Source organism: Pygocentrus nattereri, chromosome 9 (assembly GCF_015220715.1).
Source record: "Pygocentrus nattereri isolate fPygNat1 chromosome 9, fPygNat1.pri, whole genome shotgun sequence".
Lineage (NCBI taxonomy): Eukaryota > Metazoa > Chordata > Actinopteri > Characiformes > Serrasalmidae > Pygocentrus > Pygocentrus nattereri.
In genome coordinates this window covers 9,529,904-9,669,922 of record NC_051219.1, presented here as the reverse complement: position 1 = coordinate 9,669,922, position 140,019 = coordinate 9,529,904, and the positions used below count along the sequence as shown (strand labels likewise).

The window sequence follows — 140,019 nt, the reverse complement described above, 5'->3', positions numbered from 1 at the left end:
CAATGAGTCACAGCCATTTATCCAAAACACTTTATTACATTTCTGCACAGCAAAAACTCATTGGCAAGTCATTATGCTAACAGAGGAAGTGACTACAACCACCTGTCTGTACTTTAGAGGTTTAACCTAGGTAGCACCTCAGTCAGCATAATTATACAAACTATTTTTGACATTTTGACCACTTTATAGTCTTTGTGATGTATATAAAATTATAATTCCAAGAACCAAAACAATAACACAAATATAGTCTTAGCTTAGTCTTTATATGTTATTGGACAGTACAAAGTTTAGACGAATTAAACATTCATTGCAATTTCTATGCTAAGCACTCAAACAATATGAGCATTTAGCAAGTTATTTATTATATATTATCTTCTATTTTTATGTGTCTATGCATGCGTGTACACACATAAGATGACTACATGTGATGTGGCTTCCAAGTGCATGATGCATAGAGAAAGACTGATGCTATGGGTGTGTGTTTGTGAGAACTAGTGCCTCAGCATTATATAAAGGGAGAGAAACATTAGGTATATGTACTGTTGTATGCAAAAGTTTGAACGCCCTTTGTCAAATCATATTTTTGATTTTCTGAATGAACATGTGTTATAGTTATTATAGTTATCTCTACAAGGAACTAAAATATGGAAAATATTTTTATATACTTATAAAATATAAGTATAAAATACTTTTTCTGCAGAATTCAGAAGAGTTTATTTGCAGAGTTTAACTTATTAGGGAGTAAAATATATAATGAAAAAGGTGCCATAACTTTGGCTCAAGCCACACTATGTTTTTTGCAAACGTGCATCCGAGTGCATTAGTGTGTTGTCTATAGAGGACGTGTTCACTTATTTAGACTTACAAAATCGTGTGTGTGTGTGTGTGTGTGTGTGTCCTAGCTCCCTGGCGCAGGGATGAGGTTATACTCAGCCTGCAGCAGTAAGAAGCTGTTCTCTCTGATCCTGCGCACCTGCACCAGGTCTCCACACTCCTGCACATGAAGTACACCTCTGTTGCCGTGGCTCTGGTCACCCAGTGACATGGCTGTGTGTCTGCGGCAGTGTTTCCTTTGCAGGTACCTCAAGCCCACCGCCACAGCCATTCCCAGACCAGCAGACAGGCCCACCAGCAGCAAGCCAAGATCTGAAGCATTCTGCCTGGGCACCAGCTCCGGCTTCTCCACCTTACCATCTGGAGCTCTAGGCTGTCCCCTGGGCCTCTGAGGGGGTTTGGGCTCAGAGGAACCCTCTTCTCTCTGGGTGTGAGAGTCAGATTCATCCTGAGATTCCCTGGGTGGGAAGGGGTTGGAGAGAGAGCGCTGGAGGGCTGGAGATGGGTCAGGATGTGGGGATGAAGGAAGAGTAGAGGTGTGTAATGGGATAAGAGTGAGCATGTGTGTCGGAATTGATTTTAGGGTTTGGGTTGTGGTTGGAATTGCGATTGAGGATGGGGTTGGGATTAAAGTTAAATATGGAATTGAAGTTGGGGTTGAGGTTGCAGTTTCGGCTAGGGTTAGGATTGAGGTTTTGGTTGGCATTCGGTTTGAAATTGAGTTTGTAGTTGGGATTGAAGATGATATTGGGATTGGTATTAGAGATGAGTTTGGGATTAAGGTTGGGGTTAGAACTGAGATTATTGGTGGCGTTGGGGAAATAGACGTTGGGATAGGCACTAGGATGGAATTTGAGGTTAGAGTTCTTATCGGGATAGTGGTTAGGTTTGTGGTTGGATTTAAGGTTTGAGTTGGGGTGAAGATTGAGGTTGGTGTGACAGTTGGCACTGAGGGGATGTTTGAGGTCGGGATTAAGATTGAGGCTGGAGTTGAGGATGGGATTAAGATCGAGGCTGGGGTTGGTGTTGAAGCTGGGTTTGGGGTTGGGATTAAGATTGAGGCTGGGGTTGAGGTTGGGATTAAGATTGAGGCTGGAGTTGAGGATGGGATTAAGATCGAGGCTAGGGTTGGTGTTGAGGCTGGGTTTGAGGTTGGGATTAAGATTGAGGCTGGAGTTGAGGATGGGATTAAGATCGAGGCTAGGGTTGGTGTTGAGGCTGGGTTTGAGGTTGGGATTAAGATTGAGGCTGGGTTTGAGGTGGGGATTAAGTTTGAAGCTGGGTTTGAGGTTGGGATTAAGACTGAGGCTGGGTTTGAGGTTGGGATTAAGACTGAGGCTGGGTTTGAGGTTGGGATTAAGGTCGAGGCTGGGGTTGAGGTAGGGATTAAGACTGACGCTGGGGTTAAGGTTGTGAATGAATTTGGGATTGAAGTTGAGATTGATGATGTAGTTGAGATTGGCACTGAAGGGGCATTTAAGGTTGAGGTTGTGGACGGAGTTGCAGTGGATGAATGTAAATTTGAGTCTTGTGTGTGTGCAGAGGGAACAGTGACGACTTGTCTATGAGGGGAAAGGTGTGCTACGGGGTGTGGTGAAGATGCAGGTACATGGTGTGTGTGTGTTGTTGGAGTGTGAGCGGTCAGCGTAGTGACCACATGTGTGTATGTTGTGAGAGGAGACGTTAGTGTGTGAGGCCTTGCTGCAGTCACACTGTTTTGCTGTGTGTGTGTTGTATGAGTGTGCGGGCTCCCTGAAAGCGACCTGTGTGTGTGGGAAGTCATGCCTTGTGTGTTTGTGCTTGGTGTTGTTTGGTACTCGTGTGTCTGTAGTGGTCTTGATGTGTGTTTGTGAATGTGTGCTTGTAGTTCAGTGTGTGTTGGGGTGGGTGGAGCCCTAATGTGTTTTTCTGTGACTGTGTGTGGGTGTGGGCGTGTGTGAAAGTGTTTGAACAGCCCAGCGTGTGTTTGGGTGCGTTTCAGTAGAATCTCTGAACTAGTCACTTCAGAATGTTTTTCTATATCAGGCTGTGAATGAGTGGTGCTCAGCAGTGTTGTGTGTGTGTGCTGGGGTGATAAAGTGTTTGGGGAGCTTTTATTTGTGTAGATGGCTGAGGAGTGTGCACTATTCAGTGAGTGTAGATCTGAAGAGGTGTGAGTTTGTGTGTCTACTGGTTTCAGCAGAGATGCTGTAAAGAAAAAAAAGATGAAAAGACCACTTTTCAGTACATTGGTGTGTGTGTGTGTGTGTGTGTGTGTGTGTATGGGGGGAGTATCATTACCTGAGATGATCCTAGTATGCAGGCCAGCATCATAACCTGGACTCCTACGAGTCCCATCATGCACAACGGCTGACCGGATCCGAGACCAGTAGACGAAATAAGAGTGGACTACTGTGATACTGCAGACAGATGAGCATAGATTTGTGGGGGACATTAGAAATGAATACATATTGGCTTCTAACATCCATATTATTATATACAGCAATAATTTATGCAATGTGGATTTAATATTATAAACTATTTGCTCGGATGTTTTGAGATATCAAATGTCATTTTTAAAACAATTGTAAATAATTTATAATCATTATAATAAATAGATTATAATCATTTAATAATTGATAAATGATGTATATGTTTACTATGTAATATCTAAAAACGGGTGCAATATTTGCCTCATGTTTGGGGGGAGGTGGGCTTTCTGCCCCAAAAGTTTTTTTTGTTTTGTTTTTTTTTTGTGTATGCGTATTTCAATGAATTGGGTCCCACTGAGCCTACACACTATTTACATATGTATATCTAAAATACAGTTAAAAACATTTTAATGTAGTTAGAGTGCCCTTCACAACAACTTATATCCAATGAAATCTATGTACAAACAGAATTTGTGCCTGTCCAAGCCCACCATAGCTACACTTTCTCTTGAAATAAGATCATTGAATGATTTCAAAAAGTTTTGCATTGCTGCAAAAATCCATTTAACACAACAGGCCTGAAATGTGCCATTAAAAGTTATGAAAAAGTACATTTTGGGTAAACCTATCATGTTATCCCCACATTCCAGATGCCCTATCGAATATATGGACGATCTGAAAGTCACACGTTCAACAGAAAGTTCAGCAACATTATCCAGAAGGTCAACTCTGTAACCCAAATTAAAGACTGTAAGTAAATCATTCATTAACAAGTAAAGCGTTAGAATATACTTATGAATGAATGTATGCCACGCTAAATCTTTGCTTAAAAAAAAAAACTAACATCATTTTACAGTTACTCATTTAAGTTATTGTCAGCAGAGAAACTTTATAAAGATGAGATATTGTTTCTGAGATGTTTTTGAAAGGCTAAATACACATGTTCCTAAAGTCAAGTTCATCCTGGTGTGTGAATTTAGGCTACTCGGCACCTCTATTTGTACAGTAGTATAAAAAGTTGTGTTGTTAATTTTCTAAGTGAATATAAAGTTCAGCATAGCTCATTTTTTTAACAATTTCTATTCATTTGCTCAAATGAATCAATAAATAAATAAAACTTATAACATAAAATACGTTTCATTGTTTTACCATTATGTTAAAATCAGCTAACAAACAGTAATTCTTCATTCAAACGTGCAGAAGTGTGTTCTCTGTAGAGGATGCGCTAACAAGGGTGTTCGATCTTACATACAACTGTGTGTGTGTGTGTGTGTGTGTGTGTGTGTGTGTGTCTGTGTGTGTGTGTGTGTCTCACTAGAATCTCATGTCTCCGCTGGGCTGGGCCGGGGCTCTCCAGGTGAATGAGAGGTTTCTCTTCAGCAGTTTGTCGGAGTGTGTGATGGTGTCAGCAGTGGAGATGCAGGAGAGTGTGTGTGTTCCCGGAGGATTCAGTGTGAACTCTCCCCCGACCACGCGGTCGTCCGGCACGGAGCGCGCCTGCAGCAGCAAACCCATAAACGCCCGAGAACTGCGCACACTCACTGCAGTCACACAGAGACAGGGAGAGAGATCTGAGACAGGGTGACTGTGCACTGCACACACTGCTCACTGCATAAGGATGCTGTGTGTACAGTGAGTGTGTGATGCAGATGTGCTGTGCAAAAGTCAGAGACCCTTTTATTTATTTATCTCCAGTCAGCAAAGCGATTTAATTCCTGGTTAATAAAACATCTAATGGCCTAAAATGTTGCACTGTCTGCTACGCAGCTTGGTGTGTTCATAACAGAGTGTGTGTGTGTGTGTGTGTGCGCGCATGTTCTTACCCATGAGTGTCTGTTGTGGGAGGTAGACAGTCCGGCTGGTGTGTACAGTCACAGCAGACTGTATGTGTGTGTGCTGTGATTGAGCGCTGATGTGTCCAGGTTTCATGTCCACACAGGAAGCCGAATTTGCCCCACGTGAAAAACACACACACCAAGTGGGCCACACACTCACCCATACGCAGCCCAGGAGCACTGCCTTCATCACCATCTTCATCATCAGCAGCAGCTACCTGTGGATTTAATCATGCATTCTTCGATGATAATGACAGCAAGCGGATACGCGGAAACACCTAAACATTCCAATCCTGTATCCTTTAAAAACTTCAATTTTATAAGTTTAACATAGTATGTGCATATTTTTGGATTTATTTATATATATATAATTTTTTTTAGGTATAAATTTCTTACATAATGATCCAATTCAGTTATGATGATGAGTTTATTTAACTTCAGGTAATAAGTTGACAGAATGTAACATACAATTTGCCACATTAACTACTATTAGACCTTTTCAGGCATCTCAGTTACTTACTTTCAAGTCAAATCAACAAAGCTTTTTCAATGACGTAGACAATCAAACCAATATAGAAATCTTTTTTCTATCTTTATGTTTGAATGATCATAGGGGAACATGAAAGGGACATAAATATTACTATATATAATATGTATAGTATAGTATATATACCATATATAATATTACTATAATCAAATATGAATTATAACATTCCATAATCGACACACTTTAAAGATCGACTTCATACTGATTCAGCAATGTCAATGATCTTTCATTATTGTTAAATTAATAACGGATTGCTATAAATAATATATAACAATCGTTTACAGTCATTTCCCATTATTGGCCTCAACATTTGATCTCTACTTTTTAATACATGAGGCATAGTGGACATTTATTTTATTAAAATTCAGTTGTTGATATTCGTTTTATTAGAACACCTTTGTGGATATAAACTGTATTATCATTTCAGACATTCATTCTGCATATTCGTTTTATTAGAACATTATTCTCATTATTATTATTATGTTACACAGCTTTTTTCAGGCATTTTGGAATCATCTACAGCTCTGTTCATGTACTTTTATACAGGACAGTAGAGGATTTTGGTTTAAGAAGTTGTGACTGAATGCTCTTATTAAATAATAACTGGTTAGTAAAATAAACAGATGCTGAAGTTGATGTTTTAAGTCTTGGAGCCCAAGAACTTACCTTACAGCCACTGCATCACCAGCTCCAATCACCGATCAATCAGCAGATTCAGCAGTATCTGATCCATCTCTCTCTCTCTCTCTCTCTCTCTCTCTCTCTCTCTCTCTCTCAGGTCCGGGATGTGTAACAGCTGTTGAACAGGAACTGTACCCTCCTTCATCCCCACTCCCCACTAACCCCTTTATGTTTGTTCAGCTCTGTTGTGGAGACCAGGATGATTTTCTCTCTCTCTCTCTCTCTCTCTCTCTCTCTCTCTCTCTCTCTCTCTCTCTCTCTCTCTCTACCCCCCACCGCCTTTCTCTGAGGGAAATATCCTGGTTTGAGCAGTTCAGAAGCTATAACATTAAATTAAATTAACTCAAATTAATTTGCACCATGTAACAGCAAATCAACACTGTATGGAAAAATGGAAGGCATCATTTTGGAGAAGCCAGTTTCAGCATCTCAAGAACTCCGACCTGAGCTTCAGCATCCAGACTCCATCTGACACATCTGATGACTGATATGACCATGCCGTGTTATGCAAATGGATTAACAAGTGACACACCAGATGTTCTGAGAAACGTAAACGGACCAGCACATGCTGATAAGACTTCCTCAGATACAGATCTAGAGGCTCTTTGGCTTAAAACAACGGTCTGCTCTTGCATCCCATCCAGGTTCCTCATCACAGGCCTTCAGATTTGTAAAGGAGTCTGTTAACTGCTTCCTTCGCCATGCAGTAAGACCCCAAATTTCACCCCAAATCTCACAGACCATGTGATGAAATGATCCTTGTGTTCAGCCTCAGAGGAAAACAGAAACCAGAGTGCAGGTGCATTAATTCATAGTGTTCACACTGATACTGTGTTTCATAAGCTTAACTTGTAAATGCTACTCAAAATATATTTTATATAGTATATATATATTATATATAAATATATTTATATAGCATATATATCTTCTTAACAGCAATATATAGTTTGATTAAGTGTATTTGGGAAGAGCCCAGCTCTAAAGCTCTCTCAAATCCTTTCAAAAGCATCACTAAACCATCTGTGGGTTGGAAAATACAGATGTCGATCACTACTAAGATAAGATACTTTAGAATGAGAGATACTGTCTGTGCTATGAAACTGTTCACTCTGTCAGAATGAAATGAAAATGACTGATAATGTGTTTCTACTACGATCACAAACTGCTTTGGATAGATAGGTACACAGATAGATGTACTGTACAGTAACCATAATAAGGGTGTAGACATATACCAAGAATAATACATATAAAAGATCCTCTCTACAGGCAGATATACAAATAGCAAAAAATACAACAATCTGTGATAATATCTATAACCTGAGAGATGCAGTGCAGTAATGACTGTACAAGACGTTACAGGTAACGGCACATAATGACCTCACTGAATGAATAAATATGTGCAGATATTGGTACCAAATAAAGTGTGTAGTATCCAGATGTGCAAGATGCGCAATGAGGTATGCAGAAAGTGCAATATGTGCAGATAATTTATTTATTTAATAAATAATTACCCTTATATATTTTCTATTGTTCTGTGTTTGATAGATGTCGAATATGTTTCCTACTGTATTGTGTTGTTGCTGCTATCTATCTATCTATCTATCTATCTATCTATCTATCTATCTATCTATCTATCTATCTATCTATCTATCTAAATATGGAGCAAATATGTGCCTCTTAAAATAAAAGATGAAGTTATTTGGACAACTCACGAATATATCTTTCAAAAAGACAAAATGACGGTTATTTAAACCAAATAATTTATTCAAGCTTAAAATTTCTTTGTTTCTTTAAAAAACAAAAAATTACATTAGCTAAGGGCAGGGCTCAAGTGTAGGTGGCTGCCTGCAGGGGAGACTTAAAAGCTCTACCACCTCATAGGTTAGGTGTCACTCCAAACACACACACACACACACGCACACACACACAGACACACACTCATTAAATCACACAAAGCGAAGCAAATAAGAAAAATCTTTACAAATGACTATAAATTATGGACTAATAGCAAAACTACCAATTGATTTAGTACATTGGTTTTCAATCTGTACTTTCAACTGTAAATACATGGATGAACAGTTCAATAATTAACTACATTTAAAAAAAAGTTCAATTGTGCAACTGGAGTCAAATCAGTTTATGGAATAGTAATAACAGCTCATAGAAGAATGTAGGAATAGGACAATAATAAATGAAAGAAAAAGATACATTATTTAAAATATACATGCAGTGACATATTCTTATGATCATAATTCAGACACTCACTACCTTATAAATGATCATTCTAAGCAGCTTCAGCTTTAACTGTGCTGCTCCACTGTTACTGACGTCTTCACTGGTAAGATCCTCAGAGGATGAACAGACCGATTCGAGAAATACGGTAAAACTCTCTGAGTGAAAGTGTGTGTTATAGTGTGCAGGTGTGTGTTGGTTAGAAGATCAGTGAAGGTCACTTTCCCCCTGTCCCAGTCCAGCTGCACTCTGACCTTCTGCGGCTTCTCTTTAGGTGTGAAGGAGTGAACTGACTGTCCAGGACAGAGAATCCAGATTGTATTAAAGCTTTTATCGTAGAGCAGACTCCACACTGAACCCGAGAAAGAGTCTCCTTTTCTTGTTACAGACTCTGTGATCACACCCAGTGCCCAGTAATCACTGTCTCCAACCTGGACGTCCCAGCAGTGAATCCCTGAGTTAAAACCCTCAGAACCCAGAACAGACCACCACTCATCAAATCTCTCTGGATTATCAGGAAGTGATGAACTCTGCTCTCTGATTTCTACAGCAGTGAGATCATCAGACAGGTGGAGGTCTGGATGTGCAGTGTTGGGGTCCAGAGTAACAGGGGCTGAGGAGAGAGAACACAATGAAACATCATGTTTTTCTCTCGTTTCTGTAAATGTTTCACCTCTACAGACTGTTTTCTTTACTGTGAGTAAAACAGCTTTAGAGGTAGATTCCAGAATGTCCATTAACTTTTAATACTGATTCCTGAAGTATGTTTTTGAAGATACCTTCTACACTGCTCAAAAAAATAAAGGGAACACTCAAATAACACATCCTAGATCTGAATGAATTAAATATTCTCATTGAATACTTTGCTCTGTACAAAGTTGAATGTGCTGACAACAAAATCACATAAAAATCATCAATGGAAATCAAATTTATTAACCAATGGAGGCCTGGATTTGGAGTCACACACAAAATTAAAGTGGAAAAACACACGACAGGCTGATCCAACTTTGATGTAATGTCCTTAAAACAAGTCAAAATGAGGCTCAGTGTTGTGTGTGGCCTCCACGTGCCTGTATGACCTCCCTACAACTCCTGGACAGTCTGCGGTGCAACGTGGCGTTGGTGGATGGAGCGAGACATGATGTCCCAGATGTGCTCAGTCAGATTCAGGTCTGGGGAACAGGTGGGCAGGTCCATAGCTTCAATGCCTTCATCTTGCAGGAACTGCTGACACTCCAGCCACATGAGGTCTAGCATTGTCCTGCATTAGGAGGAACCCAGGGCCAACCACACCAGCATATGGTCTCACAAGGGGTCTGAGGATCTCATCTCGGTACCTAATGGCAGTCAGGCTACCTCTGATGAGCACATGGAGGGCTGTGTGGCCCTCCAAAGTAATGCCACCCCACACCATTACTGACCCACTGCCAAACCGGTCATGCTGAAGGATGCAGGCAGCAGATCGCTCTCCACGGCGTCTCCAGACTGTCACGTCTGTCACGTGTGCTCAGTGTGAACCTGCTTTCCTCTGTGAAGAGCACAGGGCGCCAGTGGTGAATTTGCCAATCCTGGTGTTCTCTGGCAAATGCCAAGCGTCCTGCACGGTTTTGGGCTGTGAGCACAACCCCCATCTGTGGATGTCGGGCCCTCATACCATCCTCATGGAGTCAGTTTCTAACCGTTTGTGCAGACACATGCACATTTGTGGCCTGCTGGAGGTCATTTTGCAGGGCTCTGGCAGTGCTCCTCCTGTTCCTCCTTGCACAAAGGTGGAGGTAGCGGTCCTGCTGCTGGGTTGTTGCCCTCCTATGGCCTCATCCACATCTCCTGGTGTACTGGCCTGTCTCCTGGTAGCGCCTCCAGCCTCTGGACACTACGCTGACAGACACAGCAAACCTTCTTGCCACAGCTCGCATTGATGTGCCATCCTGGATGAGCTGCACTACCTGAGCCACTTGTGTGGGTTGTAGAGTCCGTCTCCTGCTACCACGAGTGTGAGAGCACCACCAACATTCAAAAGTGACCAAAACATCAGCCAGAAAGCAGAAAGGTACTGAGAAGTGGTCTGTGGTCCCACCTGCAGAACCTCTCCTTTACTGAGTGTGTCTTGCTAATTGTCAATAATTTCCACCTGTTGTCTGTTCCATTTGCACAACAGCAGTGAAATTGATCAGTGTTGCTTCCTAAGTGGACAGTTTGATTTCACAGAAGTTTGATTTACTGTTATATTGTGTTGTTTAAGTTGTGAGCAGTGTATTACACATAATATTTAACATTTTAATAAAAGGTCTCAGCTTTTGAGGTGATTGAGTGACTTTATTTGCTTGGAGAGATCTTGTTGTGACAGTATCAACTCAGATGTTTAGTTTGATGATGTTAACTGTCCTTATAATATTGTGTACTTGATGAAATGACTCTTAATGTTCAGATGTTTTGTTCTACACAGTGATTTCCCAAACTCTGATTAGGAATGCTCCATTCTTAACGACTCATTAGTGTAGAAGCAGGCTGTGTGTGAGAGATCAACCCTAAGAGAAACAGAACTTACTGTACTGGAGAACCTCCTGCATGTTCTCCCACACTCTGAACTTCAGGTTGGAAAGGTGCTTCCCAACATTGATCAGAGCTCCTGATGTCTTCTCTGGATCCTTTGGTGTGAGCTGAGCTCTGAGAACAGAAGACTGTGTGAAATATATCACTGTAGAAACTTTACAGCCTGTCATTTATTTCACTAAATATCAATATTTGATCACATTTATTGTCTGGAGAGTCAAGAATTCTGTAGTTTCTGTTAAATAAATATTTCTACTTACTGTTGCTCTGTAGACTTAAAGTTCTGAGAGGAGAAACAAAAGGAATGTTTTTAAACATTGTCAGGTGTATTTCATATGAAATTGTGGAAAATATAATGTCTAAACTCTCAATTTCACTGACCAAACATAATAATAATAATAATAATAATAATAATAATACACATTAATGCAAGAAATTATAAGTATTAATTTATAATCTGAAGAAAATGACACAGATCAAACTAAAAGATAAACACCACCAGACGTAGAATTAATTAAATGCTGAGTTAATAAGATTAGTTTTTAGCTGCTTCTTAAAAGTGAGCACTGAACTTGACTGTCTAATAAAAGGTGGAAGTGAGTTCCACAGTTTAGAAGCAGAATAACTGAACAATGCCTCTCCATGTTTTCTGTATTTTACAGAAGGCCAGTATCTGCAGATTTAAGATCATGTGCTGGAACATAAACAGACAGACATTCTGTGATGTATGTGGTGCTTTAAGGTCATTTAGAGCCTTAAAAACTAATATCAGAACATTAAAATCAATGCTGAGCCATAAAGGTGGCCAGTGCAGTTCTTTTAAAACATGAGCGATACAATGAGTAAAGTAAGTCTCACCTGTAAGAACAGAACATCCTCAGCCTCCAGCTGATTCTCTGTGTTCCTGATTGTGTCTGAAAGAGCTGATATTTCTCCATTCATCTCTTCAATCTTCCTCCTCATCATCTGACTCTTCTGCTTCACTTCCTTCTTCAGTGCAGCTATCCTTGCTGCTTCTTCATCTCTTAGAAACTGGTGAAGCTTCTCAAACTCCTTCTTTATCTGCCTCTCTGTGTGCTGGGCCTGCGTCTGGAATGAGAGACGATTAGGAAACACAAACTCTAACAGATGATCTACAAACGTTTACCACCTACAGGAGAAGTGGACGCTCATCAGAAACATGACCTCAGCAACATGTTTCACAGTTCAAGATGATGTTTTACCTTAATGTGGGCGGCTGTTTGGTCATAGTCTCATTTAGCTTCCTCTAAGACTCTCAGATTCTTCTGTAGAGGCTCCAAAGCAGACTTGAGTTTATTCTGCAATTAAGCAACAGCTCAGATGAGTACATTCTTCAGTCTTTATGATATCTGATCAATTAAACCATTTAAATATAACATATTACACATTACATAAAACAGACGGAGAGAGACTAATAGCAGTTTTACTTTCAAAATCAGAAGGTTTTTTTTGTACAGTAACATTTCTGTAAGTCTACATTTTACATTGACAACCATAAAGAATTAAGCAGCAGTATGAAACCACACCCACTGACTGACCTCACCTTCAACACACATAACAGATTAATCTGGTACTGAACTGAGAAGCATTTCATACATTTTGGTTGAGTTTCATTTTAGACATCAAAATAATACAACAGATTTCATACCTTAAACTCAGTCACAACTTCATCAGCTGGACAGCAGTTGTGATCTTTATGTGTCTTTGATAGATGGCAGACCAAACACACAGGCTGCTGATCATCCAGACAGAAGAGTTTGAGTTTCTCATTGTGCAGAACGCAGAGCCCCTCAGACCCTGCTGACGATCTCTGACTCCTGCTCTCCAGAAGAGCCTCACACACGTTCTTCAGTACGAGGTTACTGGGAGGAAGTGCCCTTGAGGATCTTCTTCTACAAACTGGACATTCTCGAGACACCTTAGTTTCCCAGAACTGCTGCAGGCAGGTTTTACACACACTGTGGCTGCACGACAGTAAAACAGGATCCCTGAAGATGTCACAGCACACAGGACATGAAAGCTGTTCTTCTGAAAGAGGGTTTCTAGCAGCCATTTTCTTCCAACTGCTGCTGTGCTGTTTCTCTGTAACGGCTCCTTCAGTCCAAACTCCACTTTCTCTTTCAGGACGTCTGTAATGATCAGAGCAGCTCCGTGGAGAATCAGCCACTGTAGCCCTTCAACCCACTGAGTGAGTTTTAGCTCCATTCAGAATCACACAGCAAGAAACAAACACATACAGTCACTGTTTAAAAGCTCCTCATTGGCGTCTCTGAGTGAAGTGAAAGCAGAATGAAGGTAAGAGAGACAGGATCAGGTTCACTTCCTCCAACAGGGACAGGAGGTGTAGAGGAGGAGGAGCTTTGAAAAGGAGGAGTCAGTCAGATGATCTATTCTCACTGTGTGTTTTCTACTCTAGATGGCAGCAGTTCATTAATAATCTGAAACAAGGAGCTCCCAGATGAGTTGGGGTGATCCGTTTCTAAATATCAGTCGTTTTAGTTAATTTCAGCAAACATTCAAGTATGTGTGTGTGTGTGTGTGTGTGTGTGTGTGTGTGGGACAGGAAGTAGTATTGTGTCTAGTCTAGCGAAATGCAGCAACTCTACGTGGCAATGATTCCACAAGTGGACAGATGACATCTGGATGGATGTTAAGCCATGCTGTCTGGATAGCCACCCATAGCATTGTTGTTTGTGTAGGTGCACTGGGGTGAATGGACCTCGCCATAACATCAGACAAAGGCTCAATAAGGTTGAACATGCAGGCCACATCATTGGTCTGAACTTTCCTGAACGCTCCTCAAACCAACTTTGGACAACTTGGGCCCGAAAGCACGGTCCATTATCCTGCTGGAATATCCCATCATTGTGGGGTACATGAAGTCCATGAGGCACTGCAAATGGTCATCAAGCAGTGAAATGGTCAATAACCCATGGAAGTTAAAGAACGCTGCCCTGACCTACAGGACATTCATGTTGGGCCTCCTGCTTTGACTGTGAATGTGATTATTGCCAGAGTTGTCTGTTTGCATGGACATTTCTAGCCAGATGACATAGGTCATGATCCTTAAACACCCGTGGGCGGCCACTGCACTGTCCACTGTGGGTGGTTATGCCTTCTATGGTATATGCCTGGTACACCCATGACGCTGAGTTGTTTTTTTTGGGGGGGTGGGCATTAATTAACTTTGCAGTATGACATGCGAACAGAAAGCTCAAAGTCTCATGAGCTGTGAAGCTTCATTTTCGCATGCATGATTTCTTTATTACATAGTTTTCAAATGATAAGTGTTATTGTTATTTAAATTCATACTGTGTATCACTATAATCACTATGTGTAATTAAGACGATTCCCTGAGCTTCTCAGAACTTTTCATTTCAGCTTAACATTTTGTTTTTAATTCTCTTAAAATCTTTTTTACTGTATATATTGATTTCTGAACTTCAACTTACATCTAATTTAACACTAATTATAGAGTTCAAATATATTGTGTTTATGTTTAAAATGTTTCTATATATTGCTACACTTAGATTTGACCATTTTGCTAAATGAGGAATCAGTGACTATTTCTGAGCCACAATATTCAAGTCACTTGCAATCTATCGTTCTTTATGTTTGTTAAATTCTTGTTAAAAGAACTCTTGTTGAAATTGTTTTTGTCTTGTTCTTTGTTTAAACTTATATGACTTAATTAAATAAAACAAGTCAGAGAAACATATATGTTTGTCATCATCTGGGATCATGTTGCTTTCTGCTATTCTTATCATTTTTCAAAGAGAATGGATAAAAGCAAAATGCAGAAAGAAATATTTCTGAATATCTCAGGTGAATGTTTTTTTTTTTTGTTCTGGTTGTGTCGTACATTGCTTGAAACACATGTTTATAGTGTCTCTGTTTGAATCGCTCTGAATGTTTTACAATGTCAGTAGGTACATCTGTCATTTGGTTACTCAGTTTACGATAATGACAGTTTTACCTCTCTCATCGGATAGTTGTCTAAAACCTTTTTTGTCAATGCTGACATCAGCAGCTAATGACTGTGCACTCTCTTGTTCACAGAGCTACTGAAAGTGTAACTATTAGAGTATTTTCTTTAAGCTTTCACTACATGTTTTTCCCTTTATCTGTGATTGAGCATAGTGTAAAAATGGTTCATCGGATCAACCTAAAAACATTACTTAATATGGTAAAAAGTAAATAACTAGTTGTATTCAACCTGAATAAATAGTTTGAAAGAATGATTCTTGAATCCAGTTGCATTTGTTGGTTATTATATAAAGTTTTTTTTTTTTGGTAGAACTGACAAAATTTTATTATTGTAGATTATGTGTGGTATAAAAAATTATATTTTGGTTTTTAATTTTAAGTAGGTTATCTGTGATGTTTTGTTAAGTGGATTATTTTGCTCCATGCATCAATAAACTGAGAGTAGATTATCTGTGGAGCATGATTGAGTAGATTATCTGTGGTGTGTGACTAAGTAGATTATCTGTGGAGTGTGACTGAGTAGATTATCTGTGGTGTGTGACTGAGTAGATTATCTGTGGTGTGTGACTGAGTAGATTATCTGTGGAGTCTGACTGAGTAGATTATCTGTGGAGTCTGACTGAGTAGATTATCTGTGGAGTGTGACTGAGTAGATTATCTGTGGAGTGTGACTGAGTAGATTATCTGTGGAGTCTGACTGAGTAGATTATCTGTGGTGTGTGACTGAGTAGATTATCTGTGGTGTGTGACTGAGTAGATTATCTGTGGGGTCTGACTGAGTAGATTATCTGTGGAGTGTGACTGAGTAGATTATCTGTGGTGTGTGACTGAGTAGATTATCTGTGGAGTGTGACTGAGTAGATTATCTGTGGTGTGTGACTGAGTAGATTATCTGTGGAGTCTGACTGAGTAGATTATCTGTGGAGTCTGACTGAGTAGATTATCTGTGGTGTGTGACTGAGTAGATTATCTGTGGTGTGTGACTGAGTAGATTATCTGTGGGGTCTGACTGAGTAGATTATCTGTGGAGTGTGACTGAGTAGATTATCTGTGGAGTGTGACTGAATAGATTATCTGTTGAGTGTGAATGAGTAGATTATCTGTGGAGTGTGACTGAATAGATTATCTGTGGAGTGTGACTGAGTAGATTATCTGTGGAGTGTGACTGAGTAGATTATCTGTGGAGTGTGACTGAATAGATTATCTGTTGAGTGTGACTGAGTAGATTATCTGTGGAGTGTGACTGAGTAGATTATCTGTGGAGTGTGACTGAGTAGATTATCTGTGGAGTGTAATTGAGGAGATTATCTGTGGCGTGTGACTGAGTAGATTATCTGTGGAGTGTGACTGAGTAGATTATCTGTGGAGTGTGACTGAGTAGATTATCTGTGGAGTGTGACTGAGTAGATTATCTGTGGAGTGTGATTGAGGAGATTATCTGTGGCGTGTGACTGAGTAGATTATCTTTGGAGTCTGACTGAGTAGATTATCTGTTGAGTGTGACTGAGTAGATTATCTGTGGAGTGTGACTGAGTAGATTATCTGTGGTGTGTGGCTGAGTAGATTATCTGTGGCGTGTGACTAAGTAGATTATCTGTGGTGTGTGGCTGAGTAGATTATCTGTGGTGTGTGACTGAGTAGATTATCTGTGGAGTGTGACTGAGTAGATTATCTGTGGAGTCTGACTGAGTAGATTATCTGTTGAGTGTGACTGAGTAGATTATCTGTGGAGTGTGACTGAGTTGATTATCTGTGGTGTGTGGCTGAGTAGATTATCTGTGGCGTGTGACTAAGTAGATTATCTGTGGTGTGTGGCTGAGTAGATTATCTGTGGTGTGTGACTGAGTAGATTATCTGTGCTATGTGACTGAGTAGATTATCTGTGCTATGTGACTGAGTAGATTATCTGTGGAGTGTGACTGAGTAGATTATCTGTTGAGTCTGACTGAGTAGATTATCTGTTGAGTGTGACTGAGTAGATTATCTGTGGAGTGTGACTGAGTAGATTATCTGTGGTGTGTGGCTGAGTAGATTATCTGTGGCGTGTGACTAAGTAGATTATCTGTGGTGTGTGGCTGATTAGATTATCTGTGGTGTGTGACTGAGTAGATTATCTGTGCTATGTGACTGAGTAGATTATCTGTGGAGTCTGACTGAGTAGATTATCTGTGGAGTCTGACTGAGTAGATTATCTGTGGTGTGTGACTGAGTAGATTATCTGTGGAGTGTGACTGAGTAGATTATCTGTGGTGTGTGACTGAGTAGATTATCTGTGGCGTGTGACTGAGTAGATTATCTGTGGAGTGTGACTGAGTAGATTATCTGTGGAGTCTGACTGAGTAGATTATCTGTGGAGTCTGACTGAGTAGATTATCTGTGGTGTGTGACTGAGTAGATTATCTGTGGTGTGTGACTGAGTAGATTATCTGTGGGGTCTGACTGAGTAGATTATCTGTGGAGTGTGACTGAGTAGATTATCTGTGGTGTGTGGCTGAGTAGATTATCTGTGGTGTGTGACTGAGTAGATTATCTGTGCTATGTGACTGAGTAGATTATCTGTGCTATGTGACTGAGTAGATTATCTGTGGAGTGTGACTGAGTAGATTATCTGTGGAGTCTGACTGAGTAGATTATCTGTGGAGTGTGACTGAGTAGATTATCTGTGGTGTGTGGCTGAGTAGATTATCTGTGGCGTGTGACTAAGTAGATTATCTGTGGTGTGTGGCTGAGTAGATTATCTGTGGTGTGTGACTGAGTAGATTATCTGTGCTATGTGACTGAGTAGATTATCTGTGGAGTCTGACTGAGTAGATTATCTGTGGAGTCTGACTGAGTAGATTATCTGTGGTGTGTGACTGAGTAGATTATCTGTGGAGTGTGACTGAGTAGATTATCTGTGGTGTGTGACTGAGTAGATTATCTGTGGCGTGTGACTGAGTAGATTATCTGTGGAGTGTGACTGAGTAGATTATCTGTGGAGTCTGACTGAGTAGATTATCTGTGGAGTCTGACTGAGTAGATTATCTGTGGTGTGTGACTGAGTAGATTATCTGTGGTGTGTGACTGAGTAGATTATCTGTGGGGTCTGACTGAGTAGATTATCTGTGGAGTGTGACTGAGTAGATTATCTGTGGAGTGTGACTGAATAGATTATCTGTTGAGTGTGACTGAGTAGATTATCTGTGGAGTGTGACTGAGTAGATTATCTGTGGAGTGTGACTGAGTAGATTATCTGTGGAGTGTGACTGAGTAGATTATCTGTGGAGTGTGACTGAATAGATTATCTGTTGAGTGTGAATGAGTAGATTATCTGTGGAGTGTGACTGAGTAGATTATCTGTGGAGTGTGACTGAGTAGATTATCTGTGGAGTGTGACTGAATAGATTATCTGTTGAGTGTGAATGAGTAGATTATCTGTGGAGTGTGACTGAGTAGATTATCTGTGGAGTGTGACTGAGTAGATTATCTGTGGAGTGTGACTGAGTAGATTATCTGTGGAGTGTGATTGAGGAGATTATCTGTGGCGTGTGACTGAGTAGATTATCTGTGGAGTCTGACTGAGTAGATTATCTGTTGAGTGTGACTGAGTAGATTATCTGTTGAGTGTGACTGAGTAGATTATCTGTGGTGTGTGGCTGAGTAGATTATCTGTGGCGTGTGACTAAGTAGATTATCTGTGGTGTGTGGCTGAGTAGATTATCTGTGGTGTGTGACTGAGTAGATTATCTGTGGGGTCTGACTGAGTAGATTATCTGTGGAGTGTGACTGAGTAGATTATCTGTGGAGTGTGACTGAGTAGATTATCTGTGGAGTGTGACTGAGTAGATTATCTGTGGAGTGTGACTGAATAGATTATCTGTGGTGTGACTGAGTAGATTATCTGTGGCGTGTGACTGATGGGGAGGGAATCTTTAGGCACCTCATGATTCGATTCGATTACGATTCAGAGGGCTGTGATGCGATGATAAAACGCTTATCAATGCACCTCTTTTTCTATACAGGACTTTCTTGGTGTCTGATGACTTAATAGTTTTAAAGCAAAGTATTTGTAATGATCTATAATGAATTTACTTCCAATATCTTTTATCAATCAGATCAACCAAATGGAATTGATGTGGTAAGTGAACTCAAAGGTTCTCATTCACTTCTCTTGTTTGGAGCACATGAGACGCTGGCTGCCGCTCATCTGTGATAAAATACACTGTTACTGTGACATAAATTCTGTGTCTACGACTCACATCACAGCCATTCTTCCCATTTTCATCAGTGATTCCATAACTTCAGTTTTAGTCTTCCTGTGGAGAGGGGGGGCTGGGATTGTTGTGTCAGCAAGATATCTTTAAGACGGGACGGTGTGTCTTGGCTCCAAAGTGTCCAACATAGCCTGAAAGCTTAATGACTGAGTACAGACGCAAATCCTTGGCAATAAAAGTTGTACTAGAGTTTGTAATTCGCTTCGCGAATTTCTGAGTTGGGTGGAAGCTTTGACATCACTGCTTCATGGTCCTTTTAACATAAAGACCGCAGTTAATCCAATTAATTTTACATGACAGATGATCTACTTCTGAGGGAACTCCACTGATTTACTAAAATTACTCCATCATTCAATGGATTAGATGTAAACAAACTCATTCAGAGTAGTAGTGAAATGCCTCTTTATAGAGAAATTTACCAAGTCAGAATTGTTCACCATTATATTACAAGGAACCAGATGTCAGAAGAATTAGACTCTATATCCCTTTAAGTTACAGCATAAAATAGTGATGAATGTGTTGCTTGATATCTGAGACATTGTTTTGTGATAGTTTTGCTATAAGGTTTTGGCATAAAACACATTTTTAGTATAAAAATGAATATTTTCCTCTAAAATTTGCATCTCAACTGAGAACAACAGTTTTTTGGTTTACAGTTTATTTTTTACAGTTTTTACACTGCAAATCATTTTCAGTTGTTCAGTCTGGCTAGTGCCCTGAGCATGTAAAATAAATGTTTGCTAAGATGAAATGTCTCTTTTGAGTCAATAATAGTGGTGACCTTAACATGGGTCATCTTTAGCTGCTCTGAACAATGCATTCTGAAAAAGCCACATCAACACTGCAGCAATTCACTCTCCCTCTAGTTGAGTATTGCCCCTCAATGTGCAATACAGCATTTAATGACATCTACAAAACACTATGACCGAAGGGATATGGACATATGTATGCAATATTAAAATATCTGAGCAGAAAAGGCACTCAAGTGCAAAAATCTTGCCTTAAACCTCAGTTAAACTAAGTCTTTAGCAGGTCTCAGATGAACCTCAGGAAAATCTGTGATACAGTGACATCTACGGGCAGATGTGTGATTTTTTTTTTTTAACGACCACAGGTGCGCTTTAAGCTGCAGCTTGCAAGAACACAGCAATGGAGTTTAAGAACCTATGTGACACCATTCAGGTTTAAACTCAGGTTAAACTGTAAACCTCAGCGAAGCTAATGACAGTGCAATTGCATGTTTAAGTAGAACATATCTGCACTGTGATTGAGTGGATTGTCTTTGGTCCTTGGTCAGTATCAAACTACAGAAAAATGACCTAAGCACAAATACCACTTACATTCTACTAAAACACAAAAAGCTCATAATCTTCTCAATCAGGCTCTACAGATAATCTACTCAATCAGGCTCTACAGATAATCTACTCAATCAGACTCTACAGATGATCTACTCAATCAGGATCTACAGATAATCTACTCAATCAGACTCTACAGATGATCTACTCAATCAGACTCTACAGATGATCTACTCAATCAGACTCTACAGATGATCTACTCAAGCAGACTCTACAGATGATCTACTCAAGTAGACTCTACAGATGATCTACTCAATCACGCTCTACAGATGATCTACTCAATCAGACTCTACAGATAATCTACTCAATCAGGATCTACAGATAATCTACTCAATCAGACTCTACAGATGATCTACTCAATCAGACTCTACAGATGATCTACTCAATCAGACTCTACAGATGATCTACGCAAGCAGACTCCACAGATAATCTACTCAATAAGACTCCACAGATAATCTACTGAAACACCAGAGATAATTTATTTAAACACACAACACCAATAATGTACTCAGATTTCAAAACTTTGAATCAGATCAGAACAACTGATTCATTTATCTCATCAAGATAAGACCATTATGTCCTTTTAAAGGCCAATTATTGGTGGATTGTTACTAGAAGCTCCAGTCAGCTCAAAATCAGCTCAAATCAGTGAAATCTCACTCCAAATAATGTTGCTAATATTGCTATTAGGAGCCATTCTATGACTCTTTAAACCAGCATTTTATTTCACTCAGACATGTCAGGATGGAGCGGTACAAACACATTATTTAAAATATACATGCAGTCACATATTCTTATGATCATAATTCAGACACTCACTACCTTATAAATGATCATTCTAAGCAGCTTCAGCTTTAACTGTGCTGCTCCACTGTTACTGACGTCTTCACTGGTAAGATCCTCAGAGGACGAGCAGACACATTACAGAAAAACGGTAAAACTCTCTGAGTGAAAGTGTGTGTTACAGTGTGCAGGTGTGTGTTGGTTAGAAGATCAGTGAAGGTCACTTTCCCCCTGTCCCAGTCCAGCTGCACTCTGACCCTCTGCAGCTTCTCTTTAGGAGTGAGGTAGTGACGTGGTTGTCCTGGATAGCGAATCCAGTATTTACCTCTGTCTACACTGTAGTTCAGCCTCCACACTAAATCCCAGAAAGAATCTCCTTTCCTTGATACAGACTCTGGTATCAAACCCACTGACCAGTTTTCACTGTCTCCAACCTGGACGTTCCAGCAGTGAATCCCTGAGTTAAAACCCTCAGAACCCAGAACACACACAGACTCGTGAAATCTCTCTGGATTATCAGGAAGTGATGATCTCTGGTTTGTGTTTTCTACAGCAGTGAGATCATCAGACAGGTGGAGGGCTGGATGTGCAGTGTTGGGGTCCAGAGTCACCGAGGCTGAGGAGAGAGAACACAATGAAACATCATGTTTTTCTCAAGTTTTGTATATATGAACATTATTTTTTGCATTATTAACATCTTAATATCTGTTACAAAGGTTTCAGCCTCGGTCTACATTAAAGTCTCATTACTGGAACCAGACACACCTTCTCATTCATATTCAGTCAATTGTAATGAGTGAAAGTTTCTTGATTTTGAGTGAACAATTTTTTCCCCTCTGTCCTGCCTGAATTTCCCTGTTTGGGCAATTGCTTTTTATTTTTGACTTTTTAAATTTGGATTACATGCATTTGCTCTGTTTGCCTCTCATAATTATTCTAGACTGCCATTTTTACTATGATATTTAGATTGCATCTTTCTTAAAGTTACCATATCTGCAAATGCATTCTGTCTGCCTTTGTAATTCATTTCTTAAGAATTAGCCTTGATAATGAATGTAGTAGGAGACCCAGACAATCAAGGAGAAAATATCACCACCGTGGTTCTCACTAAGGCCTTCACTGTGCAGGAGAGACTGCTTTCAGAACGGTACTGAGAGCTTGCAGAGCTTGGAGCCACCATTAAATAGTTCATGGGGGTGTTACAGTAGCTTGCCACAACACCCATTATAGTGGCTGCACAAAAATCTCGAGCTCATTCAAAATCTACCACCCAGTTACTGCACAACACACTTTGCCCATCCAAAAGCAAAAGGCCACTTTTGCAATTTTTTTTCCTATTTTGCTACTTTAAAGGGGGGGTGGGGGACTGTACTACTACTGTTTGGGAACAAGAAGAAGTGGGCTTGTCCTCATTGAGTTTATTGGGTTTATCTCATTATATAGTCTTTAAGCACCCACCTGACCACACGGGCAGCTATGGCAATAGAATATGTCTGCCTCTGATTATACACTCTCACTGATGCTTGTGGATAGAATGAGCCTGCTCTCTTCACTACATAAAGTTCTATGTAGCAGTAGTGACACAACAAACATTGCACAACTAGATGGAAGAAAATATCAGCTAATTCTAGAAGGAGATGTGATTCTGTCAAGAAACTGAAATGGAAAAACTGGATTCTACAGCAGGACAAAGATCAAAAAATACCTCAAAATTTAACCAAACAACTCCAAGAAATGCAAGTTAATGCTTTAGGAATTGTCCTTGCAGTTCAACATTGAAAATTGGTGGGTAGATCTTAAACATTTTGTGCCTGCAAGATGGCTCAATAATAAAGAAAATAAATATTAGGACAGCTAGCAATGACAAAGATGATATGTTGTGTATATTAAGCTAGTTCAAAATAGTCCGTCAACCACAAGTACTGTGTACAGCTGACAGTGGTCTTATGGTCAGAAACGGACCACTCATTAAGGGCCCCAGAACTATTGAAGTAAAATGCAAATAAGTTGCAAGTATCCTGCAATATGTGGGCTTTTTATTGTGTGCTGGAAATGTTATTGTATTTTATTATTGTTTTATTATGTTATTATATTAGTTGAGGTCTTAAACACATTGAATTCTTTTTAAACAATGTCAGCCTTCCTGGTTCACGCTAGGACTCTCACCTCAGTACAAACTCCAGATCCCTAAGCTAGTCATATGACTTAGTCCATTAGTCATCAGCCAACCCGCAGATCCAGCTCACCTGAATGCTGATTGTCATCAGCTGTTGAACTATGTATTTAAGCCTGTCTGTTCCTCTGTTACTTTGTGAAGTTTTGCCTCTGCTTGTTCAGTGTGTACTGAGCCGTTTGCCTGTTTTCTCCCCTTTTGGCTTCAGTTGCTTGGAAGTTATATCTTCTGGTTTCAACCCACGCTTGTTTTTGACTATGGTTTTGCCTGCACCTATGTATTGTTTTCATCTTTTGGAGTTTGCTCTGGTCTGGTGTTAACCCAGTTACCAATCGTTTTTAAATAAAATAATGCCTAAATCATCAACCCAGTGCGATAGAATACTTTGCCATCATGCAGACAGCGGATATCGAGGAGTAACTGCAGTAAGTAACCAAAGTGCAATCATCAACTGTTCAAATCCATCAGCCAGTCAGTAGGTACTCTAACACAACAACAAAGACTAAACAGCAGAAACAATTGACCTTGATAGCGAATAACGAGAGATTTCACTACTCAGTTAGAGAATGTCAACGTCAAGTCAAATAGTCTGGCGAAATAGTCAGTAACTTGTCTGTTTCTCTGCCTCCTGTTAGTTATTAGTATGAATGTTCTATTGAATGGATTGAGGGTGCTACCCCTCCAAAATCTAGAGTATACCCCCTCCCTCAGGTGGAGTTTCAGGCTTTGGAGGAGTACAGACAATAAGCTGTAGCTCAGGGGTTTATACCGCCATCCAGTTCACCCACTGCTGCTTGTTTCTTCTTTAATAAGGAAAACGACGGAGGTCTTTAGATCCTGAATAGATTAGAGGGCTTATTCAAATCACTAAAAACCATACTTATCCTTTACCTTTACCATTGACGGTTTTCATCACCAATTGGGCGCACTGAGTAATTACTGATGTCGTCAAATGCTCCCTCCGTCTTCCAGGCATTCATTAATGTTGTTATAAGGGACATTTTTGTATATGCAAGTGTTTAATTTGTCAACCCAGCAGTACATCAGCAATCTTGTTTAATCAGGTCTTTTGTACTATATAGTGATTTCCCAAACCAAGATGATGGTTAAAATTATCAATAGGACGAAAGCAGACTAAGTTTGAGAGACAAACCCTAAGAGAAACAGAACGTACTGTACTGGAGAACCTCCTGCATGTTCTCCCACACTCTGAACTTCAGGTTGGAAAGGTGCTTCATAACATTGATCAGAGCTCCTGATGTCTTCTCTGGATCCTTTGGTGTGGGCCGAAGTCTGAAAATAAAATGAAATATGTTAAATTTTGTACCAATATTTTGGTATATATATACTTAAATATTTCTGCTTCTGTTCTCATCACTACAACATTAACACACGGTCCTTATTCCCCCTCATTTCATTAGAATGCACTCATATTTACAATAAACACAATATACTGTAGATTTAAATGTAATAATTACTGTAACATTAGATAAAATGTGTGGTCTGAAATTTACTCACTGTTTCTCTGTGGACTTGAAGTTCTGAAATGAGAATTCAATAGAATGTTTTTAAAAGTGGCTTTTTAGGTGGGGAAACAATGAATGTAAAAAGCTCTGACCACACTACTCAAACAAATGTGTGTGCACGATTATGGAAGAGCACAGATTAGGAGTAAAGTAGTGGAAAAGGAGGTGTAGTGAGAAAATAAGTAGGCTCCTACTTGTAAGAACAGAACGTCCTCAGCCTCCATCTCCTTCTCTATGTTCCTGATTGTGTCTGAAAGAGCTGAGATTTCTCCATTCATCTCCTCAATCTTCCTCCTCATCATCTGACTCTTCTGCTCCTCTTCCTCCTTCAGTGCAGCTATCCTTGCTGCTTCTTCATCTCTTAGAAACTGGTGAAGCTTCTCAAACTCCTCCTTTATCTGCCTCTCTGTGTGCTGGGCCTGTGTCTGGAATGAGAGACGATTAGGAAACACAGACTCTAACAGATGATCTACAAGCATTTACCACCTTCAGCAGTGGTTCCCAACCCTAGTTCTGGAGGAATGTCCTGCACATTTTAGACACACCTGATCTGCAAATTAACCAGCCCTTCCTGAGTTGAAGCATGTGTGTTTTGGCAAGAAAATAAAAAGGAGCAGGGTGGGGAACCACTGACCTATGGGAGAAGTGCACACTCATCAGAAACATGACCTTAGCAACATGTTTCACAGTTCAAGATGATGTCTTACCTTGATGTGGGCGGCTGTTTGGTCATAGTCTCGTTTAGCTTTCTTCAAGGCTTTCAGGTTCTTCTGTAGAGGCTTCAAAGCAGACTTGAGTTTGTTCTGCAATTAAAGAACAGTTTAGTTGAGCGAATTCATCAAGGTATGATATCATTATATTATGTTAAGGTACATGTGTTGTATTTCAGCTTTCCTAGTGTATAAATGAGCAGGCAGTTATTCTAATTTGATCATTCTGATAAGTCTCTGAGCAGCTCTTACTGTGTGCCCCTTCCTCTGACAGCACACCTACCCACATACATCTAACCTGTCTAACACGCATAACAGGAAAATCGGATACTCAGAAAACAGACTTCACAGTTTAGAGACAAAATAGCACAGCAAGTGTTCTAAGAAACAAGAAATTACAGTAAGTGTCCTACCTTAAACTCAGTCATAGCTCTATTTATTGCACAGCATTTGTGATTTTTGTGTTCATTTGAAGTCTGACACATCAAACAAACAGGCCGTTGATCATCCAAACAGAAGAGTTTGAGTTTCTCATTGTGCAGACTGCAGAGCCCCTCAGACTCTTCTGAAGATCCCTGAAGCCTCTTTCTCTCTCGCAAAGCCTCGCACACGTTCTTCAGTACCAGGTTAAGTGGAGGCTCTTCTCTTGAGGATCTTCTCCTACAAACTGGACATTCTAGAGATCCTTTTGTTCTCCAGAACTTCTGCAGGCAGGTTTTACACATGCTGTGGCTACACGACAATAGAACAGGATCCCTGAAGATTTCACAGCACACACAGCATAAAAGGTCATCCTCTGGTAGAGAGCTTAAAGATGCCATTTTCTCCAACAGCTGCCGGTCTCCTCCTCCAGCCCAAACGTCACTTTCAGTTTCTGGATTTCTGTAGTGACCTCAGCAGCAGGGTTCAGAATCACTCACTGTCTTGAGAAAATATAGTTAGAAAATTAAACATTCTTAGATTATCAGTAACTCTTCAGCAACATAAGATCAGCTGAGATCAGTAGAGAAGACTATAAGTTTCCGTTTCCTCCAACAGGTAGGCTGTGCAGTGGAGGAGGAGCTTTGGACAGGGAGGAGCTGAACAAGTTCAGAACTGTAACTTTTCTCCACTGACTGATTTTGAAATGTAAATTTTGATGAGGTCTAAATAAAAGAATAAATACTTGACATGGTTATTCAGAATCAGAATCCTTTATTGATGCCAGAGAATTTGCAGTCGTTACAGTTGCAACCTTTTATGTAAAAGAATAAACACTTTAATCATTTAAAACAAAGAGAAAGAGAAATCTGCAATATGTACATGAGATTTAAGTTCTTATGAATACAGTAAACTGGTGGTGTCTGTGATATTACGTATTAAACATCTAGTATAAAGCAGTTCAAAGTATTGTACTTATAATAATTCTATAAAATTAGAATTAATAATAAAATTCTTCCTTTTATTTAATCATGTTTAAATATACTAAACTAACAAAATATCGGCTTACAAAGTAAGATTTTATTGTTTAAGCACAGACATTTCAGGTTTATTTCACATTAATGCTGCCTAGTGCTGAAAGTTTGTATTCATTACTGTATCAGTGTAGCACACACAGAGAAAGCTCCTCACTTCTATAATTTTAGCATGATGGCTTCTGCAGTGTAAAACTGAGGGTAGGTATTACTCGATACCAATACTGATACCATGATTTTGATACTTTATAATACCTTATGTGAAATGATAAACTCTAATATGGGTGGAGCTTAATCAAGTCAAAGTTTATGTATATAGGGCTTTTTTACATTTGCTGTCACAAAGCTTTACAGAAAAATCCGAGTCCGAGCCCCCATGAGCAAGTCAGTGGCGACAGTGGCACGCAAAAACACCTTAAAGGCAAGAGGAAGAAACCTTGAGAGGAACCAAGACTCAAAAGGAGAACCCATTCTTCTGTGGTGGACAGCAGATAGTAAAACAATAGCATAGGAGCAAAATGAACAGAGAATAAAGTTTAACCATTTGTATAAAGTATTGAAATACAGAAAAGCAGGAGAAGCAGGAGAAGCACTGGCTCTGATTAAATAGTTCTGGTTTGTGCAGGAGCATCATCATCAGGATCCAAAAAGGAGCGCGAGGTGCTGGACATGGGTATAGAAGCAGTCATTTATGACATGCATACAGAGTGTAATTTAGACAGCCAGTCATGCGTCTAGGTTTTGGAAAAAGCCTGCTTGTTGGCTTCCATATGCTTGTGATTCAGCACTGAATGAGAGAATTTTTCACTAGTTTTACTGAAGTACTGCTGTAGGGTGACAAATAAAAGTTATTCTAAAAATGACTTTTAGACGGAGGATCAGTACAGCTACACAAATCTGTTGATGATTTATTCATGGTTATATTTATTTAATCTGGATCCTATTGGAGCAGGTGGGTGGGCGGGTGGGTTAGTTCAGTTGTATAGCTGGATAAATCACTGATTTATGAAGTCCTTCAGAGATACAGACAGTGTGTAGCTTGGTCCTGCTGGTTGACCAGCATAACAGCATCCACAACACAACATACGCTGGTTTTGCTGGTTACCAGCTATGCCAGTCGATGCTGTTTATGCTGACTCAGCACTCATATAATGTTAAACTTTAATCTAGCCCTTCTCTTTGACCTATTTTTAACAGTCAAGGTGTGCCAATCATATGCAAACTCTAAATTAAGATAAAAGCGCTTTGTCATAGTGTAATAGCTTTGACTGGCATTGCTTCTTTTGAATAAGCTTCTGAAGAAGTTTGTGTGCTGAATGAACCTTCATACATCAGTAATCACCTTTTTTTGGAACATGAACCAAACGCATGCTCCAAGGTGAAATGTACTGTTTTTAAGCTATGCTTTGGAGGTTCAGTACCACAGGTAAATTTACTACTGGTTCCATCTGACTGTTTACTAAGCAGGCCTCCCCGATCAAACTAAGCAGTGACAGCATCAACGTTACAGACAGATTAAGGAGCTGCTTGTACTCAGAGCAAAATAAAGTAACATATTTCGGTACAGTAAAGAAAAAAACACAACATATTCAGAATACATTTAGAATATATATATTGATAAATTCTGTGGGACAAAGCGCTGTAATTTTTACTTTTTTATACTGTTCATTGCTTTCCTTGTTATTAGTTGGCAGTTTTGTTCATGTAATTGTTTTGATTGATTTTTTCATGAAACATATAATCATTCAAATTAATAAAAAAGGAACATTCAATAAATATTTTTTGGCTCTCTTTGCCTGCTTCAGTCCACGGCTGCTGCATAATCCGCTGCCCTTTTATGAATGAGTTCACCGTATTGCAAAAATAAAATCTTGCAAGATTGACTACAAAAAGACTAACTGTGTGATTTTCAGTTAATGATATGTATGAGTCACAGAATGCATGTATATCTGAAAGCGTGTCCACTACACAGAAAGTAGCTTACTAATGCTCAGATTAATAACTGGCTCACTGCAGTGATTTATCAGTCTACTCAGGCTTCAGTGTTTCTAAAGAAGCCATTTTTTAGCTCTTCTTTAGAGGAGGTGTTTACATGCTGTGTGCTGGTTTTCTTTGCAAGATGGTATGTACTTTTTAAATTTACTAAAGAAGTATTCTAAAACTATTCTCCTAAAAATGTAAAAAAGTAATTGTATACTCCTAAAAACTGCTTTTACAAAATGTAACTTGGCGTGAATACAGATGCTTCATTTCTGTGTTCTGAATACTTTTTCTCAGTACTTGTAATCTGTTATATCCCAATCCTGCTGAGTAATCTGACAAAGCTTTCTGTGAAAATATGTCTCTTCCATTTATCTAACTACCCATGTTGTCTTATTTATCTCACCTATAATTAATGTATATAATGTGTACATGTAAATAATAATTTAATGAGAATGTTTTGAAAGACCGTGACCCTGACGGAGAAGCGGCTTAGAAAATGGATGGATGGATGTTTTGAAAGAAGAGTTTTCTCTTCACATGGACTTGTACATGTTAAATAGAAGTCTCTTTCCTTCTTCAATCACAAATGCCACTAGCGACACCTAATGGTGGAACTTTACACTGCATTTCTATTCGTTTTTTTTTTCATATCTGCTTTTATTAGTCAATTAAAGTCAACTCAATAATGTTTATATCGTGTTTATATATATATATATATTCTTACATAGTTGTCATAAAGCCACTTTTACAGTAAATCCATGCTGACACCACTCAAAATAAGCAATAATACCACAGGCCCAATGTGAAAGTGTAAAAATTTATGAAAGATAAAAGTGTAAAAATCTGAAAATATATATATTAGAGTCAATATGAAATAAAGAAAAGACAGGAACATGCCACTGGATAGAAATATTTAGACTAAACAATGATAAATGATGATTACTGTGAAGAAGTATTAAGAAAAAGATTTTTTTTTCTTTTTTTGTTAGTTTTTCCCTCAGTTTTCTTACAAATTAGTCACGTCCAGTTTCAGTTCTCACCAGGCCTCCCCCATAATCCAGAGCTAGGAGGGTGAAGACTAGCACATGCTTCCTCCAAGTCATGTCACCACATCTTTTCGGACTGCTCTTACATAATCTGTATATTGCTTGTATACTTGTGTTTTTTCTGTAAATAATATGCATTATGTTTGTGTTTCACATGTCCAGATATAGTCTGCATACTGCTTGTATATTGTGTACACTGTGTATATTGTATATTGTGTATTGTCTGTAAATAATTTGCACATTGTTTTTTATGTTGCATTTATTACTATAGAGACACCAATAGTTGGGACCAGTTTGTGTGTGGCCAGTAAATCTGATTCTGATTTGCCTCCAAAGACCCTAGAAAAATGATATACATGGCAGCACGGTCTCCAAGAAGTTCCCTACTCTTGGTCACCAGTGGGATGAGTCCAAAAGATTAGTCCAAAATGACCGAGCTACAACTCTGGAGGATCAGGAGAGATTCTGTGGCCTCAGATTTCTTGCCCTGTGTTCTTCAGTCTCGGCAAGCATAATAGTAGAAGACTCATTCCTGCCATGTTGGCAAATGGAGGTCGCACCAATGATTAAATGCAGAGGTAACAACTATAGTGACAAACTGGTTTGTTAAAAAAAATTCTTTAACTAAATTTCTTTTAAAGTTGTATTTCTCTCATATTTTTTGTTTCCAAAGCTTTCCTCATGGAAGCCCAGTATTTAAAGTTACCATCATATACCAAGTTTATCCCTAATCATTGTTTCGTTAAATTAATTAAATGAGGTGCTGCTCGAGTGCAGTGAGAACGCAGGAACCAAACCCGTGTTCCTGGAATACTAGGTCCATTTTTTTTTGTTTTGGTTTTTTTGTGGAAAGACACAACAGGAAACCTGGACAGGAAATTGCATAGTATGTTAGTGTTAAAAATATTTGGCCACATTCACCTCCATGACCATCAACTTCCCCTGGGTACCATACTTCCATGTTCATGTCTGTGGAGCACCACCAACAGCTTTTATAGAAAGAATATAGAATATATATATAATATAGAATGTAGGTGCACCTATAGGTGTACAGACCCAAAGCAAATACTTGAGACAGTTACCTGCACCTGCTGAAGCTGCAGAGCTGTTTTTGGTTGGTTTCAATGTCCCGGGTCCAGCTTACGTTCTGTGCAGGGTGGAACTACTTTTACATTCCCTCCCAGGTTACTCATCAATTAAGAATTGAGTGATACTTTTTTAATCCCACAACTGGGGAAATTCCACCTCCACATTTAACCCATCCATGAAGTGAAACACCACATACACACTAAACAAAGCTGATAAAACCTTCACAAAATCCTGGACACAGTCTGGCAAATATTGTGTCAGTAAAGAGTAAAGCAGAGGTGCCAGATATCACAATTCGTTAGCCCATGTCTGTACATGTGGATTACATGTATGAAAGTAGCTACTGAGCATAAACTAAAATCAGTTCAATTCTTATTTATTCATACAGTATTTTTTCCTCTTTTTCGCAAGAGCATATTCTGTCTCAAGAGAAACCCTGAAAGGAACCAAAACTCAAAAGAGGAACCATAATAACAAAAATACAGAGACAATGAGAATTCTGAGAATGATGAAAAAAAGAAGTGAAATTAGCTTAAACTCAAAATAAAACTGTTCAGGTCAACCAGTGAAAACAAATGACTTTCAAAGACTGAGAACTGATTCTAGTGAACTAGCAAATGAGTGTGGCTTTGAGAACGTTAACATACATGGATAAATAAGTAATGGTGTAAAGCTGGCATGCAAGAGCAGATCAGGACTCAGGAATCAGTCTGAAGGGTAATGTAAAGTGATGATGGACTGTCTGTTAGTGTCTGAGGGCTTCCATCACAACTGGTAGTTATGTGCCAAGCAAGTGGCTCCATGGTGGTCAAGCTGGTCTGGAAACCTGGTGGTGCAGCAGGATGAGCCTGGGTTCGGTTCCCTGACTGTGCTTCCAAAGTCCTTTCTGTGTGGAGTTTGTATGTTCTTCCCGTGCCTGCATGGGTTTCCTCCAGGTGCTCCGGTTTCTTCCCACAGACATGCAGTCAGGCCAGTTGGACATCCTGCATTGCCTCTAGGTGTGAATGTATATGTCGGTCTGTCTGTTTGCCCTGTGATAGATCTGTCCAGGGTGTTTCCTGCCTTCCACCCAATGACCGCTGGGATAAGCTGGGATTTTTAGATTATTTGCATATATTATTATATTTTTTACTTTTATGTTTTATGTTTTAATTTGGTGATTTTATTTTAACATGTTATATGGGCTGTACTGCTAGCATGTCCTGTGTTTTCTTTTTCTGTGAATAATCAGTGATTTTATTTCGAAGTAATTTGAAATATTTTTTTTATTTAAAAAGCACTTTTAGTAGCAATAATAATAATAATAATACTCAGTAGTGGATGTCAGGTGTATATCAGATGTAAATAGATGTAACTAAACAATGAAATGTAAATAGGCCATTAATAGTTTCCACACTGTTTATTCAGTTTATTTGGGTTACAAATACACAGCACAGCTGGTCTTAAAAGATAGATTAGAAAAATGTGAAAAAAGGAGCAGTGGAGAGTTCAGAGGAAGAGGATGGGGGAGAGCAGAGGCCCCAACATGATGAGATGACTCAGCTTAACATTTAGCACTGTTACAAAAGTTCCCCTCACAGCAGCTCATGTCCCCAACGAGTCCAGCTTCCTCAGAGCTGAATGCGTCCCCTCTACAAAGATCTTTGTTCCCACATCCTTTCATAGTCAGCTGAACACCACTAGAGTTGACTGTCAGTGGAGAGAGAGAGCGGCAAAAGTTAGCTCAGTGAATATTAAGCAAAGGCAAAATCAGAAAAAAAAAAATTTATTTCACTTTCATAGTACTTCTTTTTTCAGTGCCCGTTGTCTTTAACTGAATAATATACAATTACCTATCAAGAATATCTTCTTATGTCATAAAAATACCCAGAAAGCATCACGACATTGTGCAAAGGTTTTAGTCACTCAAGATAAATGTTGACGACTATTTTAACTTTTCCTCTAGAACCACAAAACAGCAAAAAACTAAGGAAAATAATTGTAGTCACTACTAAAACCAACGTGATCAGCTCAAATCTCAAATCATTGCCATCAGATGATCAATTAATTACTGATTACACTCTGAGAGGCCTACGTGGACGGTAATTGTAACTGTAAATGCTTTTCCGAGGAGAAATGTTGTAAATGTTAAACCAAACACTGACACACAGACAACACAATGAACTTGAATATTTGTTTATTTGCAGTGTTTTGTTTTTTTTTTTAACAAATGATTATTTTTGGAAAACATAGCATTGATCTTTAACTTAGGTGCCTGAGACTTGAGTAAGCCAGTGCTTTCAGCCCAGAAGTCAGGGGTTTATAGTCACTTTAGTAATAAAATGCCTCAAACAGTTCTTTTTCATTTGGTGAAATTATGTGTAAAAATGAATCTAAATGAAAAGACGAGTGAGCATTGCTCATTTTTTTTATCACCTGTGGAAGTGATGCAACGATCTTGATCTCCCTCACAGTTCACGGTCTGTGAACAGTCTTTATCAGTACAGGTGTAACACTTCAAGCCATTTGGACGGCCCTGTGGCAAAACTAAACAGGTAAAGACAAGTGAAGAGACTTTTCTGCAGTTGAAGGAACTTTATAGCCACATTTCTCGTTCAGTATTCGAAGCTTTTGTTTTTACCTGGCACTTTCTGGCTGTTGCAGAGCTCAGAGTTGCAGCATTTTGAGTTGACAGTCATTTTTATAAACCCCAGGTTTAGGCTCCCACTGACACACTCCTTTGCTTTTGCGCAGTTCTTCGTATTGATCTCCTGTTTGTCACCGTCTAGTGAACACGGCACATGATTAAGTGGAGAAAGTTATGACGGATCTCATTACTTTGCATTGAGGTCTTCCTTACCAGTGTTCATGAAGATGGTTTTGCTGGCACACTGATCCGGACAGTCGGCCTGCGTCTCTTTGCAGGTTTTGTACAGCTCTGGTATGCACTGGTAACACTTCAGTGCCAGCGCTAGAGGACAGCGAGAATCCAGCGTGAACAACGGACCCAATTACAGAGAAAACTCCTGCTTTGTTAAGTTATTTTCTCAAAACCTAGTTTTATAGAAACATTTTGATCTGCAGTTCTACAAAGAACAAATCAAACATTCATCAATGTACTCAAACTTTTAAAAACGTATACAACAAGAACGCGAAATGCAAATATGGAATTGTCTGCATCTAAAATTTTCCACAGTATTGTGTATGTCATGTTCCATACCTTTAGGGAAAAGCACACCGAGAAGTGCCAGTGTTACATGCAGCCTCATTGTTGGTGGAGGTGAGAAATGTGAAAACTCTATGAAAATGCGATAAAAGCAGAACTGGGTGGGTTTTTAGAAGAGACTTTTCAGGACCTCAGAAGTCAAAGAGTCAATGTTTCACAGTCCTGGCTCCGCCCACTCATGGGACCTTCCTCTTACAGCCATTACTGTCCTCATCTGTGTCACTATCTCCTTCAGTTCTGTTCACTCACTGTTAAAGCCCTGTGTTCCAGTTTAGTCTGTCAGTTATTTAACACTGTACAGTGAACAATGTCGCACACTTGACATCAAGTCGGAGTTGGATTGCATGTCTACAGAGGAAAGTTGATGTTTACATAAGAGCCATTTATCTTTTGAGCTTGTGAGGCACAGGACGTGAAAACACTACTTAAGCCTGCTTGTTTTTGAGGTCTAGGACACTGTGAGTCAGACTGGCATTAATATTTCATTTAATGAATCATGCCATGAAATTAAATATAACTAACTGGAATTCTGTTTTCTCCACTTTCTCCACTTTTTTTTACAAAGGATTAATTCAGCCTTCCAGATTTCCAGAGGACACATTTATTAAACATCCATAGGCAGACTGTATGAAATTATTCTTATTGCAAATAGACTGCAAAGTGAATTGCTGGATTGTTTCCACTGTAAAAACTGGAAACTCTGAAGTTTTCTGAGTGATTGGTGAAATATATTTTAGTTTTGTTCATGTAAACCTTTATTTTATTGCTTTGGTTCAGCATTTATTAGAATTGATTAAAATACCACATGAAGTGCACTGTTAGGTTGAACTGACTAAATTTAGTTCGTATTGTGTTTTATTTGTTGCTTATTAGCAGCAACTTAATAAACAATAACATTTCGCATATTGCCAAACAACTAACTTGTTTGTCTTTGTCATGTATATCTGGCAAATCAAGCCTTTGAGAAGAGAATGCACCATTCAAGACTGGGCTGATCTACCAGAAAGACTCCAGAGATGAACGTGAAGGAAGAAAAAATATTTTGATCTCAAATATATTTAATAATTTAATAGAAAACAATTTTTTGTGAGTTAAAGTTCTTGTCGCAGGCCCCGTCATCGGCCCAGGCCTTCGAATGTCTAGACTCTCGCAGATCCTGCAATATAGGGATGGCAGGCACGGAGCCTACCCCTGGGCAACTGGGCGGGGACCACCTGGTGGTGGTGAGGAGAGAGGAGGGGAATGAAAAAAGTCAACAACTGAAAGCAGCAAAGCAGGAGTGTAAGTCGAGTCATCTAAAGACTGGGGTGGAGGCTTGTGATTGGTCAGTGTAATGAGTGCGGTAGCACTGGAGTCTCTCTGGCAGAACTTGTACTACAACTTTCATATCTCGTAAGGCTGGTGACAAGGGTGGTCTTACAGGGCTTAAGGAATTAAGCCCAGAGAAATTAACTGTATTCAGCCCCAAGAGCAGTAGTGACATGTAGCGGAGTGAGCAGTTTCGATGATGTTATTATTGCTTGAACCTCAAAAAAAGAAGTTAAAGTAACCCAGATTTACCAAAATCAGGTCAAAATAAGGGAAGATACTACATGCTCACCCCAATGATGCTTCAATCAAAGGGAAATTTATGAGCTAAATATCAAACAATTTCAAATCACTTTTGGTGATTTAGGCAATAAAAGAAAACATGAAACTCAAATAATGTAACCCACAACTAAAATAATATAAAGCACTCTGGCTTAAGGCACTTCTTGGAAAAGCAACTTGAAACTTGACGTGACAGTTAGAGACCTGCAGTGAGTTGACCTACACGTAGACGTATGTATTTTTTTTAATAATTAAGTTTTTTATAAGTAATTTTTTAAATAATTAAGTATAATTTTTAACCCATTAAATAGCATCAAAACCTGAATGCATCAGAATACACACCACCTTACTTGGAGTTGAGAAGATGGACTTCAGTCCTTCCAAGAGCCCAGGATGGATCTGGAGAAATTCACATACTGTGGGTGTGGCTCCGTTGGTCAAAGCAGCCAGCTGACAGAAGTTCATAGCGGCCTCAATCAGAGACCGGGTTGCGTGTGTCTCTCGCGACTATCTAACAATGAAGAGCTTTGCGAGATTCTAGATATTTGGTCATCTTGTAGGCTGGCACATGGCTGCAGGTAAGGCTCCGAAGTCCATAGGCTGGTTAACGGTTCAGACTTTGTGGGCAATGTTCTGGGTGTGCTTAGATTTTGAGGCCATTCATTATTAACCTAACTAATTCATTCTATTTCGCTGAGATAAATCTATCTCATTCTTGATGTCTCCAGTCTCCTTGGAATGAATCAGGATGAGTGATGGCAACTTGGAGTTGATATTTCTAGAAATTTGTTTTTCTGTTTCTATGTTTTAGTTAAGAGTTACCCTGTGATGTCCAGCAAGAGCTTTTTATTGCCCCATTGTGCAACCTGTGTCCATGCCTGGTGCCAGCATGACTTCCCTTAGGCCATAAAATGTGTAAACACCTTAATCCCATTTATGGCTTTTAGCTCAGACTTTGTGCAGCTAAAGCTTTTAAGCTTTGGGGTTGTGAGGAGGTTGGTAAACAATAGACTTTGGCTCAACCAGATGGTGTCCATTACAGACATCAGGAACTGATGTTGGATGATGATGTTCTGTTCTGAATCACTCCAACTCATCCCAGATATATTGAAGGGACCTCAATCACTCCAGAGAACACAGGTACACTGCTCCACAGCCCAATGCTGGGGGACTTTGTACCCCTGTCAATGCTTTTCCATCACTGTCATTAATTTAGATTAATTAGATTAAGTGACCCTTATTAGTCCCACAACGGGGAAATTTCACCTCCGCATTTAACCCATCCGTGAAGTGAAACACCACATACACTCTAGTGAGCACACACACACTAGGGGGCAGTGAGCACACTTACCCGGAGCGGTGGGCAGCCCAATCCGCAGCGCCCGGGGAGCAGTTGGGGCTTCGGTGTCTTGCTCATGTGCTGTCGGCTCTGGGGTTCAAACCGGTGACCTTCTGGTCATGAGGCTAGTTCCCTAACCTCCAACCCATGACTGCCCCACAGTACTGAAAACATGAACATCTTCCTATGCTGTGATATTATACATGCAGCCAACTCAATTCAAGTAATAAGAAAAAACAAGAAAAGAAAACGAGCACCCAAACCAAGATTTTAGTAGCCAACTTTTCAGCTCTCTGACAGCTCTTTCTGATCCATACAAGATCAATGGTCACTCTTAACCGTTGGTGTGATTTTTGCTCATGTTCACAACATATTGTAGTGTCAGCATAGAGTAAGACAAGTGGAGGCCATGATGCTGCTGGGAGAAGCACTCTGTTTTTTTAAAAACACCAACAGAAAGGCACATACAAAGCTGGAAACTAATGGGGGAGGTGACCACCAGCCAAAAAGTTCACCCCGATGAAGATCCCCCCCCAACACACACACACACACAAAACCCACAGAACTAAACATCCCAACACAGAATGACAATATAAACACATACAACATACCTTTAACTGACAAGCAGCAGCAAAAACAACAAAAACAGTACCTGCTTTGTAGGGCGTGCGTCGCCCATGAGCCTCCTGGCATGGCCATCAGCAAGACCACCCTTCATGAGCTTCTAAAGGTGTCAGCCTATAGAGAGTCACTACAATATTTTTCTTGTTTCCTTGTTTTTATCCCATTTGGGACAACATAAAATGGAAATGACAGGAATTAATTAAACTGAAGTAACTCCTAAGAAGCTAATCCACCGAGTAAAGACACATTTACAACAAGTTATTCTAATGTCTGACATTCCTCTAAAGACCAGAATGTAGTTTTGTCTGATGGTATTTGATGACTATTCCAAATAAAACATTCAAAATCTTATCCATGTGTTGGTCACTGCTTTAGACAGATCTCCTCCATTTGATCTGCTGGATGATCTTTACATGATGCTGTGGGATAATATTCAACAAACAACATGCATTCAGTTTATAATATCATGCAGTTTATTTCACACAGTAAACTATTAATCTCTGAACCACAGCAGAGCTTTAAAGATCTGATGATGGAGAAAAATGCAGGATGATAGAGAAATAAAATCTCCACTGAAAACGAGTGAAATCTCACTCAGAGAACGTTTCTAACGCTGTCATGATATCAGGAGCCACTCTGTGACACTTTAAACCAGCATTTTATCTCACTCAGACATGTCAGGATGGAGCGGTACAAACACATTATTTAAAATATACATGCAGTGACATATTCTTATGATCATAATTCAGACACTCACTACCTTATAAATGATCATTCTAAGCAGCTTCAGCTTTAACTGTGCTGCTCCACTGTTACTGACGTCTTCACTGGTAAGATCCTCAGAGGATGAACAGACCGATTACAGAAATACGGTAAAACTCTCTGAGTGAAAGTGTGTGTTATAGTGTGCAGGTGTGTGTTGGTTAGAAGATCAGTGAAGGTCACTTTCCCCCTGTCCCAGTCCAGCTGCACTCTGACCCTCTGCGGCTTCTCTTTAGGGGTGAAGGAGTGAACTGCCTGTCCTGGACAGCGAATCTGATATTCACCAAAAACATAATACAGCCTCCATGCTGAACCCCAGACAGAGTTTCCTTGTCTTGTTCCAGACTCTGTGATCACACCTAGTGACCAGTTATCACTGTCTTCAACCTGGACGTCCCAGCAGTGAATCCCTGAGTTAAAACCCTCAGAACCCAGAACACACCAGGTCTTTTCAAATCTCTCTGGATTATCAGGAATTGTTGATCTCTGTTTCCTGTTTTGTACAGTAGTGAGATCATCAGACAGGTGGAGGTCTGGATGTGCAGTGTTGGGGTCCAGAGTAACAGGGGCTGAGGAGAGAGAACACAATGAAACATCATGTTTTTCTCTCATTTCTGTAAATGTTTTACCTCTACAGACTGTTTTCTTTACCATGCCTTCAGCATGTGGTGATAGTATAAAGGAAGACTGATTGAGGGAGGGGGGAGGACTTAGAGAACTTGGGGTGGAGTTCTGGGCAGCTTCTGCATGTAGCTTGAAGGCCAGACCCCCCACCCCTCATAACTGTAGCAGGACTGATGTAGGACAGAGGAACAGGGAAGAGATGTGGTGGCACTGAGGATTGCAAACACTTTGTCACAGGAGCAGAAGGTGATGATGTGAATTTATAGGGTGTTAGACTGGAAGAAGTATGTGTTTGAGGTATGTTCCCTCCCCAAACCTCGGTTAAACCATAACTACATTTAGAGGTAGATTCCAGATCCTGGACTAAATGTTGATGTGCAGCACTTAAGAGTGTTTTCAGCAGCAAATATATCATTACTTAGATTTTTTATTATACATACAGTATATAACATATACACTCACCAGCCACTTTATTAGGTACACCTGTTCAGTTGCTTGTTAACACAAATAGCTAATCAGCCAATCATATGGCCACAATGCATTGCATTTAGGCATGTAGAGGTGATCAAGACAACTTGCTGAAGTGCAGGCCGAGCATCAGAACGGGGAAGAAAGGGGATTTAAGGGACTTTGAACGTGGCGTGGTTGTTGGTGCTAGACGGGCTGGTCTGAGTATTTCAGAAACTGCTGATCTACTGGGATTTTCACGAACAACCATCTCTAGGGTTTACAGAGAACGGTCCGAAAAAGAGGAAATATCCAGTGAGTGGTCAGTCATGTGGACAAAAATGCCTTGTTGATGTGAGAGGTCAGAGGAGAATGGGCAGACTGGTTCCAGATGATAGAAAGACAACAGGAACTCAAATAACCAACCAAAATCTCTGAGGAACGTTTCCAACACCTTGTTGAAAGTCTGCCATGAAGACTTAAGGCAGTTCTGACGGCAAAAGGGGGTCCAACCTTTTACTAGCAAGGTGTACCTAATAAAGTGGCAATAAAGTGAGCATATTTATACATTGTTGGGGGAAAAAACCCATATCTCCATTTTTCTCATTTTCTATTTTTAGACATAATTAAAAAAAAAACTGGTACCATGTATTTTGTGTGTAAATGTCAGGATGAATGGACTAAAAGAAATGAGCCAAAAAAGCCTGGTTCCATTCACTTACGCTAAATATACAAAGATACAAAGTTTTGTCCGACAGCAGCGATACATGTGTGTGTGTATATATATATATATATATATATGTGTGTGTATAATTGATTTGATTTATCTGAATCTGTTTAAACACGGATTCTTCTTTAACTGGAGTTTATTTTATCTCTACACTTCCCACTTGATCTGAGTGAGATTTCTGCACAGTACAGTATTCATACTTTCACTTAAGTACAGTTTCAGTCTCCTTTTTACCCCCTGAATAAAGAGAACATGATAACATGTTACTAATAGCTTATAAACAGTGTGTCATTAGTGCAGAAGCAGGCTGTGTGTGAGAGATCAACCCTAAGAGAAACAGAACTTACTGTACTGGAGAACCTCCTGCATGTTCTCCCACACTCTGAACTTCAGGTTGGAAAGGTGCTTCCCAACATTGATCAGAGCTCCTGAAGTCTTCTCTGGATCCTTTGGTGTGAGCTGAGCTCTGAGAACAGAAGACTGTGTGAAATATATCACTGTAGAAACTTTACAGCCGGTCATTTATTTCACTAAATATCAATATTTGATCAGATTTATTGTCTGGAGAGTCAGTAATTCTGTAGTTTCTGTTAAATAAATATTTCTGCTTCTGTTCTCATCACTACAACATTAACACACTGTCCTTATTCCCCCTCATTTCATTAGAATACACTCATATTTACAATAAACACAATATACTGTAGATTTAATGTAATAATTACTGTAGCATTAGATAAAATGTGTGGTCTGACATTTACTCACTGTTTCTCTGTGGACTTGAAGTTCTGAGAGGGAAACAAAAAGAACATTGTAGTTAAAAGTGAAGAGACTTTTCAGGAGTTTTTCAGATGAAACACACAAAGCCTAGTAAACACAGTGCTAAAGCTCCCTGCATCTTTTAGAGGAGGTTATTGTTTAACAGGATGTATCATTTCTTATAAGCTCTACATTACCCCAAAAGCCCTGTACACTTATTTAGAAAAATACTATATGCTAATTTGGAAGTTCTGCACTAGTTATGAACATTCCGGCTCTTTTCAGTGAGTCAGATCACTTGATTGAGCTGACTTACAAGCGCTCCAGCACAGCTCTTTATTTATTAGCATCATTTTCATGTTTGTTTATTTATTTATATTTTGATGCATTTTGAGAAGGATCACAAGCTAGGTAAGCAAAATGAATCAAATCCATCAACCAGTCGTCAACAAACAGACGCAGGTGAAGATCTAATGAGGCTCACTTGGAAACACGGCTAAGAATTACAGGAGAACCACCAACAACAGAACCAGAGCCAAACTAACAACAAGCAGCAGGTTTGTGGATGATGAGGCGGCAGAGCCTGAACGTTCAGAGGATCCAGGAGAAGCTCCGCTGATGATCAGATACAGAGTCAGAAGATGAGTTTCCTCCCAGCAGAGCTCAGTACTGTACTCTACTTGGTGTCTGTGGCTCTGTGAGCATTAATGAAGCTGTAATAATCGTTTATGGGGCTTCTGGTGTTGTTCACTGTAAAATGTGCTGACTCTGCTAAAGTCAGTGGAGATTAGTGAGATGTTGCTAATTCTACTTTGGCTCTCAGTGAATTTGCTGGCAGTTGATCAGATTACAGGTTCAGTTATTTGGTTTATTTTACTGCTGTTGGTTTTTGCCGCAGTTTAAGTTCCTTTTCTGGGAGATGCTGTTCACATCTGAGTGTTACTGTATTAGCAATATGCTAACAGACCAGCTAGTCTTCAGTTAATGACTCAGTGTGTTATCACTGTGTGTGATTAGAGCGCCCTCTGCTGGAATCTGCGCTGTAGTACCAGATTCACCTCTCACTTAATATCTCAGCACTCATTATTAATAGAACTAGAGAAAGAAAATTCTTTAAATAATACAGATGGTTTAGTAACATTATGTCCTGTACTGTACACTGTAAAAATGGCTCATTAGACCAATTTAAAAAGGAATGACTTTGTGTGGTAACAAGTAAATTAACTAGTTTTATTCAACCTAAATGAATATTTTGAATGAACAAGTCAATCAATCAAAGCATTTATGAGTTAAATAAACGATCAATTTCTTGTACTACATGAAGTCATTTTTTGGGGGTTGATCTGATGGGCCATTTTTTACAGTGTATAAATTATTCATTTGAGCAAACAGCATGTTATGTACCCAAGAGTTACGTTTGTGTTCTGATTAAAGACAAAACACTCACACCCCTCTACACACTCAAACACTCATATTCAAAGCCTGTCTCTGTTTGTAGAGCATCCTGTGGAGGAGATCCTATTGAATCAAGCTGTGACCAGCCATCATCTACCCATCTGAAAAGGGAGATTTCAATTGGCTGCTGATCATCCAGACAGAAGAGTCTGAGTTTCTCACTGTGCAGAATGCAGAGCCCCCAGACCCTGCTGGAGATCTCTGACTCCTGCTCTCGAGAAGAGCCTCACAATAGTCCTTCAGTGCGAGATTTCAGGGAGGCTCATCGTTAGAAGATCTGGCTCTACAAACTAGACCTTCTTGAGACTCCTTATTTTCCCAAAACCTTATTCACGTTTGCTTTTCTTATTGCTATCTAAAGGAACTGACATTTATCAGAAGAGCAAGCAGAAAAGAAATAGTATTTTTTTATGTTTAAGTGACAGAGAGACTAATAGAAAGAAAGCAACAAATAAAGAAGCATTACATACCAGTAAGAACAGAACGTCGTCAGCTTTCATTTGCTTCTGTATGTTCCTGATTGTGTCTGAAAGAGCTGATATTTCTCCATTCATCTCTTCAGTCTTCCTTCTCATCATCTGACTCTTCTGCTCCTCTTCCTCCTTCAGTGCAGCTATCCTTGCTGCTTCTTCTTCTCTTAGAAACTGGTGAAGCTTCTCAAACTCCTCCTTTATCTGCCTCTCTGTGTGCTGAGCCTGCGTCTGGAATGAGAGACGATTAGGAAACACAAACTCTAACAGATGATCTAAAAGCGTTTAGCACCTACAGGAGAAGTTGACCCTCATCAGAAACATGACCTCAGCAACATATTTCACAGTTCAAGATGATGTTTCACCTTAATGTGGGCGGCTGTTTGGTCATAGTCTTGTTTAGCTTTATGTAAGACCTTCAGATTCTTCTGTAGAGGCTCCAAAGCAGACTTGAGTTTATTCTGCAAATAAACAGCAGTTCAGCTTTATACATTCTGATCAGTTAAAATGTTTCAGAGTGGACAACTGCTCAAAGGTTTTATAGCTTAGTTGATAAAACAACAGGCCATTTTTATGACCTGATTATTCTGAGTTTATAATTCAACCATATTTTCTGCCCTTTGCCCTTAACCCCCACCCACTGACCTCACATTTAACATATTTAAGTTAATCAGTTACTCAACTGAGAAAGTTTATACATCTTGTTTCTCATATTTTAGACAGAAGTCCTACCTTAAAGTCAGTCACAGCTTCATCTGTTGGGCTGAGTTCATGATTTTTATGGTTCTTTGAAGTCTGACACACCACACACACAGGCTGCTGATCATCCAGACAGAAGAGTTTGAGTTCCTCATTGTGCAGAACGCAGAGCCCCTCAGACCCTGCTGAAGATCTCTGACTCCTGCTCTCTAGAAAAGACTCACAAAGGTTCTTCAGAACAAGGTTACTGAGAGGATCTTCTTTGGTGGATCTTCTTCTGCAAACTGGACATTCTCGAGACTCCTTAGCTTCCCAGAACCTCTGCAGACAGGTTTTACACACACTGTGGCTGCACGGCAGAATGACGGGATCATTGAAAATGTCACGGCACACAGGGCATAACAGATCGTCCTCTGGTAGAGCGCTTTTAGATGCCATGTTCTTCAAGCTGCTGGTCTCTTTTTTTCACGGTTTCTCTTGTCCAGATGCCTCTTACACTTTATTTGATGTCTGTACTGAACACAGCAGGAGTGTTCAGAATCACCCGCTGTAGTCCTTCATCTCACTGTCTTCAGATCTCTTCAGAAAGATGGTTTAATAAAGTCAGAATTGTTAGATAAGAGCTTTTATGAGTGTCTCTTTTCCAGGGTGAGATTGAAAGAGTAGAGAGACGATCAACAGAGGGACAGAATGAGGTTCAGTTTCCTCCAGCAGGCAGTCGGTGTAGGAGAGGAGGAGCTCTGAAAGGGAGGAGCTGAACAGGTGTAGAATTTTCATTTTTTGTTGACTGACTGTTCCTGTAACTCAATCTTGGGCGTTGGCTGCTCATGTAAAGATCCGGGGCTCAACTCAGTTCACTGTAACATTGTTTTTCTCTCCCACAGATCATCTCATCATCTCTAGCAGCTTTTTTGTTGTTGATGTAGCTATTTTTGCTATTTATAATGTTCTATCACTTATTGTTATTGTAGTTCCTGCTGACTGGTGAAGAGTTCCTGGAAGCTGGCAGTTTTAAACCTTGAAAATGACTCCTTCCCATTCATTTCTATCTTGTTGCCGACACAAATACTTGTCCATTTACAAATAAGCTAATATTATGTATTTCAATATGATGGCTTTACAGTGGAGATTTACAGCTGTAGATCTGTCACATCTGCAGCCTCCATTTTACCTGAATGCCTACAGAGATCTCTCTCTCCTCAGCAAAGAATGAACAAACTGCTTTGGGCTAAGTCTCCCAAAAGGATCTTAGAATTGTTGTAACTGCTAAATGCATGATGATCACAGGGAAATTCTCTTGGAAATCAAGAGTTGACTCTGCTTCAGAATTGATTGGTTTTGGAGCTGCAGGCAACTTCATTGATAGAGGACTGGTGAAGTGACAGACTCCACTGACTTCAGCCCCCCCCGACACACACACACTGTTGAGGGCAGTTGATGATTGTCTGTTGACAGAGAGATTGTTGACTGAAACTAAGTCAACTAAGTAAACACAAGCCATGTTTTTCATGGGGTAAAGATAAAATCAGTAAATGAGGATTTTAAAAACTGTATCAGTTTGTGTTTACAAGCTGCATCTGTAAAAAGTTTTAGTGAAGTGCCTTCCAGAAAGAAGGCTCTTATATTGCTACTCTGCAGGCCACGGGACCATTGACCTGCAGCTGGGAACCACAACACCTAAGAATCGAATTTGTTCACCATCAAACCTAACATCTAAGGTACTGAGGGGTACACTGACGAAGCATTAAATTAAGATACATTCACCCCTTTACTTCTGCTGCTAGGGCAGGCTTCTTTTTAAAGGAAAGTAAGATGATGGTTTACACCCCTGTTTAGACTACTGTGCTCTAAATTCAGTCACTGTAAAGTACCATCATCCACCACCACTAATCCAGGCTGCACTTAAACAGTTGCAGGCAGTGTAGATTTTAACAAAATTAGATGCACAAAGCACATGGTATCTGGCTAGAATAACGAATGATAACAAATGTAAAACTGCTTCCTTATCCTCTACAGGGCACTATGAGTAAACAGCCTTTAATAAGTATACATTATGGCCTGTACAACACCCCCACCTGCTTTCTGAGTTATATCTGAGATAAAGGAGGGGTGTGTACATATGGATGACAGCAAGGTAGGGGCTGTGATTCAGTGTCCCAAACTCAAAATATTTAAATGTTTACAAATATTTCTAGGATTTTATATATACATTTACTTTAGTATTAGCTTCACTTACTTTTCTGCTGTGAAGGAAAATTAAGATTTTACCATAAACCAAATCTGCCTCTACTGCTTTTGAATCTCTTAATAATTTAGTCATGTTGTGATGAGCACATTGAATGCACATTTAGTTTGATTTGCTACACATAGAAATTTAATAATGAATTTCTGATTTTCCTTCTATGAACTTACATACTCTGTTGGACTCATTACATGAGGGGTCAGTCAGCCAATCAGAGAGGAGAGGGGAATCCAAAACAAGGAGGTGAGAAGATGGCGGGAGAGAGAATTCGGGCATGGTGATTGAGCGTGGGCAGTTTCACCCTTGGATCTATTTTCTGTTTTTTAAGGTTCACCATTAGCAGTTGTGCGCATGACTTTTGCTGTTGGTGGCTTTATTTTTTTCATGGAAGGACAGAGTTGAACCACAGTGAAACCGACGAGTGGTGAGCAACCCGTGGAACTTGAGACCAGTGGGTCTCCACGTGCTTATTAGCACATACTCTCTCTCTACCATTCAACCCTCACTCTTGTGGAACTGCATATGTTGAAATGCGGGATAGCTGAATCCCTATATTGATTTTTAGGCAGCGAGTGCATTGTACGTATAGTATCTGTATGTTTATGCACATGTGTATATACACATCTTTGCACGAATATTTTTGGGTGTCTAGGGAAAGGATGGCACTTGTAAATAGATCATTAATTGCTGCAACTGCTGTGGTAAAGAGTTGTTTGCGTGCTGAGCTCAATTGACCGTCCCGACCTTAATGGTGTTCGTAAGAGCATTCTTTGTGGAACCCCATTAAACTAAATTTCACTAGTACATATCTTACACATTTCACTATAGTACGGGGTAAGATTACTGGGTGCTTTTTACAATATCAGCTTCCATTCTGAAGTCTCTGGGTCCCATGTAAAATAAAGGTCAATTGTAGATCAATGATGAACTATAATTCAAGGAATAAAGACTTAGAAGACATGAAATAGTAATTTGTGATATGGCACCACTTCCTTATGGGTGCCCAACATTCATCTTTAGTACTAAAAGATCACTGAAATTTAGAATATATTAAAAGCACTGTCACTGTGTCACTCACTTTATAGTTTCTTACCATCAAAGTTAAAAAAAGAAAATACTAAGGCTCACAAATTGTTACATATATGGGAATTTTTATCATGTTTACCACACTGATGAAATTATTTCACCTTTATAGTGATGGCAGTCAGCTGGAGATCCTCCTTAGATGATTGTGAGTATGTACTCACCTTAGTGGGTCAGAGTGTGTTACAGTGCTACTACTACTATTCCTAGTTCTATGCATCCTGAAATGCAAAGAACAGGTATATTTGTGAATAGGTTTTTGTGAGATAAGGATCAGGATGTGTACATTTTCGTAATTACATATACATTTTACATTATTTGACAGTTAAAATTAAACAGGCAAACCACCTCAAACACTGTTTAAGACACATACATAAAAGTTCTACATGGGTATCAGTTATGGGTATACACTAACATTCAGGGACTGTCACTAAACATGATATTATCTCATAATCTCATTATTTTTATTCATGAAGTATTCTGCTTGTTGTTGTCATTTTTTTATAGACACTTAATTAAACAGTAACCAACTTTGCAAAGAATCAGGGATACTGAATACTTTGTAGGGAACAGATAAACTGGAAGGTCTTACATAACAATCAAAACAATGAAAAACTTGTAGTTCAATGTAAACCTTGTTCGTTACACAGTTCACAGAAATTTGTAAATTGCAATTACGTATGCAGTAATTAGTCTCTGCACTCAGAACTTAATTCTCATAGTATCACTTTTTTTCTTTACTAATACTTTTACTTGTACTCAAGTATCATTACAGCAATAGTACTTTTAGTTCATTAATGATTTTTCATTTTCACTGCTGATAATATATATATATATATATATATATATATATATATATATATATATATATACCATAATTCAGACACTCACTACCTTATAAATGATCATTCTAAGCAGCTTCAGCTTTAACTGTGCTGCTCCACTGTTACTGACGTCTTCACTGGTAAGATCCTCAGAGGATCACCAGACCGATTACAGAAAAACGGTAAAACTCTCTGAGTGAAAGTGTGTGTTATAGTGTGCAGGTGTGTGTTGGTTAGAAGATCAGTGAAGGTCACTTCACCCCTGTCCCAGTCCAGCTGAACTCTGACCCTCTGCAACTTCTCTTTTACTGTAAGAAAGTGATCTCGCTGTCCTGGGTAGTGTATTCCATATTCACCGATATAACACAGACCCCACACTGAACCCATGAAAGAGCTTCCTTTCCTTGTTACAGACTCTGTGGTCACACCTAGATACCAGATATCATCACAGTCTCCAACCTGGACATCCCAGCAGTGAATCCCTGAGTTAAAACCCTCAGAACCCAGAACACAAGGACACTCATTAAATCTCTCTGGATTATCAGGAAGTGATGATATCTGGTCTCTGATTTCTACAGCAGTGAGATCTTCAGACAGGTGGAGGTCTGGATGTGCAGTGTTGGGGTCCAGAGTAACAGGGGCTGAGGAGAGAGAACACAATGAAACATCATGTTTTTCTCTCGTTTCTGTAAATGTTTCACCTCTACAGACTGTTTTCTTTACTGTGAGTGAAACAGCTTTAGAGGTAGATTCCAGAACTCAGATCAACTTTAATCCTGGACTAAATGTTGATGTTCAGTTCAGAGCAGCACTAAAGTGCATGTTCAGTAGTGAGTGGTCATTACAGTCCAGTGACTGATCTGATCTGAGTGCAGCATTTTTCTGTAGGGATTCACTCACAGAGCTGAACGTCCATCAACATCTTCACTCTCATTGACTTTCATACTTACTTCTAACAGGAAAGATACATACTTTTAAAGATACATAATACAGAAATATTATATATACATTATTATATCTCTGTATATGTAGTAAAAAATATCCCTTTAAAAATGTTCTTTTTTGGACAAAAAACTTTTGCACCAGACGTGAGCAGCTCATGCACAAGAGAACTGTCTGATAGAAGCTCTCCATTCACTTGTATTCATGTCAGGGTGTCTTCAGTCCAAACATACAGGCACATCTGACACTAGATCACTGTAGGACCTTCTCCTCTTCTACAGACACTGAACTATCTCTTAACAGACCTGTCAATCACCTTATAGCTTCAAAATTAAAACTTTCTTGTGACAGAACAGAAAATGATGTGCTACAACTGACACTCTAAAGACTGTAAAGTTAAAAGTAGAAGCTACTCAATAATATAAAGCACAGAGTGGATTATTTGTGTTGTAATAATAATAATAATAATAATAATAATAAACTACACATACCTAACAATGTGAAAAAACTATTTAAAACAATTTAATTAACAAATAAAATTGAAATTGACGTGTTTCTATTTTATAAATATATAAAAATCATAATAAAATATAAATATTCACATCAATTTGAATTAAATACATTTTTACGGTTGTAGTTGGATTAATAACATATTTGCAAAGACTAGAATTGATTTAACTAGAATTAATTTAAAGAAATATCCATCCATCCATTTTCTTCTCCCTCAGGGTCGCGGGGTTGGTGGTGGTGGTGGGGGGGGGGGGAGGGTGCTGGATATACCCTGGACAGGTCACCAGTCCATCGCGTGGCACTTAAAGAAATATTTTAATGATAAAAGGAATAACAATCTATTTTAACCTATTAGCTTTTCTAATTCATGTATTTGTTTGTAAACACGGATTCTTCTTCTTTAACTGGAGTTTATTTTATCTCCACACTTCCCGTTTGATCTGAGTGAGATTTCTGCACAGTACAGTATTCATACTTTCACTTAAGTACAGTTTCAGTCTCCTTTATACCCCCTGAATAAAGAGAACATGATAAAATGTTACTAATAGTTTATAAACAGTGTGTCATTAGTGCAGAAGCAGGCTGTGTGTGAGAGATCAACCCTAAGAGAAACAGAACTTACTGTACTGGAGAACCTCCTGCATGTTCTCCCACACTCTGAACTTCAGGTTGGAAAGGTGCTTCCCAACATTGATCAGAGCTCCTGATGTCTTCTCTGGATCCTTTGGTGTGAGCTGAGCTCTGAGAACAGAAGACTGTGTGAAATATATCACTGTAGAAACTTTACAGCCTGTCATTTATTTCACTAAATATAACACAATATACTGTAGATTTAAATGCAATAATTACTGTAGCATTAGATAAAATGTGTGGTCTGACATTTACTCACTGTTTCTCTGTGGACTTGAAGTTCTGAGAGGGAAACAAAAAGAACATTGTAGTTAAAAGTGAAGAGACTTTTCAGGAGTTTTTCATATATAATAAATTTCATATATAATAAATAAATTATTGCCTAAAATCCAAACAACACTGATCAGAGAGAGAGAGAGAGAGAGAGAGTAACAGATACAGACAGAGAGGAACAGAAAGAGAGGGAGAGAGAGAGAGAGAGACAGAGAGACAGAGAGAGAGAGGGGAACAGAAAGAGAGGGAGGGAGAGAGAGAAAGAGAGAGAGAGAAAGAAATGGTAAAGAGTCTTACCTGTAAGAAGAGAACGTCCTCAGCCTCCATCTCCTTCTCTATGTTCCTGATTGTGTCTGAAAGAGCTGAGATTTCTCCATTCATCTCCTCAATCTTCCTTCTCATCATCTGGCTCTTCTGCTCCTCTTCCTCCTTCAGTGCAGCTATCCTTGCTGCTTCTTCATCTCTTAGAAACTGGTGAAGCTTCTCAAACTCCTCCTTTATCTGCCTCTCTGTGTGCTGGGCCTGCGTCTGGAATGAGAGACGATTAGGAAACACAAACTCTAACAGATGATCTACAAGCGTTTACCACCTACAGGAGAAGTGGACCCTCATCAGAAACATGACCTCAGCAACATGTTTCACAGTTCAAGATGATGTTTCACCTTAATGTGGGCGGCTGTTTGGTCATAGTCTCGTTTAGCTTCCTCTAAGACTCTCAGAATCTTCTGTAGAGGCTCCAAAGCAGACTTGAGTTTATCCTGTAAACCTGTATCCAGCAGTTTAACTGAACGCGTTCTCCACACTCAATGAACAACTGAATGAGCTATTTGCATTTGAAGGTTAGATTGCACACAGCAAAGAACTAAGTCTGGACTTCAGACAGAAGGTCCTATATTTTACAGTCCACTCACTGACACACTAACCTGTCTAACATGCATAACTGGAAAATCTGGAACTGAGAAAAAGAGAAACACCACAGATTCTGTGTAAAGAGGAGTTGTACACCAAGTTTCCTACCTTAAAGTCAGTCAGAGCTTCATCTGTTGGACAGAATTCATGATTTTCATGGTTCTTTGAAGTCTGACACACCACACACACAGGCTGCTGATCATCCAGACAGAAGAGTTTGAGTTCCTCATTGTGCAGAACGCAGAGCCCCTCAGACCCTCTCTGACTCCTGCTCTCTAGAAAATCCTCACAACTTTTAGATTCCATTTTCTCCAACAACTGCCGGCCCCTTCTTCTAATGGTTTCTCCTGCCCAGTCTCTTTCAGTTTATGGATGTCTGTACTGAACACAGCGGTGTTCAGAGTCACTCACTGTAATTCTTCATACTCACTGACTTCAGTGAGCTGGTTAATAATGTCAGAGTTGTTAGAGTCTCAGTCAGGGTGAGATAGAAGGAGTGAGGTCCAGCACAGGGACAGTATGAGGTTCAGTTTCCTCCAGCTCGTAGTGTGAGGGAGAGGAGGAGCTCTGAAAGGGAGGAGCTGAACAGGTGCATAATGCTCAAGAAAGGATCTGCAGCTCGGCCCAGTTTCTTATTGGATTATTTTATCCTCTCACAGATAATTATAATAAATCTATAAATGTGCACTTCATATTTTTTATATGTTGTTTGTTAACAAACAAAATACACATGATATGCAGACCTGGTGCACATAAACTACCCACATGCCTGCGTAAAAGGTTACATTCCACAAAATCAACAGACCTCAAAGGAGCAGGTGGAGCGTCCCACAGTTTTAGCGGTATGACCTCAAATGCTCAAATGTAAATGGAACAGGCAGTGAATTTAACTTATTTCAACTAAAAGAATGAGCTGATAAATGAGGATGAACATCAGCCCCATACGCAGGAGCCTGACCGTGCAGTGATCTGTAGGTCTCTGTAAGAAAAGTGAAAACAGGCTTGTAACAGAAAATAAAAAGGTGAAAAAGATTTTTCTCCAACAAAGCCATTCCTAAATCTGTCTCCTCGTTTCCTCTCTGTCTACTCATACACTCCCCTCAAATGCCCTGATACACAGAAACAGTTTATTTACAGTTATTCAGATGAAATGATAATCACTCTGTTCATAAAATCAAACAAAAAGCAGGATATAAAATATAAAAGATCATTTTAAACAAACTGAGTCTCTTAAATGCTCCAGCAATGTGCGATTGAGACGCACGAGACGTTTCTCTTACGCTTTAACACTGAATCACTTCACAAACATCAGAATTCAATATCAGAATTAAACCATCACAAACCTAGTTTCAGGGATTCACCGAAGCTTTTTATTTCCATAAAGTTTATTATTTATTTCTAATAGTCCATGTTAGTTTTTAAATAAGCTCTCATATTCATGGTTATTCTGATGCTGAAAAATAAAGATTTTAGTAGTATTATTTATTAATTATCTGTGGTGTGTGAAAGAATAAATCAGGTCTGAAGTGTGACTGATGATATTATCTGTGACTTGAGAGAGCAGATTGTCTGTGGTGTGACTGAGTAGATTATCTGTGGTGTGTGACTGAGTAGATTGTCTGTGGTGTGACTGAGTAGATTATCTGTATTGTGACTGAGTAGATTATCTGTGGTGTGTGACCGAATAGATTAGGTGTGGAATGTGACTGAGTAGATTATCTGTGGTGTGACTGAGTAGATTATCTGTGTTGTGACTGAGTAGATTATCTGTGGTGTGTGACTGAGTAGATTATCTGTGGCGTGTGACCGAGTAGATTGTCTGTGTTGTGACTGAGTAGATTATCTGTGGCGTGTGACCGAGTAGATTGTCTGTGTTGTGACTGAGTAGATTATCTGTGTTGTGACTGAGTAGATTATCTGTGGAGTGTGACTGAGTAGATTATCTGTGGAGTGTGACTGAGGAGATTATCTGTGTTGTGTGACTGAGTAGATTATCTGTGGAGTGTGACTGAGTAGATTATCTGTGGAGTGTGACTGAATAGATTATCTGTTGAGTGTGACTGAGTAGATTATCTGTTGAGTGTGACTGAGTAGATTATCTGTTGAGTGTGACTGAGTAGATTATCTGTGTTGTGACTGAGTAGATTATCTGTGGAGTGTGACTGAGTAGATTATCTGTTGAGTGTGACTGAGTAGATTATCTGTTGAGTGTGACTGAGTAGATTATCTGTGGTGTGTGACTGAGTAGATTATCTGTGGCGTGTGACTGAGTTGATTATCTGTGGAGTGGGACTGAGTAGATTATCTGTGGAGTCTGACTGAGTAGATTATCTGTGGAGTCTGACTGAGTAGATTATCTGTGGCGTGTGACTGAGTAGATTATCTGTGGAGTGTGACTGAGTAGATTATCTGTGGCGTGTGATTGAGTAGATTATCTGTGGAGTGTGACTGAGTAGATTATCTGTGGTGTGTGACTGAGTAGATTATCTGTGGCGTGTGACTGAGTAGATTATCTGTGGAGTGGGACTGAGTAGATTATCTGTGGAGTCTGACTGAGTAGATTATCTGTGGAGTCTGACTGAGTAGATTATCTGTGGCGTGTGACTGAGTAGATTATCTGTGGAGTGTGACTGAGTAGATTATCTGTGGAGTCTGACTGAGTAGATTATCTGTGGAGTCTGACTGAGTAGATTATCTGTGGAGTGTGACTGAGTAGATTATCTGTGGTGTGTGACTGAGTAGATTATCTGTGGAGTCTGACTGAGTAGATTATCTGTGGCGTGTGACTGAGTAGATTATGTGTGGTGTGTGACTGAGTAGATTATCTGTGGCGTGTGATTGAGTAGATTATCTGTGGAGTGTGACTGAGTAGATTATCTGTGGAGTCTGACTGAGTAGATTATCTGTGGCGTGTGACTGAGTAGATTATCTGTGGTGTGTGACTGAGTAGATTATCTGTGGAGTCTGACTGAGTAGATTATCTGTGGAGTCTGACTGAGTAGATTATCTGTGGCGTGTGACTGAGTAGATTATCTGTGGCATGTGTCCCGATGAAGGACACCTCGCAAGCTGCACTGGCTCGCTGCCTCCACAGCCAGGAGCATTATATTTCGGGCCGTCTCTTCATCGGCATAACCTCTTAAGTTGTGAAGGAAGCTCTTCAAGTCCACACAAGGGTCAGGGCGCTCCAGGACCAGGATGTATTGGTCTGGCTCATCAAACCACTCGATGAGCTTGATGATGCTGTTGCAGACAGGTGGCTCGTTCACCATCTGCATCAGTGCCACTTCCACAGGGACGGCCTTGGACTCAACAGGCTGCAAGAAAGTAGACAGTTTGATAGTGAGGCTAAGAACATTGGGAGAAACCATTGCGGGCTGTTTGGGACCATCATGTCTTACTATAAGTAGGTGCACTTACACTTTGGAGATATCGGCTATCAGTTGGCTGTTTCGATACAAATTTGATGGCCACCGACAAACAAAGAGAAAAGATAATGAGATTTCCAGCAGTGAAAAGAGAGGAGGAGAAATGACGACTGTTAAAATGAAATGAATGAAAGAGGAGTGAACAGAACCTGTAGGCCATCAGAGATGCGAGTTCCCTTGAACACAGACCCATAACTTCCTTCGCCCATTCTTTCTCCAATCACATACTGCGAGGCCAAGGTGTCTGTGAAAAAATTATATTACAAATAAACAACAGTCATCTTTAGACAATTTTACAGAGGTTTACAAATCAACACTACTGGCTATGAAGGATTTAGTGGAATCCACTTTCAGTGAATCTTCATTTAGATCATTAAAGCTCTCTTACCATGTGCAATTGTATTGCTAGTGGACGGGCCTATATATAACGTCTGCTAAACTCTTACGCAAATTCATTTGAAAAAAATTCAGAACAGTTGACAATTTTGGTCAAAAACAAGTTGGACTTAATCAAATGCAACCAGCATCTCTTGTGTTGGCAACATAAACATGTGTCAAACTGTGATAAGAGTTTTGAACCATATTGCCCTAAAACTAGTTGTACTTAATCAAGTGCAACCCACATGACACACTACACTTTTTATATTAGCACACACAGCTCCATGGTAGTTTTTGAAGAAAGACCGTCATTAGATTTGGAATACTTGACCATATAACCTCTGGTGGCCTGTGGTGATAGATGTAAAATCATTTAAAAAGCTTTTGAGCATTTGGTCATTTTGCTCCAAGACAAATTGTATTTACTCAAGTGCAGCTTGGACTTCTGTTGAAGTCTAATGGCAGGTTTTTTTTATTAAATAATGTCATTAGCTTTTAAATGTCACCATATTACCCCCAAAAATAGTTATATTAAGTGCAAGCCTCATGACATATTATACATATTATAACTTTAACTTCTGCCAAACTTCAGTGAGAGTTTTTTTATGGAATAAATAAATAAATAGTGTCTGAAACCTGACTATGTTGGTCATAAACAACTTATACTTAATCAAGGGCAACACACATCTATTATATTGATCGTTTTAACTTCTAACAAACTCCAGTGACAGGTTTTAATAAAATAATTTGAATATTTCTTTAATGAGTGACCGTAAAAATGTTGTATTTAAGAAAGTGAAAACCACATGACATACTGCAGCACTTATATTGCTATGTTTAACCTCTGCTGAATTATAATGCTATTTTTTTTAAAATGTATTAATATTAAAAGTTACATTAGCTTTTGAGTGGTTGGCCATGTTGCCCTAAAACAAGTTTAATTTCAATAGCTTCTGAATAGTTAGCCATATTTCTCCCAGAAAATTGCATGGGCTCGCCCACTAGAAACTGTTGCAACTGGGCCAAGGACTGCCCTTGGCGTGCAGTGCACAAGTCGCTCCTTCTGCAACAGTCCTCTACATCCTGCTTCAGCTGTCCAGAGTAGATGCTCTTTTGGAGGCGGCAAAGTGACCAGATCCCACTGAGCCATGCGTGGCTTTTAAAAATTCTGCCTGCAGCCCATTAGGCCTGACTATCAGCCATCTCTTGTTTCCAGTCACTGGCTCAATCCTACACTGTAGGTGAAGAGTGTCAAACTTGGCCAATTAACCCTTTTATGTGTGGAGACATTTGTGTGTGGAGACTGGGTCCAGCATTTGCTGACCACCTTTTATAGTGCAGCACAGCTTTGTATGGTCACCCTGCGTGCCACCTCAATCTGTACACCTTCCGCTTCTCAGTGCTCACAGTACTTGCATGCTTGTTCAATACAAGGGGAACCAGGACAGGGCATTAGCGTTACTGTGCCACTCACCCACACAGTGTAGTGAATAGCTCTGTAGCTTCTCTAGGTAACAGGCTATCTGCCTCTCAGACTCTCTGAAGGTCATCAGCCACTGCAAAGAGCGCTGTAAAAAGTGACTTGTCAGATCTACTTAAAAAATTACTTCATGTGGAAACAAGAAATTTATCTAGTTTTATTCAACTCAGAAAAATGACTGTTTGAAAGAATAATACGTTCAAAGTATTTATTTAGGTTGAATAAAACAAGTTAATTTACTTTTTACCACTTTAAGTACTTTAAGTATTTTTTAAGATCTGACAAGTCACTTTTTACAGTGAGATATGTTAGGAGTGTAGGGTGAAAGGTGTGCTACACAGTGCCTAATAACAAACACAGCGGCCAATAGCTGAGCCAGGTCGCACTGATGTACCTGTAGTAACTGAATACTAAGCTTTAGTACATAATGAGCCTGGCATTTTATGGGTTAAACAGTTATAAAACATATAAACATATAAAATGACCTGAAATACAATCAAATTATTAAAACAGTCAATTTAGTTTTATATTATGATTTTAATTGATTTAATTAAACCATGACTTAGGTGGGTTGAAACACTACGACTATTACAGCAGGTGAGTTGGTGTGTTATTACATTGTGTTTGTGTGTTGGATCACTGCTTTAGACAGATCTCCTCCATTTGATCTGCTGGATGATCTTTACATGATGCTGTGGGATAATATTCAACACACAACATGCATTCAGTTTATAATATCATGCAGTTTATTTCACACAGTAAACTATGAATCTCTGAACCACAGCAGAGCTTTAAAGATCTAATGATGGAGAAAAATGCAGGATGATAGAGAAATAAAATCTACACTGAAAACGAGTGAAATCTCACTCAGAGAACGTTTCTAATGCTGTCATGATATCAGGAGCCACTCTGTGACACTTTAAACCAGCATTTTATTTCACTCAGACATGTCAGGATGGAGCGGTACAAACACATTATTTAAAATATACATGCAGTGACATATTCTTATGATCATAATTCAGACACTCACTACCTTATAAATGATCATTCTAAGCAGCTTCAGCTTTAACTGTGCTGCTCCACTGTTACTGACGTCTTCACTGGTAAGATCCTCAGAGGATGAACAGACCAATTAGAGAAAAGCGGTAAAACTCTCTGAGTGAAAGTGTGTGTTATAGTGTGCAGGTGTGTGTTGGTTAGAAGATCAGTGAAGGTCACTTTCCCCCTGTCCCAGTCCAGCTGAACTCTGACCCTCTGTGGCTTCTCTGTACACTGTAAAAAAAATCTTGTCAAATTTACGGTGAAAAACTGGCAGCTGTGGTTGCCATTTTTTCACTGTAAAAAATACAGTGATCTTGTATATGGCTTTACGGTAAGGTATATTAACACTTGTAAAAACAACAGTTTAAAAAAGTTCCAATAAAGGGGAGTTACTGTTAAAATAACGGTGAAATTGTATATAGGCTCATGGTATAGCTGTACAATTCACAATGTTACCCTGTTGCTTTTTAAGTGAAATACTATCCATTCCACAGCATTTACTTTCCTATTTTATGGTCAATTTCTGTTAAAACAACAGCACAATTATTTTATTACTGTTTAATTCACAGTATAAACCGTTTGCATTTAAGGTGAATTTCTATCAATTCCACATAAATTATTACCATTTTTTATGGTTTATTCCTGCTAAAACAACAGCACAATTATGTGGCTCATCAGTATGACTGTATAATTCACAGTTTATAACTGTTGCTTTTAAGGGGAATTCTCATCCATTTCACATCATTTATTACCTCATTTTAGGGTCAAGTCCTGTTAAAATCTGAAATAAGTTTTACAATGAATTACCAGCACCTGTGGATGTCACAATATTACTAGAAGGCGGGCAAAAACATTACACTTATTACCAATATTAAACACAGAAGCCAGCTATTCAAACCATTTTTTTATTGTCTCCAAACAAACAAAGTGACTGCGGAGATCACTAAAATCAGCAAACAAACATTATATACAATGCCCTAATTATATACATTAATGAGCACACCACACCCATTTTGAAAAGTAAAATTTTGAACAATATTTTGATTAGCACATGTTATTTCCAAAATGTGCATAGAGTAAGTTTAATACAACATCTGTTGAGCTTACAACAGAAAAGTAAGGTTAATAATATAACTTAAAGGTGCACTGTGTAATATTTTTAGTAGTTCATTTACCGTTACCTTTTTCAGAGTACTTACCACCACCAAATTGCACTTTTCATACATGAAAAGGGGGATATTCTCCATTGTCCACTATTTTGAATATCCAGAAATAGACAGTTTAGCTGCAAAACGTACTGTACTTTGGTCATACTAGTGAATATTAGTTCATTATTTATTAAATATTCATGAAAAGATTAAATTTGGCAGTAGACAGCACTGTTTCAACGAGCAGCATAGTTGTGATACCTTCTCTGGCCACCTTCCTACACAGTGCAACTTTAAATGACCTGTTGTTCCATTTTTGTTAAATCAAAAGTAAGTACACTCACTTTTGCACCACCATAATTGCACAAAAATGGAACACTATGTCACTTATGCTATACTATTAACCTTACTTTTCTTTTGTAAGCTCAACAGATGTTGTATTAAACTTACTCTACGCACATTTTGGAAATAACGTGTACTTATTGAAATATTGTTCAAAATGTTACTTTTCAAAAGGGGTGTAGTCATTATCAGTGTTCACTGTATAACACAGTAGGCAGCTATTCAAGCAGGACTTAAAAACAACAGCAATAAAATCTCCAAACATCTCCGAACCTGTATCAAATTTTGAGGATGAAAAAATAGAATAAACAAACAACCCCAACATCTCAAAATAAAAAAAACAAATAGTTACTGTGGATGTCAGATTATCACCGAAATCCAGGAGCCAACAAAGACTCGCTACATTATATAAAATGCCCTCATTATATACATTAATGAGCACACCCCTTTTGAAACGTAACATTTTGAACAATATTTTGATTAGCACACAAGTTATTTCCAAACTGTGCATAGAGTAAGTTAAATACAACATCTGTTGAGTTTACAAAAGAAAAGTAAGGTTAATAATATAACTTAAATGACCTGTTTTTCCATTTTTGTTAAATCAAAAGTAAGTACAGTCGCTATTCAAGCAGGACTTAACAGCAATAAACAGCAATAAAATCCGAACATGTACGAAAAAACAGAATAACAAAAAAAGGACAAAATAAGTTTTGGGCAAGTGGGGCAAGTGCAGGGCAGAGTGTGTGGGTCGTTGCGGTGTGTGTGTGTGTGTGTGTGTGTGCCTATGAAGCTATTGCATTGCTGGAGTGGGTATCCAGACTGTTAATTAGTCTCTCTCCACTCATGATCTGCTAGATCAGAGATGAGGGTAAGGACCCTAGGGTTTACCGTCAGTTGCTTCTTGGTTTTTTTCATCTCAACCTTTGTACCCCTCTCTGGATTGATGTTGAAGAAACACCTATGTAAACAAACCAAAAAAAAAACTTAGTCGTTTTTGAAGCACCCAAATACACATGGTGTCCTGAGTACCGACATCATGAATAACAGAGAAAAAGGTAGGTATTTTACACAGAACAAGAAAACCTAGCAGTGCCTCTACTTCCTGCGCAAACAGAAGCAAGCCAGTGCCCCACCACCCATCATGATCACATTCTACACAGGGAGCATTAAGAGCATCCACTCCAGCTGTATCACTTTGTGCGGCAGGAGCTGTGTGATGTCCAACATCTTAGGGTACCGCAACTATTATCTAAAGCACAACATTCAAGAAGCCGTATAACAAAGTGCTTAACCAAGACCTGGGCAAAGCACTGAATGGCAATGCTGTAATGAACAGGACAAGTGCACTATTTCAAACATTTAGCTCATTTTCTGAATTGTCTTTAACAAAGTAGAGTGGTATTCACCAATTTTGTTGATGTTTGCTGCTTGGCTTAGCCAAATAATGGAGACAGTTGCAAACATAAAAAGGTGAGGACCACTCTACTTTATTGCAGACAATTCAGAAAAGGGGCAAAAAATTTAAATATTTAAAATGGTGCACTTTAAAGGGCAAAGTGCATTGTGCAGAAATGATGCTGAACAAGCCATTAAATAAAGAGAACACCAAAACAATGCAATGGCATACTTCTGTGATACAAGCCTGTCCAAGAAACACTCGTTGTGAATCCATAGTGCCTACTGTTGTGCACATTTAGCAAGCAATGGGTAGAAATTAAAGGAAATAACCAAAACAAGCTCCAAAAACAGTGTTATTCTGCAGGTGATGGCCACAGCTTCTTTCTTTTTTTCATCCTTTCTGGCTGATTTTTTGGTCACAAGTAAATTTTGTCAGTGTCCCAACCCTGGAGGTACAATGAGGCGGTGTTTATCACCCACTGAATTTGATCATCTAGTGCTACTCATCCAGGATGGCACATCAATGTGCGCTGTGGAAAGAAGGTTTGCCGTGTCCCCCAGCATAGTGTCCAGAGCATGGAGGCGATGCCAGGAGATATGCCAGTACATCAGGCGACGTGGAGGAGGCCATAGGACAGTAGTGAGATCACCATCTCCTTCCTTGAACAAGGTGGCACCGAAAGAGCACTGCCAGAGCCCTGCAAAAATGAGCTTTGCAGGCCACTGATGTGAGGGTTCAAATGATCCGAAACAGACTTCATGAGGAGGGTAAACACAGGCCCCAGGTGTGGATACCAGGCCTTCATGCACTCCTCATAAAGTCAGTTTCTGATCATTTGACCATCAACATTCACATTAGTGGACTGCAAATCTCATTTTGTAGTGATTTTCCTCTGCCACCTGGCACAAGAAAGGGGATGGCGATCCCGCTGCTGGGTTGTAACCCGTTCTATGGCCTCCTCCATGTGCACTGATGTACTGGCATGTCCTGGCATGTCCTCCATGCTCTGGACACTGCTGGGGGGCAGAGCAAACCTTCTTTCCACAGCACACATTGATGTGCCATCTTGGATGAGTAGCACTACCTGAGAAAATTCAGTGGGTGAAGTGTTTTTTTTTGGGCGTATTTTGGTTATTACCTCCAATTTCTACCCATTGCTTGTTACATTTGCACAATGTACCCCCCAACACACACATACCTCTGAAGGAACTCCAGCGTTGATCTCAACTGTACTGGATAGTGGATGTTCAGGCAGTAGTAGCTGCCGAACATTACGTTGATGGCAGCGATGAATTGGGCGATGTTGTCATTAACAATTTTGCCGTCAATGCTCAGCATGAATCTATTGGCACTGTAGCAGGAGGCTCCTGTAAAGATTTAAATATCAGGTATTACAGGTTTGTTAGTAGTGAAGGATCACCGCTCATCTGTTGAAAAGGTGCAGGATTTAGTTTTACTCAAGTAAAGCTATTTTGCACAAGGAATACCTGAAGTGTGCAGATTCTCTCCTTTTTTATATTACATATGTGTAAAATTATTCTGAAAAGGGGGGAAAACAAACAAAAAACACTTACCACACACAATGATGCATGGCGTCACCGGCAAGCAGTCCACCTGAACGTCGGCTGCCTGGTTGGTTTCTTCAGTGTAGTGGAACATGGTTGCCTCGTCTTCATTAAAGTAGGAAAGCAGCAAAAGCAGCATATCCTTCACGTCATCCGAGCAGCCCTCCAACTGCCCTCTCTGGAACCTTAGCTTGGTCAATGTCTCAAAGATACGCCTGGTCTTGTTTGCACAAACAGTTGCCATGAAGTTTAGGAGCTGTTTTCCCTTTTTTCCCACACTTTTCAGGAATGTCTGCGTCAGTGGCAGTCCTGTTAGCTCCTGGTAGTGGGCAGAAATCCCAATTTCGTGAAACAAAAAAGGCCATTCTTCTCTTAGTGTTTGAAGAGCTGTTCCATTGTTAATTGCCTTACGCTGTGAATAGTACGTGGATTCCATCAATTCCTTCACCTCGTCTGGGTTGAAAGTGGCTTGTTCCCACAGAAACCTCATTTTTGCTTTCTTTTCATTTTGGCTTTCCAGGGTTTCTGTGACTGGCATGAACTTCATGTCCCACTTAACACAGCCATACGTATCCTGGACTGACGCTTTCATTACTGCTGGGACCTCATCTGTGTCAGAGTTTGACAACGATTTGCGTTTATGTATTCTTGGGGTTGCATGCCGCTTTTTGTTGTCTATACGGGCTTGAAGCTGTTTAACAAGGCTGTGGTATCCGGTCCCCACAACGTCCCCTTCGATGACATCCTTCAATGACTGAGGATACTTGCCAACTAACTTTTTGGCGATTTCTGTAGAAGCATGCTTTGTAGGAGACGGACACGCCTTCATCATCTCTGCTGCAACAATTCTGATCATTTCTCGTCTTAAACTCGGGATGGGCCTCTTGCCTCTCTCCAGACATTGCATCAGAGCCTCAGGAAATCTTTCAGTAGGAATTTCAAAGTGGTCAACCCAATCGGCATTAAGCAGGTTTCTGGGTGATGGACAAGGTGACAGGGAGGAGCGAGAGGAGGTAGAAGAGGTGAGAAGGGATGATGAAGTTGAAGAGTTAACATCTGGCTGGCTTTGGGTTCCAGGGCCCTGAGCTGTACAACAAAAACGATGGATTGCTTCATTTTCATTTGTTATTCAATAGCAATGGTGTGCGAAGGCCTTAAGGCAAAATATATTCTGCATAGAATTGTATTCAGTTTAGAATATAACGTTTAAAAAAAATTATAATGCATGACCAAGTAAAATGTGTGCCAACAGATTTCAACTTGTATCTGATAGCTCTGTTGTGGTGTAAAAGGAAAGCATCTGACATGTGCAATTGGCTATTAACTACATACACATGATAAACTATATCAAACAACCACGCTGACATCTTTGGTTATGTAAAGTGCTTTCAACTGAGTTGTACTTACAGGTTTGCTTCCAAGAAGCTACAAGTTTTCTTGCTTGTATTGGCCGTAAAACACACAGGAGATCAGCCTCTTGGACGAATTGGAAATCGTCAATGGTCCCCACTCCCAGAGACTGCAGTGTCTCCTCCACAATATTCAGAATGGATTCAGGGAGGTCTGGTAGAACAGTTGAAATGGAACTTTTGATGTCATCTCGGTCGTCCATTTCTAATGGAAGAAAAAAGTTTTGTTTCAGTTTTAGTAAATAGTTCAAGTTTCAATTAGGCCTATTGTGCCAACACACCATGTTTCAATGGAACAAATTGGTATCCATGTTTCCAGTAAGAAGGTAATGGATAGAAATCAGCTAAGTCGTAAATGTTAAGACAGCATATCTCTTCATTTTCTTTCTTTACTGAGTACATGTGGAAATGAGGTAGGAAGACTGTCCTGTATTTTGACACTACAAAATAAATTGTGTGATTTCTTAACAAAATGAGCCCAATTTCAACAAAGTTCACAGAATCGTTTCCGATCACAAGGAACTGTCCTTTTTTGTACAATGTACCCTTGTGGGACATCTCAACTGCAACCTTTGTGTCTGTCTCAGTAAAGCCAAACTCCCTGACAGCATCCTGGATTTCTCCACTGTAAAGTGCTAAATAGAATGGAGAACTGTCTTTAACATACAGAATAGCCTGGCCGAGGGAGTCCGCTATAAGATAAGCCTGCAGCATTTGATGTCTTTGAGAGAGAGTCAAGCAGAGGTTTTTGAAATTCTTCAGATTCCTTGCACATGTCTTAAAATAACTATGCTTACTCTCAAATCTCATCGTCCAAAGTCTAATCAAGGGCCCAAATTTCAGAATAAGTGCTGGATAATGACGTAAATAATGATGCTTTGGTTTCAGTGGTGTGCTTGGAAAGAGAGATTTTCTTGACTCCAGATACTCTTGAATGAGAATGTCAAGAAATGCAACCTGTGAGACAGATATTTTCTGAGCACAGACCATGTCCACAATATCCTTCAGCTGCAGAGTCAACTGCCAAACATCATCAGCTGTGTCTTTCACTCTGTCACCGATTAGAAGAGGCAACAGCCTGAGAAAATTCCAGTTCTGTATCGCCTGTCCTGACAGCTTTTTTGCAAGAGGTTTTACTCTGCATGGCTTTGTAGAAGCATCAGACGAACAGTATTTAAACTGACAAATGCGTCGATTGAGAGTAGAATAAGAGAACCATTTCTTTTGCTTTATGAAATATTTCAGATAAAGCGCTATGTCATATGCCAAAATGCCTTCAAAGATGTCATGTCCCAGACATGGAGGCAGTCCTGGCTGACAAACATGGAAGTGGTGTAAAGAATTGAAGACTGAATCAAACTTTACTCCTTCAGGAGCATCTTCATTTTGAAGGCGCTCAAGAGCGGAATTGTACTTGTCAATTGTGCGCACTGGTCCACATACATTCGGATCGTCACTCTGAAAATCTTTCCGGGTTACCAAGCAATACCGACAAAAGTACTGGGACGAACTGAAATTTTCTGACAAACCACCAATACAATGGGACCCCAAATTGTCACCAGCAATACAATATAATGTTCCACGTACAGTTCCGTTTGTGGACAAGATTCCAGTCTCCTCCAACTCTTTCAGGTCAATCACCAAATCACTGAAAACCTTTGAATGCCCAAATGTTTTGAAGTCATTCTCTCGGCACAGTAGCACAAGTGACATATGGTCAGTGTCAGACCTCACATGTGGTGGTAAATTGGCAACGGACACATAAACAGCAAGCACTTTATGTTTTGCCTTTGCAGAACCAAGGGGATTGGCAACTTCAAATGCATCCTGATAGAGCATAAGTTTTAAACTGGATGGATTGTTCTTGAAAAACTCGCTCTGTTTAAATAAGCTACCATCACTAATGTCACTCAGAACCCCCGTCTCTGTTGACTGTTCTGTCACATGTGCACTCTGATCTAGCCAAAGCTTAGATTCTAGCAAATGTCTCAGAGTGTCTTTGATGGGAACATAATAAGCAAATCGGTCTTTTCCATTTTCATCTCTTCCTAAGAGTAATTTCTTTGGCTCCACATAATGGAACATTTTTTTGAAAGTCTCAGTTCTTGAATATACAGTCCTCATTGGTCCTGTGTGGCACTCAGTAAAGAGATCAGACTCTTTCACAGAATCACAAACTTTAGTTATGTCATCATTGGAGAGTGATGTGTCATTTTGTAGTAAAGAACGAAGTCTGCTCAAAGTATATGCCTGGCCTAACTCGTGAATGTTAACCATCTCCTCAACAATACTTTGAATGGTTGAAGCAGGAAGCAGAAACTTTCCCTGCAATTTCAAATAAAACAAACTCACATTTCTCAAATACAGATCACTAAAATCTCCTGATGTATCCATATCCTCATCCTCTCTACCAGTCTCAGTCACATCTTCATTCTCTGTAACTTCAGAGTCAGCAGTAGGCGTAGCTACAACTGATGACTGTCTCGGTAAGTCTCTGTACAGGTCATTAATGCTGCTGTCTGTAATATCTCTGTGTTTTCTTGAAATGTGAGATGTAAATGATGATTTGATTTTGAAAATACTTGAACATCCACTCACCGGACAGCATACTTCATGTCCTTCCTCAATATGTTTCTTCAGATGACCCAAAAGATCCTTGATTGTTTGGCTGTGATTGATGCACAAGGCAACTGGGCACCTGTAAGCACCAGCGGCAACAGCGGCAACATTAACATCAGATTCCGGCACGTTGTGTTTGCGGTAGAAGTGTGTTTTAAATGCACCATACCTGAAAAATGTCTTGGTGCAACCAGAGCCATAGCACTTAAACAAACAATGTGGCTCATTTCTATGAAGTTTGCAATGAAGAACATAACCCCTCAGTGTTTTCAATGACTTTCCACAGAAATTACACTGCCACATTTCTAGCTAGTCGAAGTACCGTAAAGATTTTTCTTTAGTACCCACTGGGCTTCAACATTAATTATGCAAAACAATAGGATCACTGAAATACACACTAATACAATATACAAGTTTTAATCGCGAATTAAGTCTGTACAAAGTAAATGCCTGGCTTTACTCAACAGTTGTGCATGCATATGGACTTAGTGAGAGCGTGTGCAAACACTACTCAGGCAAAACGAATTTCACACATAGCCTAGGACACGTTTTTTACCCTGAAAGCAGCCCAATATAAAACAAATGACAACATTACCTCAACAGAAAAACGGTAAAGAGGAATTCTATCTGCTACCGATTTGAATAATGACAAGGTATGCCTGACTAGCCTAGCTATCGCTTTGAAGCTCTGTGGGAATTAAACTTTGCAGCATCACAGTTTGCAACTTGCCCGTTTAACACCAGACGAACGACAGTGCAACACAGCATGGGGTTTGCCAGGCTAGTTTGCACGGGCATAGTTTGCAAGCTAATGAGAAAAAAAACGAAGTCTGTACAGTGTACACACCACCTTACTTAACGTTTTTACATTTCATCATCAATAACAAAATTAATACCATTAGCAAAACAAAAGACAGGCATACGGACGTGCTGACAGTTTGCTTCAACTTTGAAAAACTTCACCTTCAAAGCAAATATCCACCGCCCTGACGAAGAACTCGCTGCTTCTCTCTCTCAGCAGCGATGTCTGATTTAGCTGGACGCAGAAAAGTCCCGCTTCGTCGTCTTCTTCTTTTTTTGGGGGGGAGGGGGGGGGGGGGGGTTAAACCACAGACTTGGCGGAAGATTTTGGCTCCATTTTCATTGAATGAATGGGAACGGCGACACAGCGTCCATCTTTTTTACAGTCTCTGGGTTAAACGTACACAGTTTTTCACTGTAATTTTCACGGACATTTTTTACAGTGTAGGTGTGAAGGAGTGAACTGACTGTCCTGGACAGCAAATCAAGATTGTATTATTGCTTTTATTGTAGCCCAGCCTCCACACTGAACCCGAGAAAGAGTCTCCTTTTCTTGTTCCAGGCTCTGTGGTCACACCCACTGCCCAGTTATCACTGTCGCTAACCTGGACGTCCCAGCAGTGAATCCCTGAGTTAAAACCCTCAGAACCCAGAACAGACTCATACTCATCAAATCTCTCTGGATTATCAGGAAGTGATGAACTCTGCTTTCTGTTTTCTACAGCAGTGAGATCATCAGACAGGTGGAGGACTGGATGTGCAGTGTTGGGGTCCAGAGTAACAGGGGCTGAGGAGAGAGAACACAATGAAACATCATGTTTTTCTCTCGTTTCTGTAAATGTTTCACCTCTACAGACTGTTTTCTTTACTGTGAGTGAAACAGCTTTAGAGGTAGATTCCAGAACTCAGATCAACTTTAATCCTGGACTAAATGTTGATGTTCAGTTCAGTTCTAAAGAGTATTTTTTTATTAAACTAAAGCTATTTCATTTAAAACAACACACAGCAGTCAGAGGACTGAGTATATAGAAACTAAGCAGTGCTGCTATCACTGTGCACTTAAACTAAAAGCAGGCAGTGATGTACACAGATAGAACTTCAAGTTCTGTCCAGCCTTTTTACCAAAAAAACACTCTTAATATTTATACCTCGCCATTGTGTTCAGTAAAGTCAGCATAGATGTTGACATTGTTGCCTCCCTTTTTCTAGCCTCTGTGTCTCTACCCATATTGGGGAAGTTGTTGTGTTTGTGTGTCTAAAATCACACCAGTAGGTTTGGTGAGAATGTACCAAGGCAGAATGTTGACAAGAAAAGTGACCAACAGCTTTGCATCTGACTGCCACAGAGTCAGTAACTCTTCTCTATGTGAGTGAAACCTCCTTCACTGCCTTGAGTGGTTTACTACTGAGTGCAGCAGCGCACACTCAGCTTATGTCACACAGTATCAGCGGGTATCAGAATATTGGTATCTGCATTTTTATGAGAATGAGAAAATGAGCACATTATCTGCCTGATACCTGATTCTAGTATCAGTACTAATGCATCCCTAGATGTCTGACTTCATTTCACACCATTAACAGTTTCTTTTACTTGGCCTCTTATTTGTATTACAATTTAAACATATAATGTACCAAATCCCTTAAACTCATGAAATCATTTAGACTCAACACTGAGAGAAGCAGAAATGTTAAACATAAAAAAATTTCATGAAATCATTAAAAAGCATGTAATGTGTGTAATTTAGCCTGCTTAATGAAGATAAAAGATTATGATCATAAATAGGCATCAGTATCATCACAGAAAACATTTCATGAAGCTGCTAAGCAGTGAACCTGTGCTTACTGCCACAACACCTCAGTCACACTAAAATTCCTGCAGGAAAGCTACCTCTAAATCAGAAATCAGATTCTTTTTTCAAGCAGCTGTTACTTGCAGTGCAATGATATGTTGGTTATAAAAATCATGAGTAAAGGAGTAAAATTATGACACAACACAAGTATTAGCTAGCAAGGAAAGTTCCTAAATTAACTTTACCTTGGCTTGCTATATTTATAGTTTAAATTATGTGCAGGTGCACATCAGAGTGAAGCCTGTCGCTGGTGGTGACCTCCCTCATGAATTTGTGTGTTGTTATAAGCCTTTCTGCTAGTGTGTTTAAAATAGATGACTTACTCACATGGCTACTCCTGTGTCTTACTTTCTGCCAATGTCACATTGGTGCCAGAAGTGGGATAGCGCCGCTTAGCGGTCGGGGGAGAGACAGCATTTCAGGAACCTTCCCAGCAATCAGTGAAAGAGGCAGAGCCTGGTGAAAGATCATGATTACACTGTGATGCTCCAGGGGGAAGATCAATGGTGTGGTAAGACAGGAGGCTAATGCCGGGACAAAAGAGGCCAAGGATGATGTTATTGCAGCAAGACTGGAGACAAGGGCAGAAGCGGGAAAGCCCTATGATGGGGCTGACATGAAACTAAATGTGAAAGTCAATTTGTTGAATTTTAAAGTAAACCTGATGTTTTTCAAGGCATTACATCATGCCTGTACATGAAAACCCGTTACAATGGTGAACAACCACTGTAAGGGCGTCACACAGAAAAGCGTCACGTCAGGAAAAAGACATCATATTCCAACCATCGGCTGACGTCTTAGAGGAATTCAACTGTAGTGAAATGCTAACTGATGACCAAATGCAGCTCAGATATAGTTCTCATTTAATTTTATTCATCTGTTTAGACATCTTGGAGGAATTGGTGTTAGACAATGGACAAGCTGAGGCAGCACATGCGGCTTGCCAAACAGATGAGCCCTTCAATCCGCTGGGCTGATGGGCCTCCGCCAATAAGAGCAATCATCAAAGATGGCTCTGGATAAGTTAAGTGATACTTTTTTAATCCCACAAACAGGGAAATCCCACCTCCGCATTTAACCCATCTGTGAAGTGAAACACCACATACACACTAATAAATACACACACAGACTAGGGGGCAGTGAGCACACTTGCCCAGAGTGGTGGGCAGCCCTATCCATGGCGTTCGGGGAGCAAATGGGGGTTAGGTAGCTTCAAGTGGGTGGAGACAGCCTCAGTTTACGTGAAGGGCTACTCTTCTTTGAGTGGGAAAAACCAGTGCCTGGTAAGTTTGCCTAAAACTGTGCTGAGTGGGTACTTGGGGCAGCTAGCATGGGGCACTTAGGGGTGAGCAAAATAGAATGGCTGGTAGAGGAGTTCTTCTGCCAGTTTGGCATGGCAGGGGAGTTCCACAGTGACCAGGGTCACAACTTTGAGTCATGTTCGGTCCTGCTGGCTTGCCGTTCTGCTGTGCAAACATTGACCAGGTTCAATCTGGCTCTCTTTGTTTTTGGACAGAGGATACCCATGGAGTTGGTTTAGGGAGCACAGCAGGGTTTAAGGAGGGCAGAGTTACTGGAGCAGAGTATAACAAGGAACTCCTTCAAATTTTTTTAAATTCTGGATTTAGGATTTTGTTTGACTGTGTTCTCGTTATTTCAGTTTCTTTTGTTTCCTCTTTTGTTTTGTTTTTAATATATGTAGCACTTTGTAATAATAATAATGGGTGGGTGTCAGGGGTATGTCTGTATAAAAATAGCCTGGACCACTAATAGTCTTCAAACTGTTTATTCAACTAATTTCAGTTACAGAAAAATCATTATAAACATTCAGAGTGTGCAGTTGGTCACGTTGGAATACATAACTCTGCTGGTCTAGAAAAATTAAAAAATAAATTTGCTCCTGAGCACAACAACGTTCAGAAGAAGAGTATGGAGGACAGCAGAGAGACCAGCATAATGAGGAGACTCAGCTTTACACCAGCAGCCCTGTTACACAGGTTGCCCTCACAACATCTCACATCTCCAGTGATTCCAGCTTCCTCTATGTTCGTTGTATCCCCAACACAGAGACTTCTGCTCACACATCCTCTCATCGTCATTTTAACACCACCAGAGTTAACTTTGCATGTCGAGAGAGAGAGAAGCAGAAGTTAGCCCAATATAAACATTTAAATGAATAAAAGTCAAAATAATAAAAAATAGTATTTTTGTTCAGTGCATTGTGCTTTCATTTTTACATGAATAATCCAAAATTATTACAATCCTCAATTTGTTAAATTCGTTAAAGATCGTAAAAGCACTTATACTGTGCAGTATGCTGCAAAAGTATTAGCCACCCAAGAATTACATTGAAATTGTTTATGTTTAAATTATTTACATTGAAATTATTTATTCCAGTTAGTGTGTTTTCCCTTTAAAACCACAAAAAAGCTAATAACTGAGCAAAGAAATTGCAGCCACACTAAAAATGATTGTGAGAAGCTCAAATCTTTGATATCATACAATTAAGTAATAACTGTGAGAATTGGATGGTGACTGTAAACACTCGTCTTTTCCAAGGAGACGTTTGGAATTTTTAAACCAAACACTGACAGACATGAATTCACCATGTCACAATGCATTTCAATCTTTGTTCACTTATATTTAGTGTTTTTCAACAGATTTATGCTGGTATTTAGCTTCAGATCATTCACTCAGATTCCTGAGGCTTCTGCACACAACTGCCTGCACCCCAGAACAGTCAGGCGCTTATAGTCACTGTAGTAGTACATTGCTACACATATAATAAAATGCCTCAAGCAGTTCTTCAGGACTGAAAGTTTGTTTTCCTCTTGATGTGCATGAACAAGGTTTAAAATGTGTGTAAAAGAACAGTCTAAAGTTATAGATCACCTGTGGTACTGATGCAGCGATCTTCATCTCCCTCACACCTCACGGTCTCTGAGCATCCATCCTTACTACAGGCATAACATATCTTCCCATTTGGAGACCCTTGTGGCAAAGCTTGACAGGTAAACAAGCAAAGAGAAGAGGTTAAACAGGATATGTTCTGCAGTTCAGGGCACCTTATGGCCATTTCATTCCATTTTCCATTTCTGGCATTTGGCTGACGCTCTTATCCAGAGCGACTTACAATTTGATAATTTCACATAGGTAGGCCAAGGTGGTGTTAGGAGTCTTGCCCAAGGACCCTTATTGGTATAGTGTAGGGTACTTGCCCTGGTGGGGGGTTGAACCCCAGTCTACGGCATGGCCACATCCCTCATTCAGTATTCAAAGCTTTTACCTGTCACTTTCTGGCTGTTGCAGAGATCAGTGCTGCAGCATTTTGTGTTGAAGGTCATTTTCATATGTCCCAAGTTTAGGCTCCCAGTGACACACTGCTCTGCTATCGCACATGTCTTTGAATGTATCTCATGTTTTTGATCCCCTAGTGAACACAGCACACGGTTAAGTGAAGAAATTTCTGACCGAGTCTCCTTCTGTTGTGTTGACGTCTTTCTTACCAAAGTTCAAGACGATGGTTTTGCTGTCACACTGATGTGGACAGTAAGTCTGGGTGTCTGTGCAGTCTCCAAACAGCTGTGGCATGCACTGATAACACCTCAGTGCTGGCGCTAGAGGACAGCGAGAATCCAGCGTGAAAAACAGTTCCAGTTACATGAAGAAACGTTGGTGAATGCCCAGTACAAACTCCTACTCACTGTTAGGTTAGTGCCTCAAAATATATTTATCAACACTTCAGCAAGGGGTAATCAAACTTTCTCTCATATCCCTAAACTTTAACTTTTAACAGTGTAAGTTGTAACTGTTGTAATAAAAACCTAAATTGCAGATCTAAAAATTCCCATACTGCACTGTCTGTACTGTCATGTTCCATACCTTTAGAGAAAAGCGCACAGATGAGCGCCAGTGTTACTCCCAGCTTCATTGTTGGTGGAGATGAAAAATGTGACAATTTTGTGAAAATGTGCTAAAATCAGTACTGGATCAAATAAAAGTCAAATCAAAGGGGGTCTTCTACCTCCTAAAGCTGTGGTTTATCCTTTAAAACTGTTCAAATGTGTCAAAGTTTTCCAATCCTGGCTCTGCCCACTCATGTGACCCCCCTTTTCCAGCTATTTGTGTCCTCGTCTGTGTCGTTATCCCCTTCCGTACTGTTTGCTGTGTACTCACAGCCTTGTGTTTGCGTTTATGTTGTCAGGTATTGCACACGCACGCCCCTCTGTTTGTGCTAAATGTTTCAGGGAATGTATTTGTAACTGTTTTGTGAAAAATAAAGTGAAGTGTCTCACACTTGACAACAGATTGAAGCAACATTACATGTTTACCGAAGAAAGATGATAATGTGCCAACACTGTTCGGTTTTGTTAATGTTTACTCTTCTTACATAACAGCCATTTCACCTTTGAGATGTAGAAGACTGTGATTCAGACTGGGGGAGGTACAGACAGGGAACTTTTCGGTGCCTAATAAGTTACTTTCATTTCACCTCATTACATGACGCCTTGAAATACTAAGTGAATTTCTGTTCTCTCCACTTTTTACAAAAGACCAGGGCAGCATTCCAGATTTCCTGGAGCCACATTTTTTAAACATTCATATGCATATCAAACAAAATTCCTGTTGAATTAATGATCATTTGGTAAAATGTCATTTGGTCAACTTAAAGGACTTCTTTATAGTGCGCTGGTGCGCTGGATGCATTGGAGTATATGGTGTGTGAACACTGAACATGTGCTCCTGCAGGAACGTACTGACTTCTTATCAAGCCTAAACCCTCCACTGCTACAAATAAACATCATGCAAAAATAATTTAAATGGAGTTTGATTTACAGCACGGTGGTGTGTTGGGTAGCGCTGTCGCCTCACAGTGAGGAGGGACTGGGTTCAATTCCCCAGCTGGGTGACCGGGGTCCTCTCTGTGTGGATTTGGTTTGGATGTTCTCCCCGTGGGTTTCCTTCAGGTTCTCCGTTTTTCTCCCACAGTCCAAAGACATGAAGTCAGGCCGATTGGACATGCTAAATGTGAGTGTGTGAGGGACTGTCTGTGTCTGTCTTTCTGCTCTGTGATCCTGCCTTCCGCCCGATGACTGCTGGGATAGGCTCCAGCACCCCCCACCCCCACGACACTGATGGTGAAGCGGCTTGCAAAAAGGATGGAATTTGATTTATACTGTATTGCTTTTTCTTTCAGTAACTGTACATGTAAATTAAATGCTGTACAGTTTACAGAAAGTAGAAAAGGGCAAAGGTTTTATGTGTGATTAATAAAAATGTTGATTTTGTTTATTATTGTTTTGCTTTGTTTCATTCAAAGTGTTTATTTCAGTTGATTATTACACCAGACAAAACACGTTATGCTGGAATTGCTGTCGACCATGGCAAAGAATGCAGTCCCACTGCTATACAGCACAATGCTGGGGGCTTTGTACTCCTCTAGCCCACGCTTGCCATTGAGCATGGTGACCTTAGGCTAATGTGTGGCCGCTGCTGCTCCAGAGCTTCCCGTTCTATTGGTCAGTGCTTTATTACCAACATCCTCGGCTGACATGAACATTTGGAAGGATTTGTGTGAAACGCTGCTAAATGAACAACAACAATAAAACTTCACATCTGGATTATAATTTGGGTAGCGCACTCACATTAAGTCCCGAAAATGCCAGGCATATGACATATTACAGCTTTTTATTCCATAACCACAATGATTCCAGTGCAAACTGGTCAAGCTGTTGTTAGGCTATAGAAGTGTGTAATAAATCTTTGAGCCTATCGGCCCAAGTTTTAATTTAAAGAGTTAATCCAGTGTAATGTTGTCACTGATATAGTCTAAATCACTCTTATCTTTGTTGTGTTTGTTGGTCCGATTGTTAACATTCACAATATATTTTGTTTGTTTTGATCGATCTATGTTTGCACTCCCAAAAATTCTAATGCTGCCAGTGAATGAAATTGGACTAGTTTATTTAAAATAAAACCAAAACAAGTCATTTTAATGTCTTTGTCTAACATGTGAAAGAGTTTTTGTTTGTTTGTTTTTCTTTGTTTGTTTTTGTTTGTTTTGATGGCTACTTTGTAGAACCAAATCCTGTCTGTTAGTCAGAATATTAAGAGAGGACAGCAGTGTGAATTCACATCACCTACTTTATAACTAAAGACTCTGAGAACCAAACCCACACAAATGATTCATCATTTATAGCGTTCACCCATGGATCCTGCTCTTACTGCAACACCCATTAAACACTGTCATCAGATCAGGACAGACATTCAAAATCCCCCCAATATTTAACCCAAGTAATGTAGTGACATATTCTTATGATCATAATTCAGACACTCACTACCTTATAAATGTTCACTCTAAGCAGCTTCAGCTTTAACTGTGCTGCTCCACTGTTACTGACGTCTTCACTGGTAAGAGAGGATGAACAGACATATTAAAGAAATACGGTAAAACTCTCTGAGTGAAAGTGTGTGTTATAGTGTGCAGGTGTGTGTTGGTTAGAAGATCAGTGAAGGTCACTTTCCCCCGTCCCAGTCCAGCTGCACTCTGACCCTCTGCGGCTTTTCTGTAGGAGTGATGTAATAATGTGGTTGTCCTGGGCAGCAAATCCAGTTTCTATTACTTTTTTTATGGATTTACCATTTCTTTGTTTTTATGACTATATATTTTAGGGTTATGATTTGCCTGTACTTTCTGCACTTTGATCTGAAACCACACCCACTGACTGACCTTCATTATACATTAGTTGAATCTGGTAGTCAAAACAGTTGCTGAACCCCAAATGCCATCAGCCTATAGCAGCAATGATTTTTTTTTTGGTGATAAAATTGAAAAAATTAGGCAGAAAATTCAGAACACACAGTTAAACTCTACAAATCCACTGCATTATAATGCCAGTCTAGATCCTGAGAATATCATAATCACTGCAGAGAGGCTGGAATCGTTTACCTTACTTCAAGAAAATTAACTAGTTAAAATTTTCTTCCGCAAAATCATCTACCTGTATTTTGGATACAATTCCTACAAGTTTACTCAAGGAAATTTGACCAGAAATAACCAAGCCATATTTCAGTACATTTTGCAGTAATTAGACCGCTGATTAAGAAAGCTAACCTCGATCCCTGTGAACTATCAAACTATAGACCTATCTCAAATCTCCCTTTTATATATACAATCTTGGAAAAAGCGGTAGCAAAACAATTAAGCTACTATTTGTATGCGAATCATCTACATGAAAAATTTCAGTCTGGTTTTCGGCCACATCGCGGTACAGAAATAGCACTAGTAAAAATTGTAAATGATCTTTTATTATTCTCTGACAAAGGAAACGTGTCTTTGCTAGTCCTCCTTGATCTTAGCGCAGCGTTTGACACAATAGACCATGCTATCTTACTAGATAGACTGGAAAACCATGTAGGGATAAGAGTAATAGCTCTTTCCTGGTTCATGTCCTACCTCAATAATCGCCATCAGTTCGTTAATGTAAAGGGTGAATCATCTGTCTTTGCAAAAGAAAAGTATGGTGTTCCACAAGGCTCTGTTTTAGGACCCATATTATTCACAATGTGTGTTACCATTGGGCACCATTATCAGTAAACACAGCATAAATTTCCACTGCTATGCCAATGTTATACATATTAAATGAACCGGATGATAAAATTAAACTTAGAAAGATTGAGGACTGTAGAAAAAGACAAAAGTCTGGATGTTAAGTAACTTTCTCTTACTTAACTTGGATAAAACAGAGGTCCTCTTTATTGGTCCAAAAGCAGCTAGAAACAAACTGTCTAACTTAACACAAACTTAATTTCATCAAGCTCATCTGTTAAAAATCTTGGTGTCATGATAGACCCTGATCTGACCTTCGACACTCATATAACTAATCACTACAACAGCCTTCCTGCATCTTCTCAATATCACTAAATTAAGAAATACATTATCTCTACAGGACGCAGAACAGCTAGTTCATGCATTCATTACTTCAAGGCTGGATCACTGTAATGCTCTGTTGTCTGGCTATCCCAGCAAAAGCCTCAACAAGCCTCAGCTAGTCCAGAACGCTGCAGCCAGAGTCTCACAAGAACCAGAAAGTTTGACCATATTAGCCCAGTTTTATCAGCCCTGCACTGGTTACCAGTTAAATTTCGCATTCATTATAAAATTCTATTACTGACCTATAAAGCTCTAAACGGACTCGCCCCTCAGTACCTGAGTGAACTTCTCTCCTACTATGAACCATCACGCCTACTTAGATCACAAGGTGCTGGCTTACTACTGGTACCTAGAATTAATAAAGGTACATCAGGGGTACATCACACAAAGCCCCCCTGCTAATAAAGCAGCCGATCTCTTATGAACACTTACCAATTGTCTCTTATTAAACCCTCATATTCTTCAAGAGCTTATCAGATTATCACACACAGAAAGTTCCTAACGTCTGAAATTATATTTTCTAAGTTGTATAAACTCCACACACCCCGACTCGTCTCCAGGCTTTTTATTTTATTGTTCTTTTTTAAATCATTAGGTTATGAAAGGTTACAAATGTTGACTTTTCCACTAGGAAAACGTATTTAAGGTTTACAGCTGGACCTGAAAACCACTGCTGTACCTTTGAGGGAACATTTACATTGTTTTTACCTTGATGAAAGTAAAATGTACCTGTACAGAACCTTCATTTCTAACAGTGTAGGGTCAGTTTAGACTGTCTAATCGGCCTGACTGCATGTCTTTGGACTGTGGGACGAAACCCCAACAGACATGAGGAGAACATGCAAACCACACGCTGAGGTCATGCCCAGGTTGAACCCAGGCCCTTCTTGCTGTTTCTTAACTGTTTATTGTCTTCAGTGCTGTTCACCAAAAAGTGGTCCATGTCCACGATCAGAGCTGTTATTAATGAGTAAAGGGGACAGGGAGTCTTATTTTCTAATCTCATCATGCAAACTGAAAAATGGTACTGTACGTACTCTTATTGATCAACAGATGTTGAATTTAGATAATAAAGATGAAATTGATAAAAGTATCCCTGAAGTCTGTTTCTAACTGAATTGTCTGTGAACTCTTCATATTTATTTACAGGTGTGTTCATTTTAGTTGGCGCAGGGGTCAGTGTGAGTTCAGCTGTAGAGCTGGATCTTCATCTCCCAGTGAAAGTGAAATTAGTGTCACTGAGAGATACAAACTGGAATGAGCTGCACCGACGAAACACACTGAGCCAGAAAGCAGCTCATGAGGAAAGCAGCACAGTTGAGAATCACCCACCCATAGTCCTTAATGTGAGGAAACAACACATACAGTCACTGTTTAAAAGCTCCTCTGAGTGAATGCAGAATGAAGAAAGATCAGAGAGACAGGATGAAATTCATTTCCTCCAGCAGTTAGTGGAGGCGTAGAGGAGGAGGAGCTTTGATAAAGGAGGACTCAGTCTGATGATCTACTCTATGTGTTTTCTACACTAGATGGCAGCAGTTCATTAATGACCTGAACTGGGTGTAACTCAGTCTTATTGTATATCACTAGTGCTTTGTGTGCTATAGCTGTGTTTCAGAAGATGTACTGGGATGATGTTACATGAGGTTTCACTATCTATCTGAAATTTCACCAGTTCTTTACCTGCCAGTGTTCCCATAAAATGCTGCCGCTATATCCTAGTGCTCTGTTTAACATGGTGCACTGTTTCTAACTTCTTCTCTACTGCTGTGACAGTAAAAATGTCCTCATGTAGGTCACTATTCTGCTCAGTTAGCTCACTTGTTTCTTGCATTTACTCTCTCTAAGATCTACTCGCTCTAAGATCTGTCTTGCACATAGCAGCAAAGTGATTTTCAATTGTTTTACTGTTCTTTTTGACAGCTCTGTGGCTCTGCACAGCTGACCACATTGTTTAGCATCAGTTCATCTTCTCTGAGTATTCTCTCTCTTAGGGCTTAGGGATTAAAGCATTTAATTTGCTTGCTACTTGTATTCTACTACATATTGTGCAAAACTGTCGAACTCACAGCTCTTGCCTACCCTGTGTGTACTACCCGCTGTGTGTATCTTTGAAACAGGTTCGTACTGCAAAACTGATTAACAATTCTTTTGTTACAGAAATGACATCAGGAGTAACGCTATGACACTTTAAATTAGCCTTTTATTTCCACACAGACATGTTAGGATGGAAATTTATGAATACATTATTTAAAATCATTAACATATTTAAAATAGATAATGCTAAATGCTAGTATTTAAAATAACTTTGTTTCCAAAAGTTGGGATGCTGTGCAAAATGTAAATAAAAACAGTATATGATGATGTGCAAATCATTTAAACTCCATAATTGATAGAATACAGTACAAAGACAACATATCAAATGCTGAAACTGAGAAATTGTATATATTTTTTGAGAAAATGATATGCCCATTTTGAATTGGATGCCAGCAACACATATCAAAGAGTTGGAACAGGGGCAACAAAAACTAGGAAAGTTGTGTACTACAGAAAATAAAACACCTGGTAGAACATCTCTCAACTAAGTAGGTTAATTGTCAACAGATCAGTAACATGCTTTTGGAATAAAAAGAACATCCCGGAGAGACTGAGTCTTTCTGAAGAAAAGGAGGAGGTATTCACCACTCTGGGAAAGACTGGGTGGGCAAATATTGTAACAACTGAAGAATAAGGTTTCACAACATAAAATAACAAAGAACTTGGGAGTTTCATCCTCTACAGTGTATAATATCATTAAATAATTCTCTGCATGCAAAGTACAAGGCTGAAAAACAATATTGGCATGCCGTGGTCTTTGGGCCCATGCATTCATCGCTACATCCAGTCATGCAAGTTAAAACTCCAAACTGAAAATGGACTAAGGCAAAGTGGAAAGTTTTTTTTTTTTTTTTTTATCAGCACACAGTTATAAAGCCAGTATCCATGAGGGTATGTGGATGCATTAGTGGCATGGGTGACTGGCATATCTGTGAAGGCATCATTAATGCTGAACAATATATACAGGTTTTGGGGCAACATATGCTGCCATCCAGATGACGTCTTTTTCAGAAAAGGCCCACTGTTACTGACGTCTTCACTGGTAAGATCCTCAGAGGATGAACAGATGCATTACAGAAAGCAGGTAAAACTCTCTCAGTGAAAGTGTGTGTTATAGTGTGCAGGTATGTGTTGGTTAGAAGATCAGTGAATGTCACTTCACCCCTGTCCCAGTCCAGCTGAACTCTGACCCTCTGCAGCTTCTCTGTAGGTCTAAGATTGTGAATTGGGTATCCTGGGCACTGTATCCAGTATTTATTAATGTTTTTATTGTAGTTAAGACTCAACTCTGAACTCTGAAAAAAGTGTCCTTTTCTTGTTCCAGACTCTGGTATCACACCCAGCTCCCAACGATGACTGTCTCCAACCTGGACGTCCCAGCAGTGAACCCCTGAGTTGAAACCCTCAGAACCCAGAACACAATCCCACTTATCAAATCTCTCTGGATTATCAGGAAGTGATGCTCTCTGGTTTCTCTTTTCTACAGCAGTGAGATCATCAGACACGTGGAGGTGTGGATGTGCAGTATTGGGGTCCAGAGTAACAGGGGCTGAGGAGAGAGAACACAATGAAACATCATGTTTTTCTCTCGTTTCTGTAAATGTTTCACCTCTACAGACTGTTTTCTTTACTGTGAGTGAAACAGCTTTAGAGGTAGATTCCAGAACTCAGATCAACTTTAATCCTGGACTAAATGTTGATGTTCAGTTCAGTTCTAAAGAGTATTTTTTTATTAAACTAAAGTATATTTTTATCTCCACACTTCACATTTGATCTGAGTGAGATTTCTGCACAGTACAGTATTCATACTTTCACTTAAGTACAGTTTCAGTCTCCTTTTTACCCCCTGAATAAAGAAAACATGATAACATGTTACTAATAGTTTATAAACAGTGTGTCATTAGTGCAGAAGCAGGCTGTGTGTGAGAGATCAACCCTAAGAGAAACAGAACTTACTGTACTGGAGAACCTCCTGCATGTTCTCCCACACTCTGAACTTCAGGTTGGAAAGGTGCTTCCCAACATTGATCAGAGCTCCTGATGTCTTCTCTGGATCCTTTGGTGTGAGCTGAGCTCTGAGAACAGAAGACTGTGTGAAATATATCACTGTAGAAACTACAGCCTGTCATTTATTTCGCTAAATATCAATATTTGATCACATTTATTGTCTGGAGAGTCAATAATTCTGTAGTTTCTGTTAAATAAATATTTCTGCTTCTGTTCTCATCACTACAACATTAACACACAGTCCTTATTCCCCCTCATTTCATTAGAATACACTCATATTTACAATAAACACAATATACTGTAGATTTAATGTAATAATTACTGTAGCATTAGATAAAATGTGTGGTCTGACATTTACTCACTGTTTCTCTGTGGACTTGAAGTTCTGAGAGGGAAACAAAAAGAACATTGTAGTTAAAAGTGAAGAGAATTTTCAGGAGTTTTTCATATTGTTGTTTATTCAAATAGTGATGATGTGAAGATGATGAAGAAATCTCCGCTGACACCGTTTGCATAGAACAGTTTATTGCATAAAAAGGTCGGAATTAAAATCAGACACCTGAGAGAATGAAACCAAAAACATCTCTGGCCACTTTTATAGAGTGCTCGTTTACATGAAAGTATGGCACACATGATTAAATGACCTCAACTTATATGTAACTGGCTTTAGACTTGGGCCCCCTTAGTTAAATATTCCATATGAAATTTCAGACCCACAAAGCTGGATTGTATGAGGTCCCAAACTAAACATTTAATTTGAAGTAAAATACCATATATGGAGTCCCCTCAGCTCAAGCATTTCGTATGAAGCCCAGATACTTCAATATGAAACACCCCAAACAAACACCTGACTGTTGAAACTCTTGTTATTGTTTAGCAGACTGAATCAATGCCCTGGAAACCTGGTATGTTAAACAGTTAAGCAAGACCAGAGGTTCATATTCGGTGAATATGCTAATAGTTTGCTAAGTGCAGATTACAGGTTCAGTTATTTGGTTTATTTTTGCAGCACTTTAAGTTCCTTTTCTGGGAGACGCTGTCCACATCCGAGTGTTACTGTATTAGCAATATGCTAACAGACCAGCTAGTCTTCAGTTAATGACTCAGTGTGTTATCACTGTGTGTGATTAGAGCGCCCTCTGCTGGAATCTGCGCTGTAGTATTTACATTTATGGCATTTGGCTGACGCTCTTATCCAGAGCGACTTACAATTTGATCATTTTACACAGGCAGGCCAAGGTGGTGTTGGGAGTCTTGCCCAAGGACCCTTATTGGTATAGTGTAGTGTGTTTGCCCAGGTGGGGGATTGAACCCCAGTCTACAGCGTAGAAGGCAGAGGTGTTAACCACTACACTAACCAACCAGTGAACCACACCAGTACCAGATTCATCTCTCACTTTATATCTCAGCACTGATTAGATTTAGTGCAGGATAACTCATATTATCCAGCCTGTTACAGTAACATTTAGAAATGTATGATTTACATGTCTGAGCAAATAGCATGTTATGTATGCTATGCTGTCTATGCCAGTGCTTTATGTCTTCTGATTTACAGAAACATTTACACACCTAAACGAACAAATTTACATGTGCACAAGCCACTTTCCACCTTTAAATAACGCAGCATCTCAGTGCACTTGGCTGAGCAGAGAGTGAAGGTGGAAACAGTAGCTTTTCTGCGTAAATTTTCACGTGAAAAAGTGAGTAAAAAATGGAATTCAATCCAATAAGAAAGAAATAAAAATTAATTGATTCTAACCTGTAAGAACAGAATGTCCCCAGCCTCCATCTCCTTCTCTATGTTCCTGATTGTGTCTGAAAGAGCTGATATTTCTCCATTCATCTCTTCAATCTTCTTCCTCATCATCTGGCTCTTCTGCTCCTCTTCCTCCTTCAGTGCAGCTATCCTTGCTGCTTCTTCATCTCTTAGAAACTGGTGAAGCTTCTCAAACTCCTCCTTTATCTGCCTCTCTGTGTGCTGGGCCTGCGTCTAGAATGAGAGACGATTAGGAAACACAAACTCTAACAGATGATCTACAAGCATTTACATTTACAGCATTTAGCAGTTGTTCTTATCCAGCACGACTTACAAAAGTCTTTGTTGTTAACTAGTTACAAGTAGGTTAGAGAGAAAATTAGTCCTGAGAACAGATATTGCTAGAAACAAAAGCCCATGTTGATACCTAGAGAAAAGAAAGAGAATTAAACATAGTGCCATACAATACATTTCAAAAGTGCTTAACTCAGTGCTTACTTAAGTGCTTTAAAAAGAGATGCGTTTGAAGACAGTGAGAGACCCTGCTATATGCACAGCCAGTGGGAGTTCGTGCCACCACCTGGGTTCCAGGACAGAGAAAAGTCTTGATGCTTGTCTTCCACACGTCTTGAAGGATGGCAGGTCAAGCTGAGCTGTACTTGAAGCTCGAAGGGCTTGAGGTACAGTTCGAGTTTTTACCTTTACCATTAGGCAGGGACGGTCTGGTCCATTTTTGGCTTTTTAGGCAAGCATCAGGATTTTAAATCTGATACATGCAGCTACAGGAAGCCAGTGAAGGGAGTGCAGCAGTGGATTAATGTGACGGAATTTAGAAAGATTAAAGACAAGCCATACTGTTCCATTCTGGATGAGTTGCAGAGGCTTGATAGCCTGCATAGGAACCCCAACCAAGAGCAAGTTGCAGTAGTCAAGCTTTGAGATGACAAGAAGTGAGAAAGGGTCAAATCATCCAGATGTTTTAAAGAAGAAACCTGCATGACCGAGTCAGGTTGACAGTATGAGCTGAGAACGATAACTGGCCATCCAGAATCATGCCTAGACTTCTTGCATCTTCTGATGGAACAATCAGAGAGTTCTCAAATGAAAAGGCAAAATCATAATTAGGACCTGTAGTTCCAGGGATGAATAGCAGCTCAGTCTTGATAGGATTGAGCTTCAGGTGATCTTCACAACACATGTTTATGGAAGTGTATCACAGCACAAACAAAGGATATTTGTGAGAACCTCAGAAGAAGAGTTTTTGATGATCATCAGGCTGATCATCTCTAAAAGGTTTGCTCTCCACCAATCCACAGTCAGACAGATTGCATAAAAATGGAGAAAATTCAAGACCATTGTTATGGTCTTGAAGTCTTGAAGTCTTGAAACCTTATTCTTTATTCTAGATCAGATGCCTGAACCACCTCAGCTGGCTCCTCTCAATGTGGAGGAGTAGTGGCTCTACACTGAGCTCCTCCTGGATGACCAAGCTCCTCACTCTATCAAATAGAGTGTAGCCTGCCACCCTGCAGAGAGACTCATTTCCACTGCTTGTATTACCCGCAGGTCATGACCATAGGTGAGGGTCGGGATGTAGACTGACTGGTAAACTACTACAGTCCAGTATAGTGACCGCATAACTGCTGCTGCCTGTCCCAGCCTGCAGCCAATCTAACGATCCCTCTTCCCATCACTTGTGAACAAGACCCCAAGATACTTAAACTCCTCCACCTGGGGCAGGTCCTTTCCCCTTATCTGGATGGGGCATGCCATCCTTTTCCAGACTAAGATCATGGACTCAGACTTGGAGGTGCTGATCCACATGCCAACCACTTCGCACTCAGCTGCAAACCACTCCAGTAAGCGCTGGAGGCATCCATGCAATTCAGCCAAAAGAACATCATTTGCAGAGATGCCACCCTCCAGCCTCCACACATAATGCCCTCCTGACCTTGGCTACACCTTGACACCCTGTCCATTAATATCACAAACAGGAGTGGAGGCATGGCACAACCCTGGAGGAGTCCAATGCTAACACTGAAAAGGTCTGACTTAATGCCGAGTATAAAAACACAGCTCTCACTTCAGGAGTACAGAGATTGAATGGCCTGTAGTAGCCCCGGCACCCCATACTCCCGGAGGACCTCCCACAAGATATCTTGAGGAACATGGTCGTAAGCCTTCTTCAAGTCCACAAAACACGTGTAGACTGGGTTGGCAAACTCGCATGCCCCCTCAACAATCTGTGAGAGGGTAAAAAGCTGGTCCATTGTTCCACAGCCGGATGGAAATTAAAAATGTATTTTTAAAACATTTTTTCCCCTTAGCTTTTTCTCATTAGTGTCTCTCATTAGTGGGGTTTTAGTGTTCCCTCCTGGTTTGCTTTTCTTTAGTTTTCTGACTGATTAGCAAGGCTATAAGTGCCCCAGGCAGTTGCATCTTCTCACCTAAGGGTTTGCTCCTGAAAGAATGCACTTAAAAGGCTGTTGTAAATTAACAGAATTCTGTCTAAAGAGGTTGACTTCTTATCCCACTAATTTAGTTGGTGAGTCACAATTTGGAGTAAGTGTATGTATTTTGTTGTGTATTTTTTTAGTTGGTCATTTGGTAGATATTTATATGTGTTGTTGGTGTGTTTGTTTTTTTGCATACAGTATATTTGGTTAATAGTGGGTTGGACCTTACCTACAGCATCAGAGTCTGTTCTTTTTTTTTATTAAGCCCGTAGTTTAAGCTGCTATTTTTTCACTAGTCAAGATTTGTTAACTGTCTTACATATGAAAGTATAATTTTTAAATTGTTGATTGAATAATTAATCTTGCTATTATTTTTTTTATTTATTGAGCTGGCTGTTAAGTAAAGTTGTCCAGTGTGTCAGCCCCACACCATGTTCTGTGTGCCTTCTTAAGAAGTGATTGGGCCCACTAGTACATAGGTGCTGTGATTAATGTCACATATGGAGAAAGGAAAACATTGCATTCCAGCATGAAAACCTGATCTCATCTGTGAAACACGGTGGTGACAGTATCATGGTTTGGACCTGTTTTGCTGCATCTCTATCTACTATTTGGACTTGTGTAAAACTCTGATGAAGTTTTAGTTTAAATTTATGCAGAAATATAGAAAATTCTAAAGGGTTCACAAACTTTCAAGCACCACTGTAACACCTACAGAAAAAGTCACAATTCAAGATGATGTTTCACCTTAATGTGAGCTGCTGTTTGGTCGAAGTCTTGTTTAGCTTCCTCTAAGACTTTCAGATTCTTCTGTAGAGGCTCCAAAGCAGTCTTGAGTTTATTCTGCAATTAAAAACAATTTAGCTGAGAGCGTTCTCCACACTTTACAATATTCTATCATTGCTATTTAAATGTAAAGGTTGTCCTATAGAATGTAACTAGAGAGAGAAAAATAACAGTTTTAGTCTCTATCTCAAAATCAGATAAGACTTTTATTTTTGTCCAGTGCAGAGTAACATGTTACAATCACATAGGCAGTCATAATTGTTTCAACAACACAACATTTTTCTGACTGATATTTCACTTGTGTTGTTTGCAGTTTGGCCACACTCACTGACCTACTTCACTTTCAATATACATAAAAGATTCATTTCGTTCTAATCTGAGAAAGATTTCATACATTTAATTGAGTTACATTTAGGCATCAACTTACTAGAACAAATTTCTTACCTTAAAGTCAGTCACAGTTTCATCTATTTGACAGCAATTGTGATTTTTGTGTTTCGATGAAGTCTGACACACCCAACACACAGGCTGCTGATCATCCAAACAGAAGAGTTTGAGCTCCTCGTTGTGCAGAATGCAAAGCACCTCAGACCCTGTTGAAGATCTCTGACCCCTGCTTGCTAGAAGAGCCTCACAAAGGTTCTTCAGTGTAAAATTAAAGGGAGGGTTATCTTTAGAGGATCTTCTTCTACAAACTGGACATTCTTGAGACTGGTTAGTTTCCCAGAACTTCTGCAGGCAGGTTTTACACACACTGTGGCTGCACGACAGAACAACAGGATCCCTGAAGATGTCACAGCACACAGGACATGAAAGCTCTTCTTCTGAAAGAGGGTTTCTAGCAGCCATTTCCTCCAACTGTTGCTGAGCTGTTTCTCTGTAATGGCTCGTTCAGTCCAAACTCCACTTTCACTTTCAGGATGTCTGTAATGATCAGAGCAGCTCAGTTGAGAATCAGCCACCGTAGCCCTTCAACCCACTGAGTGAGTTTTAGCTCCTTTCAGAATCACACAGCAAGAAACAAACACATACAGTCACTGTTTAAAAGCTCCTCATTGGCGTCTCTGAGTGAAGTGAGTGCAGAATGAAGAAAGATCAGAGTGACGGTATGGAATTCACTTCCTACAACAAAGGTAAGGAAGTGTAGAGAAGGAGGAGCTTTGAAAAGGAGGAGTCACTCAGGTGCTCTATTCTCACTGTGTGTTTTCTGCTCTAGATGGCAGCAGTTCAGCAATAACTGGAAACAGCGCTTTCTGAATGATTAGTTCATTTTAGCAAACAGAATCCAAGTCTTACAATTAAACATTATAATTATTTTCATAATTAATCATCATAATTAAACATGGAAAGACTGATTAAATATAAATACCCATGACCTCATATTTCCTCCTAATTTGATGTACATATTTGCATAAATAGTGACACAAAAAAGTTCACTACAGTTTATTGCCATTTTTGTTGTTGTGGCAGCTGTTTTATTGTTTCTGATCTTCTTCCACTGCTATTATTATTGTATTTCCCACTGCCCGATGGAGTCTGAGCATGACAGATACAAATAGCTCATGCTTTGGATCCTTGAAAACGACTCACTTCCCTTTCACTTCTATCCTGCTGCCCAGAAATACCTGTCCATTCACAAATAGGCCAGCATTATGTATTATAATATGATGGTTTTACATTGGAGATATTGTAGATCTGTCACCTCTGCAGCTGCCAGTTCTCCTAATTGCCTACAGAGATCTCTATCTCCTCAATGCTGACAAAGAATGAACACTGATCTGGTTCAGCAAAAGCATCTTAGTTTTAAAATCATTTTAACTGGTAGAGAGAGTGCTCGCTGTGGTGCTCACTCTGCTTTGTGCTAAGATGCTTTTGAGAAAGTCAGCTCTGATGAGTTCAGGAGGTTTTGATTTGTTCGATATTCAAGCCTCCCTTGAAACTCCAGCCCCAGCTGCAGCTGCTTTCCCAATCTTGAACACACCTACTAAACCGAGGGAATAACAGATGAGTTGAATCAGGTGTGTACGAGCAGGGAAATCACCTAATTATGCTGGATGCAGCCTTCCAGGACCGAGGTAGGGAATTCCTGCTGTAAGGGATTTCTTATGTGGTGCAGTCTGCTAATCAATAACAGGAAAGGTTCAAATAAGGAGGAGAGACCATGAATCTGATCCCTAAGCCAGAACTAATGGAACTGCGGAGGGCACGGATAACAGCAGAGGAGGGACAGTGTTGGATTATAGACTGCCTATGTCTCTACTGTGACTGAGCTGGTCTGGGATGTCCACTTTATGTCTGGGATGTTAGGGCTTTGCTAAGGCACTGGAAATGAGTTCTTCATTCTACCTGCAAACAAAGACAAATACATGGTTATTACAATCACTTTGTCTTTGAGTTCAGGAATTTTTGCTGCTTTGACCATGACAAATTCTGGATCTGCGGGCAACTTCCCTTAGAGAGGACTGATGGTGAAGTGAAGATCCCTCTGACTTAAGTCCAGCCCCCTCTACTGTTGAGAGTGGTTTATGATTGGCCATTGGATCAGAGAGGATCAGTAACTAAAACAACTTGTGAAATGAATTTATCCTTCATCAAACCAAGAAGCTAAGTTCACTGTAGAAGCACATAAATTAGCCGGAACATTCAGAGGATGCAGGAGAAGCTCCACTGATGATCAGATACAGAGTGAGAAGATGAGTTTCCTCCCAGCAGAGCTCAGTACTGTACTCTACTTGGTGTCTGTGGCTCTGTGAGCATTAATGAAGCTGTAATAATCGTTTATGGGGCTTCTTGTGTTGTTCGCTGTGAAATGTGCTGACTCTGCTAAAGTCAGTGGAGATTAGTGAGATGTTGCTAATTCTACTTTGGCTCTCAGTGAATTTGCTGGCAGTTGATCAGATTACAGGTTCAGTTATTTGGTTTATTGTACTGCTGTTGGTTTTTGCTGCACTTTAAGTTCCTTTTCTGGGAGACGCTGTTCACATCTGAGTGTTACTGTATTAGCAATATGCTAACAGACCAGCTTGTCATCAGTTAATGACTCAGTTTATTTTCACTGTGAGCGATTAGAGCGCCCTCTGCTGGAATCTGCGCTGTAGTACCAGATTCACCTCTCACTTTATATCTCAGCACTGATTATTAATAGAACTAGAGAACTCAATATATTAGCTGGACTGTTTTATTTACATCTAATAATGAATAATTTACACATTTGAGTAAATATCGTGTTCTGCAGTCGAGCTTTTTGTTTGATTTCTGATTTACAGAAACCACACACACCTCTACACACCCAAACACACGTATTCAACGCCTGTTTCTGTTTGCTGATCATCGTGTGGAGGAGACAATTAAAGCTTCCTTAAAACTCAACCTGGAATCAGCCATCAGGGCGGATCTACGGGGTGACAACAGGGCGCAGCTGCCACCTCCTCCACAGCTTTAACTGCCCTGATTATGCAGACCCTAAAATATGACCCCAAACTGTATTAAACTCAAAGTCACTCCTAAAAGTCTTAAAATGGGAAAGAACACAAACTGAATCTGTTCTGTCATGTTATTTACGGACATTGACACAAGAATTTGAGACACTGCAGGAATTTATCAGTGATGTAAATATATTGTGAAATGTTGACGTGGCTTTGAGTTTCGGTTTTATAGGTGTCTCCTCATTCAAAGAGAGAGTCTGGTCTGGTATGATGGGAAATACCTGCTCAGGGACGTGTAAAGTGGCTGTCGAGTGAACAGACTTTCCTATAAGGACTTTGGTTTGTGTCATTAACTCTGTAGTTTCCTTCTCAGCTTGCAGGTTAAATGAATAAAGGAATTTACCTGGAGTTTCATTTGTTACTCAGTTAACCTTCACTTGTTCTGAACTGCAGTTAAATTCAGCCTAAGACTTAATCTCAGTCCTCGAATCACCAGAGATGTAGACTCAAGACACATGATTTGGACTCGATTCCGACTGGAAACATGAATTTGATGACTTGAGACTTGACTCGACAAAATCAAGACTCAATTTTGACTTGATTACCAGTGACTTGGACTTTGACTCAGACTTCAGGCACATGACTTGGGAAGACTCGAGACCCAAAGTGGAAGAATTGTGGAGAGTCAGGAAACGGGGCAGATGGAACTCTACACAGCTGCTGACTTTTCATGTGAAAGGATTGGTTCCCCCCCCTAAAGTTGATATATGTCAGCTTCCTCAAATGTCTGTCACTGTCCAGTTTAATTTATTTAGGAAGAAAAGTGAAGCTTTAGAATTTAAGTTCACCTCCATAAGACAGACACGAGCAGAACATCAATAGCATCAATCAGCCCAGCTCAGCTCTTAGACTCTTACTGGAGAATCTTACCAGGTGATCTGACCGTTTTCCTCCTGGTAGTTAAACTACAGAAACACGGCTTTCTGTATTTGACAGAGCTTAACAGCTTCTGCAGGTAAAACAAGCTCAGTGTTCACCACGAGGCTGAAGTTGACTTTTAATCCACCAGGTTCATATTCAAATTGCTGTTCTGTCTTAAATGGTGCAGAAGTTACGGAACCGAATGGAACTTCAGCTTCGTACATTCACCATCATTAAACTGTCTTTTCTGTAAACTTGTTCAGCTCAACTCAGTTGAATTGGTTCAGATTGTCTAAATTAATTTCAAGCTCGTGTTTGTTTTTAGCTTGCTGATTTAGTTTCTATTTGATTTATGTTCATAAAAAGTTTTTATTTTTCATTAAATTCAACAGCACTCTGAAAATGTGTAGTAGCACTACGTCTTGTGTAGCTATTATGTCTGCCATTTGTGTACCATGGATTTTGTATTTTATTTGGAAGTGTAAAAATTAATAATAATAAAAACGAACACAGAGCCACACACTGCTAACATGCTGTCATTAACAGACTGTAGCCCTGATAGCATCAGTTTTGGAGTTCAGTGTTGAAATGGCCTTAAATTAGCTGATGAATTCATTATGACTTGTTTAGAACTCGAAGATTAGGACCTGAGTCTCAACTTAAGACTTGACTGCCTGTACTGACTTTAGAATTGAATCAAGACTCGACTGGCTTGACATGGGACTTGACTCAGGAATCGAATATCAAGATTTGACTTACTTGCAACTTAATGACTTGTTCCCACCTCTGCTAATCACTGATTAGCAAGTGCTGCTGTCAAGCTTTCTGTTCTGCACTGGTGTGTCATGTATTTTAAATTTTGACCAACTTTGGTCAAAAATGTGCCCAGTGGGACCCTTAAAAGTGAGACTGCAACAGAGTACAGCCTGTCATTTTCTACCCATTTCTAAAGCTAAAACAAATTTACAGAACATCAGTGGGTCTTAAAAGTCTTTGGTCTTCAAATGTAGTACTTTCAGTGCTCTTTCACTGCGAAAGCTAATAGGGTTATGCCAAAATATCAAAACTAAACTATCAAAACAAAACTATCAAATCTACTTCTATGGAATAAGTCATAAGAGGTAAGATATAAAGGGTCCATAAACATTCATCTCATGCCTGCAGTGGCAGTATGCTTTAGCCGAGAATGCTTGATAGTTGAGTAAACATACTGTGTTGCTTTTCCTCGGCATCTCAGCGGTCTGATTTGGACTAGTCATGTGGACTATACCAGGAAAAAAGGTTGTGCCTGTAGGGAGTGGATGCTTTTTAAATGCTTTATATTGCAGAATGTTGCTGTGTTGGGTTGGATTCTCGTTTATGTGAAGACTCAGACTAGTTGGCAGAAGTACTGGTGAAGGTATAATAATGTCCAAACACTGTATATCAAAAACGATAAGCTAAGCATGTTGGTTGTTGCTCTTTTGCATTTTTGAAAAATTTGCTCAGTTGTCAGGAGGCTGCATGGATAGTTCTCTATATAAACGTGCAATAAATCACCCTGAGAGAACTTCCTTCCATCTCTAGTAAAACTTTTTAGATCTGTCTCTTCTTCCCACCAGCTATCCTGGATTAGTCAGTGTCTACCTTACAGGCATCAGATGCTCACAGTACCCAACACCAACAATCTCACATGGTGGATTATTGTGATTGTAGAGATCTTCATACTGATCCTCCCCTTTCACAACATTTAACTCACCTTTTCTTTTCTAATGTTGGTATGAAAAGCACTTGCTTCAGAAGTACAAAGAGAAAGAAGCTGATTTTGTGTGTTTAAATCAGAAAAAGACAGAAAAAAGATATTCTGACCTGCAAGAACAGAACCTCCTCAGCCTCCATCTCCTTCTCCATCTCTATGTTCCTGATTGTGTCTGAAAGAGCTGATATTTCTCCATTCATCTCCTCAATCTTCCTCCTCATCATCTGACTCTTCTGCTCCTCTTCCTCCTTCAGTGCAGCTATCCTTGCTGCTTCTTCATCTCTTAGAAACTGGTGAAGCTTCTCAAACTCCTCCTTTATCTGCCTCTCTGTGTGCTGGGCCTGTGTCTGGAATGAGAGACGATTAGGAAACACAAACTCTAACAGATGTTCTACAAGCATTTACCACCTACAGGAGAAGTGGACGCTCATCAGAAACATGACCTCAGCAACATGTTTCACAGTTCAAGATGATGTTTCACCTTAATGTGGGCGGCTGTTTGGTCATAGTCTCGTTTAGCTTCCTCTAAGACTCTCAGATTCTTCTGTAGAGGCTCCAAAGCAGACTTGAGTTTATCCTGGAATCAAACAACAGTTCAGATTAGTGTATTCTCCACACTTCTCCACACTCCACACAACATTTGATCAATCAACCTTCTTACAGAATGGCAGTTTTACTATCTGCTCAAATTTAGAAGAGTAGAGTAACATTTATAAGTTTACATTTTATACCAGGATGAATTCAACACACACTTTGTAATGTTTGGCCTGAAACCACTTGACTTCACTTTTACCTAACAGGTTAAGCTTAAGATATAGAAGCTTCATACCTTAAAGTCAGTCACAGCTTCATCTATTGGACAGAATTTGTGATTTCTGTGTTTCTTTGAAGTCTGACACACCAAACACACACATGCTGCTGATCATCCAGACAGAAGAGTTTGAGTTTCTCATTGCACAGACCCTGAAGATCTCTGACTCCTGCTCTCTAGGAAGCACACAGGACATGAAAGCTCTTCCTCTGAAATAAGAGTTTCTAGCAGCCATTTCCTCCAACTGCTGCTGTGCTGTTTCTCTGTAACGGTTCCTTCAATGTCGTTCTCACATGTTATTTACATACTTTATTCTCAACACGTTATTCTCTCTTACATATTGTTTCCTTATGATCTTAACCATGTTTATTGTAGAGTCTTAGCCAATCAACTTTTATTGCAGAAATGTGATAGTCGTCAACGACCCTTTGCAGAGATATGATAACTGTCACACACACTTTGATCCAAATGATCCTTCATCTCACGACCTTAAGGTCATGATAACCCCCTTATCTCTACACCCTACATCTCCTTTCATAATCTCATCTTAAGAGAAACATCCTCAGAATTGTTCACAGTGGTGGTGATAGGAACCAGACATCCAACGCACTTAATGCCTCTAAAAGCTTCATCACAGAAAGTTTGTATACGAAAATTGTTAAGTTTTCTCTCTTATGCCAAGACATTGATTTATGACAATTTAGAGAGACGAATTTGGCCTAAAATCTTTTAGGAACTATTCTGGAACACGCAGGGCATTGTGAAAGTGTTCATTTTACATTACCTCAGATTTACCTCTATTCCTCCATTATCAACATTACATACAATGGCACCCAGATGTCTGAGAGCACTAGTGAAAATGTTTCTATTTTTCATTCTTTTGTAATATACATCATCACCCATGATTTCATTCAAGGTCTCAATCACCTTCTCATCAATCACCTTCTCATCTCTCTCTCTCTCTCTCTCTCTCTCTCTCTCTCTCTCTCTCACTCTCTCTCTCTCTCTCCCTTTAAAAAACACACTCATTATCTGAATTTCATTAAGATTAAAATTCAAAGCAGCCAGATTACTGACTCCAAATTAGTGTTTACAGTGCGCATAAAAAATTCCTCATTTGAAGACCACTCTGACTCGATCAAGTAAACAATTATATTAAATAAAAAGTAGCAGATGCACATTTTACAGGTTAATGAAAAATGTCTGGGGGACAATTTTCCAGACAATGCTTCACTGAACTGGGTTGACATCCGGATCTTCACATGTCCAGCCAACACCCTGTCCGCCATTGACCCCTCATTATGACAGCATCTGCTACATCACTGTACTCATCAAACTATTTTTGTAATACATTATAAATAGACATAACGATAGAACAGAAGCTAAATGACAAGACAGTCGCAGTGATCTGCGTCCAATAATCAGTTTCAGTTTCAGGCACTCAGGCGTTTCCTCTGTTTACTCCCATTCACTCTCTTAGAGTCTCTGTTAGGCGTTTTAGTCTCAGCAGAGACAATATACAGAAAAGCATGGAGAACAGAGAGCAGCGTGAACATGAGGACTGTTAGAGACGCAGGAGAGCAAATCACACAGCAGGGATTTAGATTTAAACGGAGTGTGATGGTGAGGCAGAAATGGATACACAGAGCTTGTAGCAACAGAAAGCACAAAGAGGAGGAGAGGAAAGAAGAGAAAAGCAGAGCTGCAAAGAGGCGGAGTTCACAGCATCGCTCACACTGGCTGAATGAAAGTGAAAGTGAAAGTAAGGATCGGATGATGTGTTCACTCTGGGCTGCATTAAACATCATGTATGAATGAAAACCACATACAGATGAAATGGAATTAAATGGACAAATGATAAACTTTAGTGAACTTTGATTCATAGGATATGACTAGAAAGAATACATTGTCCATATTTTCATTTCAAATATGATTTACTGCAACTTACTGTATTTTTAGGGCTTTTACTGCCTATTTTATTGGCAGCTCCTGTTGCCAGTAAGATATTGTATATATGTAATCACTGTAACTTGATATCCAGTAATATACTGTAATTCTTTTTACAGTATTTTATTTGCCACATTTTGCCAGTGATTTACTGTAAATTCTACAGTAAATATTTTACCTTGTACCAAAGACAAAAAACGTTCTGTTTCATGGGTAAAGAAGTCTTAGCAACCTTTCAATCTATCTGTATTTTTACCTAATGGACAGCACATCATAATTTTATTTTCAGGATCACCCAGAATTTTGAATTTGAGACATTCAGGGGGTCCAGGGCCCATCTGGAATGACTTTATTTCGCACCTTGATTCAAACTTGACCAGTATAGATTGCCACAGATTCTCTGACATATTTAGTAATATCCAAATTAATATTTAGTAATTATCCAAAATAAGAGGTTAGAGGAAGCTGTGAGAGAAAATATCATTCCATCAGAAATCACAGCTGATATTATATTGATCCCAGTATAAGCAGCATTACATACAAGATATATAGGATCTGCCTGCAGCTTCATTACAAATATTACAGAACAGAAATATAATTAAATATTAATGTTGAAAAAGAAATTGTGCTTTTCAACCTGAACCTGAAACCTGTGAAACACTTTCTAGATCTTCTGCTTAATTTTAAGCTACCTACATATTAACTTCACCTGCATAAGTATTGAATAACATATTTATCCATGAATATGTATAATCAGTTAATGCTAATAATCAAAAGATGATGAGATGTTTTAGAATTAAATGCAATTACATTGACTTTGATGGGGACAGACAGTAGTTTCATCTTCAACAGTGATGTAAATATACAAGCTTTACTTTATAATGACATTGCTGAATGTTCAAGCATTTGTTATTAAGTTTCTTTGAAGGTAATATAAAAAAATGTTACTAAACATTTTACAGAAACATTTAAACAGTTATAAATAGAATATTATCAAATCAATTCAAAACTCACCCACACGCTTCACTAGACTTGTCTTAAATTCCAATCAAAAAGCTTTGAAAGGACAAATGGAAATCTAAACCCTTTGTTTATCTTTCAGTTAATAGTAAACAAGTAGTTCAAACAGATATAACACACAATTAAATCGACCTAAATGTGGTCAGATGACTAAAAGCCATGTTATTACATCTTTCTTTAATGATTTAAACCATGATGTCAGTGAGTTCAAACACCCAGACTAGTACAGCATGTGTTCTGGTGTGTTATTATGTAATGATGTAACCATTTCTCTATTTATACTGCATTAAGCAACATATAATGTAATATCTCCCTAATATCTCCCTATGTGTTATTATATTTTTATGGATTTTTTTCCATTATCAGCAGTTTGCAGTGCATCTGGAAAGTATTCACAGTACTTCACCTTTTCCAGATTGTATTATTTTACAGCCTTATTCCAAGATGGGTTCAATTTGTTTATTCCTTCAAAATTCTACACACAATACCCCATAATGATGAAGTGACAAATTTTGTTTGAATGTTTTGCAAATTTATTTAAAAAAAAAATCACATGTACATAAGTATTCACAGCCTTAATCAATTTTGGAATAAAGCTGTAACATAATAAAATGTGGAAAACATGAAGCGCTGTGAATACTTTCTGGATACACTGTCTTACACTGAGTTTGTGTAACATTTGTGATATTATACAGTGTGTGTCTGTGTGTCAGTCTGTCTCTGGGTGTGAGGGTCACTGCTTTAGACAGATCTCCTCCATTTGATCTGCTGGATGATCTTTACATGATGCTGTGGGATAATATTCAACACACAACATGCATTCAGTTTATAATATCATGCAGTTTATTTCACACAGTAAACTATTAATCTCTGAACCACAGCAGAGCTTTAAAGATCTAATGATGGAGAAAAATGCAGGATGATGGAGAAATAAAATCTACACTGAAAACGAGTGAAATCTCACTCAGAGAACGTTTCTAATGCTGTCATGATATCAGGAGCCACTCTGTGACACTTTAAACCAGCATTTTATTTCACTCAGACATGTCAGGATGGAGTGGTACAAACACATTATTTAAAATATACATGCAGTGACATATTCTTATGATCATAATTCAGACACTCACTACCTTATAAATGATCATTCTAAGCAGCTTCAGCTTTAACTGTGCTGCTCCACTGTTACTGACGTCTTCACTGGTAAGATCCTCAGAGGATGAACAGAATAATTATAGAAAAACGGTAAAACTCTCTGAGTGAAAGTGTGTGTTATAGTGCGCAGGTGTGTGTTAGTTAGAAGATCAGTGAAGGTCACTTTCCCCCTGTCCCAGTCCAGCTGCACTCTGACCCTCTGCAGCTTCCTGTTAGATGGGAGGGAGAGATCTGGCTGTCCTGTGCAGCATATACGGATTTTATCACTGCTTTTATTGTAGTTCAGCCTCCACACTGAACCCGAGAAAGAGAATCCTTTTCTTGTTACAGACTCTGTGATCACACCCAGTGACCAGTTATCACTGTCTCCAACCTGGACGTCCCAGCAGTGAATCCCTGAGTTAAAACCCTCAGAACCCAGAACACACCCGTACCAATCAAATCTCTCTGGATTATGAGGAAGTGATGATCTCTGGTTTGTGTTTTCTACAGCAGTGAAATCCTCAGACAGGTGGAGGTGTGGATGTGCAGTGTTGGGGTCCAGAGTAACAGGGGCTGAGGAGAGAGAACACAATGAAACATCATGTTTTTCTCTCGTTTCTGTAAATGTTTCACCTCTACAGGCTGTTTTCTTTACTGTGAGTGAAACAGCTTTAGAGGTAGATTCCAGAACTCAGATCAACTTTAATGGACTAAATGTTGATGTTCAGTTCAGTTCTAAAGAGTATTTTTTTTATTACACTAAAGTATATTTTATCTCCACACTTGAGAGTGAGATTTCTGCACAGTACAGTATTCATACTTTCACTTAAGTACAGTTTCAGTCTCCTTTTTACCCCCTGAATAAAGAGAACATGATAACATGTTACTAATAGTTTATAAACAGTGTGTCATTAGTGCAGAAGCAGGCTGTGTGTGAGAGATCAACCCTAAGAGAAACAGAACTTACTGTACTGGAGAACCTCCTGCATGTTCTCCCACACTCTGAACTTCAGGTTGGAAAGGTGCTTCCCAACATTGATCAGAGCTCCTGATGTCTTCTCTGGATCCTTTGGTGTGAGCTGGGCTCTGAGAACAGAAGACTGTGTGAAATATATCACTGTAGAAACTTTACAGCCTGTCATTTATTTCGCTAAATATCAATATTTGATCACATTTATTGTCTGGAGAGTCAATAATTCTGTAGTTTCTGTTAAATAAATATTTCTGCTTCTGTTCTCATCACTACAACATTAACACACGGTCCTTATTCCCCCTCATTTCATTAGAATACACTCATATTTACAATAAACACAATATACTGTAGATTTAATGTAATAATTACTGTAGCATTAGATAAAATGTGTGGTCTGACATTTACTCACTGTTTCTCTGTGGACTTGAAGTTCTGAGAGGGAAACAAAAAGAACATTGTAGTTAAAAGTGAAGAGACTTTTCAGGAGTTTTTCATATGAAACACACAAACACCAGCAAACAGCCAAGTTAGTTTACTTTCTAAATAACTACTTAATAAAACTCAGTATGTTTGTTATTTATTAATAAATCTAATCAGTCAGATGTTGATAAAGGAGTTTGACTGGATGGATTTTGAGAGGCAGGGACCACAAACTAGACAGACGAGCAAAATGCAAACAAATCCATCAACCAGTCGTCAACAAACAGACGCAGGTGAAGATCTAATGAGGCTCACTTGGAAACACAGCTAAGAATTACGGGAGAACCACTGTCACATTGGCCCTTCCCAGTCCTGTCCATATGTTCATGTTTTGGTTTAGCACATGTGCGTTTGTTTTGGTTTAGCCCCCTCGTTTCATGACTCCGCCCCTGATTGTCTCCACCTGTTGTCCACCTGTCCCTCATTTTCCCTGTGTATTTAAGCCCTGTGTTTGCCCTTTGTTTTTGCTGGTCTTTGTTTGATCGTGCTGTCTGTTTGATTGTATTGGTCTCTGTTGTTAGCTTTGTTTGTTATATGCTGTGTTGTTGGTTCTGATGGTTCTGTTGCATTCTGCTGTTTGTCATGTCTGAACCCCAATCTCTCAGTGTTGGCTTTTTGAACCCGGACCATCTTGACCATGAACCTGGATTTGCCCTTAATAAATCTCGCTTATCTCAGCACGTGCGTCTGCCTCCTCGCTCCATGTTACAACCACCAACAGAACCAGAGCCAAACTAACACAACAAGCAGCAGGTTTGTGGATGATGGGGCGGCAGAGCTGGAATGTTCAGAGGATTCAGGAGAGGCTCCACTGATGATTAGATACATAGACACAGAAGCAGAAGATCTGATCATTTCTTTTGCTCTAATTTATAAAATGTCAATATAGAACCATCAGGGTGGATCTACAGGGTGACAACAGGGCGCAGCTGCCACCTCCTCCACAGCTTTAACCACCCTAATTATGCAGACCCTAAAATATGATGCCAAACTGTATTAAACACAGTCACTCCTAAAAGTCTTAAAATGAGAAATAACTCTGTAGTTTCCTTCTCAGCTTGCAGGTTAAATGAATAAAGGAATTTACCTGGAGTTTCATTTGTTACTCAGTTAACCTTCACTTGTTCTGAACTGCAGTAAAATTCAGCCTAAGACTTAATCTCAGTCCTCCAATCACCAGAGATGTAGACTCGAGGCACATGATTTGGACTCGATTCCAACTGGAAACACGAAATTGATGACTTGAGACTCGACTCAACAAAATTAAGACTCAATTTTGATTTGATTACCAGTGACTTGGACTTTGACTCAGACTTCAGGCACATGACTTGGGAAGACTCGAGACCCAAAGTGGAAGAATTGTGGAGAGTCAGGAAACGGGGCAGACAGGACTCTACACAGCTGCTGACTTTTCATGTGAAAGGATTTGTTCCCTCCCCTAAAGTTGATATATGTCAGCTTCCACAAATGTCTGTCACTGTGTTTATGCCCAGTTTAATTTATTTAGGAAGAAAAGTGAAGCTTTAGAATTTAAGTTCACCTCCATAAGACAGACACGAGCAGAACATTAATAGCATCAATCAGCCCTGCACAGCTCTTAGAATCTTACTGGAGAATCTTACCAGGTGATCTGACCGTTTTCCCCCTGTAGTTAAACTACAGGAACACAGCTCTCTGTATTTGACAGAGCTTAACAGCTTCTGCAGGTAAAACAAGATCAACATTCACCACGAGGCTGAAGTTGACTTTTAATCCACCAGGTTCATATTCAAATGTGCTATTCTGCCTTAAAAGTTACACACCAGCACTGAACGGAAATTTTTAAGAAGCTGCTGGCAAATAAAAAGTTTTAATGTTGACTTAGTTTTAATTAATTTGTTTCCAAAAATCCCAAAAGGATTTTTTTTTAATTCAATTCAACAGCACTTTGAATATTCATGTGTAGTATTACTACTCCATGTGTAGCTATCACATCTGTCATTTGTGTACCAAGGATTTTGTATTTTATTTGAAAAGGTAAAAATTAATAATATAAAATTAATACAGGGCCACACACTGCTAACATGCTGTCAGTAAAAGACTGTATTACTGTTACCAGTAATAGTATCTGTGTTCAGTATTGAAATGGCCTTAAATTACCTGAAGAATTCATTATGACTTGTTTACGATTCAAAGATTAAGACCTGACTCTCAACATAAGACTTGTGTTAGATGATGATACCCCCAGATAGAAGATTTCAGCTTCACATGGGCTTCGTGGTTAAGGTCTGTATGGGTGGGTTGGCGCTTACTAACGCAATTACTCCAAATAGGTGCAAAAAGTGACTATATACAAGTAAGTAAGTACATACAAATATTAAATACAAAGATCATGATCCATCACACATTTCCTTTCCTTTACAGGACCCGCATTAAAGTAGAACCCCCCCCCCCCCCCCCCCCCCCCCGCCACCCCCCGCGTCTGTCTCCTCAGCATCTCAGCTGTCTGATTTGAACTAGTCATGTGGATTATACTGGGGTGGATGAATTATAGTAAAGAGTGCGGCAGTGTTGGTCTGGACTAAAGTAAATTCTCGTTTATGTGAAGACTCAGACTATGGTTGGCAGAAGTACTGGCAAAGGTATAATAATGTCCAAACACTGTATATCAAAAAGGATAAGCTATGCATGTTTGTTGTTGCTCTTTTGCATTTTTGAAAAATTTGCTCAGTTGTCAGGAGGCTGCATGGATAGTTCTCTATATAAACGTGCAATAAATCACCCTGAGAGAACTTCCTCCCATCTCTAGTAAAACTTTTTAGATCTGTCTCTTCTTCCCACCAGCTATCCTGGATTAGTCAGTGTCTACCTTACAGGCATCAGATGCTCACAGTACCCAACACCAACAATCTCACATGGTGGATTATTGTGATTGTAGAGATCTTCATAGTGATCCTCCCCTTTCACACTAAAACATTTAACTCACCTTTTCTTTTCTAATGTTGGTATGAAAAGCACTTCCTTCAGAAGTACAAATAGAAAGAAGCTGATTTTGTGTTTAAATCAGAAAAAGAGAGAAAAAAGAGATTCTCACCTGTAAGAACAGAACGTCCTCAGCCTCCATTTCCTTCTCTATGTTCCTGATTGTGTCTGAAAGAGCTGATATTTCTCCAGTCATCTCCTCAATCTTCCTGCTCATCATTTGACTCTTCTGCTTCTCTTCCTCCTTCAGTGCAGCTATCCTTGCTGCTTCTTCATCTCTTAGAAACTGGTGAAGCTTCTCAAACTCCTCCTTTATCTGCCTCTCTGTGTGCTGGGCCTGCGTCTGGAATGAGAGACGATTAGGAAACACAAACTCTAACAGATGATCTACAAACGTTTACCACCTACAGGAGAAGTGGACCCTCATCAGAAACATGACCTCAGCAACATGTTTCACAGTTTAAGATGATGTTTCACCTTAATGTGGGCGGCTGTTTGGTCATAGTCTCGTTTAACTTCCTCTAAGACTCTCAGATTCTTCTGTAGAGGCTCCAAAGCAGACTTGAGTTTATCCTGGAATCAAACAACAGTTCAGATGAGTGACATCTAAATGAATGATCAGTGATCAGTTTAGCTGTTTAACTGTAATAGTTGTCCTACAAACTACAGTTGAATAGAGAATAACAGCAGTTTTACTCTCTGCTTCAGAACTAGAAGAGATTTTTTCATGTGTGTCCAGTGGAGAGTAATTCTGTATTTCTGTAAGTTTACATTTTACATTGACCGTCATAATGAATTTAACAACAGAGCATTTTTCTGACTGATAATTCACTCGTGCTGTTTGGCCTGAAGCCACACCCACTGACTGACTTTACCTTTAGCAGACATAACAGGCTGATCTGGTACTGAACTAATTCAGACTATTACTTTGTTACATTTAACATTTCAAAATATTTGACGTGTCCTACCTTAAACTCAGTCACAGCTTCATCTACTGGACAGAAGTCATGACTTTTGTGGCTCTTTGAAGTCCAACACACTAAACACACAGGCTGCTGATCATCCAGACAGAAGAGTTTGAGTTTCTCATTGTGCAGAATGCAGAGCCCCTCAGACCCTGCTGAAGATCTCTGTTTCCTGCTCTCCAGAAGAGCCTCACACACGTTCTTCAGTGCAAGGCTAACAGGATGCTCAGCTTTAGAGGATCTTCTTCTACAAACTGGACATTCTCGAGACCCCTTAGTTTCCCAGAACTTCTGCAGGCAGGTTTTACACATACTGTGGCTGCACGACAGAACAACAGGATCCCTGAAGATGTTACAGCACACAGGACATGAAAGCTCTTCTTCTGAAAGAGGGTTTCTAGCAGCCATTTCCTCCAACTGCTGCTGTGCTGTTTCTCTGTAACGGCTCCTTCAGTCCAAACTCCACTTTCTCTTTTAGGATGTCTGTAATGATCAGAGCAGCTCAGTGGAGAATCAGCCACTGTAGCCCTTCAACCCACTGAGTGAGGTTTAGCTCCTTTCAGAATCACACAGCAAGAAACAAACACATACTGTCACTGTTCAAAAGCTCCTCATTGGCGTCTCTGAGTGAAGTGAAAGCAGAATGAAGATCAGAGAGACAGGATGAGATTCATTTCCTCCAACAGGTAGAGGAGGAGTTTTCGAAAAGGAGGAGTCAGTCAGATGATCTGTGTTTTCATATTTCCTCCTTATTTGATGCACGAATTTACATGAACAGTGACACATTCACTGCATTTACAGTGATTTTGTAGTTGTTGTAGATATTTATGTTGTTTATGTTCTTCTACTACTTCCTATTCTTATTGTTCCTGTTGACTGGTGGAGTCTGGACATGACAGCTATAAATCTCTGGTGGTTTGGATGCTGGAAAACAGCTCCCTCCCTTTTACTTCCATCTCACTGCCCACAGTTAGGCTTATATTATGTATGATAACATGATGGTGAATGTCACAGTTGGCTCCTCCCACTACTCCATGTGCCCCTTTGTTTTGATTTCCCATGTGCATTTGTTTTGGTTTTCTAGTCCTGCCTCCTTATTTCATGACTCCGCCCCTGATTGTCTGCATCTGTGTTTGCACCTGTCCTTCTTTACCCTTATGTATTTAAGCCCTGTGTTTTCCCTTGTCTGGTTGCTGGTCTTTGTTGGTTGTGATTGTAACATTTGACAGGGGAGAGACTAACACGGATGAAGCAAACAATATACCAGGGAATGACAGATATTCGAAATCCACAAAACCAGTTCCAAGTCCATCCATCCATCCATCCATCCATTATCTTCCGCTTCTCCGGGGTTCGGGTCGCGGGGGCAGCATCCTAAGCAATGAAGCCCAGACCTCCCTTTCCCCTGCCACTTCCACCAGCTCTCCAAGGGGGATTCCGAGGTGCTCCCAGGCCAGCTGGGCGATATAGTCACGCCAGCGTGTCCTGGGTCTTCCCCGGGGTCTCCTCCCAGGTGGACTCGCCTGTGACACCTCCCGAGGGAGGCGTCCAGGAGGCATCCTAACCAGATGCCCGAACCACCTCAGCTGGCTCCTCTCGACGTGAAGAAGCAGCGGCTCTACTCCTAGTCCCTCCCGGATGACTGAACTTCTCACCCTATCTCTAAGGGAGAGTCCAGACACCCTGCGGAGGAAACTCATTTCGGCCGCTTGTATTCGCGATCTTATTCTTTTGGTCATTACCCAAAGCTCATGACCATAGGTGAGGGTGGGAACGTAGATCGACCGGTAAATTGAGAGCCTTGCCTTATGGCTCAGCTCTTTCTTTACCACAACAGACCGGTAAAGAGCCCGCATCACTGCTGACCCAGCACCAATCCGCCTGTCAATCTCCCGCTCCCTTGTACCATCACTCGTGAACAAGACCCCGAGATACTTGAACTCCTCCACTTGAGGCAAGAGCCTATCCCCGACCCAGAGAGGGCTCTCCACCCTTTTCCGCCTGAGAACCATGGTCTCGGATTTAGAGGTACTGATTCTCATCCCAGCCGCTTCACACTCGGATGGAAACCGATCCAGCGAAAGCTGAAGTTCGCGGCCTGATGTCCCCAATAGGACCACATCATCTGCAAACAGCAGTGATGTGACCCTGAGGTCACCAAACCGGACACCCTCAGTTCCAAGTCAAAACACGAAAAAGCCAAAAACTGCGAGCCAAAGTACAAAAGGGTGAAACCAAAAGATGAAGGCAGTAGGAACGAGAGAAAGGGGTCATAACATGTAATCATAGGAGATAGCGATCGCTCAATATGCTCTCATGGTGGAGAAGCAATACCTCGCACCAAACCCTACTTTGGACCAGTCTTAAATAGTGCCAAAGTAGGTCAACCTGTACAGGTGCGTCAGATCAATAATCAGGAGAGTGCACTCTGGTAGTGACGTGGGCGCTCGTCCCGAATCATGTGATCTCCCGATGCTGTCTAGGAGATGGAGTCCAAGATGGCATTCGAGTCCACCTGAGGTGTGACAGTGATATTGTGTTGGATGTTGTTTGTTCTGTTCTGCTTGTTCTGTTGGATTCTGGTTTGTCTGTCATGTCTGTCCCCCGATCTATCCGTGTTGGCTATGTGAACCTGGACCGTTATGACTATGACCCTGGATTTGCCCTTAACAAATCTGGCTTATCTCCGCATATGCCTCCGCCTTCTCACTCCCCGTTACAGAAAGACCAGCCACCAAAGGACATAGCGAGTAAGCGAGACTCCGGTATGTGATTGTTCCATTGGGACGAAATTCCAGCTGTTTCTAAGCAGCCCGAGTTCGACATGTCCCAACGTCACCAAGCCGGAGACAGCAAATCCCCTGGCGCTGAGGGAACACGAGCGTCTCATTGGTCCCGTAAGAAAGCGAAGGACCTTTCCGCCTTGCGTCCGGACGACAAGAGCTCAGGTAAGCACCTTGGGTCTGCCCGTCTTGAGCAACGCTGCAGGGAGGAGCAACCTGCAGTGCAAGACGAGCCTAGATGGATGGAACATTCAGAAAACCCATACTATGGTACTCGGCTTGCTCGCAAGTGCCACTGCAAGCTACATATCACTCGAGTGAGCCTTGGGAATGGCCAAGTGGGTCCTGTTTCTGTTTGTTCCTCCAGGTTGGAGCAGCTATCCCCAACCTAAATTCCTGATCCTATGGCCGCACCCTGCGGCAAGCCTGATCCCGCGGCACTCCTGATCCCGTGCCCACACCCCGCGGCACTCCTGATCCCATGCCCACATCCCGTGGCAAGCCCGATCCCGTGCCTGTGGTTCCTGTTCCGTGTCCTCCAGTTTCGGCTTCTGTGCCTGTCCCTGTCTAGTCGGGTTCTCTGTTTATGGTCTCTTATGTCTGTTTTTTGTTTTTGTTTGGCGCGCTTCGGAGCCGCGTGCCTTGGTGTGGGGAACTGTCACGGTTGGCTCCTCCCACCACTCCATGTGCCCCTTTGTTTTGATTTTCCATGTGCATTTGTTTTGGGTTTTGATTCCTGCCCCCTCGTTTCATGACTCCACCCCTGATTGTCTCCAACTGTGTTTGCACCTGTCCCTTGTTACCGTTAGGTATATAAGCCTTGTGTTTTCCCCTGTCTGTTTGCTGGTCTTTGTTGGTTGTGATATGCTGTGTTAGATGTTCTGTTTGTTCTGCTCTGCTTGTTCTGTTGGATTCTGGTTTGTCTGTCATGTCTGTCCCCCAATCTATCCGTGTTGGCTATGTGAACCTGGACCGTTACGACTATGACCCTGAATTTGCTTAATAAATCTTGCTAATCTCCGCATATGCATCTGCCTCCTCACTCCCTGTTACAGTGAAGTTGAAATCAGCAAATTTGAACTTGCCAGTTTTTAAAATTAGTTTGTCTTCATGATTAGTCTCTGTAGAAATCAGACATGCAAATCCCCAATGATCTCCTGTTTTGCCATTTTGACTCTAGTGACTAGTGACTGTAATATTTTCCAAAGATTGATCATAATATTGCCAAACTCTCTACAGGACAATGGGACAATTCTTCTGCTGCTGGAAACCACAGCACCTAGAATATAATTTGTCCATCACACCCAGAGTTTAAGGCACTGAGTCCACTGAAAACGCATTTTATTTAGGATCCAGTGCTGAATTACAGACCAATAAAGATCTATGATATGGAGAATAGATAATTACTTGACTGACATTATTTCTAATTGTTTTTTTAAAATAGTGCCATTTTAAAGCAGGTTAAAAGATAAATACTGACGCAAGGCTGAAACATTGTCACATTCTATGATATAAATCGCACTGATCAAATAATTTCACAGCTATAGTGACACTGATCCGGTGGAGATCCAGAGGAAGTGAGACAGGGGCGTCGCCTGGGGTGGGCTTCCGGGGCTTCAGCCCCTAATGATTATCCAGTAGCCCCGAACCTTTTCGCTCAGCTGTACTATTAATGAGGAGGCCAATCTGCTGTGAGAATAGGAAATCTCTTAACGCCAATCATAGTGCCGCTTCAAGGATAAAGTTCCGCCTTTCAGGAGAAACAGCCAATCAGCTTGCTGGTTTTGCGGGCGCGGAGGAGAGCCCACCCCCATCCCCGTGGGGGAGCGCACATGTGCTCTAGCCATTTTTGGCAGCAGGTTGCAGGAAGCTGACGGTGAAAGAAAATGGATATACGGCGTTTTTTCAAGGAGAAAGGTAACGGTAGTTAACTACGTAAACTGTGATGACATTGTTTGTGGAGCTCTGATAGCTGGTTAAAAACACACGTCTCCGAATCAAAACACACAGATCAAACCCACTGTGTGCTTAATAAAATGCAGCTTGTCACTAGTCAGCTTTGGAATTAGTTAGCTAACAGACAACAGGAGAGGAGAGCAGAGCAGAGGACAGGAGAACAGAGACCTGGAGAGGAGAGGAGAGAACAGGAGAGGAGATGAGAACAGACAACAGGAAAGGAGAGCAGAGGAGAAGAGAACAGACAACAGGAGAGGAGAGCAGAGAACAGGATAGGAAAGAGGAGAGAACAGGAGAGGAGAACAGAGTAGAACTGGAGAGGGGAGGAGATGGGAGAAGACAATACAAGCGGTATGGAAAACAATGCCTAATAAACACATTATTAATAAAATACACGTTTTTAGTACGAAGACTAGCAAAATAATGCCAGATGTAGTTTGTTTTAGCACAGTCTTTTGTATTTAAAATATTGTTTCCAGCTTTATTTTAAGCATGCTTTCCTGAATGACTATTTAACAGGGTAGAAGAGAGGGTGGAGAGGGAGGAAATGTGGAGAGACCTGAAATGAACTGAACTGATCAGGACTGGACTGATCTAAAGAAAGAACAGGTTAGGAGAAGAAAGACTGTGCAAAAACATACAGGATAGATAATAAGTCATTCTTAAAGAGTGTTAATTGTGTAGACTCCTTAGCACTAATAATTATTAATATTTCTTTCAATAATTTGTTTCAGTGTGTCATAAAAGGTAAAAGAACAATTTAGAAACAAGTGAATTGTTTACATTATTACACAGTTGCATGAAATCCATTGTTTACATACTGTTTTGCATACTTTATTGAGAAATGGATTTACTGATGGAATATACCTGGTCCATGTCCTTTAGTAAAAGCTCACTATCTTTAGGTCACCAACAGTCATTCTGCAGAATTTGTGCACCCTTTGTTAAATTTTAAATCTGTTGAATAAAAAAATATAACTCCATATTATAGTGTTAAACATTATATATCAGGGTACGTATTGTAAAAAAAAAAAAAAAAAAAAAAAAATATATATATATATATATATATATATATATATATATATATATATATATATATATAATTAATTGGGCAGAGCCCCGGATCTTTACATACCCAGGCAACGCCCCTGAAGTGAGACAAACTTCTCCTTCTCTGAGTAAAAGCTGCTACTAGTTCTGGACATCCTGGAATGCAAAGTACAGGTATTTTAGTGAGTAGGATTTTGTGAGTTTACGTTAGATAAGGATGTATGAACTTAAGCACTGTCCCCACTGCAGCCTGCAGCTGGTCTTCCGCAGCCCTTACCTATTCCACAGCATCCATGGTCACATTTGAACACAGATTCATTTACTGACCACCACAGATCCCGGCACAGATATATCACAACCTCTGTGATCAGCAATGCAAAGAGTAGCTTTGTACCCTGCATTAATGAAGGAATAAATAACGACACAGTTTTACCAACTGATAATCATCCAGCCCTCCTGGTAAAAATGAACTAATACATCAGTAAGAATGAAACTGAAAGCCAGAGAAAGACACACTCATCACTCAGACTAAATATAGTGCCCCAGATGTCTTTAAATCACTTCTTCTATTCTGATGCAGATTCACTTTCTTGTCCAGTGACTGTAATTCTCAGCATCGTCTTCTTCTCTTATTCTCATCTCTACAGAACAAATTCAAGAGGCACCAAGTTCAGTGATTTAATGTTGAGCATAAATGTTCTGTTGTGGCCTGGACTACATTATAACTGATCATCAGTTTGTTAACACATGTATCAAGTTAGAAGTGAAAACCAAAGCCTACTACTCATTTGGACAATTAGTGCATGAATTACATGAAATGATAGAACCTGATACATATGGGAGTTTATGTAGTGACATCATAGACTCTTCAGTCAGAGATGTGCACTCTTTTATGTGAACAGCGAAACCTACCAGACCTGTAGACTCTCAGAACAAAAGGTGCTGAGAGTCACTGCTGTGGTACCATCACATCACTGGGTATGTGAAGGGAACATCTTCAGTAGCTTTAGTTAAGAAACATAATTGTATTATACTTTTTTTTTTTCAAGTTGCATTGACATGCAGATGCATGCGCTTATTTTAGAAATACGAATCAAAGATGGGCCAGACAAAGGGTGATTCCAAAACCCCACATGATGAAAAAGAACAGGACCCAGTTTTCCTCAGGGTTACTGGGGCCTTACCCTGGAGCCAGGCCTGGGTGAGGGGCTCCTCAGTGAGTGCCTGGTGGCTGGGCCTTTACCCATGTGTCCCAGCTGGGCTCAGCCCGAAAGAGTTACATGGGACCACTCTCCCATGGACCCACTACCCATGGGAGAGGCGCTTATGGGGGTCCGGTACAATGTGGATTGGGTGGCAGCCGAAGGTGGGGGCCTTGGCGTTGCGATCCTTGGCTACTGAAACTGGCTCTCGGAACATGAAACGTGACCTCTCTGGCAGGGAAAGAGCCTGAGCTAGTGTATGAGGCTGAGATATAGTTGGGCTCACCTCAACAGATGGCAGGGGCTTTGGAACAGACTCTCTCAAGAGGGGTTGGACTTTATTCCACTCTGGAGTTGTCCAGGGTTGGAGGCGTCGGGCAGGAGTGGGCTTACTCATAGCTCCCTGGCTCAGCACCTGTACGTTGGGATTTTCTCCGGTGGATGAGAGTGTTATTTCCCTGTGTCTTTGGGTCAGGGATCAGGCTCTGACTGTTGTCTGTGCTTATGCACCAAACAGCAGTTCGGGGTACCCGGCCTTCTTGGAGACCCTGGAGGGGGTACTGGAAAGTGCCCCCTGTGGGGATTCCATTGTCTTGCTGGGTGACTTCAATGCTCATGTTTGCAATGACAGTGAGCCCTGGAAGGGCGTGATTGGGAGGAATGTGGCTGAGTGTGCCCTGAGTGGGCCCTGTTCCATGCCTCCATTATCAATGCAGCAGATCGGAGCTGTCAAAGTCGTAGGTGTCTGTCATGGCGGCAATCCCCGAACCCGTTGGTGGACACCTCGGGTAAAGGAAGATGTCAAGCTGAAGAAAGAGTCCTATCGGGTCCGGTTGGCTTGTGGGACTCTGGAGGCAAAAGATGGGTACTGAAGTGCCAAGCGGGCTGCGGCTTCGGCAGTTGCTGAGGCAAAAACTCGGGTGTGGGAGGAGTTTGGTTAGGCCATGGAGGAAGACTATTGACAGGCACCGAGAAGGTTCTGGCAAAACGTCAGGCACCTCAGGAGAGGAAAGCGGTTCCTGGCCAACACTGTATACAGTGGGGCTGGTGGGCTGCTGACTTCGACTGGGGACGTCATTGGATGGTGGAAGGAATACTTCAAGGATCTTCTCAATCCCACCAACAGCCCTTCCCCAGAGGAGGCAGAGCTTGGAGATCAGAGCAAGGGTCCTTCCATCACTCGGGCTGAGGTAGCCAAGATGGTTGGAAAACTCCTTGATGGCAGAGCACCAGGGGTGGAAGAGATCCGCTTGGAATTCCTGAGGGCTCTGGATGTTGTAGGGCTGTCTTGGCTGACACGCCTCTGTAACATCGCGTGGACATCTGGGGCGGTCCCCCTGGAATGGCAGACCGGGGTGGTGGTCCCGCTTTTTAAGAAAGTGTGTGTTCCAACTACCGGGGTATCACACTTCTTGGCCTACCCAGTAAGGTCTATGCAGGGGTACTAGAGAAAAGAGTCCGACTGATAGTTGAATCTCAGCTACAAGAGGAACAATGCGGGTTTCGCCCAGGTCATGGAACACTGGACCAGCTTTTTATCCTCACCAGGGTCCTGGAGGGTGCACGGGAGTTCGCCCAACCAGTCTACATGTGGAGAAGGCATTCGAACGCATCCCTCAGGGGATCCTGTGGAGAGTGCTCCAGGAGTACGGGCTGAGGGGCTCGTTGTTATGGGCCATTCAGTCCTTGTACAAATGGAGCAGGAGCTTGGTTCGTATAGCCGGCAGTAAGTCGGATTGGTTTCCAGTCAGGGTTGGACTCTGCCAGGAATGTCCGTTGTCACTGATTCTGTTCATAACTTTTATGGACAGAATTTCTTGCAACAGCCAAGTGGCGGAGAGTGTCCAGTATGGTGGCCTCAGGATTTCACATCTGCTTTTTGTGGATGATGTGGTCCTGTTGGCATCATCAGGCTGGGACCTCCAGCTCTCTCTGGACCATTTTGCAGCCGAGTGTGAAGCAGCTGGGATGAAAATCAGCACCTCTAAATCTGAGACCATGGTCCTCAGTCAAAAAAGGGTGGAATGCTCTGTCCAGGTCGGGAGTGAATTCTTGCCCCAAGTGGAGGAGTTTAAATATCTTGGGATTTTGTTCACAAGTGAAGGAAGGATGGAGCGAGAGGTTGACAGGTGGATTGGTGCAGCGTCTGCAGTAATGCAGACCCTATACCAGTCCGTCATGGTGAAGAAAAAGCTTAACCAGAAGGCAAAGCTGTCAATTTACCGGTCAATCTACGTTCCGACTCTCACCTATGGTCATGAGCTTTGGGTAGTGCCAGAAAGAATGAGATCGTGGATACAAGCAGTGTAGCGGACACCCCCAATCTAGGTGAGCCAGAATCACACTGCTTAGGAGGACTCCACATTCCTGAACTTTGAGCTCAGGACTTTTTCAAAGGTCAAGCAGATGTCATCAAAACAGGATTAAAACAGGATTTATCAGGTACTGAGGGTTAAACTCTCCCTTATAAACATATCTGAATATTCTGTTCATTCATTGATTCTGAAAGTTTAACCAATTTGATGATATAAGAATGTCCCTTTGTTTAAACTAACTGAAACAAAGAAGGCAGTAACTCTGGGGAAGGCGTTCCTAAAATTATGCACAACCAATCAGGGTTGGAAACAATGAATAGCTAATTAAGTGTTAGGTTAGGAAAACCTATCAGCACTCTGATTCCACCCAAAGGTGAAGGGTAAGCAGTTGGAGCAAAACCCCAGGGTACGGAACTTTTGTTAGACAGAAAAAGAGACAGAGAGACAGAGTGAGCAGGAGTCAGCGTTCTTAACCAGAAGATAGCTGAACTCCTAAGTTTGTGTTGGCCTTAGTCAGAGAGACAGACCAGAATTGGAATGCTCCAAGATCAGATCTGCTTAGATCAGTCCATCTACAGACCTTAAGTTTAGACCACCCTCAGAGAAGGAAGGTATGTTAAAGAAGAAAGATGTTTTTTGTCTGCTAAAGAGAGGTAGTTAGTTAACATCACCAGTCTCAGAACCTTGACTGCAATCGAACCGGACACAGGAAAAGAACAAGTGGTTTGGATGCCACGGAGACCCAGCAGCACACCCAGAGCCACACACTAATCTGTGAGCAGATTAACCAGCGAAAGGCTGTCAAGCGCCATCCTGAGACGGCCATGAGACGCCACCCTCAGACGGCCACGGAACGCCACCCTCAGATGGCCTCGAGACGCCACCCTCAGACGGCCTCGAGACGCCCCCGTCAGACGGCCACGAGACGCCACCCTGAGACGGCCTCGAGACGCCACCCTCAGACGGCCTCGAGACGCCCCCCTCAGACGGCCACGAGACGCCACCCTCAGACGGCCAATTTATTTCATAAGGCAGCGTTTAATAGGTACATCTAACTCAGCCATATGTAGTTACTCCCATCCGTACTTAGGTTAGTTCTTTACAGAGATTCTTTCAAGTTTAAGTTTCCCGCGTCTTCCCGAGAACCACCCTGCCTCATATCATTTAACTGAACCATTTCACACGAGCTATGTTGTCCTTTTAACTTTTATCCTTTTTGTTGTGTTTTGTTCTATTTTCTTTCATCTATCATTGAACGTTATCCAAGGTAGTTTAATATTTAGTCAATAAAAATTTTATCGAAGCATCCTCGATGCCTGCATCTCTCTCTCTCTCTCGCCCTGGTCAGTGGAATTTGCATAAATCCAGGTTACCTCACTCCCTCATCTAAAGGTTTGAGCAATAATAAAATGAATATTGCATAGACCGCAACACAAGATACAATACATTTGCACTCCTATATTGTGCAGGAAATGTACAATGTAATTACCTTAAAATATAACTGCATTGCACAAAATCCAACTTACTAAATGGTGGGGAAAATTTAAAAACACAGTTGGCCCAAATTTCTCATGACGGTTAAAGTTAACTGAGTTCAGGACTGTCTTACAGCTCACACACTGCATAAACTAACAATTTCAATAAGACAAGATGTAACGTTTAATATGAATTCTAGTGTCTGGCCGGTTCTGAAGTTCTGCAAACTGACCCAGTAGCGTCCAAATGATTCTCTATAAACACAGAGCTACATAACAGAGTAAATCAAACCCAGTGTACAAACTACACATAGAAGGATTTCTGAATTTACTCTAATGCATTTATTTACATTAGCATTTCTGTGTAAAATGGCTGGAAAAGTTAAAGTGGAACAGCAAAGTGCTTCTGTCATTTCATCTTCAGTGTCTTGTTGGTCTGACTGACACATTTTGTGCTTTAAGCTCTTTAACACATCTATTACAAACAGTCCGACTTGGCAGTGTCATTTTCCAAGTCCATTTTATTGTTCAGTTTCTCCAGGAGTAGGACTGGGAAACACTACGCTGACCCATACTGGCCCTGGATCATAAGATTGTCCATCACTGGTCATCCTCCGACAATCCTGAGAGCTTCTGCCCAAAAATATCCTACCAATAATTTTATATATGGTGCTACCTGTAAATATGCACTATGGTAGTTGAAGCTTGTGGAGAAGGGGGCGTGGCCGAGCGTCGACTGCAGGATGGAGAAGCCGGTCCGGCTGAACCAGCAGGCTAAGCAGGTGATGATGGTCACCTGTGCCATTTCTGTCAGCCTGCTTACAGTCATCTCTTCCTTCAGTAGGCGGCAGACCCCGAGAGAGAATTACAAGGCTTATTACAAGGCTGGCTTTTTGGGGTCTGTTAAACTAATTCCCGTAGTTTGGTGTGCAGATGATGTGATTGTGTGGATCCAAATCTCCAGCAAATATACCCAACATGCATTTAACTCTCTCAATCACCTGCACATTAGCCTCTACAAGTGAAATATTCCTTTTGTGCTGTTCTAACGTGGACTGGAAGAAGCTGGAGAATAAGCAGCCAACTTTAGCGCAGTCTTTTATTTAAAGATAAATATGAATGCACTCCTAAACATGACACTCTTTCCCCTGTTTAGTTCAGTTTGTTTAATTAAATATGTTGAAAAATCTAGTGTAAAAATGACGAGACCTCCTCTGCATCTAACCTGAACCTGACTAACATTAGCTCTAGTGTTCTCTTCAGCATTAACTCATCTGATGGTGTGGCTTGCCTTGCTAAAACCTGCAGCTTTACATTTACGGCATTGGGCAGACACTTTTATCTAGAGTGACTTACAACTGGATCATTTTACACATGACAATTAAATAGGTAGCGTTAGGAGTCTTAAGAGCCCAAGAACTCTTATTGGTTTAGTAGAGGGTTCTCACCCACATAGGGATTGAACCCCACTCTACAGCTTAAAAGGCAGAGGTGTTGCCCACTACACTATACCAAAAACTTACTAAGAAGTGACTTTAATGCTGAGTGACTGCAGTGTACAAAAGCCAACTTGCTAAATGTTGGGCAATTTTTAAAAATACACTTGGCCCAACTTTTTCATTAAGGTTTAAGATTTTTGGCACACCAGAATCGAGACAGCTATGAGTAACTGTTTTGGCTAAAAACATATAAGGGCAGATTCAACCCGTACAGAGGCAGAATCTACCCGTACTGAAACAGATTCTACCCATATACAGGCAGATTCTACCCATACAAAGGTAGATTCCAGCCATATCGAGGCCGATTCTACTCATACAGAGGTAGATTCTACCCTTATTGAGGCTGATTCTGCCCATACAGAGGTAGATTCCACCCATATTGTGGCAGATTACATGCAAACTGAGGTCCAAGCCATCACCAACACACCATTGCAGGGGTTGGGGGGGTTGTGGGTTCTATCTATAGCACAGATTATATTCATGGTTCTTCTCATGTAAAATAAACATGTCAGTCATTCGTGAAGCTGAGGTTTTATGTATATTACTGTGCCTCCTCAAACTGTGGAATGAAAACACTTCATTTAAGTTTTAAGGTGGTTTAAAAGAAAATTGACAGAATAAGAGGCCTGTGGCTGTCTACTTCATTCAGAATTGGTAACTAACATTCTTCAGTACAATACGGACCAGAGTCTGTCCACCTTTACTGTCAGATTAATCATTCATGAAATCAATATTTAAAGTCATATTGCAGTAGATCTCAGAATGATTGGCCATGAGTTTCACTATAAAATTAACATGATCAGAATTCTCTGATCTTTGATGCACTGTGCTTTACTATTTCAGCCACCATTGTTTCCCCGGGCAGGAGAAATGTGTACCTATCCTGCAGTGGTCAAGTGGATGAGAACCTGGAGAAAGCACACATTTATTTGCAGAGAACAGTTTGTAGACAAAGGATACAGATCAGCCATCATGTAGAGTGGCTCAGTTTATTCTGGACAGGCATTATGGTTCTCTAACAGAGGTCTGAGATTGAAGCTTCCATCAGAGAAACTCTGGCTCACCCCCACAGCTGGTGTGGTCAGTGCAGTAGCTCAGGTTTTCAGAATGTCTCCTTCGTGTAACTGATTCTTCTTGGTGTGATGTGTTTGCTCCACAGAGTGACTCTGTTCTCCATAAACACTTTGAGTCATGCAGGTGTTGGTAGCAGAGCTACTTTCAGCTCCACAGGGCTCAGTGTTTGGGTGTGTGTTGGGCCGTCTGTCTCTGGTCCACAGTGCTTACAAGCTTTCCCTTCACTTTTAAATGACAGAGGCAGTTTGCAGTCTTCAGATTCCAAGAATTATTTTGAATAGTCACTATTCAGGATGTAAACAGTTCCTATAGAAGTCATTTTTTTCTAGATAAATTCCTTCCAGAGGATAATGTCTTTCTCTCCAGCCGGAGCACAGCATCTTTAACTGCACTGAGACACAGGCCAGCGTCAATGTCATGATGGTTTATGATCAATTCATTTTCAGTGCACCAACTCTGTCCCCTCAGTGTTCAATACACAACATGCAAGCAGCTGCAAAGTTTCTAATATAATGCAGTTTATTTCAGACAGTAAACTATTAATCTCTGAACCACAGCAGAGCTTTAAAGATCTAATGATGGAGAAAAATGCAGGATGATAGAGAAATAAAATCTACACTGAAAACGTGACATATTCTTATGATCATAATTCAGACACTCACTACCTTACAAATGTTCATTCTAAGCAGCTTCAGCTTTAACTGTGCTGCTCCACTGTTACTGACGTCTTCAGTGGTAAGATCCTCAGAGGATGAACAGACACATTCCAGAAATACGGTAAAACTCTCTGAGTGAAAGTGTGTGTTATAGTGTGCAGGTGTGTGTTGGTTAGAAGATCAGTGAAGGTCACTTTCCCCCTGTCCCAGTCCAGCTGCACTCTGACCCTCTGCAGCTTCTCTGTAGGTGGTAGGGAGGGATGCAGCTGTCCTGGGCAGCGTATCCAGTATTGACCTGCATAATAATACAGACTCCAAACTGGATCAACGAAAGTGTATCCTTTTCTTCTTCCAGACTCTGGAATCACACCAACTGCCCAGTTATCACTGTCTCCAACCTGGACGTCCCAGCAGTGTGTCCCCGAGTTAAAACCCTCAGAACCCAGAACACAATCCCACTTATCAATTCTCTCTGGATTATCAGGAAGTGATGATCTCTGGTTTATGTTTTCTACAGCAGTGAGATCATCAGACAAGTGGAGGTGTGGATGTGCAGTGTTGGGGTCCAGAGTAACAGGGGCTGAGGAGAGAGAACACAATGAAACATCATGTTTATATTCATATTTATATAAATATATTAGTGATCTATGCATTGTTGTGTCTGTTATCTATCACAATATAACTATAATCTATATTATCTTAAATATTAAATATATTATTATGGGTTGCTGTGCAGAAAACAGTTAATTAGGTTTTGAGCAGAATAAAGAATATGAATATGAAGAACATAAAGTGAAAATACAAACATGGACATTTGGAGTAAGAAGACCCCTGGACACCTGCAAAACAGCCCCCTTTAGAAAACTGACCCAAATATGTTGTTTCCATAAATTCATAACGTTCTTCTCTGGATTTTCACTGGCTGCATGCTAGCTGTAGTGATTGTTACCTAGAATTAGGAAACATTTAGAGCTAAAGATGAATTTCTACATCCTCACTTAATCTGCTCAAACATGACCAATAACCATTTAATAATAATAAAAATAATAATAATAATAAAATAATAATAATAGCACAATATAAATACATTATTACATAATTTAAGTAATTATTATGTCATTTTAAGTATTCCTATTTTTTCACGGTGATACAAATTTACATGTGCATCAATTTCAATAACAAAAATAATATTTTAATGTTGTACTTGGATTAATATCAAAGTTTCATATACTATAAATTATCTAAAAAATATACTTAAACATACATCCTCAATGCCAAAAAAGCTGATAAAAACTAATTAGACAGTAACGCATCTCAAAAAGTTGTGATGGGGCTACAAAGCCTGGAAAAGTAAATGGTACTCATTAAAATCAGCTGGAGGGGCAATTTTCAACTAACATGACTGAGCATAAAAAGGGAATTTTAGATAGGCAGTCTCTCAGAAGCAAAGATGGGCAGAGGTTCACCAATCTGTGAAAAACTACATCTAAAAACTATGAAACAATTTCAGAAAAATTTCAATGTAAAATTGAGAAGACTTTGGAGATCCCACCACTGACAGTACATGATATCATCAAAAGATTCAGAGAATCTAGAGACGTCCTTGTACACAAGGGAGAAGGTCAACAGAGAACGGTCTGATTCTGTACTGGAAATGACTGCATGGGCTCATGAACATGGACCCAGGACTGCTGAGCAGCTAGAATCCTTCATCAGACAAGAGACAACATTCCTCTCCCAAACACAAGAGATGCCACACGATGGTAGACACGGCCCTGTCCCGACTTTGTTGAGATGCATTTCCACCATTAAGTTCTAAATGAGTTCATGTTTTTCTCCTGAATTTTTTGGAATAGGTTTTTATAAAAGAACAACGTTACAAAAAAAACACTTTTAAACCTTTAGCATTTTAATTTGCTTTATCCGAGTCTGTTTAAACAAGGATTCTTCTTCTTTAACTGATTTTATCTCCACACTTCCCGTTTGATCTGAGTTAGATTTCTGCACAGTACAGTATTCATACTTTCACTTAAGTACAGTTTCAGTCTCCTTTATACCCCCTGAATAAAGAGAACATGATAACATGTTACTAATAGTTTATAAACAGTGTGTCATTAGTCCAGAAGCAGGTTGTGTGTGAGAGATCAACCCTAAGAGAAACAGAACTTACTGTACTGGAGAACCTCCTGCATGTTCTCCCACACTCTGAACTTCAGGTTGGAAAGGTGCTTCCCAACATTGATCAGAGCTCCTGATGTCTTCTCTGGATCCTTTGGTGTGAGCTGAGCTCTGAGAACAGAAGACTGTGTGAAATATATCACTGTAGAAACTTTACAGCCTGTCATTTATTTCACTTAATATCAATATTTGATCACATTTATTGTCTGGAGAGTCAATAATTCTGTAGTTTCTGTTAAATAAATATTTCTGCTTCTGTTCTCATCACTACAACATTAACACACGGTCCTTATCCCCCCTCATTTCATTAGAATACACTCATATTTACAATAAACACAATATACTGTAGATTTAATGTAATAATTACTGTAGCATTAGATAAAATGTGTGGTCTGACATTTACTCACTGTTTCTCTGTGGACTTGAAGTTCTGAGAGGGAAACAAAAAGAACATTGTATTTAAAAGTGAAGAGACTTTTCAGGAGTTTTTCATATGAAACATACAAACACCAGCAAACAGCCAAGTTAGTGACATTATCCATCATTTCATCTCAATAAAACTTTACCTTCTAAATAACTACTTAATAAAACTCAGTATGTTTGTTATTTATTAATAAATCTAATCAGTCAGATGTTGATAACGTAGTTTGACTGGATGGATTTTGAGAGGCAGGGACCACAAACTAGACTGACGAGGAAAACCAAACAAATCCATCAACCAGTCGTCAACAAACAGACGCAGGTGAAGATCTAGTGAGGCTTGAATTTGCTGGCAGTTGATCAGATTACAGTGTCAGTTATTTGGTTTATTTTACTGCTGTTGGTTTTTGCTGCAGTTTAAGTTCCTTTTCTGGGAGACGCTGTTCACATCTGAGTGTTACTGTATTAGCAATATGCTAACAGACCAGCTTTGGTGAAAAGATGTGCCTGGGGGATCTTTACGTTTAAAGAAGAGACAAGCAGAGGAGTATATGTGTTTAATCCCCTCTTCCCAGGACTGTCCAGTCAAATGGGGGAAGGATATTTATTAAGCTGACTTTTTGGGATAAAGAATTGTGGTGTTTTCTGTGAGCGCTGTCACTGTATTACAATAAATCACATTATTACGCTCTCTACCAAGCTCCGTCTTCTTTTCCTCCACTCTCTAATCACTGCACAGCTCCTACTGCCTCAAGCTCAGTTCATTATCAGCACGCCAGTGTTTGAATGTGATGCTGAAAGATGTGATGGGCTTTGTGAAGTGGGCTTCATGAAAAAAGTGCAAACTTCTATCAAAGGAAAGACAAGAGGAAGCGTTGTATGGGCTTGCCATGGCTGAAAGCTTTAGCTATTATTAGGTTCAGGTTTTTAAGTTTTATCTCAATCATGCTGTCTTCTTTGGGTTCACGTGTTTAGAAATAATGTCTACCAAGTTCACCTACTCACTTCATCACCAGCTTTCCCAGTGACTTATTTCTGCCTACATGGCAGTGCTACATGTCGCAAGTTACCCTATGTGTAAATAGACCCACAGGGCCAATGACCTCTTGTAGCCGTAGGGCTCCTGAGCAGGGTAAAGTGCCCCTGAAAAGATCATGTCATTTTATACCTTTATATTTTTTACATTCGTGTATTTACAGAACATCAGCTTGTGTTAAAAGCCTTTGGTCTGCAAATTTGGTACCAAATGTTCTTTTACTTCAAAAATGTCTATGTCAAAATATCAAAGCAAACGTACTTCCTTTTAGATAAAAGCAGCAGGTTTTCTTGTTTGTGTCACAGAAAGAAAGAAAAAGGAATGAAAGAACAAAAGAGATTCTCACCTGTAAGAACAGAACGTCCTCAGCCTCCATCTCCTTCTCTATGTTCCTGATTGTGTCTGAAAGAGCTGATATTTCTCCATTCATCTCCTCAATCTTCCTCCTCATCATCTGACTCTTCTGCTCCTCTTCCTCCTTCAGTGCAGCTATCCTTGCTGCTTCTTCATCTCTTAGAAACTGGTGAAGCTTCTCAAACTCCTCCTTTATCTGCCTCTCTGTGTGCTGGGCCTGCATCTGGAATGAGAGGTAATTAGGAAACACAAACTCTAACAGATGATCTACAAGTGTTTAGCACCTACAGGAGAAGTGGACCCTCATCAGAAACATGACCTCAGCAACATGTTTCACACGTCAAGATGGTGTTTCACCTTAATGTGGGTGGCTGTTTGGTCATAGTCTCGTTTAGCTTCCTCTAAGACGGTCAGATGATCCTGCAGAGACCTCAAAGCAATCTTGAGTTTTTTCTGCAATTTAACAACAGTTCAGATGAGTGCATTCTCCACACTTTACAACATCTGATCCATTCAACTATTTCAATGTAACAGCTGTCCTACACACTACAGTTGGAAAGACAGTAATACCAGTTTTAATGTCTGCCTTAAAATCAGAAGAGACATTTCGTGCATTACAGTACATTGTACATTTTACATTGACAGTCATAATGAATTCAGCACTAGTGCATTTTTCTAACTGATATATCACTCAGGCTGTTTGGCCTTAAACCACATCAACTGACTAACTTCACCTTCAACATTCATATCAGTTTAATCTGGTACTGAACTGAAAAGGGTTTTATGAATTTTGGTTGTGTTGCATTTTAGACACCAACATATGAGAAAAGGTTTCCTACATTAAAGTCAGTCACAGCTTCATCACCGGGACAGAATTCCTGATATTTGTGGTTCTTTAAGGTCTGACACACCAAACACACAGACTGCTGATCATCCACACAAAAGAGCTGTGCAGAATGCAGAGTACCTTAGACGACCTCGCTGAAGATCTCTGTTTCCTGCTCTCTAGAAAAGCTTCACAAAGGCTCTTCAGTGTAAGACAAAAACGGGGATCATCTTTATAGGATCTCCTTCTACAGACTGGACATTCTTGAGACCCCTTAGTTCCCCAGAACTGCTGCAGGCAGGTTTTACACACAATGTGGCTGCATGACAGAACAACAGGATCCCTGAAGATATCACAGCACACAGGACATGAAAGCTCTTCTTCTGAAAGAGGGTTTCTAGCAGCCATTTCCTCCAACTGCTGCTGTGCTGTTTCTCTGTAACGGCTCCTTCAGTCCAAACTCCACTTTCTCTTTCAGGACGTCTGTATCAGAGCAACTCAGTGGAGAATCAGCCAACGTAGCCCTTCAACCCACTGAGTGAGTTTTAGCTCCTTTCAGAATCACACAGCAAGAAACAAACATAAGACCAAGAAAGATCAGGGAGAAAGGATGAGATCATTTCTTCCAACAAGCAGAGGAAGTGTAGAGGAAGAGCTTTGAAAAAGGAGGAGTCAGTCATGCGCAGTATCTTATGTTTGTTTCTGCTGTTTGTTTCTACACTAGATGGCAGCATTTCATTAATAACCTGAAATAAGGAGCTCTCAGACAAGCTGAGGTCATCAAATTCTGTAAAATCAGCCACTTTAGTTAATTTCAGCAAACACCACTGAGGCTTCACAAATTCATCACACAGTCTCTGGGGAAAGATTGGTCTGATATTGAAAACACCTTTTGCCTCATATTCCTTTTTATTTCATTTGCACAAATTTGACAAACAAACATGAACTGCACTTTATTGTCATTTTTGTTGATTGTTGTTTGCCACATCTGCTGGCCCTCCGTTCCCCTCAGTGTCTCTCTCATCAGTGCTATCAAAGAATTAAGGAACTGGTCTGGTCTCAGTTCACCAAAAGCACCCTGGATTGAAAAGAGAGGGCTTGCTGCGATGCTCACCCTACCATCTAAGAGTCACCTTTTGTGCTAAGATGCTCTGACTAATTCAGGAGGTTTTGCTTTGTTCAATTTTGCCTCTTCCTGAGACTCAACAACAAGCCTCCCTTTACACTCCTTCCCGGCTGCGGCTGCTTTCAAGCTTCAAGTTTTAAGTTTATTTCTCATTTGCACAACATGTCAGAGCATTCATGCGCTGAGGTGCTTGTAGTGAAGCACAGGTAAACATTCTATAGCAGGGCAGCATTATATACGTACTAAAACAGTGAAGACCAAAAGTAAAAATCCAAAAGAAAACGGTAAAATTGAAATATATTAATTTTACAGAAACGATATACAAAATATACATGAGGCACGAGGGACCTGTGTAGAAAAAAACTCTCTGCTATGTACATCTGCATTAATAAGAGGTAATCTGAGGAGAATAAACATACATCTTAATGTGATTTAGGGTTATTGTCTGTCGCAGTGATATGGTGTAATAAATAATACTAACAAATAAAAAGGTAGAAACTATTCATTAGCCGGTAATTCTGGTCTGGATGCTGCAGTATCTCCTGCCTGATGACAGTATGGTGAAAAGGCGGTGTGCGTGTGCTGGGTGACCACTGTCTGACCAGATCTTTTGATGGTTATAATGCTGTCTGACTGGCCTTTGCACCTGTGTAGTGCGATGTGACCGTTCGTGTGTTTTAAATTTGTGTTGTAAGTCTATTAGCAGTAGTGCCTATGGATTCTCCTCTTCTCATCACTCCCACTACCCCTCTACAGTTCCCTGTAGTCCATGATCAGTTTTCCTGATGTTGAGACAGAGATTCCTGTCGTGACATCGCTCTGACAAAGCGCTGAGCTCGTCTCTGTAGGCTGTTTCATCTCCCTCTGTGATGAGGCCTAGGATGGTAGAGTCACCACCAAACTTGAAGATGAAGTTGTTCTCACCTGTGTCTTGTTAACCCTGGTTGTTCTTGTATTTAGGCCCTTTGTTTTCCCTTGTTAAAACCAGCCATTTGGGGTGTACTTTGTGTACTTCTGGTGCCGGTCCCAAGCCCGGATAAATGGTGAGGGTTGCGTCAGGAAGGGCATCCGGCATAAAACTTGTGCCAAAACTATCATGCGGATCACAAATATGTTTGCCATACCGGATTGGTCGAGGCCCGGGTTAACAACGACCGCCTTCAGTGCTGTTGACCAGCAGGGTGCCGGTGGAAATTGGACTACTGTAGGTCAAAGACCATCAATGAGGAGAGGAGGAAGGCGGTTTAGAAGGCAGTGAGAGAGAAGGAAAGGCAGGAGTGTGGAGGTTAGAGTAGGGACTCTGAACATAGGGACAATGACTGGTAAAGGCAGAGAGCTTGCAGACGTGATGGAGAGAAGGAAGGTAGATAATCTGTGTGTCCAGGAGACCAGATGGAAAGGAAGCAAGGCCAGGAACATTAGAGGTGGATTCAAACTGTTGTATCCTGGTGTAGAGAGGAAGAGAAATGGAGTAGGGATAATCCTAAAGGAACAGCTTGTGAAAAGTGTTCTGGATGTAAAGAGAGTGTCAGACAGGATCATGAGCCTGAAGTTGGAGGTTGACGGTGTAATTTTGAATGTGGTCAGTTCATATGCACCACAGGTTGGTTGTCAGTTAGAGGAGAAAGAGGAACTTTGGAGTAAGATGGATGAAGTGGTGGATGGTGTCCCTAGAGAGGAGAGATTAGTGATTGGTGCAGACTTCAATGGACATGTTGGTGAAGGGAACAGAGGGAATGAAGAGGTGCTGGGTATGTATGGTGTGAAAGTCAGAAATGCGGAAGGTCAGATGGTTGTAGATTTTGCAAAGAGAATGGAAATGGCTGTGGTGAACACGTATTTTCAGAAGAGAGAAGAACACAGGGTGACATACAAGAGAGGAGGGAGGTGCACACAGGTGGATTATATCCTTAGCAGGAGATGCCACCTAAAGGAGATTGGCGATTGTAAAGTGGTACCAGGGGAAAGTGTAGCAAGGCAGCATAGGGTGGTTGTCTGTAGAATGAGATTAGAAACAAAGAAGAGGAAGAGAGTGAAGACAGAGCCAAAGATTAGATGGTGGAAGCTGAAGGAGGAGGATGGTTGCAGGCAGTTCAGGGAAAAATTGCAACAGGCCCTTGGGGGCAGTGAGGAGCTACCTGAGGACTGGGAAACTACAGCTAAGGTGGTGAGAGAACCTGGCAAACATGTGTTGGGTGTTTCGTCTGGTCAGAGGAAAGAAGACAAGGAAAGTTGGTGGTGGAATGAGGAAGTCCAGGAGAGTATTCAGAAGAAGAAGGCAGCTAAGAAAAAGTGGGATAATCAGAGAGATGAAGGAAGTAGGCAGGAGTACTGTGAGGCTAGTCGCATAGCGAATAGAATGGTGGCAAAGGCAAAGGCTCAGGCCTATGATGAGCTGTATGAGAGGCTGGACAGTAAAGAAGGAGTAAAGGACTTGTATCGTTTGGCTAAACAGAGAGATAGAGCTGGAAAGGATGTACAGCAGGTTAGGCTGATAAAGGATAGAGAGCAAAATGTACTAGTGAGTGAACAGAGAGTGTTGAGTAGATGAAAGGAGTACTTTGAAGAACTAATGAATGAGGAAAATGAGAGAGAGAGGAGGACAACGAGTGGAGAGATAGTGGATCAGGAAGTGCAGAGAATTAATAAGGTGGAAGTGAGGGCAGCTTTAAAAAGGATGAAGAATGGAAAGGCAGTTGGTCCAGATGACATACCTGTGGAGGTATGGAGATGTTTAGGAGAGAAGGCAGTGGACTTTTTAACCAGGTTGTTTAACAAAATCCTGGAGAGTGAGAGGATGCCTGATGAGTGGAGAAGCAGTGTACTGGTTCCCATTTTTAAGAACATGATGTGCAGAGCTGCAGTAACTACAGAGGTATAAAGTTGATGAGCCACACCATGAAGGTACGGGAAAGAGTTGTTGAAGCAAGGCTAAGGCGAGAGGTTCAGATCAGTGAGCAGCAGTTTGGTTTCATGCCCAGAAAGACTACCACAGATGCAATTTTTGCGTTGAGAGTGTTGGTAGAGAAGTACAGGGAAGGTCAGAAGGAGCTGCATTGTGTCTTTGTGGATCTAGAAAAGGCATATGATAGGGTGCCAAGAGAGGAACTGTGGTACTTTATGAGGAAGCCAGCTGAAAAGTATGTTAGGGTGGTGCAGGACATGTATGAGGATAGTGAGACAGTGGTGAGGTGTGCAGTTGGAGTGACAAATGGTTTCAAGGTGAAGGTAGGGTTACATCAGGAATCAGCTTTGAGCCCCTTCTTATTTGCAATGGTGATGGAAAGGTTGAAAGACGAGGTCAGGCAGGAGGCTCCATGGACCATGATGTTTGCAGATGACATTGTAATCTGTGGTGAGTAGAGAGCAGGTGGAAGAGAATCTGGAGAGGTGGAGGTTTGCACTGGAGAGGAGGGGATTGAAGGTCAGTAGAGACAAGACGGAATACATGTGTGTGAATGAGAGGGAGGCAGGTGGAAAGGTGAAGATGCAAGGAGTAGAGGTCATAAAGGTGGGTGACTTTAAATATCTTGGGTCAACCATCCAGAGCAATGGGCAATATAGAAAAGAGGTGAAGAAGAGGGTGCAGCCAGGATGGAGTGGGTGGAGACGGGTGTCAGGGCTGATGTGTGACAGAAGGATAGCAGCAAGAGTGAAAGGGAAGGTTTACAAGACAGTAGTGCGTCCTGCTATGATGTATGGTTTGGAGACTGTGGCTCTGTCTAAAGACAGGAGGCTGAGCTGGAGGTGGTGGAGATGAAGATTTTCGTTCATATTTTTTATTAGGGCAAAGCCATGTTGATCAGCATCCAATTAGACATGTATGACGTGATGACGTCAGTGCCCGTGCGCACCACCACCATGCTTTATGTTTTGAATAAACGGCAGACTCAAGCAGTTGAAGTTGTGCCAGCCAACAGAGAAGATGGTTGTCGTGTGTTTCTCTTAGCTAAGCTAGTCGATAAAGTTATTTACTGTGTACCCTAAGTAAACGCGAGTGCTGCTGCGCAGGGATGGCGAATATCTCCACAGGTTATGGGCCCAGGCACTTAGGCCCCAGGTGAAGCAGATTTTTATTCGACAGCGAAGAGAAAAATTATGAACATTGGGAAGCAAGGTTCCTCGCTCACATGGAACTCCGTAGTCTCAGGGAGACCATCACGGAGACGCCAGATATCGACTAGGGGGATGAAGCAGCTCTCGCCGAAGATGAGGCAAAGAATGGTGAGGCATATGCGGAACTTGTGCAAGTTTTGGACAACAAAAGTTTATCGTTAGTAATGAGAGAAGTGGAACGAGACGGAAGAAAGGCAGAAAGGCAGGGGAGATGCCGAGGTCTACTTGCTGGACAGCGATGGACGACGAGTGAGAACGAGACTCAAGCAGGCGCTCTACATCCCATCGTTATCACAGAACATCTTTTCTGTCAAGCCAGCAACAGGCAACGGTGCAGAGGTCCGTTTAAAAGACGGTGATGACTGGCTAGTCAACGGGGACGGTACAAAATTCAAAATGGGTGTGTATGGTAGGCTGTATTACCTTAGCACAGTTGAGAGCGAAAAAACTGATGAAGTGTATTGTTGTCATGATATGCAAATGTGGCACCAAACCAAACGTCAAACCAAAACTGTGAAATATGCACTCAGGGCAAATTCACACAAAGCAGAAACAGACAGGCAGATGCAAAAGCTACATCCATACTTGAGCTAGTGCACACAAACTTATGCGGCCCCATAGAACCAGCAGATAAAGATGGGTACAAGTATGCAATAGCATTTACTGATGTTTACAGCGGGATCATTTTTCATACTTTCTGAAGGCAAAAAGCTATGTAGCGCAAGCTACAGAGAAATTCATGGCAGATGTTGCTCCCTATGGGAAAATTAAGTGTATAAGGTCTGACAACGGTACAGAATTTACCGGAGAGGAGTTCCAGTCCTTACTAAGGAGTAATGGGATAAGGCACAAGACAAGTGCACCCTACTCACCTCATCAGAACGGAACTGCAGAAAGGGGATGGAGAACATTATTTGAGATGGCACGATGCATGCTGTTGGAGAGTAACCTCCCAAAGCAGTTGTGGACATATACAGTGCAAACAGCAGCTCAGATTCGCAACAGGTGTTACAGTAAGCGTCTAGAGCAGACACCTTACTGTGTTTTCACAGGGAAAACACCCAACCTGTCTAACATGAAGTTATTCGGATCTGAATGTTACGCGTATAAGCAAGACAAAAAGAAGCTGGATGTTAGGTGTGACAAAGGGATCTTTGTCGGCTATGATAAGTATAGCCCAGCTTACAACATTTACTACCCGGAGACAGGAAAAGTCCTAAAACATAGGCTTGTGAAAACAATTACTAAAGGCAGTGCAGATAGCCAGACGCAGACCAGTTATGACATGGAGGATAACGCAGAGAGCTATGGAGATGCAACACCAAAGGTAGTGAGCCAGGGTCAGGAACAGTCTGAAGAGACTAGAGAGCCTAGTGTGGAGATGAATGAGGCAGGTCCAACCCAGGCAGATGGTACAGAGAAAGAGCAGGTAGAACAGAGATATCCTGTGAGGGAGAGAAAGGCCCCAGAATACCTGAAAGAGTACCAATGCAAAGCAGATTGTGATGATGAAACAGAAAATGTGGATTATTTCTACAGAGTGACCTATGGTGTACCTAAAACGTTTAGTGAGGCAATGAATTCAGAGAAATCCAAATTATGGGGTGATGCGATGAAAGAAGAGATGCAATCCTTAACTGAGAATGAAACTTTCACTCTGACACCACTGCCACGGGGCAAACAAGCAGTGGGAGGTTGCTGGGTATATGCAGTGAAAGAAAGTCCAGATGGAACTGAGACTTGTAAAGCCAGATATGTGGCAAAGGGGTACGGTCAGGTGGAAGGGATTGACTATAAAGAGACATTTTCACCCACTGCCAACATGACCACTGTCCGAGCATTGATGCAGGTAGCTGTGCAGGAGGATCTTATCCTTCACCAAATGGATGTAAAGTCTGCTTACTTGCATGCTCCCATGGACTGTGAGGTATATATGGAGCAACCGGAAGGTTTTGATGTTATGTCAAAAACAGGTGAACATCTTGTGTGTAAACTCAACAAGCCATTGTATGGGTTAAAACGGTCCGGTCGCAACTGGAATATGTTACTGCATGATCACCTTACAGGGAATGGTTTTGTGCAAAATGATGCTGACCACTGTGTCTACACCAGAGAATCTGGGAACGAGAAAGTCATACTGTTAATGTGGGTTGATGATTTAATCATAGCGGCTATTGACAACACCATACTAAGAGATGTGAAAGAAATGCTGAAGAGAAGATTTAAGATGAAGGATATGGGTCCACTTAAACACTTCCTAGGTATTGATTTTAACTGCAGTGATGGAGAAATCAAAATGACACAAAAGAGACACATTGAGAAAATGTTAGCCAGATTTGGAATGTCTGAATGCAAACCAAGATCCACCCCATCTGAGCAGAAATTACATTTTGACAATGATGGTGATGTAATTGATCCAACAGGTTACAGAGAGATAGTGGGTAGCTTGATATACATCATGACATGTACCAGACCCGACTTGAGTTGGATAGTTAGTAAGCTATCACAACCCTTGGCAGGACCAAAGCAACAGCATTGGATGGCTGTGAAACACTTACTGAGGTACTTAAAGGGTACTATGGTTCAGGAATTAAACTACCGAAAATGTGAGAAAAGCTTACAGCTTGAGGGGTATAGTGACGTTGATTGGGCAACTGACAAAAATGACAGGAGAAGCACCACTGGATATTGTTTCATGGAAGAGCAGGAAGCAGCCAACAGTGGCGCTATCTAGCTGTGAAGCAGAGTACATAGCTCTAGCAGCCGCTACTCAGGAGTGTATGTACCTTGTTCAACTACTAAAAGGGATGGATGGTGGTAACCAGCATTTACCAGTCAAAATCTATGAGGACAACTAGGGGGCGATAGCGCTATCCAAGAACCAAGTATGTAGACAGAGTAGCAAGCATGTGGATATAAAATATCTCTTTGTATGGTCTGCACACACAGAGGGGAAAATTAATGTTGTTTACTGTCCTACTGAAAACATGGTAGCTGATGTACTTTTCAAATTTGAAAAATTCATGGGTTATTTGTTTGGAGAGTAATGGAAGCTGGCAGGTAAAATTAAATGTAATGAAGAATTTAAGTAAAGAAGGTATTTTTCTTTTATTTAAGTTTTCAGAACTGCCAGTATGTGAAATGTTTTTGTTTTATGAGTTATACTGTAACTGAGTACAGTACAAAATGAGTTATGTATCTTTTTGGTTTTGTTTTCACTATACAGTAACGTTTATTTACAGTACGAACTTAACGTTTATATAGAATGTCAAACTCGAATAACTTGAGAAAAACTGATGCAGAATCAGGTGGAGAAGCAGTGAACATAATACGCCAGCATCCTGGATGATAGAGAAATGAAATCTACACTGAAAAACAAGTGAAATCTCACTCAGAGAACGTTTCTAATGCTGTCATGATATCAGGAGCCACTCTATGACACTTTAAACCAGCATTTTATTTCACTCAGACATGTCAGGATGGAGCGGTACAAACACATTATTTAAAATATACATGCAGTGACATATTCTTATGATCATAATTCAGACACTCACTACCTTATAAATGATCATTCTAAGCAGCTTCAGCTTTAACTGTGCTGCTCCACTGTTACTGATGTCTTCACTGGTAAGATCCTCAGAGGATGAACAGACTCATTCCAGAAAAGCGGTAAAACTCTCTGAGTGAAAGTGTGTGTTATAGTGTGCAGGTGTGTGTTGGTTAGAAGATCAGTGAAGGTCACTGTCCCCCTGTCCCAGTCCAGCTGCACTCTGACCCTCTGCGGCTTCTCTTTAGGGGTGAAGGAGTGAACTGACTGTCCTGGACAGAAAATCCAGATTATATTATTGCTTTTCTTGTAGTCCAGCCTCCACACTGAACCCGAGAAAGAGAATCCTTTTCGTGTTACAGACTCTGTGATCACACCCAGTGACCAGTAATCACTGTCTCCAACCTGGACGTCCCAGCAGTGAATCCCTGAGTTAAAACCCTCAGAACCCAGAACAGACCAACAGGCATCAAACCTCTCTGGATTCTCTGGAAGTGATGATCTCTGCTTTGTGTTTTCTACAGCAGTGAGATCATCAGACAGGTGGAGGTGTGGATGTGCAGTGTTGGGGTCCAGAGTAACAGGGGCTGAGGAGAGAGAACACAATGAAACATCATGTTTTTCTCTCATTTCTGTAAATGTTTCACCTCTACAGACTGTTTTCTTTACTGTGAGTGAAACAGCTTTAGAGGTAGATTCCAGAACTCAGATCAGCTTTAATCCTGGACTAAATGTTGATGTTCAGTTCAGTTCTAAAGAGTATTTTTTTATTAAACTAAAGTATATTTTTATCTCCACACTTCACATTTGATCTGAGTGAGATTATTTGTCTTTTGAAAGTCAAATAGTTTTTTTGAGTGACTTTATTATTATTGTTTCATTTTACTGATTAACATCGTTACAAAGAATAGAAAAGATTTTTATTACTGTATTATTGAAAATTATAAAGTTTTACTATAAATGATAAAATTCTATCTTGATCAGATTTTTAATGAATTAATGAAATTGATGTTTCAAGAGTTTAAAATTCTGTTCAGATTCAATTTATACATAATATTTTTAGTGTTTAATTGGATTAGTAACATAATTACAGTGAGAGAAATTATTTCTCATGAATTAAACTTACATGTAAAAATTATTTGACAGAACTAAAAAAGATGTTAAAATTTTATTTAATTTTTTAATCAATTGGATTAAAATCTGATTCTTCTTCTTTAACTGGAGTTTATTTTATCTCCACACTTCCCGTTTGATCTGAGTGAGATTTCTGCACAGTACAGTATTCATACTTTCACTTAAGTACAGTTTCAGTCTCCTTTATACCCCCTGAATAAAGAGAACATGATAACATGTTACTAATAGTTTATAAACAGTGTGTCATTAGTGCAGAAGCAGGCTGTGTGTGAGAGATCAACCCTAAGAGAAACAGAACTTACTGTACTGGAGAACCTCCTGCATGTTCTCCCACACTCTGAACTTCAGGTTGGAAAGGTGCTTCCCAACATTGATCAGAGCTCCTGATGTCTTCTCTGGATCCTTTGGTGTGAGCTGAGCTCTGAGAACAGAAGACTGTGTGAAATATATCACTGTAGAAACTTTACAGCCTGTCATTTATTTCACTAAATATCAATATTTGATCACATTTATTGTCTGGAGAGTCAATAATTCTGTAGTTTCTGTTAAATAAATATTTCTGCTTCTGTTCTCATCACTACAACATTAACACACGGTCCTTATTCCCCCTCATTTCATTAGAATACACTCATATTTACAATAAACACAATATACTGTAGATTTAAATGTAATAATTACTGTAACATTAGATAAAATGTGTGGTCTGACATTTACTCACTGTTTCTCTGTGGACTTGAAGTTCAGAGAGGGAAACAAAAAGAACATTGTAGTTAAAAGTGAAGAGACTTTTCAGGAGTTTTTCATATGAAACACACAAACACCAGCAAACAGCCAAGTTAGTGACATTATCCATCATTTCATCTCAATAAAACTTTACCTTCTAAATAACTACTTAATAAAACTTAGTATGTTTGTTATTTATTAATAAATCTAATCAGTCAGATGTTGATAAAGGAGTTTGACTGGATGGATTTTGAGAGGCAGGGACCACAAACTAGACAGACGAGCAAAACGCAAACAAATCCATCAACCAGTCGTCAACAAACAGACGCAGGTGAAGATCTAATGAGGCTCACTTGGAAACACGGCTAAGAATTACAGGAGAACCACCAACAACAGAACCAGAGCCAAACTAACAACAAGCAGCAGGTTTGTGGATGATGATGCGGCAGAGCCGGAACGTTCAGAGGATCCAGAAGCTCCACTGATGATCAGATACAGAGTCAGAAGATGAGTTTCCTCCCAGCAGAGCTCAGTACTGTACTCTACTTGGTGTCTGTGGCTCTGTGAGCATTAATGAAGCTGTAATAATCGTTCATGGGGCTTCTGGTGTTGTTCACTGTGAAATGTGCTGACTCTGCTAAGGTCAGTGGAGATTAGTGAGATGTTGCTAATTCTACTTTGGCTCTCAGTGAATTTGCACTGATTATTAATAGAACTAGAGCATTCAGTATATTAGCTGGACTGTTTTATTAACATCTAATAATGAATAATTTACACATTTGAGTAAATATCGTGTTCTGCAGTCGAGCTTTTTGTTTGTTCTCTGATTTACAGAAACCACACACACCTCTACACACCCAAACACACGTATTCAAGGCCTGTTTCTGTTTGCTGATCATCGTGTGGAGGAGACAATTAAAGCTTCCTATTAACTCATCCTGGGATCTTTGGGCTGGCAGAATGTAACGGCTGCCACATCCTTCATATTGCTTACCACCCCAATTCTGCAGCACTATGATATCATTTATTCATGTGGGCACGAGAATTCGAGATGCCCCTCGTTTGCACAAGTCACTTTCAAACTGCAGTGCAGGCGGCTGAGGAGAGAATGAGTGCAAATGAAAACAGGAGCCTTTCAGAGTAAAGTTTCTCCTGAAAAACTGAGTCATTAATAAAATTAATATCAATATCATAACACAACTACACACACAGCAGCTGCAGCTCAGAGATGAACACACACACAAGCGTGTGCAGAGATGTTGTGAAGGGGAGACAGGACACTGGATAGTAGAAGAAAGGGAAAGCTCCTTCAGCCTGGTGTCAGTTCATTAGGAAAGTCCCACCTCCAATAAAATGAGCCAATTAGCTTGCTGAGTAAGCGCTAGTGAAGCTCCCCTTCTCTGTGGATATACATTAGCCAGCACAAGCTGAAACACTGTTATTGTGTGTGTGTGTGTGTGTGTGTGTGTGTGTGTGTGTGTGTGTGTGTGTGTGTGTGTGTGTGTGTGTGTGTGTGTGTGTGTGTTATTAATGCTAAAATATTTGATTTTATCACTGATTTTTAAATATATTTTTAAAAGTTGATTTGGCTCTTAGTTTCAGTTTCTCCAGACATACAAGACTAGACTCCTCATTCAAAGAGAGAGGAGTCTAGTCTCTGATGACTGGAAATCCCTGCCCAGAGACGTTGTAAAGATGCCATCAAGAGGACAGACTTCCCTATAAGGACTTTGTGTCATTAGCTCTATAAATAACTTCTTACCTTGTGAGTTAAATGAATTCCCATTTTTACACTGGAGTTTCATTCATTCCTCAGTTGACATTCACTTTCTGAACTGCAGTGAAATTCATATCAAGACTCATTCTCAGCCCTGCAGTCGACCTGAAGAACTGCTGCTATAAGCATTCTGTATGTTGTGCCTGCGCTGAGTGGACACAGGCTTTACAGAGGTACGCAGAGTTGGTTTGGGTTAATGTAAAGGAGCTTTCTCCTTCATGTCAACAGTCTGGCTAATGTTGGTGGAAATCTCAGAAAAGCTCTAATTAAGCGGTAGACAGATCTTCATGGAGATGCTCCCCTTTCATACTAAAACAAATAACCCACATTTTATTTAATACAACAATAAAGCTGGAAAGAGAAAAGAAAGAGTGTTTTGAGAAAGAAAGAAAGAAAGAAAGAAAGAAAGAAAGAAAGAAAGAAAGAAAGAAAGAAAGAAAGAATTTCTTACCTGTAAGAACAGAACGTCCTCAGCCTCCATCTCCTTCTCTATGTTCCTGATTGTGTCTGAAAGAGCTGATATTTCTCCATTCATCTCCTCAATCTTCCTCCTCATCATCTGACCCTTCTGCTCCTCTTCCTCCTTCAGTGCAGCTATCCTTGCTGCTTCTTCATCTCTTAGAAACTGGTGAAGCTTCTCAAACTCCTCCTTTATCTTCCACTCTGTGTGCTGGGCCTGCGTCTGGAATGAGAGACGATTAGGAAACACAAACTCTAACAGATGATCTACAAGCGTTTACCACCTACAGGAGAAGTGGACCCTCATCAGAAACATGACCTCAGCAACATGTTTCACAGTTCAAGATGATGTTTCACCTTAATGTGGGCGGCTGTTTGGTCATAGTCTCGTTTAGCTTCCTCTAAGACTGTCAGATTCTTCTGTAGAGGCTTCAAAGCAGACTTGAGTTTATCCTGGAATCAAACAACAGTTCAGATGAGTGACGTCTAAATGAGTGATGAGTGATCAGTTTAGCTGTTTAAATGTAATAGTTGTCCTACAAACTACAGTTGAATAGAGAATAACAGCAGTTTTACTTTCTGCTTCAGAACTAGAAGAGATTTTTTCATGTTTGTCCAGTGGAGAGTAATTCTGTAAGTTTACATTTTACATTGACTGTCATAATGAATTTAACAACAGAGCATTTTTCTGACTGATAATTCACTCATGCTGTTTGGCCTGAAACCACACCCACTGATTGACTTTACCTTTAGCACACATAACAAGCTGATCTGGTACTGAACTAATTCAGACTATTAGTTTGTTACATTTAACATTTCAAAATATTAGACGTGTCCTACCTTAAACTCAGTCACAGCTTCATCTACTGGACAGAATTTGTGATTTCTGTGTTTCTTTGAAGTCTGACACACCACACACACAGGCTGCTGATCATCCAGACAGAAGAGTTTGAGTTTCTCATTGTGCAGAACGCAGAGCCCCTCAGAACCTGCTGAAGATCTCTGACTCCTGCTCTCTAGAAAAGACTCACAAAGGTTCTTCAGCGCAAGATTAATAGGAAGATATTCTTTAGAGGATCTTCTTCTACAAACTGGACATTCTCGAGACCCCTTAGTTTCCCAGAACTGCTGCAGGCAGGTTTTACACACACTGTGGCTGCACGACAGTAGAACAGGATCCCTGAAGATGTCACAGCACACAGGACATGAAAAGTCTTCTTCTGAAAGAGGGTTTCTAGCAGCCATTTTCTCCAACTGCTGCTGTGCTGTTTCTCTGTAACGGCTCCTTCAGTCCAAACTCCACTTTCACTTTCAGGACGTCTGTAATGATCAGTGCAGCTCAGTTGAGAATCAGCCACCGTAGCCCTTCAACCCACTGAGTGAGTTTTAGCTCCTTTCAGAATCAAACAGCAAGAAACAAACACATACAGTCACTGTTTAAAAGCTCCTCACTGGCATCTCTGAGTGGAGTGAAAGCAGAATGAAGATCAGGAGACAGGATGAGGTTCACTTCCTACAAGAGTTTGAGGAAGTGTGGAGGAGGAGGAGCTTTGAAAAGGAGGATTCAGTCAGATGATCTATTCTCACTGTGTGTTTTCTACTCTAGAGGGCAGCAGTTCATTAATAATCTGAAACAAGGAGCTCCCAGATGAGTCAAGGTTTCTAAATGATTGGTTCATTTCAGCAAACAGAATCCAGGTCTTATGAATTAAACAGGTAAACTATGGGGAAAGACTGGCTCTGCAATAAGTATCATGAAGGACACCCTCTGAACTGGTGAAGTGCAGCAACTCAATGTGGCATAGATTCCACAATTGGACAGACGATGTCTGGACGGATGTTGAGCCATGTCGCCTGGATAGCCACCCACAGCACTGTGATGTTTATAGGTGCAGGGTCTCTGGTGTGAATGGACCACTCCACCACATCCCTTACCTGCTCAATAGGGGCAAACATGCAGGCCACATCATTCATCCAACTCCCCAGAATGCTCTTCAAACCAATTCTGGACAACTTGGGCCTGATGTCACGGTGCATTATCTTGCTTGAATATCCCATCATTGTGGGGGTACATTAAGTCCACGAAGGGCTGCAAATGGTCACCAAGCACTGAAATGGTCAATGACATGTTCAGGCAGAGTGGGGACCCAACCCATGCCATGAGACCACACCCCACACCAGTATGAAACCCTCACCTGCCTGCACAGTGCCTTATTCACAACTGGGGTCCATGGCTTCATGTGGTCTGCACATGGGCGTGGTAGTGGGGGGAAAAGTGGACCTGACTACCCAGGGCCCGAGTAGGGAGAGGGGCCCATGAAAATCCTGATAATTTCTTTTTTTGTGATGTTTTTATTTTGGTGTTTAATATGGCCCTCTAATTAATTATTTATTAATTAATATTTCAAATATATGGATAACATCAACTGAGGGAATGAACTTTAGTCACAGTCCTCTCAACATATTGGACATTCTGGGGCCCCCTCTTGGCGGCGCAAAATGGTTTAGTCCGCCCAACTGCTACCGGCAAGTGTAACGTCAGTGAGCCCAGATTGAATGACCTGGGGGCTGGACGTCATGCTGCCCAAAAAGCACAAATCAGGTTATCAAAAGAAGAAAGAAAGGAAGGAAAAAGAAAGAATGCAGAATGAGGGGAGGCAGCTGTTGACAGCTTTCTTTCCCAAAGGTGAACCGAGTTTGCTTGTTATGCAAAGTCCAGTTAAAGTTAACGTAGTCCACTCCAGACAGCTGCTGCTGTTTGTATGCTCACGTGAAGTCGTTAGCTTAGCTAGTTGCCAACAAGGCTGCTTGCGGCTGTAAGTATAAAGACAATTATGAGCCGGCTAACGTTTAGCTGTCAACATTAGCCAGTTTCAGAAACAAACAGTGGCGCTGGCGCAGCACCAGGAGCAGCAGTGGCCAGTCCTGACGGCTCTTCTGAAGATGAGCCTGAGGTTAGAGATAAACAAAGACAAGGTGAGATCTTTGTTCAAGTATTCAAGGGCGAGCTCCCCCCTCCGACCCCCCTTACGTTGGTATGTTGGTTCGCGAGAGAGAGAGAGAGCGCGAGCTGCTGACTGGTAGAATTACTGCCTAAATGTGAGTTGTTTACCTTAAGTTTAAAGTAAGTTAGCCTTTTGGTTCAGTGCGTGTGCTATAGCATATTGTCTACTAACACAGCAGAGCTGAAAGTGAAACTTAATAAATGATCCACCGAGGAATATTTCTGCTGTATATATATCAACATGTAAATAGCCTACCAATATCACTGTAGTAGGCTCAAGTGCACACTAGCAATGTATTATTTTTGTCTGGTAAACAGCCTTAGCTTTGCAGTGCAGTGCTGTGCTTAAAAGCTATCAGTGCTCAATGAATTCATGATGTTACCAAAGCCAATGAATAATCATGTTGATCTCAGTATCAATCAAAATTATGATTATGATTTTTGCCATACATTTTTGCCAGAGAGAGAGAGAGAGAGAGAGATGTAAGTGGTGAGAACATAGAAATACAATTAGCTATTCCTCTCCTATGCTTGTAGATGTGTTTGAGAGTAGTGAGGAGGTTGGGGAGAGAGAAAAGGAAGGACCAAGTGAGGGAAATGCAGAGGAGTTGTTGTCAGAGGATCCAGGACTGTGGCCAGACAAGCTAACTGCTCAGCAGAGAGAGACTCTAGTTTGCAGACTGGCTAGTGAAAGTGTAGACCTGACCAAAGTGGCACCCAAAGACAAGGAAGGCAAAGCATTCCCTATCTTCAATATGTTAAGTCGGCCAATGGGCGTGAGAAGATTAGGAGGGACTGGTTGATCCACAGTGACAGCACAAAGGCTCTGTTCTGCATCCCATGCACCAGTCACAACTTCTTTTTTTCACATTGAAACAATATTTTTCTGTTCATTTCTACTGTACATTCTCATTACAAAATTAATGTAGCTTATTTGATTTGATTCTGAGTGTACAGTTGTCTCCTGTTCTCCTGTTCAAGAGTAAATGTTTTTAAATCAAAATTTGCACAAGTGTCATGGATCAAAACGTTAGTACACAAACCAGATGTAGCCTAATGTTTTAGGTATTTGAGCACAAGTAGGCCAAATGCATCAATACAGGTGGTGAATGAAAGAACCTCTCATCAATATAATCTGATCTGATTGTAGCTTAAAACCTTATTTATGCTTTTTTATTTTAAATAAATACCCCCTTTTTTTGGTTACGTTCCTCGTGTACTGGCATGGATAGGGGCCCACTGACATTGAGAGTGTACAGGGCCCAGAATTTGCTGCTACGCCCCTGGGTCTGCACCACATACAAACTCTACTATCAGCCCAGAACAATTGGTACTATGACTCATCAGACCATGCCACATGTTTCGAGTCCACTAGGGTCCAGTTAATAACCTCTATCTATCTACAGACTGCTGTCCCAGACCTTTTGGCATGTCACTGTAAATACCTGGCAGTTTTGACCCTTGAAAATGACTCCCTTCCTCTTCACTTCTGTCCTGCTAGAGAGCTAAATACCTGTCCATTTGCAAATAGGCCAACATTATGTGTTTGTAATATGATGGTTTTACAGTTAACATGGTGTAGAGCCATTGGCAGCCAGCACTTCCCCTAAATGCCTGCAGAGACCTCTCTCTTCTCAGTGATGACAAAGAATGAAGGAACTGATCTGGGTCCAGTTCACCCAAAGCGTCTTATTCTCACAGTAATCTTAACGGGTAGAGAGAGAGTGTTCACTGTGATGCTCGCTCTACGTTTTAAGAGTCAGCTTTGTGCTAAGATGCTTTTGGGAAATCCAGCTCTGATGAGTTCAGGAGGTTTTGCTTTGTTCATTATTGCCCCTGAATCAGGTGTGTTTGAGCAGGAAAATCACAGAATTGTCCTGGACACCCACCTTCCAACACCCAGGCCCGTAGCCAGCATTGTGATGGAGGGGGATCTTTTTCCCCCAAAAGTGGACTTCACTTGGCTTTCTACTCCAATGCCCCCTAAATACACGAGCACACTTCAAACCTTTTAATTTAGACATATTTTATTCATTATAAGTTTGTTGTGAGTCTGTTGTTGCTGTCCTTATTTGTTCGTCTGTTGCTTCCCACTGTTAACATAAATTTGATATAAATGTAAGTGTTACTCAAACTTCCTACATCTGTGATGTGACTTCATTGTCTGTCTCTGTTGCTTTGTTCCATTGTCTCTGTTGCTGCCCTCCATTGTCTGTCTCTGATGTTGCTGTCCTTTATTGCCTATCTCTCTACTGTTGACATAAATAGATAAGACTTACTTCATGAGGTACACTATCGGTATGGTCATTAAAACTTAAACATGAATTAATAATGATATAAATTGAAGTGTTACGTCTCATTCAAATCTTCCTACAACTGTGCTGGGACTTCATTGTCTCTCTCTGTTGCTCACCTAGGTCTGTTGTTGCTCTCCCTCCTCTGTATCTCTGTTGCTTTTCTTCATTGTCTGTCTATTTTTCCTCTCCATCTTTTGTATCTCGCCTTCTTTTTCTTTATTTTTTAATTGGGTCTTGCCTTCACTATCTGTCTGTTTTTCCTCTCCTTTAGGGTCATTTTACGGGAAATCGGACACTTTGGAACTCAACCGACACGGATTTTCATCAAACTTTGTGTGCCTTTTTAGTGGCAATGTAGAACCCCAGAACTGCATTTGCATGAATCTGCCACTAATATAAAGGGAGAAATGGACTAAGAATGTTTTAAGTAAGAGGGTAGGGCACTACACATTCAACCTTGATTATGTCAATTTAAATTACAAACAGATGGTTTTGATGCTGTTTGAAAGCTCTTTTCTGGCTCTACAGAGTACACAAACAACATTGAACTCA

At 40.5% G+C, this 140,019-nt stretch overlaps 12 protein-coding genes, 1 long non-coding RNA gene and 1 pseudogene across 19 annotated transcripts; 1 reads left to right on the top strand and 13 right to left on the bottom strand.

Moving 5' to 3' along the window:
* Nucleotides 1-749: 749 nt before the first annotated feature.
* Nucleotides 750-6,358, bottom strand: LOC108414537 (reelin domain-containing protein 1-like). Its single transcript, XM_017687413.2, has 5 exons — nt 6,294-6,358; nt 5,069-5,298; nt 4,561-4,786; nt 3,115-3,233; nt 750-3,021 (listed from the first exon to the last, which is right to left on the bottom strand). The coding sequence occupies exons 2-5, from the start codon at nt 5,274-5,276 to the stop codon at nt 899-901; spliced, it is 2,676 nt and encodes an 891-aa protein (XP_017542902.2). The 5' UTR covers nt 5,277-5,298; nt 6,294-6,358; the 3' UTR covers nt 750-898.
* A 2,250-nt stretch (nt 6,359-8,608) lies between these two features.
* LOC108414542 lies at nt 8,609-13,390 on the bottom strand (annotated as a pseudogene).
* Nucleotides 13,391-21,169: 7,779 nt separating this feature from the next.
* On the bottom strand, nt 21,170-26,896 carry LOC108414541 (tripartite motif-containing protein 35-like). Its single transcript, XM_017687419.2, has 6 exons — nt 26,315-26,896; nt 25,899-25,994; nt 25,386-25,616; nt 25,184-25,206; nt 24,840-24,958; nt 21,170-22,108 (listed from the first exon to the last, which is right to left on the bottom strand). Exons 1-6 carry the CDS (start codon nt 26,720-26,722, stop codon nt 21,564-21,566), a joined length of 1,422 nt encoding a protein of 473 aa, XP_017542908.2. The 5' UTR covers nt 26,723-26,896; the 3' UTR covers nt 21,170-21,563.
* A 5,957-nt stretch (nt 26,897-32,853) lies between these two features.
* On the bottom strand, nt 32,854-34,803 carry LOC108414538 (urokinase plasminogen activator surface receptor-like). Its single transcript, XM_017687414.2, is given in 6 exon segments — nt 32,854-33,025; nt 33,027-33,162; nt 33,889-33,999; nt 34,094-34,237; nt 34,313-34,423; nt 34,673-34,803. Coding segments are annotated over 6 exon segments (615 nt in total). The 5' UTR covers nt 34,722-34,803; the 3' UTR covers nt 32,854-32,961.
* A 4,067-nt stretch (nt 34,804-38,870) lies between these two features.
* On the bottom strand, nt 38,871-44,612 carry LOC108414544 (tripartite motif-containing protein 35-like). Its single transcript, XM_037541249.1, has 6 exons — nt 44,208-44,612; nt 43,841-43,936; nt 43,476-43,706; nt 41,557-41,579; nt 41,142-41,260; nt 38,871-39,562 (listed from the first exon to the last, which is right to left on the bottom strand). The coding sequence occupies exons 1-6, from the start codon at nt 44,610-44,612 to the stop codon at nt 39,024-39,026; spliced, it is 1,413 nt and encodes a 470-aa protein (XP_037397146.1). The 3' UTR covers nt 38,871-39,023.
* LOC119264052 (nuclear factor 7, brain-like) lies at nt 38,871-52,011 on the bottom strand. Its single transcript, XM_037541254.1, has 7 exons — nt 51,999-52,011; nt 51,341-51,444; nt 50,976-51,206; nt 50,665-50,687; nt 50,398-50,516; nt 48,394-48,964; nt 38,871-38,991 (listed from the first exon to the last, which is right to left on the bottom strand). The coding sequence occupies exons 1-6, from the start codon at nt 52,009-52,011 to the stop codon at nt 48,426-48,428; spliced, it is 1,029 nt and encodes a 342-aa protein (XP_037397151.1). The 3' UTR covers nt 38,871-38,991; nt 48,394-48,425.
* Nucleotides 52,012-54,522: 2,511 nt separating this feature from the next.
* Nucleotides 54,523-55,441, bottom strand: LOC108414543 (serine/threonine-protein kinase pim-3-like). Its single transcript, XM_037541252.1, has 4 exons — nt 55,404-55,441; nt 55,165-55,259; nt 55,008-55,034; nt 54,523-54,904 (listed from the first exon to the last, which is right to left on the bottom strand). Exons 2-4 carry the CDS (start codon nt 55,222-55,224, stop codon nt 54,617-54,619), a joined length of 375 nt encoding a protein of 124 aa, XP_037397149.1. The 5' UTR covers nt 55,225-55,259; nt 55,404-55,441; the 3' UTR covers nt 54,523-54,616.
* A 2,344-nt stretch (nt 55,442-57,785) lies between these two features.
* LOC108414369 (tripartite motif-containing protein 35-like) lies at nt 57,786-115,745 on the bottom strand. 4 transcript variants are annotated; one of them, XM_037541246.1, is made up of 11 exons: nt 115,701-115,745; nt 109,162-109,244; nt 108,527-108,890; nt 108,335-108,405; nt 108,067-108,156; nt 102,464-103,016; nt 101,973-102,068; nt 101,608-101,838; nt 98,464-98,486; nt 98,049-98,167; nt 96,807-97,654 (listed from the first exon to the last, which is right to left on the bottom strand). In XM_037541246.1, exons 6-11 carry the CDS (start codon nt 102,866-102,868, stop codon nt 97,110-97,112), a joined length of 1,419 nt encoding a protein of 472 aa, XP_037397143.1. In that variant the 5' UTR covers nt 102,869-103,016; nt 108,067-108,156; nt 108,335-108,405; nt 108,527-108,890; nt 109,162-109,244; nt 115,701-115,745; the 3' UTR covers nt 96,807-97,109. The 4 variants fall into 4 exon arrangements, 3 of the variants coding, with proteins under 3 accessions (XP_037397143.1, XP_037397144.1, XP_037397145.1); XM_037541247.1 differs by lacking the exons at nt 109,162-109,244; nt 115,701-115,745 and adding an exon at nt 109,738-109,982 and having other exon boundaries at nt 108,527-108,644; XM_037541248.1 differs by lacking the exons at nt 109,162-109,244; nt 115,701-115,745 and having other exon boundaries at nt 102,464-102,943; nt 108,527-108,857.
* On the bottom strand, nt 70,821-73,179 carry LOC108414372 (urokinase plasminogen activator surface receptor-like). The gene is made up of 5 exons (XM_017687219.2): nt 72,933-73,179; nt 72,557-72,667; nt 72,337-72,480; nt 71,943-72,053; nt 70,821-71,169 (listed from the first exon to the last, which is right to left on the bottom strand). Exons 1-5 carry the CDS (start codon nt 72,979-72,981, stop codon nt 70,967-70,969), a joined length of 618 nt encoding a protein of 205 aa, XP_017542708.1. The 5' UTR covers nt 72,982-73,179; the 3' UTR covers nt 70,821-70,966.
* On the bottom strand, nt 79,457-87,212 carry LOC108414370 (tripartite motif-containing protein 35-like). 2 transcript variants are annotated; one of them, XM_017687216.2, is made up of 7 exons: nt 87,118-87,205; nt 86,530-87,009; nt 86,047-86,142; nt 82,847-83,077; nt 81,450-81,472; nt 81,037-81,155; nt 79,457-80,629 (listed from the first exon to the last, which is right to left on the bottom strand). In XM_017687216.2, exons 2-7 carry the CDS (start codon nt 86,932-86,934, stop codon nt 80,088-80,090), a joined length of 1,416 nt encoding a protein of 471 aa, XP_017542705.2. In that variant the 5' UTR covers nt 86,935-87,009; nt 87,118-87,205; the 3' UTR covers nt 79,457-80,087. The 2 variants fall into 2 exon arrangements, with proteins under 2 accessions (XP_017542705.2, XP_017542704.2); XM_017687215.2 differs by having other exon boundaries at nt 86,530-87,212.
* On the bottom strand, nt 88,423-93,215 carry LOC119264051 (tripartite motif-containing protein 35-like). Its single transcript, XM_037541253.1, has 4 exons — nt 93,132-93,215; nt 92,651-92,746; nt 92,280-92,516; nt 88,423-88,431 (listed from the first exon to the last, which is right to left on the bottom strand). The coding sequence occupies exons 1-4, from the start codon at nt 93,213-93,215 to the stop codon at nt 88,423-88,425; spliced, it is 426 nt and encodes a 141-aa protein (XP_037397150.1).
* LOC119264050 (tripartite motif-containing protein 35-like) lies at nt 115,716-121,917 on the bottom strand. Of its 2 annotated transcripts, none has more exons than XM_037541250.1 (6): nt 121,426-121,917; nt 120,816-120,911; nt 120,451-120,681; nt 119,056-119,078; nt 118,641-118,759; nt 115,716-117,050 (listed from the first exon to the last, which is right to left on the bottom strand). In XM_037541250.1, exons 1-6 carry the CDS (start codon nt 121,690-121,692, stop codon nt 116,512-116,514), a joined length of 1,275 nt encoding a protein of 424 aa, XP_037397147.1. In that variant the 5' UTR covers nt 121,693-121,917; the 3' UTR covers nt 115,716-116,511. The 2 variants fall into 2 exon arrangements, with proteins under 2 accessions (XP_037397147.1, XP_037397148.1); XM_037541251.1 differs by having other exon boundaries at nt 119,056-119,069.
* An 8,045-nt stretch (nt 121,918-129,962) lies between these two features.
* LOC119261551 (tripartite motif-containing protein 35-like) lies at nt 129,963-135,681 on the bottom strand. 2 transcript variants are annotated; one of them, XM_037541244.1, is made up of 6 exons: nt 135,007-135,681; nt 134,524-134,619; nt 134,159-134,389; nt 131,926-131,948; nt 131,510-131,628; nt 129,963-130,660 (listed from the first exon to the last, which is right to left on the bottom strand). In XM_037541244.1, the coding sequence occupies exons 1-6, from the start codon at nt 135,409-135,411 to the stop codon at nt 130,116-130,118; spliced, it is 1,419 nt and encodes a 472-aa protein (XP_037397141.1). In that variant the 5' UTR covers nt 135,412-135,681; the 3' UTR covers nt 129,963-130,115. The 2 variants fall into 2 exon arrangements, with proteins under 2 accessions (XP_037397141.1, XP_037397142.1); XM_037541245.1 differs by having other exon boundaries at nt 131,926-131,939.
* Nucleotides 135,682-136,728: 1,047 nt separating this feature from the next.
* LOC119264008 lies at nt 136,729-139,883 on the top strand. Its single transcript, XR_005130700.1, has 3 exons — nt 136,729-136,852; nt 137,034-137,142; nt 139,739-139,883. It is a non-coding gene; the product is annotated as an uncharacterized LOC119264008 (long non-coding RNA).
* The last annotated feature ends 136 nt before the right edge of the window (nt 139,884-140,019 follow it).

What these genes read in the sequence shown, in the direction of transcription:
- LOC108414537 (XM_017687413.2), bottom strand. Translation starts at nt 5,276, where the DNA reads ATGGTGATGAAGGCAGTGCTCCTGGGCTGCGTATGGGTGAGTGTGTGG. An exon ending in CCCACAACAGACACTCATGG is followed by an intron (nt 4,787 to 5,068) that starts GTAAGAACATGC and finishes GTGTGACTGCAG; the next exon opens with TGAGTGTGCGCAGTTCTCGG. An exon ending in AGCGGAGACATGAGATTCTA is followed by an intron (nt 3,234 to 4,560) that starts GTGAGACACACA and finishes ATCTGTCTGCAG; the next exon opens with TATCACAGTAGTCCACTCTT.
- LOC108414541 (XM_017687419.2), bottom strand. Translation starts at nt 26,722, where the DNA reads ATGGCATCTTTAAGCTCTCTACCAGAGGATGACCTTTTATGCTGTGTG. An exon ending in GAGCTATGACTGAGTTTAAG is followed by an intron (nt 25,995 to 26,314) that starts GTAGGACACTTA and finishes CTTTAATTGCAG; the next exon opens with AACAAACTCAAGTCTGCTTT. An exon ending in AAACAGCCGCCCACATCAAG is followed by an intron (nt 25,617 to 25,898) that starts GTAAGACATCAT and finishes CTCTCATTCCAG; the next exon opens with ACACAGGCCCAGCACACAGA.
- LOC108414544 (XM_037541249.1), bottom strand. Translation starts at nt 44,612, where the DNA reads ATGGCATCTAAAAGCGCTCTACCAGAGGACGATCTGTTATGCCCTGTG. An exon ending in AAGCTGTGACTGACTTTAAG is followed by an intron (nt 43,937 to 44,207) that starts GTAGGACTTCTG and finishes GTTTATTTGCAG; the next exon opens with AATAAACTCAAGTCTGCTTT. An exon ending in TTCAAGTCCACAGAGAAACA is followed by an intron (nt 41,261 to 41,556) that starts GTGAGTAAATGT and finishes TTCTGTTCTCAG; the next exon opens with AGCTCAGCTCACACCAAAGG.
- LOC119264052 (XM_037541254.1), bottom strand. An exon ending in AAACAGCCGCCCACATTAAG is followed by an intron (nt 51,207 to 51,340) that starts GTGAAACATCAT and finishes CTCTCATTCCAG; the next exon opens with ACGCAGGCCCAGCACACAGA. An exon ending in GCAGGAGGTTCTCCAGTACA is followed by an intron (nt 48,965 to 50,397) that starts GTAAGTTCTGTT and finishes CTCTCTCCTCAG; the next exon opens with CCCCTGTTACTCTGGACCCC.
- LOC108414543 (XM_037541252.1), bottom strand. Translation starts at nt 55,224, where the DNA reads ATGGGCGAAGGAAGTTATGGGTCTGTGTTCAAGGGAACTCGCATCTCT. An exon ending in GCATCTCTGATGGCCTACAG is followed by an intron (nt 55,035 to 55,164) that starts GTTCTGTTCACT and finishes GTATCGAAACAG; the next exon opens with CCAACTGATAGCCGATATCT. An exon ending in ATAGCCGATATCTCCAAAGT is followed by an intron (nt 54,905 to 55,007) that starts GTAAGTGCACCT and finishes ACTTTCTTGCAG; the next exon opens with CCTGTTGAGTCCAAGGCCGT.
- LOC108414372 (XM_017687219.2), bottom strand. Translation starts at nt 72,981, where the DNA reads ATGAAGCTGGGAGTAACACTGGCGCTCATCTGTGCGCTTTTCTCTAAA. An exon ending in AACCATCGTCTTGAACTTTG is followed by an intron (nt 72,481 to 72,556) that starts GTAAGAAAGACG and finishes TGTGTTCACTAG; the next exon opens with GGGATCAAAAACATGAGATA. An exon ending in TCGCTGCATCAGTACCACAG is followed by an intron (nt 71,170 to 71,942) that starts GTGATCTATAAC and finishes CGACATGCAAAG; the next exon opens with TTAACTCTGGTGGTGTTAAA.
- LOC108414370 (XM_017687215.2), bottom strand. Translation starts at nt 86,934, where the DNA reads ATGGCTGCTAGAAACCCTCTTTCAGAAGAAGAGCTTTCATGTCCTGTG. An exon ending in AAACTGTGACTGACTTTAAG is followed by an intron (nt 86,143 to 86,529) that starts GTAAGAAATTTG and finishes TTTTAATTGCAG; the next exon opens with AATAAACTCAAGACTGCTTT. An exon ending in AAACAGCAGCTCACATTAAG is followed by an intron (nt 83,078 to 86,046) that starts GTGAAACATCAT and finishes CTCTCATTCTAG; the next exon opens with ACGCAGGCCCAGCACACAGA.
- LOC119264051 (XM_037541253.1), bottom strand. Translation starts at nt 93,215, where the DNA reads ATGGCTGCTAGAAACTCTTATTTCAGAGGAAGAGCTTTCATGTCCTGT. An exon ending in AGGAGTCAGAGATCTTCAGG is followed by an intron (nt 92,747 to 93,131) that starts GTCTGTGCAATG and finishes GTTTGATTCCAG; the next exon opens with GATAAACTCAAGTCTGCTTT. An exon ending in AAACAGCCGCCCACATTAAG is followed by an intron (nt 92,517 to 92,650) that starts GTGAAACATCAT and finishes CTCTCATTCCAG; the next exon opens with ACACAGGCCCAGCACACAGA.
- LOC108414369 (XM_037541246.1), bottom strand. Translation starts at nt 102,868, where the DNA reads ATGGCTGCTAGAAACCCTCTTTCAGAAGAAGAGCTTTCATGTCCTGTG. An exon ending in AAGCTGTGACTGAGTTTAAG is followed by an intron (nt 102,069 to 102,463) that starts GTAGGACACGTC and finishes GTTTGATTCCAG; the next exon opens with GATAAACTCAAGTCTGCTTT. An exon ending in AGGACGTTCTGTTCTTACAG is followed by an intron (nt 98,487 to 101,607) that starts GTGAGAATCTCT and finishes TTTCCCTCTCAG; the next exon opens with AACTTCAAGTCCACAGAGAA.
- LOC119264050 (XM_037541250.1), bottom strand. Translation starts at nt 121,692, where the DNA reads ATGGCTGCTAGAAACCCTCTTTCAGAAGAAGAGCTTTCATGTCCTGTG. An exon ending in AGGACGTTCTGTTCTTACAG is followed by an intron (nt 119,079 to 120,450) that starts GTGAGAATCTCT and finishes TTTCCCTCTCAG; the next exon opens with AACTTCAAGTCCACAGAGAA. An exon ending in TTCAAGTCCACAGAGAAACA is followed by an intron (nt 118,760 to 119,055) that starts GTGAGTAAATGT and finishes TTCTGTTCTCAG; the next exon opens with AGCTCAGCTCACACCAAAGG.
- LOC119261551 (XM_037541244.1), bottom strand. Translation starts at nt 135,411, where the DNA reads ATGGCTGCTAGAAACCCTCTTTCAGAAGAAGACTTTTCATGTCCTGTG. An exon ending in AAGCTGTGACTGAGTTTAAG is followed by an intron (nt 134,620 to 135,006) that starts GTAGGACACGTC and finishes GTTTGATTCCAG; the next exon opens with GATAAACTCAAGTCTGCTTT. An exon ending in TTCAAGTCCACAGAGAAACA is followed by an intron (nt 131,629 to 131,925) that starts GTGAGTAAATGT and finishes TTCTGTTCTCAG; the next exon opens with AGCTCAGCTCACACCAAAGG.